Source organism: Choloepus didactylus (genome assembly GCF_015220235.1).
Source record: "Choloepus didactylus isolate mChoDid1 chromosome 11 unlocalized genomic scaffold, mChoDid1.pri SUPER_11_unloc2, whole genome shotgun sequence".
NCBI classification, from domain to species: Eukaryota; Metazoa; Chordata; class Mammalia; order Pilosa; family Megalonychidae; genus Choloepus; species Choloepus didactylus.
This window is the reverse complement of record NW_023637579.1, coordinates 1,490,497-1,634,675: the sequence shown is the minus strand read 5'-3', so window position 1 is coordinate 1,634,675 and position 144,179 is coordinate 1,490,497. Positions and strand designations below refer to the sequence as shown.

The following is a 144,179-nucleotide window of genomic DNA, read 5'->3' as shown; positions in this document are numbered from 1 at the left end:
ACATTTATTGTTATTACTGAAAGGGCAGTACTTTCTTCTACCATTTTTCCTTTTGGATTTTTTACATCATATCATTCTCTCTCTCTCTCTCTCTCTCTCTCTCTCTCTCTCTCTCTCTCTCTCTCTCTCTCTCTCTCTCTCTTTCCCTCCCTCTCTCTCTCTCTCTCACTCTTCTTTTACCCTCCTGGCAGTCTTCATTTCTACACTCCTCTCCAAACCCCTCTCTCCTATCTTTTCCTGTCACCCTGTAGAACTTCCATTTGTATTTCTTGTTTCACCTGTCTCTTATTTGCAGACTCTGTCAGTGTCTGTTTGTCTGAACATATTTTAAACTCTCCCTCATTTTTGAAGGACAGTTTTATCATATATAGAATTCTTGGTGGGCAGTTTTTCAGTATCTTAAATATATCATACCACTGCTTTCTCACCTCCATGGTTTCTGCAGATAAATCTGTACATGGTCTTATTAGGCTTCCCTTGTATGTGGTGGATTGCTTTTCTTTTGCTGCTTTCAGAATTCTTTGTCTTTGACATTGGAGAATCTGATCAGTGTCTTGGAGTAGATCTATTGGGATCCATTCTCTTTGGGGTATGCTGCACTTCTTGAGTCTGTAATTTTCTGTTTGTCCTAAGAATTTGGAAAATTTCAGTGTGTATTTCTTCTAGTATTCTTTCTTTCCCCCTTCCCTTCTCTCCTCCTTCTGGGACACCTATAGCACATATATTCATTCACTTCATGTTTTCCTTCAGCTCCCTAAGATCCTTCTCATATTTTTCCATTCATTTCTCTATCTGTTCTTTTGTGTGTATGAATTCAAATGTCATCTTTCGGTTCACTTTTTCTTTCTTCTGCATGATCAAACCTACTGTTGTGTTTTTCATCTCTTCTATTGTGACTTTCATTCCCATAAGTTCTGCCATTTGTTCTTTTTTCCTTTTTAATTTTTATTGGGATTGTTCACATACCGTACAATTATCCAAAGATCCAAAGTGTACAATCAGTTGCCCCTGGTACACTCATACAGCTGTCATCCATTGCTACACTTAATTTTTGTTCAATTTTTGGAACCTTTTCATTACTCCAGACAAGAGATAAAGTGAAAGATGAAAAAAGAAAAGAAAAGAAAAGGAAACTTGAATCCTCCCATATCCCTAACCCACCCCCCTCAATTGTTGACTCGTAGTGTTGGTATAGTACATTTGTTACTGTTTATGAGAAAATGTTGAAATACTACTAACTGTAGTATATAGTTTGCAGTAGGTATATCACTCTTCCCTATATGCCCCTCTATTATTAACTTCTAATTGTATTGTCATACATTTGTTCTGGTTCATGGAAGAGATTTCCAATATTTGTACAGTTAACCATGGACATTGCCAACCATAGGATTCAGTTTTATGCATTCCCATCTTTTGACCTCCAACTTTCCTCCTGGTGACATCTATGACTCTGAGCTCCCCCTTTCTGCCCCATTCATGCACCATTCAGCACTGTTAGTTATTCTCACATCTTGCTACTGACACCTCTGTTCATTTCCAAACATTTAAGTTCATCCTAGTTGAACATTCTGCTCATACTAAGCAACTGCTCCCCATTCTTAAGCCTAATCCTATACCTTGCTACCTTACATTTCATGTCTATGAGTTTACATATTATAATTAGTTCTTATCAGTGAGACCCTGCAGTATTTGTCCTTATGTGTCTGGCTTATTTCACTCAGTATATTGCCCTTGAGGTTTTGTCATTAACCCATTTTTTAAATATGGTTTTGTTCACACACCATACATTCCATCCTAAGCAAATAATCAATGATTCCCTGTATGGTCATACGTTTATGTGTTCACCACCTTCACCACTATCTATATAAGGGCATCTACATTTCTTCCACAAGGCAGGAGGGACAGTCAAAGAAGGTAGAGAGGCAAAAGAAAGAGGAAAGAAAAAAATGACAGCTAGGAAGTAGCAAAAGGAAAAATAACCTTAAATCAAAGTAGAGTAAAGAGTCAGACAACACCACCAATGTCAAGTGTCTAACATGCCTCCCCTATCCCCCTCTCTTATCTGCATTTACCTTGGTATATCACCTTTGTTACATTAAAGGAAGCATAATACAATGATTGTTAGTTACAGTCTCTAGTTTACATTGATTGCATCCCTCCCCCAGTACCTCCCCATTTTTAATACCTTGCAAGGTTGACATTTGCTTGTTCTCCCTCATAAAAGAACATATTTGTACATTTTATCACAATTGTTGAACACTCTAGATTTCACCAAGTTACACAGTCCCAGTCTTTATCTTTCCTCCTTTCTTCTGATGTCTCACATGCTCACAACCTTCCTCTCTCAACTGCATTCATAGTTACCTTTGTTCAGTGTACTTACATTGTTGTGCTACCAACTCCCAAAATTGTGTTCCAAACCACATACTCCTGTCTTCTCCTATAACTCTGTAGTGCTCCCTTTAGTATTTTCTGTAGGGTGGGTGTCTTGTTCACAAAGTCTTTCATTGTCTGTCAGAAAATATTTTGAGCTCTCCCTCATATTTGAAGGACAGCTTTGCTGGATACAGCATTCTTGGTTGGCAGTTTTTCTCTTTCAGTATCTTTTTTTAACATAGCAAATCATTTATTTTAATTAATATAAAGTAAATATGACAGAAAGGCTGACATTTTGTCATTCATTTTACCATATGAGAAAACCATACTTTCCCAAAATACTGAAGAAATTTATACAGAAATTCAAGTTACTTAAAATGTTTGATAATATGATATATGGTATCAAACTTGTCTTACAAAAATAAAAATCAGACAAATATTCTTTTGTCAAGTTTCTGAGTTTTGAGGAATGCTTAAATGAACCAGTGGGACTTCAGTGCTTAAAGAATAAAGTCTGCATGAACTAGTATCTCCTTCCACCAAAATTTTCAATCACTGCAATTAAATCATGATGAATAGCCTTACTAAGCCTCCAAATATAAGCTGGTTGTTGATTCCTGAGTGCCCACTCTAAAGTGATTTTTAACATATGGAGCCATGCTAAGATCATTATTTATCAGCACATTTCCAAAACAATCTAAACTTGAGTTAATTTGATTTAGACAGAAAAAGTATGCTCCCTACCACTTTATAGATATCTGTCCTGATGATAGATATCCATGACTACACAGTAACTGGGGCCTCAAAATTTCTGTGACTCAATATTTGATTCTGTGAGGGAAAAACAAAAATAAAACAGCACAGACTTGTTTTCCAGAAGTCTTGGGAAGTTTTGATTGAATGAGAAACATAAGTAAAAGGGGAAAAAAAGAACATTTTAATTGAGAATATATCTCCAAACTATAAAGATGATAAAAGATATTTCATTTCATACAAAGAGTAAACAATAGATAGTTAGGGCTGCTATATTAGTATCAGAAAAAAAAAAGACTAATCAAAAGTTACTATAGATGAAGAAGAAACTTACATGATGAAAAAAGGGACAATCTATCAAGCAGGTATAATAATTACAAACATATACTCACTTAGCAATAGACCCCTAAAATACATAAAGTATTAAAAGGAGAAATAGACAGTTCTATAATAAAAAGTTGGAGACGAATACCCCTCTTTCAGTAAATGGAACAAGACAGAATATTTATAAGGCATGAAGGACTTGAACAACATATAAACCAAATACTGTTAACAGATATACAGAGCACTACACACCCCCCAAATGGTAGAATATGCATTTTTCTCAAGTACATATAGAATATTCTCTAGGATAGACCATATGTTAGCTGACAAAGCAAGTAAATAAATTTTAAAATATTTAAATCTTCCAAGTATCTTTTTGGAACAAAATAAAATGAAACTAGACATCAATAACATAAGGAAAGCTGGAAATTTAAAATATATGTGGAAAATAAATGACACTGTCTGTATTAGAATTCTCCAGAAAAATAAAACTATCAGGATACAAACATTAAGAGAATTGTTATAGGAATTGGCTCAGATGACTGTGGGGATTGGCAAATACAAATTCCATAAGGCAGGCTGCAAGTTGGAAACTGGTGAAAGTGGCATTGTATTCTCTGAGAGAAGCAAGTTGGCTGAAGTGGAGATAGAAAGTCTTTCTGACTGCTGAAATCCTCAGTTCTCACTTTAATCCTCCAACTGATTGGATGAGGAGACTCCCCTCATTACTGAAGGCAGTCTCCTTTGTTGATTGCAGATTAGTCAGTTCCTCTCTTTGTCTCTTTCCTCATTTTAAAATGGGTATAGCAATGTTGACACCAATTAAGGCATAAACAGGAACATACATTCTCTGAGAAGAGGCCAATGGCAACTGGGATTCCTTTGTCACATGGAAAGGCAAATAGCTGGCATCTGCTGATCCTTCTCTCCTGGATTCTGTTGATTTCAGGTTCTGGCTCCTTCAGTTTCTGTGGGCCTTTGCTTGTTTTAACAAGCTTTCTGGGTGCTTCTTTCTTTTGGTGTTTCTGAATTCTTTAGGCCCTCTGTCCTCAGTATCTTAAATATATCACACCACTTCCTTCTTGCCTCCATGGTTTCTGCTGAGAGATTCACACATAGTCTTATTAAGCTTCCTTTGCATGTGATGGACTGCTTTTCTCTTGCTGCTTTCAGGATTCTCTCTTTGTCTTTGACATGTGATAATCTGATTATTAAGTGTCTTGGTGTAGGCCTATTCAGATCTATTCCATTTGGAGTACGCTGTGCTTCTTGGATCTGTAATTTTAACTTTCATATGAGATAGGAAATTTTCATTATTTCCTCTATTATTGCTTCTGTCTCTTTTCCCTTCTCTTCTCCTTCTGGGACACCAATGATATGTATGTTCTTGTACTTTGTTTCATCCTTGAGTTCCCAGAGACGTTGCTCATACTTTTTCATTCTTTTCTCCATCTGCTCCTTTGCATGTAGGCTTTCAGGTGTTTTGTTCTCCAGTTCCTGAGTGTTTTCTTCTGCCTCTTGAGATCTGCTGTTGTATGTTTCCATTGTGTCTTTCATCTCTTGTGTTGTGCCTTTCATTTCCGTAGATTCTACTAGTTGTTTTTTTTGAACTTTCAATTTCTGCCTTATGTATGTCCAGTGTTTTCTTTACAGTCTCTATCTCTTTTGCAATATCTTCTCTAAACTATTTGAATTGATTTAGCATTAGTTGTCTAAATTCTAGTATCTCAGTTGAAGTGTACATTTGTTTCTTTGGGCCATAACTTTGTTTTTCTTAGTGTAGGTTGTAATTTTCTGTTGTCTAGGCATGATTTCCTTGATTACCTCAATCAGTTTTTCCCAGACCAGAACAGATTCAGGTCCCAGAGGGAAGAAATACTCAGTATCTGGTTTTCCTGAGGGTGTGCCTTAGAAAATTGGTAACCGTGATGCCTCAGGTCACTGTGCTTTTCTGCCCAGCAGGTGACACCTGTTAGCCTATAATTCTTGACTGGTGTGAGGGGGTGTGGCCATGTTCCCCCAGGCTCTGAGGTCTGGTTCTTAATGGAAAGGACCTCATCCATTTCCTCTTAGAGAAGATAGAACCCCTAGGGGGAGGTCATTAGCATTTCAACGGGCTCTTTCTCTCTGCTTGTGCTGTCTCCGCCCTTCTCTGAGTCACAGCACTGGGAAATGAAAATGGCTGGGGCTTTCTCCACTGAGCCAAAAAAGAAAGAGATAGTCCCCTTCAGACCCAGTCCAAGGCGACCCTCCGGCTCTCCAAGGTCAGTCATCACCCAAGCTGTTTTTGGGGGATTCATACCTGTAGTGAGCAGTTCACACTCAGTACTTAAAACCCCAGTTGGAGCTCAGCTGAGCTGTATTCACTTGCTGGGAGAGAGCTTCTCTCTGGTACCAGAAGACTTGCAGCTCAGGCTATGGGGGAGGGAGTCTCATGACTTGGATTCACAGGTTTTACTTGCAGATTTTATTCTGTGATCTTGGGCATTCCTCCCAATTCAGGTTGGTGTATGATGAGTGGATGGTCTCATTTGTCCCCTCACAGTTATTCTGGATTATTTACTAGTTGTTTCTGTTTTTTCCTAGATGTTCCAGGGGGACTACTTAGCTTCCACTCCTCTCTATGCCACCATCTTCCCTCCTCCCTCTCTGCCATTTGTTTTTACAAGCTTACAAACTCTTCATGTTCTTCCAGTATCTTCTTTATATCCTTCATCTCTTTTGCCATATCTTCCCTCAGTTTATTGAATTGATTTAGGAGTTTTGTTCGGACATCTTTAATTGTTGCCCCAATCCTGTATCTCAATTAAACTATTAGTTTTTTCCTTTGGTTCTTCTATATTCTCATGTTTTGTAGTGTGGCTCATCATCTTAAGCTATCTATGCTTCTGATTTTCTTGATAAGTTTATTCTGGAGCTCATTTTCACTCTTTTACCTAGGGTTTTCTTGTTGATTGTCTCTGTTCCCTATTCTTTGGTGTTCAGTTCATCTTAATCTAGACCTCTAACTTAGTTTCTATTTATTTCATTATGATTTTTTCACCTCTTGTTTTCCTGTTTTCTGCCCTGCCTCTATGCAATCTTTTTGTGACAGTTTCCTCAGATATGGTCAATCCCAATCATGTTTCCCAGTCTAGAGAGGCCCAGATCTCAGGAGGAGAAGGAGTTTCCTTTAGAATGAGACCTTCCTGTGAGACCTCCAGACTCTGCATTTTCTATCTTATCCAGCAGGTGGTATTTGTTATCCCACAGCTCCCCACCAATGTAAAGAGATGTGTTTCCTTTAGTTCTCTGCAGACTTGGTCCCATCTGGGGCATGACTGACTGAAGCTGGTTTCTGTTTTCCAGTTCTTGGGCCTGAGTTCCTTGGAGGATGGCTGCCACTTGAGTTGTACAATGCTGCCCTGTTCTTGAGGAAATCATTTCCTTTAGGGTATTCTCTCTCTCACTAGGTTCTTTGCTGTGTCTGTCAGACCTATCTCGGCTCTCCATTGCCTGGGTCCAGAGGCCAGCTGCAAATATCTGAGGCTTTCTGTAAAGAGACCCTTAGAATAGTCATTGTAAAAAGAAAAAAAAAAGGAAAAATAAAAGGAAAAAAGAAATCACTTTTTAAGCCTTTCCCCAGCCACCAAGTTTTGTCAACCACAGTACAGAGTATTTAAAAATATGTGTTTAGGCTGTTAACTCTTTCACCTGGACAGTTACTCTTGATCACCATAAATTTTGCCCTTGCCAGGGGGCTACTGAAATGTAAAAAGATAAGGAGGCAGAGAGCAAGAAAAGGGACAAGATTTAAAAAGAATAAATTTTTCCTGTCATGTAATGAGAGCTCAATTGGGTGCCTGCTTCTATGTGCTGCCTTCTCAGAGACCTGCCCTTCTCCAGCACCACAATCACCCCTACCTCCAAAAGTTAATTTATTTGTTAATTAATTCTGCAATTGTGGCTGGGTTGATACCTCATTCTTGCTCCTAGCAGATTGGGTTTTTTTCCCCTCAGGGAGCCAGCTGTAAGACAGTCCACTGGGTCTGGGAAGGGAGTGGCAGGAGAAACTTACAGGTTTCACTGTGATCTCATCTGTTCCACCCATTCCAGACTAATGTACAATGTGTAACTGGTCACTGGAGACCCCCAAAATGCTGTTTTCTAGAGTTCCTGGCTAATTAATGGCTACCTAAGAGAAGCAGGTAAATTCCACACCTCACCACTCCACTACCTGGCTCTGCCCCTGCAGGTAAGATTTTGAGTTTGACATTTAGACCAAAAGAGTTCTCTTTGTACCTTCAGGTTGCCTTGTCCTTCAATCCAGTTTATCAGTGTTGTGTATTGCAGTTTTGAGGACAAGCTGAGTGAAAGCAGAGTAGAAATTGGATTTCCTATTTTCCACTGCTTTTGTCCACATTTCATCCTTATGGGACTTTGGTGGAAGGCTATTATTACAGATACGTGTGAGATATTTTCTCCTTTGGCCTAATGGGGTAGTAATTTGCTTGTCATTGTATTTACACATATTCCTGAGTTGTCAGTAGTATTTGTGTTGGAGAAAAGAAGTGTAGAGGAATCTCTGGAACAACTAGCTGTTGGGAAAGTTGGTTCCTCCTTGAAGCCTCAGTTTCCTCATTCTTAAAAGAGGAATAACAATACTTCCTGTCTTATAAACATGTATGGAATAAATATGTTAGGAACTGTAAACCATTCAGAACAATTTCTAGCATGGTTATGAGTGCTTGCTATTATTTCTGCATATTATGCTTCTAGGTGATGGACACCTTCCTCATTAAAAACTGACTCTTTTTATCCTTGGTGATATTCTTTGCAGCAAAATATACTTATCAGACATGAAAACACTTCTGTGATCTTTTTTACCCATTTTCCATCCTTTTACTTTTAAACTATTTTTGTCCTTATACTGATAGTACAATTCTTATAAGCAGCATATAGCTGGGTCCTGCTTTTTTATCCACTCATGAAACTCCTATCTTATTGTGCCAGTTTGAATGTATTGTGTCCCCCAAATGCCATTATCTTTGTAGTCTTGTGGGGGCAGATGTTTTGGTGCTGGTTAGATTTGTTTGGAATGTGCCCCACCCAGCTGTGGGTGATGACTCTGATGAGATATTCCCATGGAGGCATGGCCCCACCCATTTGAGGTGGGCCTTGATCAGTGGAGCCATATAAACGTGCTGACTCAAAGAGATGGAACTCAGTGCAGCTGTGAGTGACGTTTTGAAGAGGAGCAAGCTTGCTAGAGAGGAACATCCTGGGAGAAAGCCATTTTGAAACCAGAACTTTGGAGCAGATGCCAGCCACATGGCTTCCCAGTCAACAGAGGTTTTCCGGACGCCATTGGCCATCCTCCAGTGAAGGTACCCGATTGCTGATGTGTTACCTTGGACACTTTATGGCCTTAAGACTGTAACTGTGTAGCCAAATAAAACCCCTTTTTATAAAAGCCAATCCATCTCTGGTGTTTTGCATTCTGCAGCATTAGCAAACTAGAACACTTATAATTGAGATTTTTCTGCCATTTATATTTAATATCATTCATGTAGTTGGTTTCTGTGAACTATTTTGCAATGTTTTATATTAGTTCTGTTTTCCCACCTTCTTATTCTTTTCCTGCCTTCCTTTAGATTATTATTAGTATTACATTATATTTCCCAACATTATAGATGGAATTTTTTCCATATAAGTGGTTGCTTTACAATTTAAAATATATCCTTAATACATCACTCTACTTTGTAGACCTCAAACATAGGAAAATTGCAATAGCATACTTGCATTCCACTTTCCCAATCTTTGTGCAAATGTCATTACATATTTTAGTTTATATATTACCTCCAAAAAAACTATTAATTTAATTTTAATAATTAAATTTTGTTTTGTTTGGATTTCTACATTAAGTCACTTTATAATATTGATGTTTTTGCTTCAAACAATTATCTTTTCATTTTATTTTGTTTGTTTTGATATTGCAGTTTAACTCCTGAGGAGCATTCATTTTTCCTTTATTGTGGAAAATATATAACATATAAAATATAAAATTTCCTTATTTACTGACTTTCAAGTATATGATCTAGTGGTATGAATTCTATTCACAATATTGTCCTACCATCACCACATTATGAAACAATTTCCATCACCCACTTTTGAACAGTTAGGAAATAACTCCCTATCTCCCTTCACCACACCCTAATCTAACTTCTGACTTTATATACCTGCATATTCTAGTTATTGCATACAAATTAAATAAGACAATATGGTCCTTGTGTCTAACTTATTTTACTGAACTTTATGTCCTCAATAATAATCCATGATGCAGCATATAATAAAACTTCATTTTTTATTACTGAATAATATTTTATTGTATGAATATACCAAAAATTCTTTATTCATTCATTGTTTGACGGACACCTGGGTTGTTTCCACCTTTTGGCTTTGAACATCAGGGAGCTTTCAGTCCCTCTGGATATATACCTAAAAGTGGGAGTTCTGGGTCATATGGTAGTTCTCTGCTTAACTTTTTGAGGAAATGTCAAACTGTCTTCCAAAGTGGCTGCACTATTTTACATTCCTATCAATGGTTCATATTTTTTCGCATTGCCAAACACTTGTTATATTTTTTTGTCTTTTATAATAGTAGCTGTTCTAGTGGGTGTGAATTGGTATATAATTGTAGTTGATTTGCATTTCCCTAATGTATAAAGATTGTTGAGCATATGCTTATTGGTTCTTACTTGGAAAAGTGTCCATTAGGAGATTTACAATTTTAGCTCATATATTTAGTACCCTGATCAATACTGAGTTAATTTCTTATAGTGTAAGACAGGGGTTTGCCTTCATTCTTTTGCATGTGTATATCAAATTTTCCCAGCATCATTTGTTGAAGACAGTTTTACCATTGAGTGGACCTGGCATCTTTGTCAAAAATTAATTTGCTGAGAGAGAAACTAAGATGGAGGCTAGGTGAGACAGGGCAAAGGAACACCTCTGTGAAAAACACTAGATAAGGACCAGAGAGTGACCCAGAATACCAGTTACAGCGATGTGCCAGCTGGACGAGATCTGCTAGTTCCCAGGGGCTGTATATGTGGTGAAACTGGGAGTCTGCATTCTGAAACAAGTAAGCTGGCTGGAAGTCCCACAGCTGCATGGTGATCTGGGGAAGCCAGAGTTTGGCATCTGGAGACCAAAGGGCTCTTTTAATTAAAAAAAGAGAAAAACCCAGGAGTGGCTGCAGCTGCAATCGTGGGAACCACACAGTAAAGCACAGCAGGAGGGGGCTGGGCCAGCCTCTCGGTGTCTGGCCTGGAAGATAGCCTGCTGCAGATATCCCTGGGGCTGAGGGAATGGAGGGGAGAGCCAGAAGCCAAAAGAAACCCTGTGGCTAGCAGCTCACTCCTGGGAGGGCCGGATAAACTCCTGCCTGGGGCTGTGCCCACAGCCCAGAGCTCTTGACAGTTGTCCTGGAGCTGGGAAGGAGGAACTGTGTGAGGAGGGGGTGTGTGGAGATGCCCTGTTTGGCCATTTTTGCATCAGACTTAAAGCCAGCCAGCACGGCCTGGTGGCCTGGGGCTTCCCTAGATGGACAGTGTGCACTGGTGATGTATCACAACATTCCCTTGGCAGAGGTCCTGGAGGATGATGGCTGGGCAGAGGGACCCACTCAGAGAACTGAGGGACACTATGCCAAGTCTGGTGGTTTGCGGGACAGCAAGAGAGAGGGGCTGGGGCTGAAATGAAATGAAGGCTTGGACTCTTGCAGGGTCCTTGAATCTCTGGGAACTGGGGAGATTTGAATACTGAGGCTGTCCTTCCTCCCTGGCCACCCATACAAGTGCCCCACATTCAGGGTGGACAGCTCCAGTAACACACCAAGGCTGAGTTCTCTGGCTGGACCCCACAAGAATAATTTCCCCACAAACCATGGGGACAAGGTGGAGAACTGACTTGAGAGGTATAGGTGACTCACAGACACCATCTGCTGGTTAAAGTATACATCACCAAACTGTGATTCTGAAAAATTAGGTAGTTTTTTTTTGTTGTTGTTGTTTTTTTTGTTTTTTTTTTTTTTACAAATTAAAAGAACCCTGTCAAGCAGAGCAAATGCCAAGAGGCCAAAAACAACAGAAAATCTCAATGCATATGATAAAACCAGATGATATGGAGAATCCAAGACCAAACACACAAATCAAGTTATCAGAAGAAACAAGTTTCCTCACAGAATTAATCAAAGAAATACAATTGAGGAATGAAAACATGGCAAAGGATTTAAAGGACATCAAGAAGATCATGGCCAAGGATATAAGCAACATAAAGAAGACCCTAGAAGAGCATAAAGAAGACATTGAAAGAGTAAATAAAAAAATAGAAGATCTTATGGAAATAAAAGAAAATGTTGGCCAAATTAAAAAGACTCTGGATATTCACAATACAAGACTAGAGTAAGATGAACAACATCTCAGTGTCCTAGAAGTCCACAGAACAGAAGATGAAAGAACAAAAGAAAGAATGGAGAAAAAAATTGAAAAAATCAAAATGGATCCCAGGGAAATGATAGATAAAATAAGATATCCAAACTTAAGACTCATTGGTGTCCCAGAAGCGGAAGAGAAGGGTAAAGGTCTAGAAAGAGTATTCAAAGAAATTGTTGGGGAAAACTTCCCCAACCTTATACACAATATAAACACACAAAGCATAAATGCCCAGTGAACTCCAAATAGAATAAATCCAAATAAATCCACTCTGAGACATATTCTGATCAGACTCTCAAATACTGAAGACAAGGAGCAAGTTCTGAAAGCAGCAAGAGAAAAGCAATTCACCATATACAAAGGAAACAACATAAGACTAAGTTGTGACTACTCAGCAGCCACCATGGAGGTGAGAAGGCAGTGGCATGACATATTTAAAATACTGTGAAAGAAAAATTTCCAACCAAGAATACTTTATGCAGCAAAACTCTCCTTCAAATTTGAGGTACAGCTTAAATTTTTTACAGACAAACAAATGCTGAGAGACTTTGCCAATAAAAGACCTGCCCTACTTCAGATTCTAAAGGGAGCCCTACCAACAGAGAAACAACAGAAAAGAGAAAGAGATATAGAGAATTTTAACAGAAATATATAGTACCTTACATCCCAAAGCACCAGGACACTCATTTTACTCTAGTGATCATGGATCTTTCTCCAGAAGAGACCATAAGCTGGGACATAAAACAAGCCTCAAGAAATTAAAAAAAAAAAAATTGAATATACTCAAAGCACATTCTCCAACCACAATGGAATACAAATAGAAGTCAATACTTTTTGAACTGTAACTCCACTATTTACTTCCTACATGATATAAATTACACAAACTCTAATGACAAATCAATGGTTTTGAACTCAATGTAAAATATGTAATTTTAGACAACTATATAAAGGTAGGGGAATGGAGGAGTACAGGAACATAGTTTATGTGTCCTATTGAAGTGAAGGTGATATCAAAGAAAAACAAGATTGATATGGATTTAAGAGGTTAATTTTAACCCCCACAGCAAACACAAAGAAATTATCCGAGAATATAACCATAGAGATGAAATGTAGAGTTTGGGTTAAGAGAAATGAGGGAAGAGGCAATGGGGAGTTAAGAAATGAGGATGGAGTTGCTGTTTGAGGTGAAGGGAAATTTCTAGTAATGGATGCTGGGAAAGAGCATTACAACATTCTAAATGTGATTAATCCCATGAATGGAAGGCTAGGGAGGGGGTGGAATGAGAAGATTTAGGCTGTATATATGTTTCCACAACTGAAAAAAAAAAAAAAAAGACAGTCTAAATAGATGACAATTGAATGCCAAGGATGAACTTGGATGGGACTGGAGGATAGAGGACAGGTGGCTCAAAGGGACACAATTGAGACATAAGGAAAAGGAAATATAGAATGTAAGCTTTGGAGGAGGTGGGGCAAGATGGCAGATTGGTGAGCTGTATGTTTTAGTTACTCCTCCAGGAAATTAGGTAGAAAGACAGGAACTGAATGGACTGGACACCACAGAGCAATTTGATTTTGGGCATACTTCATATAACACTCATGAACATGTTGAACTGATGAGATCAATGAAATCTGTAAGTTTTTGCAGCCAGGGGACCCGTGCCCCTCCCTGCCAGGCTCAGTCTCATGGGAGGAAGGGCCATCAGTACTGGGAAGGAGAAGGGAGAACTGCAGTGGCAGCTCTTATCAGAAACTCATTCTACTGATCCAAACTCCAACCATACATAGACTGAGACCAGACACCAGAGAATCTGAGAGCAGCCAGCCTAGCAGAGAGGAGACAGGCATAGCAAAAAACAGCAAGAAAAACTCAAAAATAAAAGCGGAGGCTTTTTAGAGTTCTGGTGAACATAGAAAGGGGAAGGGCAGAGCTCAGGCCCTGAGGCTCATATGCAAATCCCGAAGAAAAACTGATCTCTCTGCCCTGTAGACCTTTCATTAATGGCCCTAATTGCTTTGTCTCTTAGCATTTCAATAACCCATTAGATCTGTGAGGAGGGCCCTTTTTTTAAAATCTTTTTTTCTTTTTCTAAAACAATTACTCTAAGAAGCCCAATACAGAAAGCCTCAAAGACTTGCAATTTGGGCAGGTCAAGACAAGAGCAGAACTAAGAGAGCTCTGAGACAAAAGGCAATAATCCAGTGGCTGAGAAAATTCACTAAACACCACAACTTCCCAAGAAAAGGGGGCTGTCTGCTCACAGCCATCATCCTGGTGGACAGGAAACACTCCTGCCCATTGCCAGCCCCATAGCACAGAGCTGCCCCAAACAACCCAGTGTGATGGAAGTGCTTCAAGTAACAGGCACACACCACAAAACTGGGTGTGGACATTAGCCTTCTCTGCACCCTCAGCTGGTTGTCCCGGAGTTGTGAAGGTGGAGCAGTGTGTATTAACAAAGCCCCTTTCAGCCATCATTTCAGCAGACTGGGAGCCTCCCTACACAGCCCAGCAGCCCAGAACCACCCTGGGGGAATGGCACTCACCTGTGACATAGCATAGTCATCCCTCAACAGAGGACCAGGGGGTGCATGGCCTGGAAGAGGGACCCACTCACAAGTCTCAGGAGCCATACAGCAATATCAAGGACTTGTGGGTCAGTGGCAGAGACAAACTGTGGCAGGACTGAACTGAAGGATAAGACTTTTGCAGCAGCTTTAAAACTCCAGGAACACCAGGGAGATTTGATTGTTAGAGCCACTTCCCCTCCCTGACCACCCAGACACATGTCCCATATACAGGGCGGGCAACACCAACTACACATGCAAGCCTGGTACACCAATTTGACCCCACAAGACTCACTCCCCCACTCACCACAAACACAAAGCAGGGGAGAACTGGCTTGTGGAGAACAGGTGGCTTGTGGATGCCACCTGCTGGTTAGTTAGAGAAAGTGTACTCCACGAAGCTGTAGATCTGACAAATTAGATATAAGGACTTCAATTGGTCTACAAATCCTAAAAGAACCCTATCAAGTTAAGCAAATGCAAAGAGGCCAAAAACAACAGAAAATTATAAAGCATATGAAAAAACCAGACGATATGGATAACCCAAGCTCAAGCACCCAAATCAAAAGATCAAAAGAGACACAGCACCTAGAACAACTACTCAAAGAACTAAAGATGAACAATGAGACTATAGTACGGGATACAAAGGATATCAAGAAGACCCTAGAAGAGCATAAAGAAGACATTGCAAGACTAAATAAAAAAATAGATGATCTTATGGAAATTAAAGAAACTGTTGAACAAATTAAAAAGATTCTGTATACTCATAGAACAAGACTAGAGGAAGTTGAAGAATGAATCCATGACCTGGAAGATGACAGAATGGAAAATGAAAGCACAAAAGAAAGAATGGGGAAAAAAATTAAAAAAAATCGAAATGGACCTCAGGGATATGACAGATAATATAAAACGTCCAAATATAAGACTCATTGGTGTTCCAGAAGGGGAAGAAAAGGGTAAAGGTCTAGGAAGAGTATTCAAAGAAATTGTTGGGAAAAACTTCCCAAATCTTCTAAACACCATAAATAAACAAATCATAAATGCCCAGCAAACTCCAAATAGAAGAAATCCAAATAAACCCACTCCAAGACATATTCTGATCACACTGTCAAACATGGAAGAGAAGGAGAAAGTTCTGAAAGCAGCAAGACAAAAGCAATTCACCACATACAAAGGAAACAGCATAAGACTAAGTAGTGACTACTCAGCAGCCACTATGGCGGCGAGAAGGCAGTGGCATGATATATTTAAAATTCTGAGTGAGAAAAATTTCCAATCAAGAATACTTTATCCAGCAAAGCTCTCCTTCAAATTTGAGGGAGAGCTTAAATTTTTCACAGACAAACAAATGCTGCAAGAATTTGCTAACAAGAGACCTGCCTTACTTCAGATACTAAAGAGAGCCCTACAGACAGAGAAACAAAGAAAGGACAGAGAGACTTGGAGAAAGGTTCAGTACTAAAGAGATTTGGTATGGGTACATTAAAGGATATTAATAGAGAGAGGGGAAAAATATATATGAGAAACATAAACCAAAGGATAAGATGGCTGATTCAAGAAATGCCTTCACAGTTATAATGTTGAATGTAAATGGATTAAACTCCCCGATTAAAAGATATAGATTCGCAGAATGGATCAAAAAAAATGAACCATCAATATGTTGCATACAAGAGACTCATCTTAGACACAGGGACACAAAGAAATGGAAAGTGAAAGGATGGAAAAAAGTATTTCATGCAAGCTACAGCCAAAAGAAAGCAGGTGTAGCAATATTAATCTCAGATAAAATGGACTTTAAATGCAGGGATATTCTGAGAGACAAAGAAGGCCACTACATACTAATAAAAGAGGCAATTCAACAAGAAGAAATAACAATCATAAATGTCTATGCACCCAATCAAGGTGTCACAAAATACATGAGAGAAACACTGGCAAAACTAAAGGAAGCAATTGATGTTTCCACAATAATTGTGGGAGACTTCAACACATCACTCTCTCCTATAGATAGATCAACCAGACAGAAGACCAGTAATGAAATTGAAAACCTAAACAATCTGATAAATGAATTAGATTTAACAGACATATATAGAACATTACATCCCAAATCACCAGGATATACATACTTCTCTAGTGCTCACGGAACTTTCTCCAGAATAGATCATATGCTGGGACATAAAACAAGCTCAAAAAATTTAGAAAAATTGAAATTATTCAAAGCACATTCTCTGACCACAATGGAATACAATTAGAAGTCAATAACCATCAGAGACTTAGAAAATGCACAAATACCTGGAGGTTAAACAACACACTCCTAAACAATCAGTGGGTTAAAGAAGAAATAGCAAGAGAAATTGCTAAATATATAGAGACGAAGGAAAATGAGAACACAACATACCAAAACCTATGGGATGCAGCAAAAACAGTGCTGACGGGGAAATTTATAGCACTAAATGCATATGTTAAAAAGGAAGAAAGAGCCAAATCAAAGAACTAATAGATCAACTGAAGAAGCTAGAAAATGAACAGCAAACCAATCCTAAACTGAATAGAAGAAAAGAAATAACAAGGATTAAAACAGAAATAAATGACATAGAGAAAAAAAAACAATAGAGAGGATAAATATCACCAAAAGTTGGTTCTTTGAGATCAACAAGATTGACAAGCCCCTAGCTAGACTGACAAAATCAAAAAGAGAGAAGACCCATATAAGCAAAATAATGAATGATAAAGAAGTTGAGCTTTGTATCATTGTTGAATCTTTTGCACTTTGTGGCTGTCCTTAATGGGATTGCATAAAAGAATGTTCTTGTTCATAGGAAGTGTATATGTAAATTATAATGTATGTTCAAGGATGTGTGCAGCTAGCTCTCATGTTCAGAAAACAGAGCAATAGATGATGGATGATAGGGAGGGAGGGAAAGAAATAGTGGTGTGAGAGCATGTTAAGGTTGGTGGATTGAGCTATCGGGGGAGGGGGTCAGGGTATGATGGAATTCTTTGTATGGGATTAGTATTGTTTTTGCAACTGTTCCTATAACTTTGAATTTATTTCAAAATAAAAAAAATCAATTTGCCACCAGCTCTGCCCCAATCAAGATGACATAATGAGAAGTTTCATGGCTGAGTTTCTCAACAGAAGGTTTTAATAACCATCAAGAATTGGCAGAAACACTTTTCTGAAAGTTCCAGAACACAGAGGGTTTCAATAACAGAGTGAGTGCTGAGGAAAAGGCATTTTGAAAATGGAAGAATCTCATGGCAACCTTATCCCCTCAGCAGCTTGACATGAAAAAGAACTCTCCTCCCAGCAGGAGTCCCAGGTAAGCCAGGGAGAAGTGTAACACTCCTGTACCTAATGGGGGCATGGATATCTGGCCTCAGCTCTCTGGCGGTGGCCTGAGGAACTGAAGCAAGATGCTTATAATGGACAAGACATCCAAGTACATGGTTATAGATTAGGATGTCAAATATAAGCTTCATGGTAAAAACAAAGAAAATAGGGAATACACAAGCTCATCTAGACAGAAAGAGTACATGTTGCTAGGATGGGGAGAATGAGGAGTTTCTGTAAAATGTGTGAAGGGTTTCTGTTTTAGGTGATGTTACAGTTTTTGTAATAGCTGATGGTGACAGTACCACAAACACCACTGTGAATGTGATTCATCTCAATGTTAGGTTTTCAACTGGTTGACATGGAAAGTTGTGTTGTATATGTGTTCCCATAATTAAAAAACAAAAAGGAGACGCTAAAGAGATGATGACAGTTATGCATTCACAACTATAGTCAATATGAGAACATTCTCACTTCTGAAGAAAAAATATCCCACACCCCTTTTATCACCCTATTAATGACATTAAGCTTTGTTACAGTCTTTGTTACAATTAATGAAAATATTACAATGTTACTATTAACTATAAACTTTACATTAATTGTATTTTTTCCCATAGAACTCCCTCTTATTAACACCTTGTAATAGTGACATACACTTGTTCTACTTCATTTGAGAAGCCTCTTTTATTTATACAATTAACCACCATCATTGTCTACTCTGGGTATTGCTAAGTTATAGTCAGTTTGTATCATATAACTTTCCTTCTGGTGACATGCATGGCTCTAGCCTTCCTCTTTCAACTATATTCACACTCTGCTTTGTTAATTGCAACTCTGTGCTACCATCACACAGTATTTTGCTTTCTGAACATTTACAATCACCTTTATTAAAACTCAACTCTTCAAGCTGAATTCCCCAATCTATACACTTTCTCTATCCTGATAACTGATACTCTCACATTTAACTTGCAGAGTCTGCTCATTATAGATAGTTCATATTATTGAGGCCATACACTATTTGTCCTTCTGTTTCTAGCTTATTTCACCCAACATTATGTCCCCAAGGTTAATCCACATCATTGCAGGCAACAGGACTTTATTCAGTATTACAGCTTCAAAATACTCCATCATATGTATATAACATAGTTTATCTACTCATCAGTTGATAGACATTTGGTCTGATTCCTACTATTGGCAATCATGAATAATGACACTATAAACATTGGTGTGCAAGTGTCTATTTGTGTCACCTGTGAGTATATACCTAGTAATGGTATTTGTGTTCCTGTGAGTATATACCTAGTAATGGTATTGCTGGAAAATGTGGCAGTTTTATAGTAGGCTTCCTAAGGAAACATTAAAGTGCCATCCAGAGCAGATGCACCATTCTGATGCACCACCAGAAGTGAATGTGTATGTATTTCTCCACATCCTTTCCACTACCTGTAGTTTTGTTTTGTTTTGTTTTTAGTAATGGGCATTCTAGTATTTGTAAGATGGTATTCAATTGTGATTTTGATTTGCATTTCCCCATTAGTGAATTTAAGCACTTTTTCATATGGTTTTAAACCATTTGTATTTCCTCTTTGGAAACTGTATATCCATGCCTTTTGCCCATATTTTAATTGGGTTGTCTTTTTGTTGTTGGGTTGTAGGATTTATTTATATATTCTGGATATTAAACCCTTATCAGATATATGATTTCTGAATATTGTCTTCCATTTAGTAGGCTGAATTTTATTATCCTGACAAAGTCTTTGACATACAAATGTGTTAAATTTTGAGAAGAAATTTATCCATTTCTTCTTTCATTGCTTGTACTCTGGGTGTACAGTATAGAAAACCACCTCCTACCACAAGAGCTTTAAGATATGTCCCTACATTTCCTTCTAAAAGTTTTGTTGTCTTAGCTCTAATGTTAAGGTCTTTGATCCACTTTGAGTTAATTTTTGTATAAGGTGTGAACATAGGGACTCTCTTTCATTCTTTTGGATATGAATACCCAGTTCTCAAAGCACTGTTTGTTGATGAGGCTGTTCTGTCCCAGCTGAGTGACATGGCCACTTTGTCAAATAATTGTCAGGAGATGAGAGGGACTGTTTCTGAACTCTCATTTCAATTCCATTGGACAATATATCAACCTTTAAGCCAATATTATGCTGTTTTGACCACTGTCACTTTGTAATATGCTTTAAAGATGGTAGTGTGAGAATTTCGATTTCAATTTTTTTCTCAAGATGTTTGGTTATTTGGGGCAACCTGCTCTTCAAAATAAATTTAATTATTGGGTTTCTATTTCTGCAAAGTCAGTCATTTGGACTTTGTTATTGCATTGACTCTGTAAATCACTTTGGGTAGAACTGACATCTCAACAACATTTAGTCTTTCAATCTGTGAATACAGTATGTTCTTCCATGTAGTTAGGTCCTCCTTCATTTCTTTTACCAATATTTTGTAGTTTTCTGTGCATAGGTATTTTTAGGTCCCTGGTTAAATTTATTCCTAAATATTTGATTCTATGTGTTGCTATTGTAAATGGAATGATTTTGATTTCCTCCTCAGATTGCTCAGTACTAGTGTAAAGAAACACTACTCATTTTGCATGTTGATGTATACTGCCACTTTGCTGAACTCCTTTATTATCTCTAGTAGCTTTCTCGATTTTTCTGGATTTTCTACATATAGGGTCATATCATCTGTAAACAGTGAAAGTTTTACATCTTCCTTTCAATTTAGATGCTTTTTATTTATATTTATTGCTTAATTGCTCTAGCTAGAACTCCCAGCAAAATGAATAACTCTGGTGACAGTGGGCATCTTTGCCTTGTTTGTAATCTTTGAGAGAATGCTTTCAGTCTTTCACCATTGAATATGATGTTAGCTGTGTGTTTTTCATATACGCCCTTTATTATGTTGATGCAGTTTCCTTCTATTCCTACCTTTGAAATATTTTCTTCAAGAAAGGGTGCTGAATCTTCAAAAGTCTTTTCTGCATCAATCAAGACGATCATGTGGCTTTTCCACTTTGATTTGATGATATGTGTTCTTGTTTCCTAATGCTGCCACTATGCAAAATACCAGAAATGGATTGGCTTTTATAAAGAGGATTTATTAGGTCACAAACTTACAGTTCTGGGGCTATAGAACTGTCCAAACTATGGTAACAAGAGGATACTTTAATTGAAGAATGGCCAATGATGTCTGCAAAAGCTGTCACCTGGGAAGACACATGGATTGTGCCCGCCTGTCCTGGGTTGTGTTGCAGCTCCTCTTTCAGCTTCTGTGTGTCCTTAGCTTAGTATCTCCTAACGTCTTTCTGCCTGCAACTCTAAGCATCTCTGGGCATCTCTGTCACCTCCTAAGCATCTCTCCAAAAATCTCTCTCAGCTGCACTTGGGGCATTTTGTCCTCTTTTAGCTTCTCTGAAGCAAATTCTGGCCCAGTATTTCAAAGCATCTGTAAGAATCTAGGTCTAATGCTTTTATTTTTATTTTATTTTATTTTTATTTTCCAAAAGCACTGTTTTTATTTATACAGAGTCCTGATCACTTCAGGGGTAGGAGGAGTGGGAGAGGTTCCTTCTTCAATCCAGGGGCCTCCTTAGTATTGGTTTGTCTTTACCAAACATGTAGGCAAGTGGCATCATGGATTTAGTAAACCAATTACAATGCTTAGTCTCTCTAGTCCCTCTCTGCTAGAGCAATAAGGTTAGCATCAATCTCTGCTTCTGCAAGAATCCTGAACTTAGGATTTTCAACTGTAACTACTCCAAATTCTATTTCTGAAGCTTTGAAATCAATTGATATAATAGTAGACAGGCATGTAATTGCAGTTTCCACTGTCTGTTCAAATGTTCAATCAAATTTCTTCACTTTTTTTTCAAGGAAGCTGGTTGACTCAGTTTGTTTAACTCCTGCTGCAGTGGCTTTAACTACTACTGCAGTAGTAACCTGCAGGATCACATTTGTACACCTGAGGACCTTGTTCTTCATCTATACCAATTAAAATCATACATCAAACAAGAGGCCTCATTTCAGCATTCTGTGTGTAGACCTGAGAAATACCTGCAATTCATTTACACAGCATGTCCACAGGACTCTCATAGCCATACCTGTATTTCCAATTAGCTGCTTCACAGCATGCCCTCTGTACCTGGGGTTTGCTGTCAGCTGTCATTCCTGTCATCACACAGCCAATGTTTTCAGTTATCTTGAATAAGTGAGTCACCATGCTGGAATCCAATAATTTGTCAGTTATTTTCTTCTGTGTGACAATTACTGCACAGTCTTTCCCTCTGACAGCTACTGATGTAAGGCCACCCTGGTTAATAGCCTTAAAAGCATCTTCTACTTGGTAGAGGCAGCCAGCAGGTGAAACAATGGTAATGTGGTGGTCAAAACCAGCGCTGGAACCAAGAGACATGTTGGTGCACCTACTACTTCAAACACAGCCTCTCTCTAATGCTTTTAAATGACTCCAGGAAACTAATCAAGACCACTGCTGAATGGGTGGGGCCACACCTCCATGGAAGTAATCTAATCAAAATATCACCCAGAGTTGCATAGGTCACATCTCCATAGAAACAACCTAATCCAAATATCCCACAAGTTTGGATTCAAACATGGCTTTTGGGGGGGATACAATATATCCAAACCAGCACAATGCTATTACATTAATTGGCTTTTTGTGTTGAACCATCCTTGTAAACCTGGAATAAAACACACTTAGTCATTGTCTATAATTCCTTTTTGTGCTGCTGGATTAAATTTGCATGTATTTTGCTGGGAATTTTTGCATCTATATTTATTACAGAAATTTGTAATTTTCCTTGTAGTATCTTTGTCTGGCTTTGGTGTTAGGGTAATATTGACTTCATAAAATGAGTTAGTTATTTTTCCATTCTCTTAAACTTTTTTGAGGAGTTTGAGCAGGCTTGGTACTAATTCTTCCTTGAATGCTTAGTAAATTCAAATGTGAAACCATCTGGTCCTCAGCTTTTCTTTCATGGGAAGTTTTTGGTGACTCATTCAAACTCTTTACTTGTGCTTGGTTTGTTGAGGTCCTCTATTTTCTTGAGTCAGTTTTGTTTGTTCATATCTTTCTAGGAAGTTGACCATTTTGTGTTACTTGTCTATTTTTTTGGCAAAAAAATTGCCCAGAGTATCCTCTAATATCACATTTATTCAGGGTCAGTAGTAACGACACCCTCCAATTACCCCCATTTCTGATTTTATTTACATCCTCTTATTGTCAGTCTTGTTAAGTTTCCATCAATTTTACCGATTTTCTCAAAGCTGCAGCTTCTGATTTTGTTGATTCTATTGTTCTCATTTACATTTATTTCTGTGCTATCTTTTATTTTCTTCTGGTTGCTTTGGGGTTAGTCTTCTGTTCTTTCTCTAGTTCCTCCAGGTGTGCAGTTAAGTCCTCAACTTTTAATCTTTCTTCTTTTTCAATATAGGTTTTTAGGCCAATAACTTTTCCTCTCAGTACTGCCTTCATTGCATCCCATAAGTTTTAAATGTTTTCTCATTTTCATTGGCATCAAGATAATTACTAATTTCTCTTGTAATTTCTTCCTTGACTCACTGATTAAGAGTGTTTTGTATACTCTCCATGTATTTGTGAATTTTCCAGCCCTCCACCCTTATTGGTTTTGAACTTCATTCCCTGGAGAACCAAGACAGTCTTTTGGATAATTCCAATCTTTTAAAATTTCTTAAGACCTGCTTTGTGACCCAACAAGTGGTCTATCATAGAGAATGATCCATGAGCACGTGAGAAAAATGTACATCTTGCTGTTGTGGGTGCAATGTTCTGTAATGTCAGTTATATTTAGTTCAATTCTCTTACTGAAGATGTTTCCTTATTGTCTCAATTTTCTCTCCTTTCGTAAGAGTGGGGTATTGAATTCTATTATTGTTGACATGTCTGTTTCTTCTTTCAGTGTTACCTGTGTATGCCTCATGTAATTTGGAGCACTCTTGATAGGTGCATCAATATTTATGATTCTTTCCTTGATGAATAATGCCTTTTAATACATAGTGTCCTTTTTGCCTCTTAACTGTCACGTAAAGTCTAATTTGTCTGATATTATTGTAGCTACCCCATCTCTTTTATGGTTGCTTTTTGTGTGGAATATCTGTTTCCAATCTTTCACTTTCAACCTATTTTTGTCCTTGGGACTAAAGGGAGTCTCTTGTAGACAGCAAATGGTTGTATCCTGTTTTGTTTTGTTTTGTTTTGTTTTTCTTCATTTTATTGAGATATATTCACATACCACGCAGTCACACAAAACAAATCGTATTTTCGATTGTTTACAGTACCATTACATAGTTGTACATTCATCACCTAAATCAATCCCTGACACCTTCATTAGCACACACACAAAAATAACAAGAATAATAACTAGAGTGAAAAAGAGCAATTGAAGTAAAAAAGAACACTGGGTACCTTTGTCTGTTTGTTTCCTTCCCCTATTTTTCTACTCATCCATCCATAAACTAGACAAAGTGGAGTGTGGTCCTTATGGCTTTCCCAATCCCCTTGTCACCCCTCATAAGCTACATTTTTATACAACTGTCTTCAAGATTAATTGGTTCTGGGTTGTAGTTTGATAGTTTCAGGTATCCACCACCAGCTACCCCAATTCTTTAGAACCTAAAAAGGGTTGTCTAAAGTGTGCGTAAGAGTGCCCACCAGAGTGACCTCTCGGCTCCTTTTGGAATCTCTCTGCCACTGAAGCTTATTTCATTTCCTTTCACATCCCCCTTTTGGTCAAGAAGATGTTCTCCGTCCCACGATGCCAGGTCTACATTCCTCCCCGGGAGTCATATTCCACGTTGCCAGGGAGATTCACTCCCCTGGGTGTCTGATCCCATGTAGGGGGGAGGGCAGTGATTTCACCTTTCAAGTTGGCTTAGCCAGAGAGAGAGGGCCACATCTGAGCAACAAAGAGGCATTCGGGAGGAGGCTCTTAGGCACAACCATAGGGAGGCCTAGCCTCTCCTTTGCAGCAACCGTCTTCCCAAGGGTAAAACCTATGGTAGAGGGTTCAACCCATCAAACCACCAGTCCCCTATGTCTGTGGTCATGTTAGCATCCTTTTTTTTTTTTTTTTAATGCAATCTTTTAAATTGGAATTTAGTCCACTAACATTAAATGCTATTACTATAAATGTAGTACTTTCTTCAACAATTTTCTTCTTTTAGATTGTATATTATGATTTTTTCTCTCTTTACCCTTACTGATAAATCTTCATTTCTACTCTCTTCCAAACCTTTTTCTATTGTTTTTTCCTATCAGCCTGTAGCATTTTGCTTAATATTTCTTGTAGAGATGGTCTCCTTACAGTCCCTCTCAGTTTCCAGTTACTTTTGAGTGTTTCAAACTACCTCTTATTTTTACAGGACAGTTTTGCTAGTTTTAGAATTTGGGGCTCATAATTCTGTCTTCCCTTATCTTAAATATATAATATCACTGCCTTCTCATCCCTGTGGTTTCTGCTGAGAAATCTGCACTTGGTCTTGTCAAGCTTCCCTGATATGTGAGGGATTGCTTTTCTCTTGCTACTTTCAGAATTCCCTCTGTCTTTGGCATTTGAAAATCTGATTAGAGTGTTGAATAAGTCAAGTTGGTTCTATCAGATTTTGGTTATGTTGCACTTCTTGGACCTGTAATTTAATGTTTTTCATAAGAATTGGGAAATTTTTTGGCAATTGTTTCATCAATTATGGTTTCTACCCCCTTTCCCTTTTCTTCTTCTTGGATACCCATAACATGTATGTATGTATATACATAACACGTGTATATGTACACATAATATGTAAATATATAATATGTATATTTGCATGCTTCATGTTATTTTTGTTAAGTTCCTGAAACTCTCATATTTTTCTACATTTTTCTCTATTCTGTGTGTAGGATTTCAGACATCCTTTAATCTTGTTCACTAATCCTTTCTGCAGCCTCTTCAAATCTGTTGTATGTCTTCATTGTGTTTTTTCATCTTTTTTGTGACTTTCATTCCCATGTTATTTCTTTTGAAGCCTCCAAGTTCTTCTTTATGGTCACCCAGTGTCTCCTTTGTATCCTTCATTGCTTTTGCCATATTATCCAACTTGTTGAATTTAGATTTGTTTAAACATCCTTAATTGCTTGTTTCAACATGTGTTTCTCATGTGAAGTTTGCTCCTTTGACTGTGCTGTATCCTTGTGCTTCCTAGTAACACTATTTTTTTGTTTGTTTTTTGTTTTTTGTTTTTTTTGCTGGTGTCTATGCATCTGATTTTATTTGCTTATTCTGGAGGTCATTTCCTCTTTTGCCTTGTATTTTCTTGCTGGTTGGCTTTGTGCTATTTCATGTTTGGTTCAATTTATTCTAGATCTCTAGCATTTTCAACTAATTAGAATTTTTTCAGCTTAAAGTTTTCTAATCCTTGCCCTGCATATATGGAATGTTGTTTGACATTGCCCTATTTTTGTTTGGTTTTTCACCAACAGGAAAATACCTCCTCAGAGACTGTTAACCTGCTGGGTTTTATTTTTTGCCTCTTTTTTATACTCCATTTGTTATCTCTAGCCACTTTTACCTGGAGGGCTGATTCTGGGTGAAGGGTCCCTCCAGAACCTACCTTAATTAGTCCCATACAAGATAGGTTCAGGACTTATGGAGGGGGTGTAGATCAGTATAAATATTCCCTGAGGATGAGACTCAGCAGGGTGCCTGTTCTCCTGTGAAGCCTCCTCATTCTCTGCTTTCCCATCCTGCCCAGATGGTCATGTCAGCCCACTGCTCTCCACAGGACTATACTATTGTGCCTTTAATTCTGAGCAGACCCTAAGCCTGCCAGGGGTGTGGTTGAGACATAAGTTGAGAGGAAGGCAGTCTTAAACTTTCTATTTTGCCAGCTCCTGGGGTCTGAATTCTCTATATAACAGTCATCACCTGTGCCGGGGTGCTCCCACTATTTTCTTCAGTAGTCAGTCTTCATTCTCCTGTTCCTTTTGCTCCTTTTCAGTGGTTCTTTCCTTGGTTGCAGATTATTTCATCACTGTGCTGTTCAGTACTCAGCTGAAGATCCCAGGACAGCCCTGCTTCACATCTTTAGAACTGTATTTCTGTGTACTGTCCTCCCCCTCTCTGGTTCTGACCTCCTCAGATGCCCAACTCTGTCCAGAGACCAATGGGCATTTCCTGGGTTTTCCAATCCTGCACTGCACCCTGAAAACTCTCTTCAGGTGGTAAACTACATGACTATAGTCCTCACCTCATTACTCTCTTCTGTTTCAGAGACCACTCTAGTATACTGACATTTAATATATAAAAACTATTTTCATATATTTTATCTGGATTGTTTCCTCAAAGCATGAGATTAAATCCAGTCTTTTCATCTTGCTCAGAAATGGACACCAATAATTCATGTGATGTAGTAAACACATGCATTTAATAATGCATTTAACCTGGATTTGGAATTTAGGAAAGAATGTATATAAATTATAACTTAGTTCCATCATATATTAAGATACTATTTCCAGCCATCTAAAATACTCCCTAGGGTTTTCCCCTGAATTATTCCATTACCTCCCTCTCATGCATGCTCACTTTCTCCATTTTAGAATCAAGGAAGCTAATTATGATGGGTCTTGTTAGTCCCATCAGTTAAATGGAATGCTAAATTCTTCAAGGATGTAAATATTAAAGAGATAATTCTAAAATGCTTAGTTCCTGGTAAAGAGTAGGGCACTAGTAAACAGAAATATTAGGAGGAAAATTATTCTCAGGTGCAAAAAAATATAAAGAAGGAAATCTCTTTCTTTGGGTTTTGTGGAGTCAGGACTCTAGACAAACTCTTCTGGCTTATGACATTAAAAATAGTGCTACCCAACAAAAGGAAGCCTGCCATATTGTACCATGGCTTTCCCTTTGTTTTCCTCTGGCCCCAATGTTGCAAATTGACCTGTATTCCAGAAGATGAACTCTAAATTTTGAAATAAGTTTCTTGGATTATTTGTACATTATTATTTTTATTACCCAAATACTACCATATTTTACAACTGTACAATTTTGTTACCATTATTAACTCTTTCAAAGTTCACTGACATACTTCAGCATCATAGAATTGAATCTAAAATGTTTGCAGAAGCTCTCTTCACAAGTTCCGGTGGACAGAGTTTGGGCAACATATCTCCACATATCCTGAGGTATGTGCTGGCAGTGTGGCATTCTGTTTAATAGCTTGATCTCTGGAGCAATACTTGGCAAAATTACTAGTCACCTAATAACTGAATATACTACGAAAAAGTTGTTTAACTGCTCTGTTCCTCCATTTAGGGAAAATAAATTAATTAATAGAGATTTTAAAAGTTAAATACTTTAGTGTGTGTGAAGTACTCAGAACTGTAAAAAACATAATGGTGTATCAAATTTGGTTAGTAAGGAAAATGGCATTTTCTCACAAATGGGTATTAGAACACCACCTTCTTCAAAATTAAGGAAGAACTCTAATCACTCTACTTGCATGAGGGTCACGGCTTCCATGGAGAAATAGTCATAGGCAATGCAGCTGGTTGTGAAGGTCTGTGACACAACATAGAAAATATAGCATCAGAGCGCATGTGGGCAGCACGGGAGGCGCCCGCCTCCAGCTCTCCGGCCCCACGACTCGACGAGAGCCCCGCTCCGCCTGGCCACGGGATGCTGCTCTGGCCCCGGCGGCCGCCCCTTCTGGCGCCCCCCGCGCCGCCGTCGGCGGCCAGCCCTAATGAATAAACTCCACAAATGTGATCACAATCAATAAACATTTTTGTTTGAGGTAACCTATATTCATATATATTGGATGGAATTTTGAATGTTAAAAAACAATCACTACCAGATGGTTTAATTGGGGTAGCCTATATATTGAGAGGATGGAAGCTCTCTGGTCTAGGCTGCTTAGTACTGCTATGTCGGATGACTATGGAATGAAGCTTTGAACTTCCTCAAATTCTGTTGCTAGTTTTCAGTTACCCCAAACTCCAGAGAATGCCATGGCTATTTATCTTGTACTTCATAACTGCAAGCTCTTCCTCAGAACTTCCCATTCTCACATTGAGAATATTGAAAATGGATGGTCTGCTGGCTCATGCCTTCCTCTTTGCTCAGAGCACATATAGTCACTGTAGACTCCTTGGTTATGTACGTGCATTTTATGGCACCTGGCCCAACCCCATTGCTATATATGTTACCAGCAGTGTGGGAGTGAGGTCCCTTACCTACTGAACAGAGAAGAGGTATGCATGTAGAGTATCTCCCTGTGGCTTCAGAGGGGACCTGCTGGCCATGGGAAGTGATGTTCACTGGTGAAGCTGATCTTGCTTTGTCTCTTCTCCATGTGATTAAGCAGTGTTCCATCTGCCTGGGTAAGGTGGTGTTTTGTGGGCAAATCCAACATATATATGGAATGGGTTGACAACTCTCAGGTAGGAATCAGAACATACCACAAGTGTCTCTTCCCCAAAAGGTTTAGTGTGAACATGATCACAAACAAAGCACCCCATGGAAAGGTGGAGGCATAAGAATTCTTCAGTTCAGTAATCCTGGTATGGTTTTGGCATCCTGGGAGATGACAGGCTGAGTAACTTGCCTTCCTCCACCTGCATGAGACCAATTGAAATGTAAGAAACCTTCATGTTAACAAATATGAACCAGTTTGATGGCTGAAGATGGATATGTGAGTAGTGGGTCCTAGGAACAGCAAGGAATCTTTACCCTGGCTCCTGGTTGCACACTCCCACACCACCCACCAACCATCATGGTGTATCAAGGAAGTTAAATGTCTTCCAAGGGGAATCTGAAATATTCTTCAAGTGAAACACAGAAGTTAAAAGATATAGAAAAAAGCCAGGTGAGTATCATGTGGCTTGATTAGTGCATGTATTCAGTAGGTGCCACTCTAGACTCAGATGCTTTGAGCTAAATGGCACAGCCTGAGAAATTAATTATTGATCCCCTGCTAAAACACATTTTTGCCCACACTGAACAGCCAACAGGACAAACCCATGCTACGTTTTAGTCTGAGATTCTTGGAGCATGTTAGTATTGTTCCCAACTGGGGGGAACTACTCAACAAAATCCCATAGAAAATTGTTCTTGAGGCCATAACTTCCTTCTACATTAAGGTGATAGACATGGATATATGATTCCACTCCTGGACAGGATGTGGATGCAACAGTATTGCCTCAAAGAGCACTAGCGGTACTCATGAGACAAGGAATTGTTCAGTGGAAGATATCCATGCCCCTTTTCTTTTCCCTGGGGATGACGGTGGGCAAAGCAATGGAAAATATCCAACATCATATCCCACTTTAGCATGGAAGCAGCAGCATAGAGGCAGGCTAGATAGATGGAAATCAGGAAAAAATAAGATACATTGAAGGTCCAGACAGGGAAGACAGAAAAAAACTACAAGGGAAAGACAAAAGAAGGGGTGAGGCCCACTTTCAGGGCATTGTGACTTTGGTTACTAAAAGAGAATAGATGCAGAAATTGATGTGATGCCTCAGGAAGATCACTGCTAATGTCAACACCATAAGGAGAAGGGGGCCCTCTAAAGTGGAGTTTGAAGCCATCATAGGAGCCAATAAAGCACAGCAGAAAAAGGAATGGCAGGACTGGAAAGATTTAGAATACTGATACCTGCTCTTTGAGTGCAGAGTACTGAGTGATGCATATCTTCCCTGTACTCCTATTGGGACAGTGAGGAAGGCAGGTCCAAGGGTAAGCATTCTGAGACCAATAGGGAAGATGGTTCACCTAGACTGTAACCCAATATTATGGTTAAATGCAGCAACTAAATACCACTCCCTACTTTGAATAGCAGCTTTTAGCATGTTACTGGACCTTAGTGGAGACAGCATTTAACCATTTATGTGCCCTCCGTGACTCTAGGGCCAGAACTGCCCAAGTTTCTCACTAATCCTACTAATAAAATAAGACAGGTTCAACAAACCATCCTGATTAAATGGAAATGGTACATCCAAGAGCAAGCCCCAGCAGGAAGTTAGGGAGTGAACTGGCAACATGAACAAAGTTCTACTTTGCTGGGTGAGGCCAAACAGCAAACAGAGGTTGGTCCTGACTCATCCTTGGCTATGTGGGGTAGTTTGGCTGATGATATGGCTCACTTGAGAGATCAAACTGCAAAACTCATAGCTGATGGACTCCATTAGGCCACTGTGGGAATCTGAAGACAGACCACATTTTGATTGAGACTGGATGAGGGTGTCCTGTCCAATGGGTTTTGCTCCATGTGGTGGTGATGACTGTTCAAACTACTCCACCAATATTCTCCTACGTATTTATGGAGTCAGTGACTTTTGCAAACTATCAATATTGTCCAGGGACAGGCAAGTCAATGACTGGATTATAAGAAGCTCCTCAATGTGGGTACAGGTGCTATAGTAAGTTTGTGAGGTGGGAAGATGAATTTGTCATCATTATTGATACCCATTACAAAAGGCTATTTGAAACAAAACACAAATGGACAAAACACAAACCAACCATGTACCCAACAAGTTGCCATGACTGCCTACTAGATCCACCACAGAAGAGGACATAAACCCAATCCAGAAGAATGGGCCAAGTCATGAGAACTCAATCAAGAAGATGTAGACCCCAAAGGCAGAGCAGTCATGTGACAAAGAACTCAGGTGACACATCATGGTTTGTTGGCCGTATCAGATGGGGATATCAGGATTTGCATGTTAAGCATCAACCACATTAAATGGGCTACCCCTATCATGGCTTCTAATGGGGTCTCACCACTTGAGAGATCCAAGATGTGGGACAGAAATTCATGTTCAGTGTATGGATGCTGCCTTGAAGAAACTCATAGGCTATGTGAACTGACATACAAGAATCCAATAAGATGATATCTCATTTACAACTCACATGGCATGATAAAAGCCTATCATGCTCCCTATAACCTTTAAGAAAATGGGGCAATATTACTTTGGATTGGATGACTCAAGTAACAGCTACATAATAGCCATAAGGGAACACTTATTATGCACCCCTGTGTAATTAAAGCTACTGGGACATTGAAAATTGTATTCCAGTACAAGGCAAACATGACAACAGATTACATGGAAACAAGAGCAATGGGATTTTAGAACACAAAGTTCCCAGATGCAGCCAAGCATAACTCCTAATAAAGGGAACTCCTGGTGTACTATTGGGCTATGGTGGGTATAGAGAGGGTTACCAAAATCTCTCAGTCCTCCTGAGGATAGAAATCCCCATTATATCCTGGGTTCTGAGTAATCAGAATGCCTAATGAGGCAGCAAGTATCATCAAGTCATAGGATCGAGTCATCCAATCCAAAGTAATATTGCCCTATTTTCTTGAAAGTTATAGGGAGCATGTTAGGGCTTTAGCATTCCATGGGGGTACCCTCATTGCTGGGCCATGTGAGTTGTAAATCCAGGATTTGCTTGCCTGAGTTCCCAGGAAGTGAAATGCTTGCATACATGGTTGGCAAAGGTGCCCATCAAATATGAGCCTGTTGAAATATGAGAAAAAGGTCATTTCCTGCATGCATTGGAGAGACAATGCCAATTCATGGGTGTCCCCCCAGATGCTCAGTGCTGATTTACTCATGTGTAAGCCAAGCTGAAGTCATCTGGCATCCTTTGGGCAGCAGCCAATTCCCCTTGTATTACTCAGATATACCACCTCTAACACTGAAAAAAGTGGTCAATGGTTGAACAGTGAGTGGTTCTAATACTCTTGGAACACTTGGATCTAAGCACCCTCATGTACTGGTCAATGGCTTAGCAGTCTGGTCTGGTTTGTGAACAAATGACTGGAGAATTATTAAGATTCCTTAGTGTACCAAAGGGACCTCTGACCACAACTGGTTGTGTGGAAAGGCACCATTTATATTATGCATGCTTTAACATGGCAAGAGTCCTATTACAATGGAGGTCATTGGAATAACAGCAAATAAAGGAAACACCAATTGCTTTTTACACCTGAGGCTAGAGATCCTAGTGGGAGGCTGAGGATGATGGAGTTAACCTCAGTGACTTCCATGAAATAGCTGAATTTCCCATGACTGCTTCCACTTCAGGCTGGATACAACGCTAAGACATGCAAATTCTGACACTGAAAGTAAGAGGCCAGTAACATGGATTACCTCTCAATAAATTTCTAGTATATAGAAATTGAGCTTTACTTTTTCTTCAGACCAGGGGAAATTCCTAAAATTGGTAATGGCCTCTAATTTTCTTTTGGCATATCTAATAGTTTTTCTATAAACCCAACATGTCATCAGCAAACAAAAGATTTCTTTTCCCCCCAGGTTTTCTGCTTTTCTTTTTCAACCTTTTTTACACTACACAAAACCACTCTTATGTCTATATATATAGTGGAACTTATGATAGAAGGCAACCTTTTCTTGGTCCCTCTATTTAGGGTAAAGGAATAAGTCTTTCAATATTTCATAAAACATAAGGTATAGTGATGAGAATAGGAATACTTCATGTCTCTGGTTTTAGTAGGAAAGCATTTCCTGTCTTTTAAAATTGAGAAATTAGATGAGAAATTTACATATATGTATGCTTTGGATAATTTTTAAAAAATTAATGCCCAAAAGTGCCAGAACAACCTGCCTTCCTAGGGCTGAAGGGAATAGGTAGCTAAGATTGCCATCTGCTGGGCAAGCCAAAAAGTGTAGCATGGTGACATAAATAATAATAATGATAATAATGTCAAGGAATGGATTTCCACATCAGACCATCATAATGGTATTGCCAAAGAGCCATATAGATTTTGGAATATTTTACCGTTGATTAAGATAATTAGTTCAGTGGGTTCAAACTGATACTCCCTAAATGGTCATTACTGAGGGGAAATGGTAACTATTTGGACCTTTGCTTGACTCACAGAACTCCTTTGTGAAGGATCCTCTAACCAAATGTAAATATTGTGAATTAGATGAAGTACTGCTATATCTAAGATCAGAAACAAAGCAAACATACATATTTCTGCCCTTCAGAAATTTAATCACTGACAAAAAATGTCCATCACTTATCCACTAGAGGCAACCAAAGAAGCATATTCATTCACCCTAGAAAACTCCCAAAACAGAATTCACATTATCCCATCCCCAAAGTATATCATTTTCACCACTGGTCTATACAACTAAGCCATCAAATAGCCAATAATTTGTCCAATCCCCTCAAACAATAATCCTCAAAGAGACACAGTAACACATACCCACAACCTCCCCGACTTAATAAATGATTTACCATCATTTTAAATTGAATACATTCTTTATCATGAAATTTCTGGATCTCCCTTACAGGGTATCATCATGCTAATAAAGATGTTTCCCTATTGTTTTGTTTTGTGATTTTTCCCTCTCAATTCATGTTATTGTGGTTATGCTCAAATTCAGCATTTTTAGCACACCAAGGCTTGTGTTTCAGTGAACAGTACAGAGTAATTACATATCTAGTGATTCATTCCTATGGAGTCCACACTTTAAAGGATGAATTACAAATTAAGGCACTCCCATATTGAGTACATAGAATTCCTCACAAGTAATTACTCTGGCTTCCTTTCAGAGTGATAGATGAGGACTTTCAGCTTCCATTAGCTGTATATTGTGAGTAGTCTAATATGGCATATCATTACACAAACTACTTAGGGCTTTGCTACAAAGAAGACATTTCTATGGGTTCTTTCCTGTACAAGTTTCCCTATATTAACTAAAATGGAACTGATGACTAAGGGTGCTACCATACTGATTGCATAGAATCCTTTCAGTATGTGAATTCTGTGATGTGTTTAAAGGTTAAAACTATGGATGAAATTTTTTCTATAGTCCAGATGTTTAGTGTGAGTTCTCTCATTCCATCTAAGGTGAGAATACTGACCGAAACTGATGACATTCATAGACTTCCTCACAAGTTTGAATAATTTCATGTTGCCTAAGTTTAGAAAAATTAAGGCATTCCCATACAGATGACATTCTTATGGCTTCTGTCCACTGAGCCTTCTCTCACGTTGCCTGAGGGCAGAAGTATGAGCAAAAGCTTTCCTACATAGATGATATTCATGGGTTTTCTCTCCAGTCTAAGTTCTCTCATGTTGTCTGAGGGTAGAACAATGACCGAAGGCCTTCCCATACATGTGGCATTCATAAGGTTTCTCTTCAGCTGTGTGTTCTCTCATGTGTGTAAGATTAGAATATTGACCAAAGATTTTCCCACATAGATGGCATTCATAGGGTTTCTCTCCAGTGTGTGTTCTCTCATGTTTAAGATTAAAATACGAAATTAAGGCTTTATCACATGTATGGCATTCACCAGGATTCTCCATAGTGTTCTCTCATGTTATCTGAAGATAGAAAAATCAATGAAGGCTTTCTCACATGTATAGCATTCATAGGGTTTCACTCCAGTGTGAGATCTCTCATGCTGTTTAAGACTAGAACAAGAACTGAAGGCTTTCCCACACATTACATTCATAGGTTTTCTCTCCAATGTGAGCTCTCATATTGTCTGAGGGCATAGATGCAAATGAAGGCTTTCCCACACATATGGCAATCATAGGGTTTCTCTCCAGTATGTGTTCTCTCATCTGAGGGCATAGATACAAATGAAGGCTTTCCCACAGGTATGACATTCATAGGGTTTCTCTCCAGTGTGAGTTCTCTCATGTCATTTGAGGCCAGAACAATCATTGAAGGCATTCCCACATATATGGCATTTATACAGTTTTTCTCCAGTATGTGTTCTCTCATGTTGCCTAAGATAAGAAAAATGACTGAAGGTTTTTCCACATAGATGACATTCAGGGAATTGCTGTCCAGTGTGTGTTCTCCCATGATATCTAAGATAATAAGATTGGCTAAAGGCTTTCCCACATATATGGCATTTATGAGGTTTCTCTACAGTGTGTTCTCTCATGTCATCTAAGATTAGAATATTGACTGAAAGCTTTTCCAGATATGTTACATTCATCAGGTTTTTCTCCAGTATGTGCTCTCTCATGTTGTCTAAAGTCAGTAAATCCAATGAATGCTTTCCCACATAGAAAGCATTTGTATGGTTTATCTCCAGTCTGAGTTCTATTGTAGTTTTTGGCCAGTGTTTTTAATAAAGGCTTTAGCATTTCAATGGCACTCATAAAATTTACTTCTAGTGTGAATCAGCTTATGTTTATTAAAAGATGACTGGTCACTGAGGACTTTTCCAAGTGGTATGCTTAAAGATGGTTTCTTTCTCATGGGAATTAATGCATGCTGAGTCACTGTGGATCTGAGGATGGAATCTTCTTGCAAATAATTACATTTAAAGAAATTCTTCTGAGCATGAGAAATCTTCTGTGGGGAATTAGATGAGATCAGGTCAAGCATTTGTCCACATACATACTTCCTTTCCCTACCTATAAATTGACTAATCCTTCAGCAAAAGTCTCCAATTAAAATCTTTCCCATTTTAGGTTGATATACGCATTACTCACTTTCTGCATGGACACATTCTCTAATACACCATGACAACTACAGAGCTATCAAACTTTATACATCATGATGTTTCAAAGTTTATATATGTAAATCATGTTTATGCAATCATCTTTTATAACAACTCAGAGTTTTGTGTTGTTTAATATTTCCCTAAATTCAAACTATCAGATTTTTGCTGGCTTAGCTTTCTTTCTTTTTTATTTTATAAACAGTGATACGGATAGCCCTTTTTAAAACCTTATTGATTTTAAATACATAGAATTATATGAAGATCCAAAGTGCATAATCATTGCCCATGGAACCATCTTAAAGCTATGCATCCATCACCAAATTTTTTTTTCAATTTTTAGAACATTACTCCAGAAAAGAAATAAAGACAAAAAAGAAAACCTGAATCCACCCACATCCATGAATCCACACCCTCCATTATTGACTCATAGTATTAGTATGGTACATTACTGTTGATGATAGAATGTTAAAATACTATTAAGTGTAGTACATAGTTTTAAATAGGGGTAATTTTCTCATTAGACTCCTCTATTGTAAACTTCTACTTATAGTGTCATACATTTTTTCTCATTCAAGAAAGAGATTACTAATATTTGTACAATTAATCACAGACATATAGGAAAACATGACAGCCAGCTTAGTATGCTGAATGAAAGCCTTCCCTCTAATATCAGGAATGAGACAAGATACCCATCACCACTGCTATTCAACATTGTGCAAGAATGCTACCCAGAGCAATCTGGCAAGACAAAGAAACAAAAGGCATCCAAATTGGAAAGAAAGATATGAAACTGTCATTATTTGCAAATGATATCTTATATTTGGAAAATCCAGAGAAATCAATGACACAGCTATTTGAGCTAATAAACAAATTTAGCAAAGGAATGGGATACATGTTCATAGATAGGAAGGCTAAATATCATTAAGATGTAAATATACCCAAACTCATCTACAGATTCAATCCAATTCCAATCAAAATTCCAACAATCTACTTTGCAGTCTTGGAGAAGCCAGTTATCACATTTATTTGGAAGAAAAAGAAGCTTCAAATCACTAAAAAAAATTCTAAAAAACTAAAAGTGGGAGGACTTACATTTCATGACTTTCAAGCTTCTAATAAAGCCACAGTACTCAAAATAGCATGGTACTGGCACAAGCTAGACATATTGATCAATTGAACTGAATTCAGAATTTGGAAATAGAGCCCCAGATCTATGGTCCAGTGATCTTTGATAAGGCCCCCAAAACCACTGAACTGGCATATAACATTCTCTTCAACAAATGGAGCTGGGAAAACTGGATATCCATATTCAAAGGAATGAACGAGGACCCCTACCTCACACCCTACAAAAAATTAACTCAAAGTGGATCACAGACATCAATATAAGAAACAGTACCATAAAACCCCTAGAAAATGATGTAGGGAAATATATTCAAGACCTTGTATTAGGAAGTCACTTCTTAGACCTTGCACCCAAAGCACAAGCAATGAAATGAAAAACATAAATGGGAACTCAAACTTAAAACCTTCTGGACCTCAATGTAATTTGTCAAAAAGGTGAAAAGGCAGCCAATTCAATGGGAAAAAGTATTTGGAAACCATGTAATTGATAAAAGACTGATATCTTGCATAGATAAATCCTACAACTCAATGACAATAGTACAGACAGCCCAATTATAAAATGGGCAAAAGATATGACAAGACATTTTTCTGAAGAGGAAATACAAATGGCTAAAAAGACATATGAAAAAATGTTTATCTTCACTAGCTACTAGGGAAATGCAAATTAAGACCATAATGAGACATCATCTCATACCAATTAGAATGGCTGCCATTGAATAGGAAACTACAAATCCTGGAGAGAATGTGGAGAAATTAGAACTCTTATTAATTGCTGGTGGGACTGTATATAATTGCACAGCAACTCTGGAGGACAGTCTTATCGTTCCTTAGAAAATTAGATATCAAGTTACCCTTCAATCCAACAATTTCATTTCTCGGTATATACTCAGAAGATCTGAAAGCAGTGACATGGTCAGATATTTGCACACTGATGTTCATGGCAGCATTGCTCAGAATTGGAAAGAGATGGGAACAATCCAAATGTTCATCAACACATGAGTAAACAAAATTTGGTATATACACATGATGGAATACTATGTAGCAGTAAGAATAAGTTTGTGAAACATGACAACATGGATGAATCTTGAAGACACAATGCTATGTGAAAGAAGCCAGACACAGAAAGAGATATTGTATGTTACCACTAATGTGAACTTGGTGAAAAATGTGAAATGTTTTATATTGTAGAATATAGGGGACTTAGAGATAGCCAGCAACTAGTGAAGGGGGAACAGTAATCTAATAAGAACAGATAAGTTATGGAGGGTAGTCTTAACGTTATGGGAATGCTCATGAATGTGTATGGTTTCTTAATTTTCTTGGGGTATGGTAGGTATATGTTTGAAGCAATGTAGTTATTTCAGGTTACTTGCTTTTCTTATTCCTTTGTTTTGCTTTTTATGATATGTTAATTTTCTTGGAGTGTGGTAGGAATATGTTGGAAGCAATGTAGTTATTTCAGGTTATGTTTTTCTTAATCCTTTGTGGTTTTTTTTGTTTTGAAAAGTTTTATAAAAATGTTTTTGATAAATAAAAAATAATCAATAGTGTTTCTACACATTACTACTTAGCTATCTGAGGAGGTAATGAATAAAAAAAAAAAATCCATTTACAAAAGAAACTAAAAGTTTCAAATATCTAGGAATAACCCTAACCAAGGATGAAAAGGACTTGCACACAGAAAACTATAAAATATTACTTAAAAAAAAAAAAACAAAGAAGACCTAAATAAATGGAAAGACATTCTGTGTTCAGGGAGTGGAAGGTTAAATGTCATTAAGATGTCAACTCTACCCAAACTGATCCACAGAGGCAACAAAATCTCAAACAAACCCCAACAGCTGGGTTTGCAGCCAGAGGAAAACCAAAAATCAAATTTATTTGGAAGGGGAAGGTACCCTGAAGAGCTAAAAACATGTCAGTAAAATGAAGTTGGAGGTCTCACACTTCCTGACTTTAAAACATATTAAAAAGCAACAGTGGTCAAAACAGCAAGTACTGGCCTAAGGATAGACAGTGGCCAATGGAAATATTTTAAAGATCATATGGTAGGAGGTGGTTTCCTAGCCCTTACAGCCAAAGCAAAACAATGAAAAAAGAAATCAAAGGATTTTGTCAAGGAACTAAAAGGGCAGCCTACACAATGGGAGAAAATATTCAGAAACTACCTATCTGATAAGGGTTTAATATTCAGAATATATAAAGAAATCCTACAACTCAACGACAAAAAAGATGAACCGTCTAATTACACTTTTCCAAAGAGAAAATACAAATGGGTTCTCTTTTATTAATGTCTTAGAGTTTTCATTTGGGAACAATGAAAATGGTTGAAAATTGAATGTGATGATTGCACAACTAGGTGATTATACTGTGTGACACTGTACACTTTAGATGGAACATACAGTATATGAATATATCTCAATACAATTTGCAGAGATAAAATGGCCAAAAAACATGGACACTTGTCAAAAGAAGAAATACAAATGTCTAAATACAAATACGAAGAGGAAATACAAATAGCTTATGAAAAAGTGCTCAGTTTTAATAGCTGTCAGGAAAATGCATATCAAAACCACAGTGAAATACCATTTCACATGTAACAGAATGGCTATTACCAAAATAACTAGAAAACTACAAGTGCTAGAAAGCAGGTGGAGAAATATTCACTGTTGGTGGGAATGTAAAATGGTGCAGCCACTCTGGAAGACATTTTGCTGATTCCTCAAAAAGCTAAGTATAAATTTTCAGATGATCCAGGAATCTCATTACTATGTATATAGTTGGAAGAACTAAAAGCAGGAAAATGAATAGACATTTGCACACCAATGTTTATAGCTATATTATTCATAGTTGCCAACAGATGAAAATGGCCCCAATACCCATCAACTGATGAGTAGATAGATAACTGTGGTATATACAACTGATAGGATATTATACAGAAGTAAGATGGAATGAAGTCTAGATGCATTATATTGAATAAAACAAGCCACAAACAATAGAACAAATATTCTATGGCCTCAGTAATGTGAATTAGCTATAATGAGCAAACCCTGGGAGTTAATTCCAAGAGTGTAAATTATCAGGAGATAGGAGGAGGGTAGAAACTGGGCAACTGATGATTAAGGAGTAAAGAATGTTTAATAAGGTTGAGTTAAAGGTTCAGAAATGCATAGCACAATACTGTGATGGCAGCATGATACTATAAGTGTAATTATTAACAAAGCTGAATAAAGTGGTAGGATACAAGACTAATCCACAAAAGTCAGTAATATTCCTCTACACTAGAAATGACCTAACTGAAAACACTCAAAAAAAGATTCCATTCACAATAGAAACTAAAAAAATTAGGTACCTAAGAATAAACAACCAAGGATGTAAATGACCTCTACAGAGAAAATCATAAAACATTACTAAAAGAAATAAAAAAAGACCTAAATAGGTGAAAAGATATTCTGTCCTCATGGATAGGAAGGTGAAACATCTTTAAGATGTCAATTCTATCTAAACCGATCTACAGATTCAATGCAATTCCAATCAAAATTCTAACAACTTACTTTGCAGACATGGAAAAGATAGCAAATTTATTTGTACGGGAAAGGGGCCTTGAGTTTCCAAAAACATCCTAAGAAAGAAGAACAAAGTGGGAGCATTTACACTTCCAGACTTTGAAGCCTACTATAAAGCCACACTGGTCAAAACAGTATGGTATTGGCACAAAGATAAACACATTGATCAATGAAATCAAACTGAGAGTTCATAATAATTCCTCAGATGTACAGTCAACTGTTTTTTGATAAGGCTCCCAAATCCTCAGAGTTGGGACAGAACAGTCTGTTCAAAAAATGGGCTGGGAGAACTAGATGTCCATACACCAGGAATGTAAAAGGACCCCTGCCGCAGACCCTATAAGAAAGTGGACCAAGAACTCAAAAGAGACAGTACAATAAAACTCTTAGAATACAGGGAAACATCTTCAAGACCTGGTATTAGGAGGTAGCCTCTTAGACTTTACTCCAAAGTCAAGCAACAAAGGAAAAAATAAATGGAACTCTTCAAAATCAAAAGCTTCTGTGCCTCAAGACATTCCCAAAAAGGTGAAGAGATGGCAAATGCAATGGGAGAGAATATTTGGAAACCATTTGTCTTATGAGACTGATATCCTGTATATATAAAGAAATTCTACAATTCAACAACAAAAGTACAAACAGCCCAGTTATAAGAAGGGCAAAAGTTATGAAAAGGCATTTTTCCACAGATGAAATTCAAGTGGCTAAAAAACACATGAAAAAATGTTTATCTTAACTAGCTATTGGAGAAATGCAAATCAAAACCATAATGATATCATCTCACACCAATAAGAATGGCCACCATTAAACAAACAGACAATAAATGCTGGTGAGGAAATGGAGAGATCGGAATTCTTTTTCATTGCTTGTGGGAATGCATAATGGTACAGACACCGTGGAAGGCAGTTTGGTGATTTCTCAGAAAAACAGATATCAAATTATCCTACAATCTGGGAATTCCACTTGATACATACCCAGAAGATCTGAAGCAGTCAAACAAAAATACATTTGTACACAGATGTTTATACTGTTATTGTTCACAATTACCAAGAGATGGAAAGAATCCAAGTGTCCTTCAACAGATGAGTGGATAAACAAAATGTGGTAAATACATATGATGGAATACTATGCAGTAGTAAGAAGAAACAGTGCCCTGAAACATGGCAACATGGTTGAAACTTGAAGATAAAACATTGAAGATAAAATGAGTGAAATAAGACAAACACCAAAGGAGAGATATTATGATACCATGACTATGAACAACCTGAACAATGTAAAATCAACATTTAAGAATGGAGAATATGGGAGGACTTAGTGATAGATGCTAGTTAAGGGGAATTATAATCTAATATGATCAGATATGTTAAGGGTGAATTCAATGATGAAATTGGATAGAGTTGATGAATGTTAATGGGAGTATAAGTATCAGAGCTGCATTAAAGGTGAATAGGATTCAAAGAGGCTGTTTAAAGGTATAAATCCCACAGATCAGCACAACAAATACAGACAGGTACTTGCATGATATGCTTCTAAGGTATGATACTGGAAAAAAATTGAGAACAGAATGGTACATGGAGAAAATCTACCTATTGCATACCAGGGAATATAAATAGTAATACCTTACTAGTACCACACAAATACTAGAGACAAATTGAGGGCTTTAAAGAGCTATGGGGTGTTTGGGTCATGAGAATTGTTTAAAATGTAGTGATGAGGATTGTACAACTAAGAGATGATAATGTGATACTGATGAATTTCCACGTACAGAACATATGCTATACGAACTTAGGACCCCCTACTTATGGTTCTAAAGGGGAAGCTAATCCCAGCTATAATTATACCTAGGAGTCACCTCCAGAGAACCTCTTTTGCTGCTCAAATAAGGACTTTATGCCAAACTCTGCAAATAAATTCATCACCCACCCCCAATGTTGGACAGGACCCCCTAGGTGAATGAGACTCCCAGGTGATGTAGGACATGGATTCCAGGAATGAGCCTGATCATGGCATTGAGGGGAACTGAATGCCTTTTTGACCAGAAGGTGGAAAAGAAAGAACAAAATAAGGCTTCAGTGACTAAGAGATTTCAAACAGAGTCAAGAGGCTTTCCTGGAGGTTACTCCTGTGCAGGCTTCAGCTAGATATGCCAAGGCCACAGGATGATAAATGCAAATCAACCATAGTCCTGAAAATTCCAAAGAATATGTTTCTAGGTGAGAGTCTATAAAAAAGTTTCACTCACTAAGTTTATTGTTGAGAAACTTCAATCCTTCAGAGACCTCCTATGCCAGCTAAGTCCCAAAACTCAGAGGCACTAGCCTCTTCAAGAACATCAACCAGATGTGTCCCCTTTTCCCATAATGTCGACACCCCTTTTCAACATGGAGAAGTTAGGTTAGTCACTGCCTACACATCCAGAAGATCGTGATATTCATCCCTGAAAGTGATTAAAGGACATGAAGGAGTAGCAACATATAAGATGGAATTTAACAAAGGACTATGAAAACTGAATCTGTATATAATTTTCTTTTTCTTAGTTGCTACGGTATTAAAACAGCTAGAAGGAAAGAACAGACATGATGGAACTGTAACCCATAGCATTCTTTGAAATTTGCTCCACAGCTGCTTAATTGTAAATTGAAAGCTACTAGCTTTTTGTAAATATGTTACATTTCTCAATAAGGAAATAACTGATAGTATGGCACTGTAACTCATAACAGTTTTGGAAATTTCACCAGAAGGGAAGAGGAAAGATAAAGACTGGAACTGTTTAACTCAGTGAAACCTAGAGTGCTCAAAAATTGTGACAAAATTTAAAAAATCTATTAATTTGACAATACCAATTGTGTATGTTTTTAGTAACTGCCTCTTAATTTTGGATCCACACTCTTTATATTAATTTCTGTGCTTATGGCATTCATAGGATTTCTCCCCAGTGTGTGTTCTCTCATGTAGTTCAAAATAAGAATCTTGAATTAAGGCTTTATCACATGTATGACATTCACTGGGATACTCTAGTGTGTTCTCTTATGTCGCCTGAGGGTAGAAAAATCAATGAAGGCTTTCCCGCATGTATAGCATTCATAGGGTTTCTCTCCAGTGTGTGCTCTCTCATGTCGTTTGAGGGCAGAACAAACATTGAAGGCTTTCCCACATGTATGACATTCATAGGGTTTCTCTCCAGTGTGTGTTCTCTTATGTCGTTTGAGGGAAGAACAATTATTGAAGGCTTTCCCACATGTATGACATTCATAGGGTTTCTCTCCAGTGTGAGTTCTCTCATGTTTTTGACGATTAGAAGGATGAGTGAAGGCTTTCCCACATAGATTACATTCATAGGGTTTCTCTCCAGTGTGTGTTCTCTCATGTCGTTTGAGGGAAGAACAATTATTGAAGGCTTTCCCACATGTATGACATTCATAGGGTTTCTCTCCAGTGTGAGTTCTCTTATGTTGTTGAAGACTAAAAGATCGAGCGAAGCCTTTCCCACACAGATTACATTCATAGGGTTTCTCTCCAGTGTGAGTTCTCTCATGTCGTCTCAGGGCATAGATATCAAAGAAGGATTTCCCACATGTAAGACATTCATAGGGTTTCTCTCCAGTGTGAGTTCTCTCATGTTGTTGAAGACTAAAAGATTGAGCGAAGCCTTTCCCACACACATTACATTCATAGGGTTTCTCTCCAGTGTGAGTTCTCTCATGTCGTCTCAGGGCATAGATACCAAGGAAGGATTTCCCACATGTAAGACATTCATAGGGTTTCTCTCCAGTGTGAGTTGTCTCATGTCGTTTGAGGCTAGAACAATCATTGAAGGCTTTCCCACATGAGTGACATTCATAGGGTTTCTCTACAGTGTGAGTTCTCTCATGCCGTCTGAGGGCATAGACATCAATGAAGGCTTTCCCACAGGTAAGGCATTTGTAGGGTTTCTCTCCAGTGTGAATTCTCTCATGTCGTCTGAGACAATAACCACCACTGAATGCTTTCCCACATATATGGCATTTATATGGTGTCTCTCCAGTGTGAGTTGTTTCATGTCGTTTCAGGGTAGACCAACCACTGAATGCTTTCCCACATATATGGCATTTATATGGTGTCTCTCCAGTGTGAGTTGTTTCATGTCGTTTCAGGGTAGAACAACCACTGAATGCTTTCCCACATATATAGCATTTATATGGTTTTACTCCTGTGTGTATTCTCTCATGTTGCCTAAGAGAAGAAAAATGACTAAAGGTTTTCCCACATAGATGACATTCAGGGCATTCCTCTCCAGTGTGTGTTCTCTCATGATGTCTAAAATAATAAGACTGGTTGAATGCTTTCCCACAAATATGGCATTTATAAGGTTTCTCTCCAGTGTGTGTTCTCTCATGTCGTCTAACATGAGAATATTGGCTGAAGGTTTTACCACACAGATGGCATTCATAAGGTTTCTCTCCAGTGTGTGTTCTCTCATGTACTCTAAGGTTAGAATAATAAATGAAAGCTTTCCCACATGCATTGCATTCATAGGGTTTGTCTCCAGAGTGAGTTCTCTCATTTTGTTGAAGATTAGAAGATTGACTGAAGGCTTTTCCAGATAGGTTACATTCATTGGGTTTCTCTCCAGAGTTTGTTCTCCTGTGTCGTCTAAAATCAATAAATCCAATGACTGCTTTCCCACATAGAAAGCATTTGTATGGTTTATTTCCAGCTTGAGTTCTACTGTATTGTTTGTGGCCAGTGCTTTTAATAAAGGCTTTAGCATCTTGATGGCATTCATAGGATTTAATTCTAGTGTGAATCTGCTCATGTTCATTAAAAGATGACTGGTCACTGAGGAATTTTCCAAGTGGTTTTCTTAAATATGCTTTCTTTCTCATGGGAATTAATGCATGTTGGTTCACTTTGGATCTGCAGGTGGAATCCTCTTGCAAATAATTACACTGAAAGGAATTCTGAGTGTGAGATACCTGTTGTGGGGAATTAGAAAAGAGAGGGTCAAGAATTTGTCCTCATACATTACTTCATTTTCCTACATATAAATTGACTAATCCTTCAGCAAAAGTCTCCAATTAAGATCTTTTCCATTTTAGTTTCATATACACATTACTCACCTTCTGCACGGATATTTTCTCTAATATACTATCCCAATTGCAGAGCTATCCAATTTTGAACATCATGATGTTTCAAAGTTTATATACATCAACCACGTTTACACAATCATCTTTTATAACTCAGACTTTTGTTGTTCAGTTTAATATTTCCCTAAATGCAAACCAACACAGATTTTGGGTGGATTTGCTATTTTTTTTTAAACAGTGATATGGATAGGCCTTTTAAAAATTTCATTGAGATTGTTCAGATACCATACAATCATCCAAAGACACAAAGTGCACAACCAATTGCACATGGTACCATCATACAGCTGTGCATCCAACACCAAAATGTTTTTTTCAAGTTTTGGAACATTTTGATTACTCCAGAAAAGAAGTAAAGACAAAAAGGAAAACTTGAATCCTCCCATACCCCTAACCATCCCCATTCCATTACTGACTCAGTGCCAGTATAGTACATTTATCACAGTTGATGAAAGAATGTTAAAATACTCCCGACTGTAGTACATAGTTTGCAGTAAGTATATTTTCCACATTACACCCCTCTATTGTTAACTTCTAGTTATATACTGTCATACATTTGTTCTCATTCATGAAAGAGATTTCTAATATTTGTACAATTAATCATGGTCACAGTTCACCAGAAGATTCAATGTTTTATACATTCTCATATTTTAATCTCCAACTTTTCTTCTGGTGATATACATGACTCTGAGCTTCCCATTTCCACCACATTCACACACCATTCAGAATGGTTAGTTATTCTGAGAACAATGTGCTACCACCACCTCTGTCCACTTCCAAACACTACGTTCAACTGAGTTAAACATTTTGGTCATAATAAGAGACCACTCTCCATTCTTAAGCCTCAATCTACATCTTGGTAACATATTTCATGTCTATGAGTTTCCATATAACAAGTACTTCATATAAGTGAGACATGCAATATTTGTCCTTCGGTATCTGACTTATTTCACTCAATATAGTGCCCTCAAGGTTTCTTCATTAAACCTTTTTAAGATGGTTTTGTTCACCCACCATACATTCCATCCTAAGTAAACAACTGATGGTTCCCTGTATAATCACACATTTATGCATTCACCACCATCACCACTATCTATATAAGGACATCTCCATTTCTTCCACAAAGGAGGAAGGCTCAAAGTAGGTAGAGACAAAAAAAAAAAAAAAAAAAAAAAAGAAAAAAAATGACAGCTAAAAAGTAACAAAATGAAAGAATCAAACTGAATTAGAATAAAAGTCAGACAATATTCCCAATGTCAAGAGTCCATAATCTGCCCTTAAGTCCCTCTCTTACAGGCATTTAGCTCTGGTATTTTGCCTTTGTTACATTAAGGGAAGCATGATACAATATTTCTGTTAACTATAGTTTTCATCAATTGTACTTTTTCCCCAATACCACCCCATTTTAAACACCTGGCAACACTGACATTCATTTGTTCTCCCTCATATAAAAACATATTGATAAATTTTACCACAATTGTTGAGCACTCTAGATTTCACTGAGTTAAATAGTTCCAGTCTTTACCTTTCCTCTTTCCTTCTGGTGTGGCACATGATCCTAACCTTCCTCTTTCAACCACATTCACAGTCACCTTTGTGCAGTGTACTTACATTGCTGCACTACCATCACCCAAAACTGTGTTACAAACCTCTCACTCCTGCCTTTTCCTGTCTGTCTGTAGTGCTCCCTTTAGTATTTCCTGTAGAGCAGGTATCTTATTCACAAACTCTCTCATTGTCTGTTTCTCAGAGAATACTTTAAATTCTCCCTCATATTTGAAGAATGATTTTCCCAGATACAGGATTCTTGTTTGGCAGTTTTTCTCTCCCAGTGTCTTAAATGTATCACACAACTTCCTTCTGGCCTCCATGGTTTCTACTAAGAAATCTACACATACTCCTATCAAGCTTCCTTTGTATGTGATGAATCACTTTCTCTTGCTGCTTTCAGGATTCTCTTTGATGTTTAATCTGATTAATTAGTGTCTTGGTACAGATCTATTCAGATCTGTTTGGGGTAAACTGTGCTTCTTGAATCTGTATTTATGCCTTTCATAAGAGATGGGAAATTTTCAATATTTCTTCTATTATTGCTTTTGCCCCTTTTCCTTTCTCTTTTTCTGGGACACCCATGACATCTACATTCATGTGCTTCACGTTGTAATTCAGTTCCCTGAGATGTTGCTCATATTTTTCTATTCTTTTCCCTATCTGTTCTTTTGTGTGTAAGATTTCAGGTGTTCTGTTCTTGATTTCAGTGTTTTTTTCTGCCTCTTGAGATCTGCTGGTTTATGTATCCATTGTGTTTTTTATCTCGTGTTATGCCTTTCATCTCCATATATTCTGCCAGCTGTTTTTATAAATTTTTGATTTCTACCTTATGTTCAACTGGTGTTTACTTTATATCCTTCATCTCTTTTGCCATATCTTCCCTGAATTCATTGATTTGGTTTTTAATTGATTTAGGATATTTCTGTGAAAATCTTTGTTTCATTAAGGTGAAACAATATCTCAACTGTATCTTAGTTGAGGTGTAAGATTCTTCCTTTGTATGAGCCATATCTTCATCTCAGAATGGGGTTATATTCAGTTACAAGTTTCCCTGACAGTGTATCTTAGAAGCATGACAGAATGTCCTGTGAGAACTCTAACTGCTGTGCTTTTTCTACCCAGCCCAGCAGGTGACACCTGACAGCCTGTTGCTCCTGACTGGTGTAAGGAGGTGTGGCTCCCTTAGTTTCTGCTTTGGCTGTTTCGCCCAGGTTCTGGCATCTGAGTTCTAAATGGAGGGCTGGCACTACAGGTGGGCCCCACCTCCTTCCTCTTAGGGAAAATATGCCCCGTAGGGAGGTATAGTGTGCACTTGAATTGCTCCTTTGTCTCTCTGACTCTGTTATCTCCACCCCAGTCTGGATAGGAGCACTGGGAAGTGAAAATGGCTGAGAATCTCTCCACTAAGCCACTCAGGTTGAGAATGAGAAAAAGGGAAAGTAAGTCCCCTTTCATAGCCAGTCGACGACCCCCCAGTTTTGCCTGTTGCTCAGAGAGCATCTGGTCTTCTGGGTTCCCTTTCTAGGAACTTTAATGTCAGTCATCTCTAAAAGCTTCTGTCTGCTTGTTAGGGGATTTCTATGTTTGTAGCTTACATTCAGCAGTCCACATTTGTTAATTAAAACCCCAGCTGGAGCTGGGCTAAGCTATGTTTCATTGCTCAGGGACTCCTGCATTCTCCTACAGTGAGGTATTAAAGCTCAGCCTGCCATGGGAGGAAGATCTCCTGGCCCGGTTACACAATTTTTAATTAAAGATTTTCTGCTGCAATTTCAGCCACTCCACCCAATCCAGGTTGTTTTACAATGTGTGGACAGTCACACTTGTCCTCCAGCAGTTGCTCCAGATTATTTACTAGTTGTTCCTGATTATTTTATTAGTTGTTCCAGGGGATTAAATTCCACTCCTCTGAATACCACCATCTTGCCCCTCCCCACTGGACTTCTGGATTAGCTCTTAACTCCAACATTAACTACAGCTGGGTGTTTGTACTGAATTCTTCATTTATTCAATCTCCAGGTATTTATTTGGAAAACTAGGGTTCACATCGATGAAGCTTACCAATGACACATCCTCAGAATGTTCATTGCTGTAGATAAGTTGCATTAACATCATCTCTTGCTTTTTACAGGCAGTTTTCATGTCTATAATTATTTGAGAAAAAAACATACATTGGTAGAGTAGCATTATGGGAATAAAAATATTTCATGTCCAAAATACCCCTGTCACTATGCTTCAAATGTTGACAATTGGCTGAGAAACAGTATCAAATAAGGGAATACTCCAGGCAGAAGAAAACTATATGAAATTATTAATAAGAGAAGACTTTCAGGATTGAAATATGAGAAAAATAAAAAGAAGTTGGGATATCAGGGAGGTAAAAAGAGGGAAAATCTGCCAAAAGTAAGACAAGGGCAAGATTCATTAAGTGAAGTTTAGTTGCAATAGTATAAGAATATTCCCTTTGCAAAGTCAAAGACGCATGAGCAGAGCTTGATAAGTTCATAGAATGACTATATATGAAGAAAACTTCCCCAATATCCTCACCTACATTTCAGAAATCATAACTCAATTAAGGAAACTTGAAGTTGATACCTCCAAGGACTTACTGACAAGGCCCCTCCAGTATTGATGAACAGGTTGCTAGAACTTACCTGGGCTCTGGTTTTGGAGACATTCCTTTCCTTCTCTCCACACTACCTCTCCCTGGGCCAGCTGGGAAAACATATTTGATTTGCAGACCTCACATCCTGTTTGTAGGAAAAAAGACACCTGGAATTTGAGGTAAGTGTTAATAGTGTATTACCAAGTCCATGGCAGGCTACCAAAGAAAAAGGAAAGCATTGGAGATCAGTAAGGCAAAATACATATAAATATATTTGAATACAGAACATTGACAATATTTCACAAACAAAAGGGGACTCGACTTTTTTCTCATAATAGTGGGGACCCCTGGTTGTTGCTGCCCATGTACAAGTTCCAAAAGAGACTGTAAAATCCTCCAAATTCCAAATGGGGAGAAATTGTTTTCACAGTAGATTATTATTTTCAAAAATAACCCAATAAGATAAACTCCAGAGGAAAGAAGGTAGAAAGCCAGGAACTGCGTGGACTGGACACCACAGAGCAATCTGACTTTGGGCATACTTCATACAACACTCATGAAAATGTGGAACTGCTGAGATCAGCGAAATCTGTAATTTTTTGTGGCCAGGGAAACTGCACCCCTCCCTGCCAGGCTCAGTCCCATGGGAGGAGGGGCTGTCAGCTCCGGGAAGGAGAAGGGAGAACTGCAGTGGCAGCCCTTATCGGAAACTCATTCTACTGATCGAAACTCCAACCATAGATAGACTGAGACCAGACACCAGAGAATCTGAGAGCAGCCAGCCCAGCAGAGAGGAGACAGGCATAGAAAAAAACACAAAAAACTCCAAAATAAAAGCCGATGCTTTTTGGAGTTCTGGTGAACACAGAAAGGGGAAGGGTGGAGCTCAGGCCCTGAGGCTCATATGCAAACCCTGAAGAAAAGCTGATCTCTCTGCCCTGTGGAACTTTCCTTAATGGCCCTAATTGCTTTGTCTCTTAGCATTTCAATAACCCATTAGATCTGTGAGGAGGGCCCCTTTTTTTTTTTCCTTTTTTTAAATCCTCTTTTCTTTTTCTAAAACAAATACTCTAAGAAGCCCAATACAGAAAGCTTCAAAGACCTGCAATTTGGGCAGGTCAAGAAAAGAGCAGAACTAAGAGAGCTCTGAGACAAAAGGAAATAATCTAGTGGCTGGGAAAATTCACGAAACACCACAACTTCCCAAGAAAAGGGGGGTGTCCACTCACAGCCATCATCCTGGTGGACAGGAAACACTCCTGCCCATCCCCGGCCCCATAGCCCAGAGCTGCCCCAGACAACCCAGTGTGATGGAAGTGCTTCAAATAACAGGCACACACCACAAAACTGGGTGTGGACATTAGCCTTCCCTGCAACCTCAGCTGATGGTCCCAGACTTGGGAAGGTGGAGCAGGGTGAATAAACAAAGCCCCGTTTAACCATCATTTCACCAGACTGGGAGCCTCCCTACACAGCCCAGCAGCCCAGAACTGCCCTGGGGGGATGGCATTCACCTGTGACATAGCACAGTCATCCGTCAACAGAGGACCAGGGGGTGCACGGCCTGGAAGAGGGACCCACTCGCAAGTCTCAGGAGCCATACGCCAATACCAAGGACTTGTGGGTCAGTGGCAGAGACAAACTGTGGCAGGACTGAACTGAAGGATTAGACTATTGCAGCAGCTTTAAAGCTCCAGAGACTTAGAAAATTCACAAATACGTGGAAGTTCAACAACACACTCCTAAACAATCAGTGGGTTAAAGAAGAAATAGCAAGAGAAATTGCTAAATATATAGACATGAATGAAAATGAGAACACAACATAGCAAAACCTATGGGATGCAGCAAAAGCGGTGCTGAGGGGGAAATTTATAGCACTAAACGCATATACTAAAAAGGAAGAAAGAGCCAAAATCAAAGAACTAATGGATCAACTGAAGAAGCTAGAAAATGAATAGCAAACCAATCCTAAACCAAGTACAAGAAAAGAAATAACAAGGATTAAAGCAGAAATAAATGACAGAGAGAACAAAAAAACAATAGACAGGATAAATATCACTAAAAGTTGGTTCTTTGAGAAGATCAACAAGATTCACAAGCCCCTAGCTAGACTGACAAAATCAAAAAGAGAGAAGACCCATATAAACAAAATAATGAATGAAAAAGGTGACATAACTGCAGATCCTGAAGAAATTATAAAAATTATAATAAGAGGATACTATGAACAACTGTATGGCAACAAATTGGATAATGTAGAGGAAATGGACAATCTCCTGGAAACATATGGACAACCTAGACTGAGCAGAGAAGAAATGGAAGACCTCAATCAACCCATCACAAGCAAAGAGATCCAATCAGTCATCAAAAATCTTCCCATAAATAAATGTCCAGGGCCAGATGGCTTCACAGGGGAATTCTACTAAACTTTCCAGAAAGAACGGACACCAATCTTACTCAAACTCTTTCAAAACATTGAAGGAAATGGAACACTACCTAACTCATTTTATGAAGCTAACATCAATCTAATACCAAAACCAGGCAAAGTTGCTACAAAAAAGGAAAACTACAGGCCAATCTCCCTAATGAATACAGATGCAAAAATCCTCAACAAAATACTTGCAAATCAAATCGAAAGACACATTAAAAAAATCATATACCATGACCAAGTGGGGTTCATTCCAGGCATGCACGGATGGTTCAACATAAGAAAATCAATGTATTACAACACATTAAAAATTCAAAAGGGAAAAATCAAATGATCATCTCAATAGATGCTGAAAAAGCATTCGACAAAATCCAACATCCCTTTTTGATAAAAACACTTGAAAAAGTAGGAATTGAAGGAAACTTCCTCAATATGCTAAACAGCATATATGAAAAACCCACAGCCACCATAGTGCTCAATGGGGAGAGACTGAAAGCCTTCCCTCTAAGATCAGGAACAAGACAAGGATGCCCGCTGTCACCACTGTTATTCAACATTGTGCTGGAAGTGCTAGCCAGGGCAATCCGGCAAGACAAAGAAATAAAAGGCATCCAAATTGGAAAAGAAGAAGTAAAACTGTCATTGTTTGCAGATGATATGATCTTATATCTGGAAAACCCTGAGAAATTGACGATACAGCTACTAGAGCTAATAAATTTAGCAAAGTAGCGGGATACAAGATTAATGCACATAAGTCAGTCATGTTTCTATATGCTAGAAATGAACAAACTGAAGAGACACTCAAGAAAAAGATACCATTTTCAATAGCAACTAAAAAAATCAAGTACCTAGGAATAACCTTAACCAAAGATGTAAAAGACCTATACAAAGAAAACTACATAACTCTATTAAAAGAAATAGAAGGGGACCTTAAAAGATGGAAAAATATTCCATATTCATGGATAGGAAGACTAAATGTCATTAAGATGTCAATTCTACCCAAACTCATCTACAGATTCAATGCAATCCCAATCAAAATTCCAACAACCTACTTTGCAGACTTGGAAAAGCTAGTTATCAAATTTATTTGGAAAGGGAAGATGCCTCGAATTGCTAAAGACACTCTAAAAAAGAAAAACGAAGTGGGAGGACTTACACTCCCTGACTTTGAAGCTTATTATAAAGCCACAGTTGCCAAAACAGCATGGTACTGGCACAAAGATAGACATATAGATCAATGGAATCGAATTGAGAATTCAGAGATAGACCCTCAGATCTATGGCTGACTGATCTTTGATAAGGCCCCCAAAGTCACTGAACTGAGTCATAATGGTCTTTTCAACAAATGGGGCTGGGAGAGTTGGATATCCATATCCAAAAGAATGAAAGAGGACCCCTACCTCACCCGCTACACAAAAATTAACTCCAAATGGACCAAAGATCTCAATATAAAAGAAAGTACCAAAAAAAAAAAAAAAAAAAAGAAAAGTACCATAAAAGTCCTAGAAGATAATGTAGGAAAACATCTTCAAGACCTTGTATTAGGTGGCCACTTCCTAGACTTTACACTCAAAGCACAAGCAACAAAAGAGAAAATAGATAAATGGGGACTCCTCAAGCTTAGAAGTTTCTGCACCTCAAAGGAATTTCTCAAAAAGGTAAAGAGGCAGCCAACTCAATGGGAAAAAATTTTTGGAAACCATGTATCTGACAAAACACTGATATCTTGCATATATAAGGAAATTCTACAACTCAGTGACAATAGTACAGACAGCCCAATTATAAAACGGGCAAAAGATATGAAAAGACAGTTCTCTGAAGAGAAAATACAAATGGCCAAGAAACACATGAAAAAATGTTCAGCTTCACTAGCTATTAGAGAGATGCAAATTAAGACCACAATGAGATACCATCTAACACCGGTTAGAATGGCTGCCATTAAACAAACAGGAAACTACAAATGCTGGAGGGGATGTGGAGAAATTGGAACTCTTATTCATTGCTGGTGGGACTGTATAATGGTTCAGCCACTCTGGAAGTGAGTCCGGCAGTTCCTTAGAAAACTAGATATAGAGTTACCATTCGATCCAGCGACTGCACTTCTCGATATATACCCGGAAGATCGGAAAGCAGTGACACGAACAGATATCTGCACGCCAGTGTTCATAGCAGCATTATTCACAATTGCCAAGAGATGGAAACAACCCAAATGTCCTTCAACAGATGAGTGGATAAATAAAATATGGTATATACACATGATGGAATACTACGCGGCAGTAAGAAGGAACGATCTCGTGAAACATATGACAACATGGATGAACCTTGAAGACATAATGCTGAGCGAAATAAGCCAGGCACAAAAAGAGAAATATTATATGCTACCACTAATGTGAACTTTGAAAAATGTAAAACAAATGGTTTATAATGTAGAATGTAGGGGAACTAGCAGTAGAGAGCAATTAAGAAAGGGGGAACAATAATCCAAGAAGAACAGATAAGCTATTTAACGTTCTGGGGATGCCCAGGAATGACTATGGTCTGTTAATTTCTGATGGATATAGTAGGAACAAGTTCACAGAAATGTTGCTATATTATGTAACTTTCTTGGGGTAAAGTAGGAACATGTTGGAAGTTAAGCAGTTATCTTAGGTTAGTTGTCTTTTTCTTACTCCCTTGTTATCATCTCTTTGAAATGTTGTTTTATTGTATGTTTGTTTTCTTTTTAACTTTTTTTTTCATACAGTTGATTTAAAAAAGAAGGGAAAGTTAAAAAAAAAAAAAGAAAAACGAGGGAAAAAAAAAAAAAGATGTAGTGCCCCCTTGAGGAGCCTGTGGAGAATGCAGGGGTATTCGCCTACCCCACCTCCATGGTTGCTAACATGACCACAGACATAGGGGACTGGTGGTTTGATGGGCTGAGCCCTCTACCATAGGTTTTACCCTTGGGAAGATGGTTGCTGCAAAGGAGAGACTAGGCCTCCCTATGGTTCTGCCTAAGAGCCTCCTCACGAATGCCTCTTTGTTGCTCAGATGTGGCCCTCTCTCTCTAGCTAAGCCAACTTGGAAGTTGAAATCACTGCCCTCCCCACTACGTGGAATAAGACACCCAGGGGAGTGAATCTCCCTGGCAATGTGGAATATGACTCCCGGGGAGGAATGTAGACCCGGCATCGTGGGATGGAGAACATCTTCTTGACCAAAAGGGGGATGTGAAAGGAAATGAAATAAGCTTCAGTGGCAGAGAGATTCCAAAAGGAGCCGAGAGGTCACTCTGGTGGGCACTCTTACGCACACTTTAGACAACCCTTTTTAGGTTCTAAACAATTGGGGTAGCTGGTGGTGGATACCTGAAACTATCAAACTACAACCCAGAACCCATGAATCTCGAAGACAATTGTATAAAAATGTAGCTTATGAGGGGTGACAATGGGATTGGGAAAGCCATAAGAACCACACTCCAGTTTGTCTAGTTTATGGATGGATGAGGAGAAAAATAGGGGAAGGAAACAAACAAACAAACAGAAAAAGGTACCCAGTGTTCTTTTTTACTTCAATTGCTCTTTTTCAGTTTAATTATTATTCTTGTTATTTTTGCGTGTGTGCTAATGAAGGTGTCAGGGATTGATTTAGGTGATGAATGTACAACTATGTAATGGTACTGTGAACAATCGAAAGTACGGTTTGTTTTGTATGACTGCGTGGTATGTGAATATATCTCAATAAAATGAAGATAAAAAAAAAAAAGAAATACAAGGGGACCTTAAAAGATGGAAAAATATTCTATGTTCATGGATAGGAAGGCTTAATGTCATTAAGATGTCAATTCTACCAAAACTCATCTACAGATTCAATGCAATCCCAATCAAAATTCCAACAACCTACTTAGCAGATTTGGAAAAGCTAGTTATCAAATTTATTTGGAAAGGGCAGGTGCCTTGAATTGCTAAAGACACTCTAAAAAAGAAAAACGAAGTGGGAGGACTTATACTCCCTGACTTTGAAACTTATTATAAAGCCACAGTTGTCAAAACAGCACGGTACTGGCACAAAGATAGACATATAGATCAATGGAATCAAATTGAGAATTCAGAGATAGACCCTCAGATCTATGGCCGACTGATCTTTGATAAGGCCCCCAAAGTCACTGAACTGAGTCATAATGGTCTTTTCAACAAATGGGGCTGGGAGAGTTGGATATCCATATCCAAAAGAATGAAAGAGGACCCCTACCTCACACCCTACACAAAAATTAACTCCAAATGGACCAAAGATCTCAATATAAAAGAAAGTACCATAAAACTCCTAGAAGATAATGTAGGAAAACATCTTCAAGACCTTGTATTAGGCGGCCACTTCCTAGACTTTGCACCCAAAGCACAAGCAACAAAAGAGAAAATAGATAAATGGGAACTCCTCAAACTTAGAAGTTTCTGCACCTGAAAGGAATTTCTCAAAAAGGTAAAGAGGCAGCCAACTCAATGGGAAAAAATTTTTGGAAACCATGTATCTGACAAAAGACTGATATCTTGCATATATAAGGAAATTCTACAACTCAGTGACAATAGTACAGACAGCCCAATTATAAAATGGGCAAAAGATATGAAAAGACAGTTCTCTGAAGAGGAAATACAAATGGCCAAGAAACACATGAAAAAATATTCAGCTTCATTAGCTATTAGATGCAAATTAAGACCACAATGAGATACCATCTAACACCGATTAGAGTGGCTGCCATTAAACAAACAGGAAGCCAGAAATGCTGGAGGGGATGTGGCGAAATTATAACTCTTATTCATTGTTGGTGGGACTGTATAATGGTTCAGCCACTCTGGTAGTCAGTCCGGCAGTTCCTTAGAAAACTAGATATAGAGTTACCATTCAATCCAGCGATTGCACTTCTCGGTATGTACCCGGAAGATCGGAAAGCAGTCACACGAACAGATATCTGCACGTCAATGTTCATAGCAGCATTATTCACAATTGCCAACAGATGGAAACAACCCAAATGTCCTTCAACATATGAGGGGATAAATAAAATGTGGTATATACACACGATGGAATACTACACAGCAGTAAGAAGGAACAATCTCATGAAACATGGCAACATGGATAAACCTTGAAGACAAAATGCTGAGCAAAATAAGCCAGGCACAAAAAGAGAAATATTATATGCTATCACTAATGTGAACTTTGAAAAATGTAAAACAAATGGTTTATAATGTAGAATGTAGGGGAACTAGCAATAGAGAGCAATTAAGGAAGGGGGAACAATAATCCAGGAGAAATAGATAAGCTATTTAACGTTCTGGGGATTCCCAGGAATGACTAGGGTCTGTTAATTTCTGATGGATATAGTAGGAACAAGTTCACAGAAATGTTGCTATATTAGGTAACTTCCTTGGGGTAAAGTACGAACAGGTTGGAAGTAAAGCAGTTATCTTAGGTTAGTTGTATTTTTCTTACTCCCTTGTTATGGTCTCTTTGAAGTTCTTTTATTGAATGTTTTTTTTTTTTTTTTAATTTTTTTTTTCCATACAGTTGATTTAAAAAAGAAAAAAAAGTGAAAAAAAAAAAAAAAAGAAACAAGGGAAAAAATATATAGTGCTCCCTTGAGAAGACTGTGGAGAATGCAGGGGTACTGGCCTACCCCACCTCGATGGTTGCTAACATGACCACAGACATAGGGGGCTAGTGGTTTGATGGGTTGAGCCCTCTGCCATAGGTTTTACCCTTGGGAAGATGGTTGCTGCAAAGGAGAGGCTAGGCCTCCCTATAATTGTGCCTAAGGGCCTCCTCCCAAATGCCTCTTTGTTGCTCAGATGTGGCCCTCTCTCTCTAGCTAAGCCAAGTTGAAAGGTGAAATCACTGCCCCGCCCCCTAAGTGGGATCAGACACCCAGGGGAGTGAATCTCCCTGGCAACGTGGAATATGACTCCCGGGGAAGAATGTAGACCTGGCATCGTGGTATGGAGAACATCTTGACCAAAAGGGGAATGTGAAAGAAAATGAAATAAGCTTCAGTGGCAGAGAGATTCCAAAAGGAGCCGAGAGGTCACTCTGGTGGGCACTCTTACGCACAATTTAGACAACCCTTTTTAGGTTCTAAAGAATTGGGGTAGCTGGTGGTGGATACCTGAAACTATCAAACTACAACCCAGAACCCATGAATCTCGAAGACAATTGTATAAAAATGTAGCTTATGAGGGGTGACAATGGGATTGGGAAAGCCATAAGGACCACACTCCAGTTTGTCTAGTTTATGGATGGATGAGGAGAAAAATAGGGGAAGGAAACAAACCAACAAACAGAAAATGGTACCCAGTGTTCTTTTTTACTTCAATTGCTCTTTTTCAGTTTAATTATTATTCTTGTTATTTTTGCTTGTGTGCTAATGAAGGTGTCAGGGATTGATTTAGGTGATGAATGTACAACTATGTAATGGTACTGTGAACAATCGAATGTACGGTTTGTTTTGTATGACTGCGTGGTATGTGAATATATCTCAATAAAATGAAGATTAAAAAAAAAAAGATAAACTCCACAGAAACAATGTAACTTATATATGGAACATGATATATGTGGTATTTTTACTATCGTGTGAAACCTTGGCAGAGCCCTTAGAGCAGAAAAATTTCAAAATTTACAGTCCCTTATTTATCCATTCAAAAACTATTCATTGACTTCCCAGCATTGCTTTGACGTTGGGACTGAGATTCAAGAAAGACATTAAGTCATGTTCAAGAAGTTTAAATTGTATGGGGTGAATTAGATATAAGTAAAGAGTAAGAAAACATATTTCATTCAATTGGTTCAAACCAATAAAAAATAATGTAAAGTAATTTAACTACATTTACAATATAAAATACAAACATATAAAGAATATTAAAAGGTTATAGAACAATATGGGGAAGTTGACACAGGTACTTGAAATAAAAAAATGTATGTTGGATCATAGCTACACAGATAGATAGTAGATAAATTACAAAGATGATTGATAGCTACATATCAATGATAGGTAAATTTTCAGAGACTTACCCACTGAGAACAGATGATTGATATTCTCCAGCATCACTTCTCTGAACAGCTGTCTCTGGGATGTGTCTAGCAATGGCCACTCTTCCTCAGTGAAGTCTACACTTACATCTTTGAAGGACATTAACTCCTAATGTATCACAGAAATTTGTGTTCACATAAGCCCATCCTTAACAAAGTCACAAATTTGTGATGCTCAAAATGACAGCACTGAGGAAGCAGAGACTGTGTATATAAAGCTGAACATGTGGTTGAAGGTCCAGTAAGATTAATCTCAATGCTCAACTGCCATCTGCTTTTCAGATACACTCACAAACACAAACATTTTAAATACATACAACTGCACTGTAAAGGATTATTACATGACATGTGGTGTGACATAAACCTGGAAATTTCCCAAAAGACTTGACATCATGACTTTCTGAGGCTGATTATAATACTTGCTCTAGAGTATCCATTAACTTAAATATTTTCCAATTTCACATAAAACTATAGTCATCAGAAAGCAAGAAATATCCATGATATATCTCTTGAAAAATTGACTAGAGTTACATTATTACTGAATTGGATGATCTTTTCTCTCATTTATAACACTGTTTAACATTGTTATGCAGTTTCTACTTAAATTCATTTCACTGGCCTAATTATTAATGTAGCAGGGAACTTTGAAGCAATATCTAGAATTCCGCAGAACTGAAAAGATTTCACACATAACTCTGTATCAGTAGGTGCTGCCTCGCTCAATTCTACATAACTCAGTTGTTCATGATAATGTTAACTACAGTTGCTGTGTGATCAGAGGTCAGGGACCACTGAGACAGTTGTGAAAAATGACCTTAGTCTGACCATTCCTGTGGTAGAAGACCCCCATTCTCAAGTATTCCTAAGGGAACAATACTTCTTATGCATTGCATCCATTTATAAAATTTGAATAAAGTTGATTTACAAAAATTAACTGGGAACAATATTTGTAAGGAAAATTTTAGTTTTCTACATTTCAAAAAATGTGCAAATATATTCTATCAACACTTTAAGAAAATAAAATTGGGGAAAATAAATAAATGAATCCTCATTTACTTTTATTTCTAAACCTTCTCCAGTGCTCAGGTCAACAATGCCCAGTCTTATACCCCAGCACATGCAGAGCTGGATTAATTGAAAGCACCTGTGGAAATATCAGCCTCCCACTGACTGTTAACTTCTGCTCTAACTCATCTCTATCATCTAAGTTCACTGCAAACCTAAGCCAACTTCAGGCACTGGCATGATCCATGAAGGCATTACTTCTCCAATGAGGCCATAGTTTGGGTGAGAAAACGAAAACAATGCTCATCCCTTAAAAGAATACACAAACTTAATGGAGTCTGGAACAAACTATTGTAATGTTTGGAAGGTTATATCTTGATGAGCCCAAATTTACCATAAATATTCTAGAGTCTGGATAAATAAACTGAAGCTCAGATTCTTGTATAGCTCATGAATGGACTCAGAATGTTTATGCTAATAGGAGAAACCTCCCCATCTGCTGGCAACAGTGGTGTGACTTCAGGTAAAGAACTCCCTACTCACCTGTGGTTGCATTGTTAATAGCTCAGCTGACAACTGTCTTCCTTTGGATTTTCACTCAACAACTAGACAGGCAGTAGGTGAGCAAAGCTGAGAAAAGAGATAGAAGCCTTCAGACTCAAGTCTTGACCACAATTTGCAGACCCATCTGTCATGAATCCCAAATCCTTCACCTTGGAGTAAACCCAGTCCAATCAATATGGACACAAAATATGCTGTGAGAGAAATAGGGGGAGGTTTCTCCTCTCCCAGGGTCAAAACATAAGAGGTTCTGGCTTCTTTAGCAAATAATGAAGATATGAATACCTTCATTTTACAAATAAGGATATGAAAATTACTGAGTGTTATGTATTAACTAACCCATGGTGTTCAGGAAATTTTAATAATTCTCTTTCCAAAACAGGAATTCCTGACCCATGTCTCATATGGAATTAAGTCTCCACCATCAGAGAAAGCAGTCTGGAATTCTTCAGATATAATTATGCTTGGTTGATGCACTAGCATTGATTCTCCAAAATCCATCGCTGTACTCAACACTAAATTCTAGATCTCACTCCAATGGATTTGGATATCAAACAATTTTATGGTTAATTATGGGGTAGACCTATTCAAGGTCTTGATCAATTTGGAGGATCAATGTCTCCCATCATGCAAACCTAAGGATGAATAACCCCTGCATTGGAAAATACCAGAAGTATATGGGTTATAATGTCACTGTCATGTCCCACAAGCCTCATAATCTTAGAAGACTCAAAATATACAGAATGAAAAGATTTGGGAGAAAATCTATTTACTCAATCTGATACTTCTGTGAAGGGGTAGCTGAAGTCTTTTTCATCAGCTTCAACATCCCATATTTCCTTATTTATATATGTGAACTGATGTGTATAATGTAAATTCTCCTCTAAAACATCATTGCATACATTGCATGGATGAATAATGATAATGTGTCATGAACAGAGGTAGGATCAACTTACTCATTTGTACCTGAAAACCAGGGAAAAAATGGTTGTATTAAATATACTTGGAGAATTACATATTTTTAAAAATTTAATCCTTATCCTAACCCTGATGATGAAAATCAATTTCCCTCATATATTTCCTGAGAACAGTATTTCTGAGGCCCTTCTGAGTATTTACCTCATCAGTCAATAAACATCTGAGCATCTGCCAGATCAGCCCCATGGGAAGTGACTCTACCTGCCTTGTCCATTACTGCATCTGACACAGCACATTACTAAGCTATTGCTTTAGGTTGAAATGCAGAGTCATGATTCCTAGTACTTTCAGATATATCCTGATAATTGATTCATTATTCTACATTCTATAATCATTTCATGCCCCAGTTTTGAATCTCACATATTCTCCCATTTCACATTTCTTTCAGCAGATAGGATTAAACTCATAATAATCAAATGAATGTTGTAATTTGACAAATCACCTCAGTTTAGCAATAAAATCTCTACAATTATTCCTGCATTCAATCCATTACTTATTCTTTCTGTCTCATTGAAGGCGCAAGTTACCCCAGATTAACCTGTCTTTCCTGTTTCTTCAGAAACCATACCAGTGATTAAAATTGAAATCTTCACCAGCAACCTCTCTTGTCACAATCAATTCCCTCAAATTCATTTTCTCTTCTACTTGGAAACAAAATGCACCTGTACAATTTCCTCTCTTATGCCTGACATCCTGCTCCTCCTTTCACAATCAAACTGCATGACCACTGTTATCCTTTTCTCACACTGCTTCAAATGATGACTCACCAACACCACTAAGGATTCCTCTTAAATAAATCATGCAAACATTTCCAATGAGCTCCCCATAAATAAATCAAGTCTGTGGGTCTCAGACTATAACTGGGAACTAAAGAATTATTGGAACATGACCTGATTTTGGTAACTTTCTTTCTCTTAGACTTCTCTGACATCTGAGTTTCCTGGGTGTATTCAAGCTATTCTAGTCATTCCTTCCTCTTGTGTTCTGCATGGTACTCCTCAAACAATATTAGAGCATCTCAAGACTCAATGTTGTCCTCTCTACATACATTTCTAGAGTTGAAGTAACCGGGAAGTAAAAATTCACTTATGAATAAAATTTAAATATTTTTAAATAGTACTCTGATACAATAATATATGGAAATTCATAGTATTTATAAAATGGAAATATGTAGGCCAGCTCACATCTCATTGATTGGAAAACTCCACAGAGTCCAAAATTAAGAGGGGATATTGAGGTCAACTCAATTCTGAGGCAAGTTCAACAGAATAGTACAACTTTGCTCTCCCTATGAATTTCTGAACTACTCAACTTCTTTTTTCTATGGCAGAATTCAATGTCTATTTGTATTCCCTTTGTATAAGGAAAGGTATTTAATAAAACTAATGGGTGATACATTCCAGGGAAGAAACCCTGAATTGCATATATTGAAACTAATCAGGGTTTCATTCCATGGGACAGATCCTATTCACCTTGAATGGGTTTACAAGATAAAAAAAATTAAATCCTCATACAATGTTGGAAAACAAATGATTTTGAAAGCTAATTAGTCACTAAGTATTTTGCAGCTCATTCTTTATAACCTGGATCTATTTTGGACAAGGAGTAAGAAATCCCTGAAGGAAGGCTGGGATTAAAAATAAACAGATGAAGAAATATGAATATTTGTGATGGACATAAATGTGACAAAATGAAACAGATTACTGAGATGGGAAATTGAGGAGGAAAGTGGTGGGTCAGAGGCTATATAGTAGTTCCTAAAACTTTCAAAGATGTTTACTAACTCTCCCAAGATAAAATGGGAAGTCACTTTAAAAGTCTCTTTTTGCAGAGGTAAAAACTAAAATTTAAGTACCTATCACAGTGTTTTACATACTTTACTATTTTTTTTACTAAAAATTTGAATTTATGTTTGAGAGGAATTCAAGGGAGACACTTTTTTTAATCCCCTAATTTTACAAGATTTAAAATCTGAATATGGATGCAAGTATCACAAGAAAAAATACCGATATATAAGCCTATACTGATGTATATGTAGGAAAAAATTTTCTAAGAAAACAGGCAGTTGTTTTCCTATGACTATTTGCATATTTAATGTAGATGTTTCCCACACTGTACTGCATACCATAAAGAAATGGGCCTCCAAGTTACCTGCACACTGAAATCTCTTAGGAGTTTTGAAGCCAACAATGAAGAGGACCAGAACTAAGACATACCAGCTTGTTTAAAAGTGATCCTCAAAACTGCTCAAAGAGCTAAAGAAAAACATGGATGAAAATGAAAGGAAATCACAAAAAAAGAGAGATGAACACAAAGAAAACACAGTGGAGATACAGCAAGTATGAAAAAGAATGAGACAGACATGAATATCACAGTAACAAAAATAAAATAAAAATCTGCAGAGTTTCAAAAACAGATTGGATTCCCCCATGAAGCTTGTTACTGCAAAGGAGAGGCTAAACCTGCTTATAATTGTGCCCTCCCCATGAGTGCCTGTTTGTTGCTCAAATGTGGCCCTCTCTCTCTAAGTCACCTTGGCAGGTGATCTCATTGCCCTCCCCCCTCCATGGGACCTTACTCCCAGGGGTATATATCTCTCTGGCCACACAGGATATGACTCCCAGGGATGAATTTGGACCTGCCATTGTGGGATTGAGAACATCTTGACCAAAAGGGGAATGGGAAATGAAACAAAATAAAGCTTCAGTGGCTGGGAGATTTCAAATGGAGTTGAGAGGTCACAATCTCCTTATGTACTATATAGATAACACATTTTAGGTTGTAATTATTGGAATAGCTAGAAGTAAATACCTGAAACTACCAAACTCCAGCCCAGTAGCCCTGACTCTTGAAGATAATTGTATACCAATGTAGATTACAAGGGGTGACAGTGTGACTGGGAAAACCTTGTGGATCGTACTCCCTTTATTCAGTGTATGGATGGATGAGTAGATAAATGGGGACAAAAACTAAATGAAAAATAGGGTGGGATGGGGGAAGATTTGGGTGTCCTTTTTATTTTTTTATTCTGATTCTGATTCTTTCTGGTATAAGGAAATTTTTCAAAAATAGATTGGGGTGATGCACAACTATATGATGGTACTGGGAATAGCTGATTGTGCACCACGAATGACTGTATGGTATGTGAATATATCTCAATAAAACTAAATTTGAAAAAAAAACAAAACAGATTGGAGTCACTGTGGGAAGATGGGGAAGTAAGAAGCTCTAGGAATCAGTCCCTCCACCAAAGAAATGATCAAACTGATAGGAACTACTTGAATCAATTGCTTTGAAAATCCAGAGTCTTGGGGCACATGGTACAACATGCAGCAAAGAGCAGGAGGAAGATGTTGGAAAACTGTAATAAATACCAATGAGTTCCACTCTTCCTGAAGCAGTTACCATCCCTGTTATCCCAGCATCATGATAGGCAGCAATGGGGCATGGAATTTGGGCTCCTGGGAAGCCTGCTGGTGCCATGGTAGGACATAAAGACTTGGTCCTCCAAACACTGGAGGTGTGTTTTCTGATCACAGATCTGTACCTTTGAGCAGGTACTTCACATTGCTGTGGCCCAGCTCTGAAGTTGCCATTGTTTCAGTCCCACTCAGAAAAAGCACCTGAGGAAGTTTAAAGACAGCAACCTTCCTCAAAACTACAGAAAACAGTTACAAGGCTGCATTAACCAGCCAAGTGCTGAATCAAGAAAACACAGCTTCAAAAGCCAAAGAAAATGCCCCTGACCCAGTTGCTACTCCCCCAACCTCACCCCCTCCACAATACAGGGTACAACCAACTTGCATTTGCATTGTGGGTTCCAGGCTCAGTTTCACAAAGACAAGAGTGGTCCCTGTGTGCATACTGAGGTGCACATATGTCAGTACCAATCTTTCAGGTAGAAGTCTGAGAAACTGAGTCTGGGAACATGTCTTGGGCATATTCCCAAAATTTGTCCTGAGGCCAGAGAAGCTCTAGGAAGACAGCTGGGATAGTGTGAGAAACAAGTTGAAGCAGCCTGGAGCAAAGGATACTCTGCATTAAGTATCACAAGACAGCACCCAGGAGGGGGACGAGGGCTCTTTCAAAAGGAGAAGTGGTGGCATTCATTTAAAATCCTGTTAACTGTAAATGGGGAATTCCTATGCCATCTAGCAAGCCCAAGGCCAGGAAAAGAAGCAGATTCTCCAGCTCCAGCTCTACATAGTCTCAGATATGACAGAGGACCATACACTTCCCATCTGACTTGGACTGAGCTTATTGTTCAAAAGGAGACCATTAGCCAAAGCAGAGCCAATTTGCAGAAAGGGAAAGGTGGTTTTTGCCTTGGTTTATTTGTGTTGATCAGCTTCTAGCAATCAAGATAATCTTATATAACTAGCAAGGTACAAACTTAAGGAACAGACAGCTAAGAAAATAAATCCCAGAGTTGACAGTTTAAATTATTAAAATGTACAGTGTATAACTGAAAATTCCAAGAGAAAGGAACAGGAAATGATGGGTCACCTGAAGGCAAAAGATAAAAATCCCAAAACCATCCAAAAAGACCAGACTTTGGACTTAGTGGAGAAAGACTTTAAAAAAATGATCTTCAATATATTCAAAGAGATAAAGGAAAACAGAGAAAAAACTAAAGGATTTGAAGAAAAATAAAAGGAAAAGTAAGAAAGAACAGGCAGAGCCTAATAGATTTGTGGGACACAATCGAGCATAACAATAAATGCATTAGGGGAGTAACAGAAGGAGAAGAAAGTGGTAGGAGGAATATTCAAAAAAATAATGGCATAAAACTATGCAAGTTTAATGAAGGACATGAATATGAGATTCAGAAATCTCAGCAAACTTCACACAGGTTCAATACAATGATAACCATACCGAGACATATAGTAATCATATTGTCTAATGCCAAGGACCTGAAAGCTGCAAGAGAAAAGCAACAAGTTATCTACAAGAGAATCCCAATAAAATTAACTTCCAATTTATATGCAGAAACCATGGACACAAGAAGGCAGTAGCATGAAATATTTACAGTGATGAAAGAAAACAATTTCAAACCAACAATTCTATATCTAGCAAGGCTTCCTTCCTTGCTGAGGGAGACAGTAAGACATTCCCAGATAAAAGGAGGTAATTACAAGACCTATCCTAACACGAAGACTAACGGAGTTCAGCCTGAAAGGAAGCCTACTAGACAGCATAAAGCTCTGATAAAGGTAACATTATGGGTAATTTCAAATAACAGTACTATAGTATTGTATTTTTTGTTATACAACTCCACTTATTTCTTACAGGTGCTAAGATGAAAATTCATAAAAAGCAATGACAAATTGTTTTGGTTGTCCAATGTACACAGATATAATCTATAAAAAGTACAAAATGTGGGGAGGAAACCAAATAGAATTCTATGTAAGTTGGTATCTAATCAAATGATTGATATATATTCAGGATACTGAATTTCAACCCAATGGCAACAAAAAAGAAAACAAATGAAAAAATTTTTCAGAAGGAAATGAGACTCAAAATGGTACAATACAGAAAATATCAGACATAGGGAAATAGGCAGTAACAGAAGAATTGAGGGTGAACAGGCATGAAGACAAAATAGTGAAACAGCAAAAGAACATACTTCATTACCAGTAGTTCTTTCCAATGTAAATGGATTCATTCTACAGTCAAAAGGCAGAGACTGAGGATAAAAAAAACACATCACAACTATATGCTCTACATAAGCAACTAAAATTCAAAGACTTAACTAAGTTGAAAGTGAAAGGATGGAAAAAATGTATACCATGGAAGTCACTACCCAAAGAGAGCTGGGATAGCTGTATGAATATCAGATGAAATAGACTACAAGTCAGAAACATTTACAAGGGACAAAGAAGGCCATTAAATACTGATAAAGGGGTAAAGCTAACAAGGAGACCTAACAATTATAAATATATATGCATCTAACAGCAGAGCCTCCAAATACATGAAGCAAAAATTGACAGATTTGAAGGGAGAGGTAGACAGTTTGGTATTAACAGTAAGAGATTTCAATAAACCACTTTCAATAAGAGTCTATCCCTCCATCCATAAATAAATAAAGTCTCATATATGCATGCAATGGGATATTTTTCAGCCATAAAAAGAAATGAAGTTCTGATTCATTCAACACAGATGAACCTTGAAGATTTCATGTGGAGAGAAATAAGATAGACACAAAAGGACAAAAGTACAATCTCCCTGATATGAACTAATTTTAAGTGAGTCAGGAAATAAAACTTATAAAACAAAACAAAAAACACTGTACAACACAGTGAGCCTTATTGTAAATGACAGACTACAGTTCATAGTACAATTTAAAAAATGTTGTCTTGATTTGTAAGAAATGTACTACACTACTGCAAGGGGATAATATGGTAGTATCTGGGAACTCTATATTTTATGATTTTCCTCTAAACCTATAACATCTCTAATAAAAAAAGAATGGGGTTGACTAAAGAAAGAATCAGTGAACTTGAAGATAAGAGCTCATACCTGCCAGTCTGAGGAGCAGAAGGAAGATAAAATGAAAAGTGAACAGAGCCCAAGAAACTTATGGGACAATGTGGTGGACTGGTACTGCACATACCCCAGAAAAATGTTCTTAAATCTAATCCATTTCTGTGGTTGTGGACTCATTATAACATTTGGATGAGGCTATTCAGTTAAGGTGTGACCCACCTCTTTCAGGGTGGGTCTTAATCCTCTAGCAGAGTGCTTTATAAAGTGTATATTAAAGGGAGAGAAAGAGAAAGAATGAGAGTGAATGAAAGCCAGAAGCTGAAATAAATGAAAGAGAAGGGAGAGACAAGCAGATGTGGTCATGCACCTCACCAAGTGGCACAGAAGCCAAGGATCACCAGCAGCCAGTCTTCAGGAAGAAACAGCACCTTCATGAGGCCTTGATTTGGACTTTTTCATGACCTCAAAATTGTCAGTTTCTAAGCTAATACACTCTCAGGGTTTAAGGTGAATCATTTCATGGTATTTGCTTTGAGCAACCTAGGAAACTAAAACAGATTTTGGTACCAAGAGTGGGGATCTGCTATTGTGAATGCAAAAATACAGAAATTTTGGAGATGGGTTAGGGTAGAGGCTGCAATTGCAAACTGTTTGATTTAAAAAAGGCTTATTATTGCTTTGAAGAGACTGTTGATAGAAATACAGATGCTAAAGGTACTTCTGATAAGGCCTTAGATGGAAATGATGCATGTGTTACTGGACACTGGAGGAAAGGTGATCCTTAGTTTAAAATGGCAGAGAACCTGGTCAAATTGGGCTCTGATATTGGGTGGCAGGCAGCACTTAAAAGTGATGTGCTTGGATATTTAGCTAAGAGTAGAAAATGCAGACTGATTTCTCCTTGGAACTTATATAAAAATGTGAGAGGAAAGGGATGAGCTGAGAACTGAAATATTGGGATCAAAGAAACCAGAAACTGATGGGTTGAAAAATAATGAGTTTAGGAAAGGAATGTCCACAGAGAATAGTGCTCAATGTAAGGCTTTAACTGAATATGGATCCAGTCAGCCATTTCAGTGTAAATCAGGATTGGAGGTGCAGGAATACAGAAAGGATCTATCAAAAATCCTGTCTGATGGATTGGTCCCCTGTGCACTAAACACAAAACCAACAAGCTTTAGGTGAGATCTGTTTGAATGGACCCACTGACAGCACGGACTGCCAGGCTGGACTAAAAGGGCCAGAGAAGGACAGACTGAAGGAAGTATCACTTCAAGGGCAGAACCATGGAAGTGCTTTTCAAACCAAGAAAGCCAAGATTAAAAGGCATTAGTCCTGTTACTGGAGTTCTTTATAAATGGAATGAATACAGAGAGAGAAAAAGATAAAGCCACAGAGGAAGGAGCTGAAAGCAATAAAACCACGAAAAGAAGGAGGAGACCATCAGACACTTCCATGTGTTTTTCCATGTGGCAGAAGAGACAGGGATCACTGGAAGGTCATCTTCAGGAAGAAAAGATCACCTTGATGCATTGATTTTTGGCATTTTCATAGCCTCAATACTGTAAGCATATAAGCTAATAAATTCCCGTTATTTAAGCTGAATCATAAAACAGATATCAAACATACCAATATATGCATTGTGGAACTCACAAAAGGAAAGGAAAGAGAAAGAGGCAGACAGAATATTCACAAAAATAATGGCTGAAAGCATACCAAATTTGATGAAAAAACTGTTTATATACATTCAAGATGATCAAGAAATACCAAACAGGATACCAAACAACCACACCGTGATATGTTATGGTCAAACAGTTGGATGCAAAGAAGAAGAGATAATATTAACCAAAGAAGCTTATAAATAAAAGGAAAACACAAAACACTGTAAAACAGCCCTAATGTAAACTACAGACTAGAGATAGGAGTTTTATAAAAGAAAAAAGGACTTTTCTTAATCATAGGGTAATCATGTATGTGGGTGTATGGACACTTTCTTCATAATTTTTCTCTAAACCTACAACTTTGATAATTAAACATTCCAATTAAATACACTGTATCTGACAAAACTCTCTCATACTCACAGAGAAACAAAAGCTGAGGGAGTTTTAACGCCAGGCAGGTAAAAAAAGGGATGCTAAATATACAAATGATAGCAGCCACATGAAGAAATGAAGTTCTCAAGTCAGGGATAAATGCAAATGACAGTATATTGCATTTTGGTTTGTAAATCCATGTTTTACTTCCTACCCAATCTAAAAGACAAATACATAAAATAATGAATAGCTGGTTTTGAACATGTATTGTATAAACATGTAATTTTATACATATAAGTAAAGGGATGCATGGGTGTAAGGAACAGTTTGTGTATAATATTGAAGTTAATTTAGTATCAGAAAATGAGATTATTATAGATTTAGAACGTTACATTTATGCCCTATGCTTCCATTCTGGTGACCTACTTGCCCTAGCATTCCTCTTTCAGCTTTACATACAGAAATCTTTGTTCAATGTACTTACTATATTTTTCCTACCATCACACAGTATTATGTTATCCATTTCTAGATCTATACAATCAATCTTGTTGAACATTCTATACTCTTTCAACATCAAATGCCTGATCTCTACCTTCTTTGAATAGTGTAAACTGTCTGAAGGACACTGTGGTGGTTTCAGAAGAAGCTAATTATGTGGGTGCCATAAGGTCCTGCAATCTCCTTATGGACTATACACTTGGAAGATCTGAGAGCAGGGACATGAATGGACATTGGCACACTAGTGTTTATGGCAGCAGTACACACAATTTGCAATGGATGGAGGTGGCCTAAGGGTACCTCGACTGATGAACAAATGGTGAACTGTGGCATATGCATACAATAGAATATTGAGTAGCTGCAAGAAGGAATGAAGCGTTGAGATATGGAACTAAGTGACTGGATTATGAGAACGGCATTTTGAGTGAAATACGCCAGAAACAAAAAGACAAACATTAAAATGCCTAACTAATACGGACTAACTATAATGTGTAAATTCTGAGAACTGAATCTTAGAGCACAGCTTATCAGGGAAATGCTTATTGTAATGGTCCCTAGATTGTAAGCTCTTACAGCAGTCACACGTATTCCTGAGTTTTAATGGGTAGCAATAAATTCTGAGACTCTGCGTTCTTTGGGTATAACCTGGTCAGTCTCTGGAACTTTGGTATCTGTATGACACTGAAACTCAAAGTTAGAGCTTGTCAGCTATGAATGTCAGTATTACCTGACACAGCAACTATCAAAAAAGCAGAAAAGGAGTTTTAGATCTCAATTACAGACATGAATGAAATGGATCTGGTTAGGAATAAGGCACATCAGGTCAAAGGGCAAATGACGATACTGACGGTGTTTTTTCTTTTAATTAAAATTTATTCACACACCATACAGTCATCCAATGTATACAATTAACTGATCACATTACCATCATATAGTTGCTCATTCATTGCCCCAATCTATTTTTTGAACATTTTCCTTGTACCAGAAAAAGTGAAAATAAGAAAAAAAATAAGAGTAAAAAAACACTCAAATCATCCCCTCTCCTGCCCTATTTTTCCTTTAGTTTTTTGCCCCCATTTTTCTACTCATCCACCATATACTGGATAAAGCAGAGTGTGATCCACAAGGCTTTCCCAATCACATTGTCACCCCCTGTAAGCTACATTGTTATACAATCATCTTCAAGAGTCAATGCTACTGGGTCATAGTTTGATAGTTTCAGGTATTTACTATTAGCTAATCCAATTCATTAAAACCTAAAAAGTTATCTATATACTGCATAAGACTGCCCACCAGAGTAACTTCTTGACTCCATTCAGAATCTCTCAGCCACTGAAACATTACATTTCATTTCACATCCAACTTTTGGTCAAGAAAATCTTCTCTGTCCCACAATGCCAAGTCCAGATTCCTCCCCTGGAATCATATTCTGCATTGCCAAGGAGATTTACACCCGTGGTGTCAGATCCCACATAAGGGGGAGGGCAGTGATTTCACCCACCAAGTTGGGTTAGCTAGAGAGGGCCACATCTGAGCAACAAAGAGGGATTCAGAGGGAGACAGGCACAACTATAAGCAGGCCCAGCCTCTCCTTTGCAGCAATAGGGTTCTTAAGGGCAAGTCCCATGACAGAGGCCTCAACACATCAACTCACCAGTCCTCAATGTTTGTCAGAACATCAGCAACCATTCAGCTGAGGAAGCTCAACACCTCTGCATTTCCCCCAGCTCCACATGAGGACTCAGCATATTTTTTGTTTTTTTCTTTAAAATTAACTTTATCAAAAAATTTTAAAAAATGATAAAAACCATTCAAACAAAACCATTACAAAGCAATAAGAAAAAACAAATAACCAAAAATAACTATATTACTTCCAATATGTTTCTACTCTACCCCAAGATAATATACAGACTATAATACAGTAAAGGAAAAAGAGAAACAGATAACCTAAGACAACCACATTTTTTGTGAACTTGTTCCTACCATACCTATCACAAATTAATAAACCATAGTCATTCCCGAGCATTCCCAGAATGTTAAATTTACCCATGATAACTTATCCGTTCATTGAATTGGGTTGTTTCCATGGAGATGTGTCCCATCCAATTGTAGGTGATACCTTTGGATTGTTTCCATGGAGCTGGCCATTCAGCAAGGGTCAGCGATTGGTTAGTGGAGCACTTCCAAAAGAGCCACACAGGCCCAGACTTGCTGAGGCTGATACTTAGACATGTTTGGAGTTGTGGGCCCCTGATGATGGCAGCTGCAGCCCAAAGTCATTTTGGAGAATGCCATTTGAAACACAACCTGGGAGCAGATGCCAGCCATGTGCCTTCCCAGATAACAGAGATTTTTTGGATGCAAATTGCCTTTCTCCAGTGAAGGTACCCTATTTTTGATGACTTACCTTGGACACTTTTGGCCTTAAGATTGTGTAATCAATAAATCTTTATAAAAACCAATAAATTTCTAGTATTTTGCTTAATGGCAGCATTAGCAAACTGGAACAGGGTACTTTTGGCATCTTAACATATAGGTACTCCAATACATGAAGAGGGGATATCTGTTTAGTTCCTCTTAAATTCTTTCTGCAATATTTTCCAGTTGACTTGCACAAGTCTTTTATATCCCTTGGTCAAACTTATTCTTAAATATTTTATTCTTTTAGTTACTTTTGTAAATTTAATTATTTTTTTTCATTTCCTTCTTGGATTGTTCATTGATGGAAAATAACACCCTGATAGTTCTATATTGAACTTTAACCCATTAATTAGTTCAAGTAGCTTTCTTCTAGATCTTCTTTCTATTTGTATACTGAGAATCATGTCATCTGTGAATAGGGGGAGTGGTACCTCTTCTTTTCCATTCTGTACTCACTCGATTTCATTGTCTTTCCTAATTGCTCTGGCTAGAATCTCCAGTAAAATGTTGAAAGGCAGTGGTGAAAGAGGGCATCCTTTTCTTGCTCCTGATCTGGGGGGAAATCTAGCAGTCTTTCACTGATTAGGAAGTTACCTGTAGTTTTTCATATATGCCTTATCAGGTTGAGGATTCCAATGCTTTTTGTGTATTTTAATCTAGAAAGGGTGCTATATTTTGTCAAATGCCTTTTCTGTGACAAATGACATCACCATGTCATTTATTCCCTTCATTCCTTTAATATGGCGTATTGATTTTTTTATGTTGAGCCACCAATACATTCCTGGCATCAAATTGGAGATGGTATATAGTAATTTTAATGTGCAGTTGGATTTTGCTAGTATTTTGTTGAGGGTTTTTGCAGTTTATTTTCACTAGAGATACTGGATTGTATTTTGTTTTTCTGAAGATTTTGGTATTAGAATGATGTTGGCTTTACATAATGAGTTGGAAGTAGTTACTTATTCCTTAGATTTGGAAGGTTTTCAGAATTAAAGGTGTTAGTTTTTCTTGGAGTATTTAGGAAAATAAACCAGTGAAGCCATCTGATGCAGGACTTCCCTTTGGTAACAGGAATTTTTTTTTTATTACAAACCTGTGGGTTTTCAGAAAAATCATAAATTAAATACAGGATTCCCACATACTGATGGATAACTAATACTTGTATTGGCATGGAACACTTGTTACAACTGATGACAGCACATTTTTATAACTTTACTATTAATTATAGCTCATGGTTAAACTTTGGGTTCACTGTGTACTGTAGTTCTATGGACTTTCAAAAAATTCTTATTGTGATACACAATCTAACATTTTCCCCTTTTAATTATATTCATATACATACTTCAGTGCTGTTAACTGCATTCATAATGTGCTACCATCACCACCATTTATTTTGAAAACATTTCCTTCATTCCAAATAGGAACCTTGCAAATTTTAAACCTTAAATTCCCATTCCCTATCAATACCCCTTCACAAGGCAACCTACATTCTAGATTGTGACTATATGAGTTTCCTTATTCTAATTGTTTCAGATCAGTGAGACAATACAAGATTGTCCTTTTCTGTGTGGATGATTTCATTCAACATTATCTTCAAGGTCCATCCATGTTGTCAGACATAACAGGATTGACATCTTAATATTTAGTATTCCAAACCATAAATGCAGAATGTCCTTCCTTTTCCTTCAGATTTTGATTTCTTTCAGCAATGTTTTGTAGCTTACCTTGTACAAATTCTTTACTTCTTTGGTTAGATTTATTCCTATATGTTTGATTCTTTAGTTGCAACTATAAATAGAACTTCTCTTGATTTTTCTAGCCAATTTTTCTGTTCATCCCTTCTGCAGAAAAATATTGATTTGTGGGGGTTAATCTAGTACCCTGAGTCTCTACTGAATCAATTTACTACTTTCAGGAGCTTTGTTATGGATGCTTCAGGAATTTGTGTACATAGAATCAAATCAAATGCAAATAAGTAAAGTCTTGCTTCTTCCTTTCCAAATTCGGATATCTTTGTTTTTCTCTTGCCTGATTGCTCTAGAGACAATTTCAAGTCCAATGTTGAACAGAAGTGCTGACACTGCGCATCCTTGTCTTCTTCCTGATCTTAAGAGGGGCAACTTTCAGTCTTTCACCATTAAGTAGCATGTTAGCTGTGGGCTTTTCATATACACCCTTTATCACCTTGAACCTTTTATTACAAGTGTTCTACATGTTTTTATTGTGAAGAAAAGTCCAATGACTTTTCTGACTCAATTGGGATTTCCATGTGCTTTTTCCCCATTCATAAGGTTAATGTGCTGTATCCCTTGATTTGTTACACTGAACAAACCTTGCATACAAGGGATAAATCCCACTTGATCCTGGTGAATTATCCTTTTAATATCCTATAGACCTGCTAGTATTTTGTTGATGATTTTTGCATCTATATTCATAAGAGATATTGGTCTGTAGTTCTCTCTTGTGGTACAGTTATCTGGCTTTGGTATGATGGTGATGTCCTTGTAAAATGAATTGCAGATTTTTTCTCCTCCTCAATATTTTTGTAAGAGTATGAGCAGAATTGGAATTGCCTTGGAATGTTTGATAGAATTCCTCTGTGAGGTCATCTGGTTCTGGGCCATTCTGTGTTGGGGAGGTTACTGATTTTGATCCAATCTCTTTACTACTAATTGGCTTGTTCAGACCTTCTATTTTTTGTTCTTTATAGGTAGTTTCTAAAAAATGCCATTTAATCTAAGTGATCTTATTAGCATACAGTTCTTCATAATATTTGTTACAGTGCTTTTTATTTCAGTCGGGTAAGTAGTAAACTCCCTCTTTTCATTTATATTTGTGATTTATCTTTTTGTCTTTGTCAGTCTACCTAGAGATTTGTTCATTTTATTGATCTTTTCAAAGAACCAATTTTTGGTTTGTCAATTCTCTGTATTGCTTTTTCTTCCCTAGATTCTCTGCTATTATTTCCTTCCTTCTGCCCACTTTGTGCTTAGTATGCACTTGTTCTTTTAGTTCTTCCAGTTTTGGGGTTAGGTGTCTGACTTGAGTTCTCTCTCCATTTCATTGTAAGCATTAAGAGGTATAAATTTGCCATTCAGCACTACCTTTGATGTATACATTTTCATATGTCCTATTTTCAGTTTCATCAGTGTCAAGATATTTCCAAATTTCCTTTATGATTTCCTCTACAATACATTGGCTATTTAAAAGTATACTGTTTAATTTCTAAATATTTGTGCTTTCCCTTTTTCTCTTTCTGATTTTTGGCTTCCTTCCATTGTGGTCACAAAAGACAAATTGTATGATTTGAATACTTTTGAATTTCTTGAGATGTTTCCTAATCTAACAAATGGTCTCTCCTGGAGAACGATCTATGTGCACTATAGAAAAAGATGTACATTCTACTGTTGGGTATAGTAATATTCTATGTATCTTTGTTAAGCCTAGTTGGTTTAAAGAATCCTAGTCTTGTACCTCCTTATATATCTGTCCAAATATTCTATGTATTTTGAAAAGGGTGTGTACTGGTTTTGAGCTGTTATGTACCCCACCAATGGTCATGTTCTTTTAATCCATTCTTGTGGGGGAAGCACTATTGTGGGTGGGATCTTCTGGTTAGGCTATTTCAATTGAGGTGTAACACAGCCCCTCAAGGTGGAGACCTGTGTAAGAGGATGAAAGACAAAAACACTGAGAGTTTAGAGAAAAATGTGCCAGAAGCTCAGAGACATTTTGGAGAGAAGGACCAGCAGACATTACAATGTGTCCTCCCATGTAACAGAGGAATCCTGGATGACAACAGCCTTTCCTAAGAGAAGGTATCTTCCTCTGATATCTTAAGTTGGGAAATGTTCATGGCCTTAAAACTAAATTGTAACTAATAAATTCCCATTGTAAAAGCCAATCCAATTCTGGTATACTGCATTCTGGCAGATTTGGCAAATGGTAACAGGTGTATTGAAGTCTCTTACCCAAGTTGATCTATAGATTCAAAGTAATAGCAATAAAAATTCCGAACACCTATTCTGCAGAAATGGAAAAGCTAATTATCAAATTTCCTTGGAAGGGTAAGGGGCCTCAAATAGCCAAAAAAATCTTGAAAAAGAAGTGGGAAGACTCACACTTCCTGACTTTAAAGCATATTATAAAGCCACAGTAGTCAAAACAGCAAGGTACAGGCATAAAGATAGCAATATTGGTCAATAAAATTCAATTGAGAGTTCAGAAATAGACCCCCACATCTCTGGTCAATTCATTTTTGACACGGCTCCTGATTCCACTCAGCTAGTACAGAACAGTCTCTTCCATAAATGGTGCTGAGTCTTCCATAAATGGTGCTGAGAGAACTGGCAATCCATAACCAAAGAATGAAAGGGAACCCCAATCTCACTCCCTATATAAAAACTAATTCAAAGTGGATCAAAGACCTGAATATTGGAGCCAGTACCATAAACCTCCCAGGAGAAAATATAAGAAAAACCTTCAAGACACAGTGATTAGAGGTAAGTTTCTTAGGCCTTATACCCAAAGCACAAGTAACAAAAGGAAAACCAGACAAATGGGGTCTCCTCAAAAGTGAATACTTCTGTGCATGAAATGACTTTGTCAAAAGGGTGAAACGGCAGCAAACTGAATGTGAAAAATTATTTAGAAACCACATATATGATAAAGGTTTGATATCCAGAAAATAAGAAATCCCACAGCTCAGCAAAAAGAAAAATGACCCAATTAAAAAAAAGGGCAAAAGATATGAAAAGACATTTTTCCAAAGAGGACATACACATTTAAAAAGTATACTCACACAGTATTAGGGAAGTGCAAATCAAAACCACAATGAGCTATCATTTCAGTCACTAGAATGCCTGATATTAAACAGCAAAACACAAGTGTTGGAGAGGATGTGGAAAGACAGGAATACTGACTGCTGGTGGAAATGTAAAATGACACACACTGTGGAGGATGGTTTGGTGGTTTCTCAGAAAAGCTAAGCCTAGAGCTGCCTTACAATCCAGCAATCCAACTACTTGGTATATACCTAGATCTGTAAGGAGAGATGTGAACACACACTGGCACAGCAATGTTCATAGTGTCATTATTCACATATGCCAAAGGAATGGAGATGGATAATCCAAGGGTCCATGAACAGATGAAAGGATAAACATAGTATATACCTACAAGGAAAATTATTCAGCAGTAAGAAGGAATAAATTCCCGAAGCATATGACAACATGGATGAACCCTGAGGACATTATCCTGAGTGAAACAAGTTAGATACAAAAGGACACACATTGTATGAATCTGACTAATATGAGCTGTGGGAATTCTGTGGATAAAAATACTTGTAAACTCTGCTTCTGCTTCAGCATGCATATAGGCAGAAGACTGCCTTTGTCTCAACTATCAAAGATGATGGGAATGTCTTGCTATGCTATGCTATGTCCCTGCATGTAGTACATTCCACTCCCAAGACCAGGCTTATCTGTTTTCTACTTGCCTGTCGATTTTTGTGTCATAAAGGTCAGAACGTCCTGCCTCCCCTCCTGTCTCTCTAAATGGCCCTGGGTGCCAGCACAACTCCATACCCCGAAAACCTCAATAAAAACCGAGATGAGAATTGCTTGGGAGGACAGTCTCTCTTGAGTTCTTCTCACTCTCACCTCCCTTGACTTTTATCTTGAATAATTCATTGCATCGCCATGGTTACTGCTGGACAGGAAACAACTGGTGCCCCATGTGAGGAGCAGCATCAGGATTTTCAGGTGAAGCAATCAGCATGTTTAGGAGGAGAAAATTTCATCCAGACTACAATTTTTCATCCCTAAGGTAAGGGACAGTAGCACCCACTTGTGACAGCTGCTAACATGCTTAATTTCAGTGACAGTTTTTCTTTCCTCATGGGCTCAGGACTTACAAAGAAACAATCTCTATATGTTGAAACCTTACAACAGCTTTTAAAGGTGGCTAACTGCTCTGTAAAGAAAACTCAATTACTTAGTCTACTTCAAACTATTCAAGCTTGCCCATGGTTTCCTGACTGAGGCACTTTAGATTTGGAATTGTGGGAACAGGTTGGCTATATCCTTAAGAAAAAACATGAATCAGGGAGCAAAATATCGGTCTCCACCTTAATAACCTGGGGGCTAGTTCATACTGCCCTGTGTCCCCTTCAATCATCCATTCAGCCCAGGGCTCCCCCTGAGGAGTCTGAATAAAATTAGGGAGGAGGAAGATTGGCTGCTTCCACCTCCTCAGCCTTTGCAGAATGAGCAATGCACAAAACAAATTCCTATTCCTGACAATTCTTCACATCCAGTAAGAGAGCAATGTTTAAAGAAAGCTGTTCTCCAAGGAGACTATCATTGCCTTCCCAGTTGTAATCCAGCAAGCGCAACCAAGGCATGATGCTCTCCCTCTCAAATACTCTGATTTAATAATAATTATACAAGATTGTAAAGCTTATTTGTAACTTCACCCTCATTCAGTAATATAGTAATAAACATACACATAGAGGCAATATGCCTGTGAAGAATTTAACAAAACTAAGAAAACATACTTTCATGAATTTCAAAATTCATGCAAAGTTAAATCCTTGTGTGTGTTTCTTAGAAGGAACAATGTAACAACTATACATTCCATTAATTCCTGCCAAAAAATCATTACTGTTTCAGGACAAATTAACTAAAGTGTTTTAAATATTTAGCATTATTCTAACAAGTTTAATTTTAATGGTAATAACATGTTGTATAAAAGATATAAAATATATTTTTCTAATAAAAAAAAAGAAAATACCTTTGTCCTGAATGATTGTTTCAAAATGTGAGATGGAGCCTGAATGGATACAGAAAGTTGCAGAAGGTGTAGGGGGAAATATATTTCTGTAGTCAAAGTTAAAAAAAAATAGATACAGAAAGCTGCAAAATGTTTGTGGAAAAAATTATTTCTGTGGTCAGAGTTAGAAAATGGTAAAAACTAGTAATAACACTGTTTAACAATGGAAACTCACAACTTAAAAAAGTGGTTTTACAAAGCAGAATAGCATTAAATATTCTAACCACCACCCAAAACAATTAATATTCAATGTTGTGTGTATGTGCCTAATAATTCACAAAATATAAACATTCCTCACCGTACTGCAAGCTCCTCACACCACTGTTTCCTGCTGTTTTACTATCAACCCAGCCACTCTCTTCCTGCTTCTCCTATCCTATTTCTCATAACGGTAATTGTATGTTGTAAAATGTTTGCTTGAAAACAATTTCCAAAATAATTTTGGTAACTTTTAATATAAAACCTAGAAAGGTGTGCTTTTATATAAAAAAAAAAGCAAGGCAAATATATAAATTATGTTCTATCCATTATCTAACATAACCCTAGTAAAAATGTAAAGAAAAATTAGACCTCTGTTTTAATTAAATTGCTTGCATGTTTAAACCAGACTCCTAATACTGTGCCTGCATGCTCTTCTCAAAAAAAAGGGGGGAATATGGATTCCTCCTTTAGAAATAATATAGCTACAGCATTAGTTATTTAAATTTTTTAAATTGGGATGCCCTTCCCTATACAGTCTTTAAGGAATTGAGTGTTACAAACAATGGCCTCCAAAGCTCCTTTACAAAAGGCATTTTAGATGCAGTTGCCAGTAGTTACCAATGTGCCCATGGGATTGGAAAGCTCTCATTCATACTATTGTATCTCCCACCACTGAAAGCCTCACACATCAGAAAAATGGAGTCCTAGTGTCTAAGGGTGTTTTTTATCTTGTTTAAATTTGTTCATGTACTGTGCTCTCTGATGAAGATAACTCTGCCATGCTTTATCAGCAACTGTAGTCAGAAAACGATCTGAATTCTTCCATTAAGGTTTCTTAAAAACAGAACTGTAAGTAAAAGGGAATTGGGTTTTCCACTTCTTCCAATTACTCAATTGTTAAGTTCTGGATGAATCTGTACAAACTGCCCATTTGGCTAATCAATTAATGACTAATTTCACTGATGATATGATTACTCAAACCCATATTGATAATGAAATCCTTACTCACCTTCATGTCTTAGAAGCTGCTGTGTTATGGATCAGCAAATGACAAGCCATAGCTACCAGGCTGAGCCTGCAATGTGATTGGAATTATGCTAAAATCTGTGTAACCCCTTTAGCCTGGAACCAGTCACTAAATGACTGGAATCAAATAAAGACCCATTTATTGGGCGCTTTCTCTCCTAATATAAAATCTGAAATCTCTGATCTCCAACAAAATCTGAAACAATTAATGCAAATACAATTACTTACACAAAAGATATCTGATACTTTCAATAACAATTTACAATGGTTAAATCCTTCTAACTGTTTTAAGGGATTAAATCTCCAAATTTGGATACTCACTGGAATAGGTTTAATCATGTTGCTTATCTTATTATTCATTTGCAGGTCAATAATCAACACCGTGTGCCAAATATGAAGAACTGAAAAAAGACTCATCACCTTTGTTGCTGCAGCACGTGCTTCAGAGCCTTCTTATTCCAATGCCAAATTTTTAAATAAAGAAGGGGGAGATGTGGGAATTCTGTGGATAAAAAACTGGTAAACTCTGCTTCTGCTTCAGCATGCATATAGGCAGAAGACTGCCTTTGTCCAAACTATTGAAGATGATGGGAATGTCTTGCTTTGCTACACTATGTTCTTGTATGTAGTATGTTCCACTCTCAAGGCCAGGCTTATTTGTTTTCTAGTTGCCTGTTGATCTGTGTGTCATAAAGGTCAGAATGTCCTGCCTCCCCTCCTGCCTCCCTAAATGAACTTGAGTGCCAGCACATCTCCCTACCCCAAAAATCTCAATAAAAACTAACATGAGAATTGCTTGGGAGGACACTCTCTCTTGAGTTGTTCTCACTCTCACCTCTCCTGACTTTTGTCTCCAGTAATTCATTGTGTCACTACGGTTACTGCTGGACAGAAAACCACAATGAACTAAGTATAAAATGTAAAGTCATAGTCATAAAATCTAGAAGTTAACAGAAGATAAAATGAGAGAAGAGAATGTGGAGTAGCTGCTTAATATGTGCAGAATTTTTAACTAGGTTGAACTTAAATGTTTTGAAATAGATGTAAGTGACAGTAGCATATCACTGTGAATATAACAGTGCTGAATTATATGAGAATGCAGTTCAAAGGAGTTTAGAGTCATAAATGTCACCAGAAGGAAACCTAGAAGTTAAAGTATGGGAGTGTATAATACAGTGATCCTTGTCATCGATAATAACTATGGTCAACAGTACAAATGTAAAAAAGTTCTTTCATAAACCAGAACAAATATATGACACTTTAAGATGGAGTTAATAAGAGAGGTATATGAGAAAAAATGTACCTATAGCAAACTATGGACAATAGTTAATGGTAATGTACTATTTTTCATCGACAGTAAGAAATGCACAACAAACGGGATAAATAATGGGGGTGGGTGGGGTGAGGGGAATGGCATATTTGGGGTTTCCTTTTATATTTTTATTTATTTTTCTCTTTGGAGTAATGAAAACCTTCTAAAATTGATTGTGGTGGTGAATGCACAACTATATGATGATACTATGAGCCATGGATTCCAGACTTTGGATAAATTATCTGGTGTCTGGATATAGCAATAAAATTGCAGAAAAAACAAAAAGTGACATACTTTAAATATAAGGACAAAGAAAGGTTGAAACAAAAAGATGATACACATCAGGAATACACCACTCTAAAGAAAGCTTGTGTGGCTTTTTAATTTCTGACAAAATAGACTTTATATCAAGAAGTTTTATTAGAATAAACGCAATTATAATAATAAAATTCAACTCAACAGAAAGATACGACAGTACTAAGTTTATCTATACATAAAAACATAGCTTCAAATATGCAAAGCAAAAGATGACAAAAGGAAAAAAAATAGATAAGCCCTCAATTACACCAAAAAATTTTAAGAGAACTGCCTCAATATCTGATAGAACAAAGATACCAGTAAAGATTTAGAAGTTTTAATAACATGATTAATCAATTTGATCTGAGTTATCCAGAACTCTGTATCCAATGACTGAAGGAAACATTCTTTGTAATTGCACATGGAACACTTACCAAAACACATCACAAGTCAGGCTATAAAGCAAATATCAAAAACTTTAGATCAATATCATATTGAGTATTGTTCCAATTTGCTAGAGCTGCCATTATGCAAAATACCAGAAATGGAATGGCTTTATATTATAAGGAGAATTTATTAAGTTACAAATTTAAAGTTCAAAGGCCATAAGTGTCCAAACTAAGGCATTAACAAGATGTCTTCATTGAAGAACAGCCTTTGGCATCCAGAAAACCTCTGGTAGCTAGGGAGGCATGTGGCTGGCTGTTGTTCCTTTGCTCCTGGGTTGCCTTTCAAAATGGCATTCTCCAAGCATCTCTAAGTGTCAGTAAGCATCTGGGTCTTGACTTAGCACTTCCCGGGATGTTTTCATATCTCAGCTCTCTGTGCAAGTTCTCTTTAAAGGACCCCAGTAAATAATCAAGACCTACCCTAAATGGGTACAATCAAATTTTCATGGAAACATCCAATCAAGGGGTCACACCCTAATCAAAAAGAATAATCAATCTGCCCCCACAAGATTGCATTAAAGAGCATGACTTTCTGGGGGACATATGTCCAACAAGCACACATATGTTCTCTGACCCTATGGAATTTAACTAGAAATCCAAACAAAAAGGTAACCAGATTCTCAAATATCTGGCAATCAAACAACATGCTTCTAAATAGCCTATAGGACAGAGATGAAATAATTGTAATTAGAAAATATTGTTAAATTATGAAAATGTCAAAACTCTTAGAATGAGTTATATAAAACATAAAAGATTCACTAAGTTTTGTCTCTCAGAAACTTAAACCCACCAGAGTGCTCCTATGCCAGACAAGTCTTAAAACCAGAGACAACAGCCTCATTAACAACAACAATCACATGCAACTCCCTTCCCCATACTGTGAACAACCCCTTTCAATACGAACAAGTTAGGGTGCTCACTGCCTAGACACCCCTGAAGATGGAGAAAGAGATTAAGTGAAACGCAGAAGTAGCAACAAACAAAATAAGAGTTAACAAGGCCTATGACTACTGAAACTTTATATAAATATATATTTTTTTTAGATGCTGGGATGTAGGAATAGCCAAAAAGAGGTAACTGGCATGGTGGAACTGTAACCTATAATATCCTTTAAAATTTGCTCTAGAGCTACTCATTGAATTGTTCTTTGAAAGCCCTCACCTTTCTGTATATACCCTATATTGCATAATAAGGAAAGAACTGAAACTGTGGAACTGTAACCTATAACAATTTTTGAAATTACCTATGTAACCGTTGAGCTGTACATCAAAAGTTAACATCTTTCTGTATTTATGTTTCACAATAATGGAAATAGCTGGAATTGTGGAACTGTGACCCAAGACATTCTTTGATATTTGCTCTCTAGCTACTTACTAAATCATACTTTGAAAGTTATCAGTGATATGAATATATGTCAAAGTTTACAATAAAAATGCATTTAAAAAACTCATAGGATGACCCAAAGCAAGGTTAAGAGGGAAAAGTTATACCACCAAATGCATATATTAGAAAAGAAAAAAGGTTAGAAAGTCAACGATTAGTCATCAAAGTTTCTACCTCAAGAATCTGGAAAAAGACAACTAAGTTAAATCCCAAGAAAGGATAAGAAAGATAAGTGCAGAAATTGATAAAGTAGAAAATAAACATACAAATAAGAGAAAATCAATATCACAAAACTATATTTTTGAAAACATTAATAAAATTATACCCTCACAAGACTGATAAAAGTGAGAGAAGGAGACAAACGGAAGGAGGAAGAGAACACAAATTACCCATCTCAGGAATGAAAATAAGAGAATATATGAACAAGTTTATGTCAATAAATTAAGTAATTTGGATGAAATGGACAAGTTTCTTGAAAAATGTTACTTAACAAAACTGTCAAAAAGAAAATCTGAATTATCCTATGTCTTTTATTTTTTAGGTTGCTAGTTTTTTTTTTTTTTTTAATTTTATTGGGATTGTTCAGATACCATACAATTATCCAAAGATCCAAACTGTACACTCAGTTGCCCGTGGTATCCTCATACAGCTGTGCATCCAGACACACTTAATTTTTGTTCAGTTTTTAGAAGCTTTTCATTACTCCAGACAAGAAATAAAGTAAAAGATGAAAACAGAAAAAAAGAAAAGGAAACTCGAATCCTCCCATATCCCTAACCAACCCCCCTCAATTGTTGACTCCTAGTGTTGGTATAGTACATTTGTTACTGTTTATGAAAAAAATGTTGAAATACTAACTGTAGTATACAGTTTGCAATAGGTATATATTTCTTCCCTAAATGCTCCTCTATTATTAACTTCTAATTGTATTGTCATACATTTGTTCTGGTTCATGGAAGAGATTTCTAATATTTGTACAGTTAATCATGGACACTGCCCACCATAGGATTCAGTTTTATGCATTCCCATCTTTTGATCTCCAACTTTCCTTCTGGTGACATCTATGACTCTGAGCTTCCCCTTTCCACCTCATTCACACACCATTCAGCACTGTTAGTTATTCTCACATCTTGCTACTGACACCTCTGTTCATTTCCAAACATTTAAGTTCATCCTAGTTGAACATTCTGCTCATACTAAGCAACTGCTCCCCATTCTTGAGCCTCATCCTATATCTTGCTACCTTATATTTCATGTCTATGAATTTACATATTATAATTAGTTCCTATCAGTGAGACCCTGCAATATTTGTACTTACGTGTCTGGCTTATTTCACTCAGTATATTGCCCTTGAGGTTTTGTCATCAACCCATTTTTTTTAATATGGTTTCGTTCACTCACTGTACCTTCCATCCTAAGTAATTGATGGTTCTCTGTATGGTCACATATTTATGTGTTCACCACCTTCAGCACTATCTATATAAGGGCATCTACATTTCTTCCACAAGGCAGGAGGGAGAGTCAAAGAAGGTAGAGAGGCAAAAGAAAGAGGAAGAAAAATGACAGCTAGGAATCAGCAAAAGGAAAAATAATCTTCAATCAAAGTAAAGAGTCAGACAACACCGTCAATTGTCTAACATGCCTCCCCTATCACCTCCTCTTACCTGCATTTACCTTGGTATATTGTCTTTGTTACATTAAAGGAACATAATACAATGATTCTGTTAGTTACAATCTCTAGTTTACATTGATTGCATCCCTACCCCAATTCCTCCCCATTTCTAACACCTTGCAAGGTTGACATTTGCTTGTTCTCCCTCATAAAAGAACATATTTGTACATTTTATCACACTTGTTGAACACTCCAGATTTCACCAAGTTACACAGTCCCAGTCTTTATCTTTCCTCCTTTCTTCTGGTGTCTCACATGCTCACAACCTTCCTCTATCAACCACATTCATAGTTATCTTTGTTCAGTGTACTTACATTGTTGTGCTACCATCTCCTCAAATTGTGTTTCAAACCACATACCCCTGTCCTTTCCTATCACTCTGTAGTGCTCCCTTTAGTATTTCCTGTAGGGTAGGTGTCTTGTTCACAAAGTCTCTCATTGTCTGTCAGAAAATATTTTGAACTCTCCCTCATATTTGAAGGACAGCTTTGCTGGATACAGGATTCTTGGTTGGCAGTTTTTCTCTTTCAGTATCTTAAATATTATCACACCACTTCCTTCTTGTCTCCATGGCTTCTGCTGAGAGTTCCGCACATAGTATTATTAAGCTTCCTTTGTATGTGATGGATTGCTTTTCTCTTGCTGCTTTCAGGATTCTTTGTCTTTGACATTTGATAATCTGATTATTAAGTGTCTTGGCGTAGGCCTATTCAGGTCTATTCTGTATGGAGTATGCCGCACTTCTTGGATCTATAATTTTACATCTTTCATAAGGGGAAATTTTCATTAATTGTTTCCTCTACTATTGCTTCTGCCCCTTTTCCCTTCTCTTCTCCTTCTGGGACACCAACGATAAGTACATTCTTGTACTTTGTTTCATCTTTAAGCTCCCAGACACGTTGCTCATATTTTTTCATTCTTTTCTCCATCTGCTCCTTTGTGTGTAGCCTTTCAGGTGTTTTGTTCTCCATTTCCTGAGTGTTTTCTTCTGCCTCTTGAGATCTGCTGTTGTATGTTTTCATTGTGTCTTTCATCTCTTGTGTTGTGCCTTTCATTTCCATAGATTCTACTACTTGTTTTTTTTGAACTTTTGATTTCTGCCTTATGTATGCCCAATGTTTTCTTTACAACCTCTATCTCTTTTGTGATATCTTCTCTAAACTTTTCAAATTGATTTAGCATTAGTTTAAATTTCTGTATCTCAGTTGAAGTGTACGCTTGTTCCTTTGACTGGGCCATAACTTTGTTTTTCTTAGTGTAGATTTTAATTTTCTGTTGTCTAGGCATGGTTTCCTTGGTTACCCCAATCAGGTTTTCCCAGACCAGAACAGGCTCAGGTCCCAGAGAGAAGAAATATTCAGTATCTGGTTTCCCTGAGGGTGTGTCTTAGAGAATTGATTCCTGTGATGCCTCAGGTCACTATGCTTTTCTGCCCAGCAGGTAGTGCCTGTTAGCCTATAATTCTTGACAGGTGTGAGGAGGTGCGGCCATGTTCCCCAGGCTCTGGGGTCTGGCTCTGAATGGAAAGGGCACCACCCCTTTCCTCTTAGAGTAGACCCCCTAGGGGGAGGTCATTAGCATTTCAATGGTTTCTCCCTCTGCTTGTCCTATCTCCACCCTTCTTTGAGTCACATAATGGCTGGGGCTTTCTTCACTGAGCCAAAAAAGAAACAGTCTCCTTCAGACCTAGTCCAAGGTGACCCTCCGGCTCTCCAAGGTCAGTTGTCACCCAAAGCCTCCATCTGTTTTTGGGGGATTCGTACCTGTAGTGAGCAGTTCACACTTGCTACTTAAAACCTCAGTTGGAGCTCAGCTGAGCTATATTCACTTGCTGGGAGAGAGCTTCTCTCTGGCACCATGAGGCTTTACAGCTCAGGCTATGGGGGAGGGGGGGCCTCATGACTTGGATCCACAGGTTTACTTACAGATTTTATGCTGTGTTCTCGGGCATTCCTCCCAATTCAGGTTGGTGTATGATGAGTGGACGGTCTCGTTTGGCACCCCTGCAGTACTTCTGGATTATTTACTAGTTGTTTCTCATTTTTTTTAGTTGTTCCAGGGGGACTACTTAGCTTCCAGTCCTCTCTATGCCGCCATCTTCCCTGTCTCCCTATCCTATGTCTTTTAAGTGAATTATATCTGTAATTAAAAACCTTTCCAAAACACGTCTCTAAACACAGTTTCACAATTCAATCTTCTGAATCATTAAAGGAGAAATAATACCATTCTTTATGAATTATGCTAAAAAAGAGAGAGGACACAGTTGCCAACTTGTGTTATGAGGGTAGCATAAGCAATATATTAAAAGATTCTTACTGTAATTCAAGGTAGTTTTACATAAGAAAATCAATGAAATTCAGTAAACAGAATAAGAGAAAAAAACAGGATTATCTCAATAAAGGGAGATAAAATTGAAAAAAAATCAACACTCTTCAAATTAGACATAGGAGAGAGCTTCCTTAATCTGATAAAGGTACATATAAACATTTTCCAGGGTAAATTTTGAATACATTCCTTCTGAGATCAGGAACAAGTCAGCAGATATCCACTATCATCATAGCACCTCTGCTACTCTACATTTTACTAGAGGTCCTAGAAAGTGAAATAAGGCAAAAAAATAAAAATAAAAAAAGGAAGGTATAAAGGTTGGAAGGGAAGAAATACAACTGTTAATTAGATTAGGTTATAGGACCATACATGACACAAATCCAAAAGAACCTACAAACAATTATAATTAATTGTAAAGATGTCTATTCTTCCCAAATATATCTGTAGATTCAACATAATCTCAATCAAAATCTCAGCAAAAATTTTTATGGAAAAATTTTTAACTGATTCTAAAATTTATATGGAAATGCAAAGGACCTATAAGAGCCAAAATGGTTGTGAAAAAGAACAAAATAGGAGGCACTACACTGTCTGATTTCAAGGCTACCTACCAAATTACAGTATTCAAGACAGTCTTATTGTGGTAAGGAGAGACTTTGATCTCAATGGAAGAGAACAGAGTCCAGAACTGATCATACATAGATCAGCTGATTTTTGCTTAAGGTGTGCATCAAAGCAATTCAAAGGTGAAAAAAGTTTTGTCAATAAACAGTGCTGCAATAACTGGCTATTTATGTGGCAAAAATGAAGCAAGACCCACACCTCATAGAGTATACAAAATGAGTTAAAGATGGACCATAAATGTAAATGTAAAAGCTAACACTATAAAGCTTCTAGAAAAAAAATAGAATATGGTTCGGGACCTTGAGGTAGGCAAAGGTTTCTTCAACATGACACAAATACCTTTACCATAAAAGAAAAGAATGATTCCCTGGGCTTTTAAAATGATGAGCCATTACGAGTTTTCACAGATACGCACAAATTAATTGACTTTTTCATCTAAGATTTGTGAACTTTTCTGGTATACAAGTTATACTTCAAATAAAAAACAAAAAGATGGGAAGAAAATAAAAGTCTCTTATTAATGTAGAACCTTCAATTTCTCCCTTCATATCTGACAGTATTAGTTTCATATATTTGGGGGATCCACTGTTAGGTGCATATATGTTTATAGTTATTATGTCTTCATGCTGAATTGACCCCTTTATCAGCATATTGTGAACATATTTGCCTGTTGTAACTATTTTTTAATTAACATTTCTTATATCTGTGATTAGTATAGCTACCCCACCTCTCTTTTGGTTACTAGTTGCATGCTATATATTTTTTATTCATCCTTTCACTTTCAATCTACTTGTATCTTTCAATTTAAGATTAACCTTTCATAGACAGTATATACTTTGGGCATAATTTTTGATCCAGTATACTAATTTCTGCCTTTTTATTGGAGAATTTAATGCATTCACATTTAAAGTCACTGTTGATAATGCAGGACTTTCTTCTTCCATTTTACTGGTCAGACTTTATAAGCCTTAGGTTTTTTTTTTTCTTTTTGCCCCCCAATTCTTCCATTATGCCTACATTTATATTTATTTGATTTTTATGCCATACCATATTAAGTGTCTTCTCTTTTCTATCTGGGTCTATTTCTAATATATTTTCTTTATGGCTATAATGGGGTTAAGATTTAACATTATAAGTATATAACACTCATATTTGGTTTGATACTCACTTGAATTCAACAACATACTCATTTACTTTTCCTTTACCACTCTGTCCCTCTACATTTTTTAGTACTTGTTACCAATTATATCTTTGTATACTGCATGTCCACATATGAAGATACAGAATTCCTTTTTATTCACTTTGCATCTTAGCACATGTTGAAACAAGTGGACTTGCATATGATAAAATACACTACAGTAAAATTAGTATTTATAATGAACTGATTACTTTTACTGGAGGACTTTATTCCTTTATGCTACTCTGAACCACTGTCTAGTAGTTTTTCCTTTCAGTCTGAATAAATCCCTTTATCATTGCTTATAGGGTACAACCAGTGGGGATGAACTCTCCCAGCTTTTATCTTGAAACGTATTATTTCTCTTTTTTGAAAGAAAGTCAAAACATATCAAATTCTTGGTGAACAGTTATTTTCTATCAGCTCTTTATTTCAACCCATTGTTTTCTTGCCTTCAGGTTGATGCCAGATCAGCACTCATTCTAATTAGTACTACCTTGCACATAACATACTGCATTTCTCTTGCAGCTTTCTGAATTCTCTCCTTGTCCTTTGTATATGATAGTGTCATCAATGTAAGAGTCGATGCATTCTTCTTGTTTCTCATGCTTGGTGTTCCCTGGGTTTCTTGGATGTGCATTTACATGTCTTTTGGTAGGTTTAGGAAGTTCTCTGTCTTTATTTCACTATTCCTACTGCCCCCTTTTCTCTCCTCCTTCTGGGACTCCCACAATGCATACATTGGCACACCTGATGGTGTAGCAGTGGTTTCATAAGTTATTTCCATGTTCTACATTTATCTTTTATTTCTTCTCCTCAGTCTGATTCAAGTGTCTGGTAATCTAGTTCTCTGATTCTTTCTTCTGCCAGTTTCAATCTGCTACTGAAATCTTCCTCAGAATTTTTCATTTCAGTTATAGTCTTCAACTCCAGTACTTCTGTTTGGTTCCTCTCTAAAATTTCTGTATCTTTACTAAGACTCTCATATTGCTCATTCATTGTTTTCCAGATATATTTTAGTTCTTTCTCTGCATTTACCTTCCTCTCCTTGAACATTTTTATGATCTTTTTTTTTACAAGTCTTCATTGTGCCCACATTCTGGTTTTACTCACTGATGTTTTCTGGATTTTTATCCTCTTCCTGTGGATAGGCCATCATTTCTGTTTCTGTCTTGTACTCTTGTTGCACAATGGACACTTTTATTATTTTAAAATGTTGACCCTGGGATTTGGTTCCTGAGGTATCTTTTTCCTGATTTTGAAACAGCTGGTGATAACAGATTTTCCTGAGCCCCAACCCCCTTATCATGAAGGTCCACCAAGGCACATTCAGAGTGCAGTTTGACCCTGTCTTCTTTAGGCTTGTGTCTATTCCTGGGCTTTTGCTTGTTAGCTATTTTGGAGCATACCTGTTTACAGGAGTTTGACTGCCCATTCTATTTTCCAGGAGACAGATATCCCTCTTCCAGGTGTTTAAATAAGGCAAGTATTTGCTGTGGGTTGTCCACCTCCATAATTTCTTAAGACTCTTCATTCACTCAAGCCACTTTTCCTGCAGAGCAGTTTGGGATGGGAGGAGGCAGGCATGTTACCCAAGTCAGTCTTTAGCAGCCGAAACAGGGTTAGTACCCATGGAAGGGAGCCATATGGGTTCAACAGTGCCCTGGGTAGTGCAACAGGAATGGCTCCAGGAGCTTCCTCCCCCCTCCCCAAATGAGCTTTCTTGATCTGCCTGGCAAAAGCAGCCCTTGTGCTTTTCCTCCAACATCCCTGAGAAAGCACTGTAACTTTAAGGCTTCCTTGCCACCATTTTCTGGGATGGGGTGGAATAATGGCTACACTCAGAGCCAATCACCTGCTATCTGAAGTTGCCAGTCAACTGCCATGATCAGTGAATGGCTATGCCCACCCATAGTCCTGGATAAATGAATTTTGTATGCCTTTCATTCACCAGTGGAGTATCCAGGGGCTGAAACCCAGGCAGCCAGCCACAAGAGTGGGGGATGGGGACCAGTAACCACCATACAGAGAGCAGGTTTTATGGTAATTTAGCCGTATCCTCCTCCTGTTCTTCCCTGGATGCTGTAAACTGTTCTACTGGCCTCTGGGACATAAAATATTTGTTTCAACAATTCCTCCCTGTTTAACAGATGTGGATGGACTGAATTGTGGAGTTCCCTACTCCAACAACATGCAACAATCTCTCCCTCATTTTTAAAAGACACTTTGACTGGTGTTCCAGTTTGCCAATGCTGCCATTATGCAAAATACCAGAAATGGATTGGCTTTTATACAGGGGATTTATTTGGTTACAAATTTACAGTCTGAAAGCCAGGAAAAGGTCCAAATTAAGGCATCAACACAAGTATACCTTCACTGAAGAATGGCCAATTGCATCTGGAAAACCTCTGTCACCTGGGAAGGTACATGGATGGTGTCTGATTCTTTGCTTGGGTATATTGGCTTCAAAATGGACTTCTCCAAAATGTCTCTGGGTTTCTCTTAGCTTAAGATCTCCAAACATCCTTTTTTCTGCACCTCCAAGAATCCCTAAGCATCAGCATCTCTTGAGGCATTATTTCTCCTCTTAGCTTCTCCAGAGCAAATTCTGGGCTAGCATCTGAAAGCATCAGCAAGCAACTCTATCAGCTTCCAAGCATCTAACATCTATGTATCCTGGCTTGGCATATCCCAGGGCATTTTTTCTCTCTGCTCGCTGTGAGAGGTGCCTTTAAAGGACTCCAGTAAACTAATCAAGACCTACCCAGAATGGGCAGGGTCAAATCTCCATGGTAACATTCAATCAAGAGGTCATACCCTAATCAAAAAGGTTAATCAATCTGCTCCCACAAGATTTCATTAAAAAATATGGATTTTTCAGTACATGATACATAAAAACCAGCAGAGTTGGAATTCTTAGTTGGCAATATTTTGCTTTCAGCACTTTAAATATGCCATCCCACAAGCTTTAAATATGCCATCCCATGGTTTTTTGTGAGAAAACAATCTTATTGAGGCTCCTTTGCACATGCAGGTTGCCTCTCTCCTGTGGCTTTTGGAATTCTTTCATTATCTTTGGCATTTGACATTCTGATTGTCATATGCCTTGCTGCAGGTTTATTTGAACTTATCCTGTGTTATGGTTTGCTAAAGCTGTCATTATGCAAAATAACAGAACTTAAATCACTTTTATAAAAGGGAATTATTAGCTTATCAACTTGCAGTTCCAAGGCCATAAAGGTGTCCAAACTAAGGCATCAAGAAGAGGATGTCCTCACTGAAGAAAGACTGATAGCATCCAGAACTCCTCTTAGCTGGGAAGGTATGTGGTTCACATCTGCTAGTCAATTTCAGCCAGGCTGGTTTCAAAATGCCTTTGTCCAAAATGTCTCTGGGATTCTGTCTCTCTTTGATTCTCTCTCACAGTTCCTGTGCATCCTTGCTTGTTTACCCAGAGTGTTTCTCTTAGCTTCTCCCAGGGGAAACTCTGGGCTTCATCTTTTAGCTTACCAACTCCAGACATCTTTCTGTGTGCATCCCCAAGTGTCTGGATCTGTGTCAGCTCTTGAGCTCTCTTAAGTTCCCCAGTAACTAATCAAGACCCAACGTGAATGGGCAGGGCCACACCTCCATGGAAATAATAAAATCAAAAGGTCTCATCCAAAAAAACTGGATTAAAAGATCATGGCTCTTCTGCAGTCCATAATAGTTTCAAACCAGGATTGTGGTTGTGTATATACATGACGTTTGTTAAATCTGGCAAGTTTTCCACCATTATGTTTTTGAATATTCTTTCTGCCCCTTTTCCATTCTTCTCCTTGTGGGACCACCACAATGTGTATACTGCCATGTCTGCTTGTGTCACACAGGCCTCTCTGGTCCTCTTCACTGTTCTCTAGGATTTTCTGTTTCTCAGACTGAATGAATTCACTTTTCCTATCTTCAAGTTCACTGACTCATTTTTCTGCCAGCTCCAATCTGCTGCTGAACTCCTCTAGGGAACTGATTTCTGATATTGGTTTTAAGCTCTTGTTTGGCTACTTTTCATGATTTTGGTATCTTTATAGATATTTTCTTTATTTCATCATTGTCCTGATTTCCTTTATTTTTTGGCCAAATTTTCATTCAGTTCTTTGTGCATATTTAGAACCTGTTCCCATTTGCTAAAGCTCCCTTTATGCAAAATACCAGAAATTGATTGACTTTTATGAAGGGAATTTATTAAGTTACAAATTTGCAGTTCTGAAGCCACAAAAACTTCAAATTAAGGCATCAACACAAGACCTATCCTGAAGAAAGGCCAACAGCATCCAGAACACCCCTGCCACATGAGAAGGCATGTGGCTGGCATCTGCTGGTCCTTTGCTCCAGATTCTGGTTTCAAAATGGCTTTCTACAAAATGTCTCTGGACTTCTGTCTCTCTTAGCTTCTCTCAGTTCCTGCTCATCCTTGCTTGTTCTTCTAGGGCATTTCTCTCTCATCATCTGGGGGTCCTCTCAGCTTCTCCAGGGTAAACTCGACTTGACCTCTTAGTTTAGCATCTCCAAATGTCTTTCTGTCTGTATCTGCAAGTTTCCATGCATCGGGGTCTGTGTGGGCTCTCAGCTCTCTTAAGGATTACAGTGATCTAATTAACACCCACCTTGAATGGGCAGGGTCACACCTCCATGGAAATAATCTGATTAAATGCATTGCCCACAGTTTGGTGGGTCACATCTCCATAGTAAGCCCACATCCACAAGAGTGGATTAAAAGAAAATGGCCTTTCCTGGGGGTACATAACAGTTTCAAACTGGCACAGGACCACTTTTAAAAGGTTAGTGGATAATAGGTCTGGCCCTCCTCTTGATGTACTTTCCAATACTGTAATATATTTGTTTTGCCTGGAACATCTCTTATTTTTTGTATGTTTTAAATCTTTTGTTGCAAGATAGATATTTTGACAGGTTAGTGTATTATCTATGAAATTAAGAACTGTATGTTCTTAAGCTTGTATTCAGTTAGTGTTATGACAGAGTAAAAGGAAAAGAAAAAGCCATCTTTCTCAGTCTTTGAAGACTGATCTTGGCCTGTGCTCTCCATCAAAGCTTAGCATTTTAAAAATAATTTTAAAGAAGAACATGAGGCACAAGCATGAAGCCTTCTCAGGACTTTTCTGCACATGTGCCTTGTGGGCATATGTGCATGGCCCTGGGATTCGTTTCTTCACATTTTTGAATTTACCCTTTCCCTAAGAAATGTTTCCTTACATACCAGGCAGCAAATCCTTGCACCACCTACAATTTGACTTCCATTCTACAGGTTTCTGATAGAGCACTGTGAGATGCCATTACATGCAGTACAAGTACTGAGACAAGAAACCTTTGATAAGCATGTGTTCAGTCTTTCAGGTTGTACCTTGCCAACTAGCACACATATATGTTCCTAGGCTATGCCACAATGGGGCACCACACCCACAAGGATGCTTATTTTTTGAAAACTGGAAATAACTGTTGTTGAGGATGTGGAGACATTGGAACACTTTTACACTGCTGTTGGGAATGTACAATATTTTTCACTGTGGAAAACATTTGGGTAGTTCCTCAATGAGTTTTATACAGAATTAGCAGATGACTCAGCAATTCTACTCCGTGATATATGCTCAAAATTGAAAGAAAATATTCAAGTAACTGTACAAATAATCATAGCACCATAATTCACAATATCCAACAGGTGGAAACAAGCTGAATATTTATCATCTAGTGAATGAATAACCAATATGTGTTATACACATACACTGGAATACAGTTAAGACATAAAATAAATAAATAAATAAAAAGAAATAGACTTCTGGGAAAATTGCATATTAGGAGAGACAGCAAAATTCTCCTCCATGAAAACCACTAGACAAAAGGACAGAAAGCTCTCCAGAAGAGCAGTTCCAGGGTTCCAGCAGCAGGGTAACGACTTCTACACCACATAATGAGTACAGAGCCACAAAACCTGAGAAAATGTGTTTAGGATGAGTGTCCTATAAGAGACTCACAATGCAGGCCCTCCGGATTTTGAAATACAGCCCTACCATCCTTTGCAGGAAAGTACTCTCTTTTTGAGAAACTGCTTCTGGCCTGCTATTGGGCCTTAGTAGAGACAGAATGTGTAACCATGGGCCACCATGTTACCATGAGACCTGAGCTGCCTATCATGAGCTGAGTGTTTGACCACAAAGCCATGAAGTTGGGTGTGCACAGCAGCACTCCATCATAAAAAGGAAATGGTATATACGAGATATGGTCTGAGTGGGTGCTGAAGGCACCAGTTAAATGAAGAAGTGGCCCAAATAAATGCCCACAACCCCAGTCCTGCCACATTACCTTCTCTTTCCCAGTCCACAGCTATGGCCTTTTGGGGAGTTCCTTCCAAACCAGATGACCCAGGAACAGAAAACTCAGGCCTGGTTTACTTGTGGTTCTGCACAATATGCAGGTACCACCCAAAAGTGGACAGCTGCAGCACTGTAGCATCTTTTTGAAATGTCCCTGAAGGACACTGGTGAGGGGAAATCCTCCCAGTGGGCAGAACTTTGAGTAGTAAACCTAGTTGGTCAATTTGCTTGGATGGAAAACTGACCAGAGGTGCATTCGTATACTGATTCATGGGCTTTTTGTTAAAGGTTTGGCTGGATGGTGTGGGACTAGGAAGGAACATGATTGGAGAACTGGTTGACAAAGGAGTCTGGGGAAAAGGTATGTGGATAGGTCTCTCTGAGGGGGCAAAACACATGAAGATATTTGTGTCCTATATGAATGCTTACCAGAGGGTGACTTCAGCAGAGGAAGATTTTAATACACAAGAGGAAAAGATAATCCATTCTGTGGATACCAGTCAGCCTCTTTCCACGGCCACTCCTGTCACTGCCAAATGGGCTCAAGAACAAAGTGGTCATGGTGGTAGGGATGGAGGTTATGTATGGGCTCAGCCACATGGACTTCCACTCACCAAGGCAGACCTGGCCACAGCCACTGCTAAGTACCCAATCTGCCACAAGTAGAGACCCACACTCAGTGCCCAATATGGCACTGTTCCTTAAGGCAATCAGTCTGCTACTGGTAGCCGGTTGATTACACTGGACCACTTCCATCATGAAAAGGGCAGTAATTTGTTCTAACCGGAATAGACAAATACTCTGGATATGGGTTTGCCATCCCTGAAGGCAATGCTTCTGCCAAAATTACCATCCATGGACATACAGAATTCCTTATCCACTGTCACAGTATTCCACACAGCATTGCTTCTGATCAAGGAACCCACTTCACAGCAAATGGAGTGAAGGAATGGGCACATGCTCATGAATTCTCTGGTCCTACCATGTTCCCCATGATCAGAGGTTGATACTATGGTGGAACGGCCTGTTGAAGATTCAACTGCAGGACCAACTAGGTGGCAACACCTTGCAGGGCTGAGGCAGTGTTCTCTAGGAGGCTGTGTAGGCTTTGAACCAGCATCCTATGTTGCTGTTTCTCCCACAGCCAAGGTTCATGGGTACAGGCATCCAAGGGGTGAAGTACAAGTGGCACCACTATCACTCCAAGTGATCCACTAGGAAAATTTTTGCTTCCTGTCCCTGCAACCCTAAGCTCTGCTGGTCTACCAGTCTTATTTCCAAAAGGAAGAGTGCACCCATCAGGACACAATTCCATTGAACTGGAAGATAAAACTGCCACCTGGCAAGGAACAGGCAAGGAATTGGAATACTGTACTGGCTGGGGTGATTACCCTATCAATGGGGAAATAAGACCGCAACTACACATTGGAGGTAAAGAACAGTTCTCCTGGAGTACAGGACATCTCTAAGTACAACCACTCCCTGTGACAATGGAAAAATGCACAACCCAATCCAGGGAGGACAACCAATGACCCAGAAACTTCAGGAATGAAGGTTTGGGTCACCCCATCAGGCAAACGACCATGGCCAGCCAAAGTGCTTCCTGAGGATAAAGGGAATATGCAATGGGTAATGGAAGAAGGTAGAGATAAATACGAACTATAACCACGTGACCAGTTACAGAAATGAAGACTATGATGGCATGAATATTTCGTTTTGTTATGAATATGTTTGTATCTGTACATAAAATAAATACCTTTGTTTTCTTCTCTATCTTTTCTCCATATCTTTTTTTTTAACCATTTTATTGAGATATATTCACATACCACGCAGTCATACAAAACAAATCGTACTTTCGATTGTTTACAGTACCATTACATAGTTGTACATTCATCACCTAAATCAATCCCTGACACCTTCATTAGCACACACACAAAAATAACAAGAATAATAATTAGAGTGAAAAAGAGTAATTGAAGTAAAAAAGAACACTGGGTACCTTTGTCTGTTTGTTTCCTTCCCCTATTTTTCTACTCATCCATCCATAAACTAGACAAAGTGGAGTGTGGTCCTTATGGCTTTCCCAATCCCATTGTCAGCCCTCATAAGCTACATTTTTATACATCTGTCTTCGAGATTCATGGGTTCTGGGTTGTAGTTTGATAGTTTCAGGTATCCACCACCAGCTACCCCAATTCTATAGAACCTAAAAAGGGTTGTCTAAAGTGTGCGTAAGAGTGCCCACCAGAGTGACCTCTTGGCTCCTTTTGGAATCTCTCTGCCACTGAAGCTTATTTCATTTCCTTTCACATCCCCCTTTTGGTCAAGAAGATGTTCTCCGTCCCACGATGCCGGGTCTACATTCCTCCCCGGGAGTCATATTCCACGTTGCCAGGGAGATTCACTCCCCTGGGTGTCTGATCCCACGTAGGGGGGAGGGCAGTGATTTCACCTTTCAAGTTGGCTTAGCCAGAGAGAGAGGGCCACATCTGAGCAACAAAGAGGCATTCAGGAGGAGACTCTTAGGCACAAATATAGGGAGGCCTAGCCTCTCCTTTGCAGCAACTGTCTTCCCAAGGGTAAAACTTATGGTAAAGGGCTCAACTCGTCAAACCACCAGTCCCATATGTCTGTGGTCATGTTAGCAACCATGGAGGTGGGGTAGGCGAATACCCCTGCATTCTCCACAGGCTCCTCAAGGGGGCACTACATCTTTTTTTTTTTTCCCTCGTTTTTCTTTTTTTTTTTTTTAACTTTCCCTTCTTTTTTAAATCAAATGTATGAAAAAAAAAGTTAAAAAGAAAACAAACATACAATAAAAGAACATTTCAAAGAGACCATAACAAGGGAGTAAGAAAAAGACAACTAACCTAAGATAACTGCTTAACTTCCAACATGTTCCTACTTTACCCCAAGAAAATTACATAATATAGCAACCTTTCTGTGAACTTGCTCCTACTATATCCATCAGAAATTAGCAGACCATAGTCATTTCTGGGCATCCCCAGAACGTTAAAAAGCTTATCTGTTCTTCTTGGATTATTGTTCCCCCTTCCTCAATTACTCTCTACTGCTAGTTCCCCTACATTCTACATTATAAACCATTTGTTTTACATTTTTGAAAGTTCACATTAGTGGTAGCATATAATATTTCTCTTTTTGTGCCTGGCTTATTTCACTCAGCATTATGTCTTCAAGGTTCATCCATGCTGTCATATGTTTCACGAGATCGTTCCTTCTTACTGACGCGTAGTATTCCATCGTGTGTATATACCACATTTTATTTATCCACTCATCTGTTGAAGGACATTTGGGTTGTTTCCATCTCTTGGCAATTGTGAATAATGCTGCTATGAACATTGGCGTGCAGATACCTGTTCGTGTCCCTGCTTTCCGATCTTCCGGGTATATACCGAGAAGTGCAATCGCCGGATCGAATGGTAGCTCTATATCTAGTTTTCTAAGGAACTGCCAGACTGACTTCCAGAGTGGCTGAACCATTATACAGTCCCACCAACAGTGAATAAGAGTTCCAATTTCTCCACATCCCCTCCAGCATTTGTAGTTTCCTGTTTGTTTAATGGCAGCCATTCTAACCGGTGTTAGATGGTATCTCATTGTGGTTTCAATTTGCATCTCTCTAACAGCTAGTGAAGCTGAACATTTTTACATGTGTTTCTTGGCCATTTGTATTTCCTCTTCAGAGAACTGTCTTTTCATATCTTTTGCCCATTTTATAATTGGGCTGTCTGTACTATTATCATTGAGTTGTAGGATTTCTTTGTATATGCAAGATATCAGTCTTTTGTCAGATACATGGTTTCCAAAAATTTTGTCCCATTGAGTTGGCTGCCTCTTTACCTTTTTGAGAAATTCCTTTCAGGTGCAGAAACTTCTAAGCTTGAGGAGTTCCCATTTATCTATTTTCTCTTTTGTTGCTTGTGCTTTTGGTGTAAAGTCTAGGAAGTGGCCGCCTAATACAAGGTGTTGAAGATGTTTTCCTACATTATCTTCTAGGAGTTTTATGGTACTTTCTTTTATATTGAGATCTTTGGTCCATTTTGGGTTAATTTTTGTGTAGGGGGTGAGGTAGGGGTCCTCTTTCATTCTTTTGGATATGGATATCCAACTCTCCCAGCCCCATTTGTTGAAAAGACCATTATGGCTCAGTTCAGTGACTTTGGGGGCCTTATCAAAGATCAGTCGGCCATAGATCTGAGGGTCTATCTCTGAATTCTCAATTCGATTCCATTGATCTATATGTCTATCTTTGTGCCAGTACCATGCTGTTTTGGCAACTGTGGCTTTATAATAAGCTTCAAAGTCAGGGAGTGTAAGTCCTCCCACTTCGTTTTTCTTTTTTAGAGTGTCTTTAGCAATTTGAGGCATCTTCCCTTTCCAAATAAATTTGATAACTAGCTTTTCCAAGTCTGCAAAGTAGGTTGTTGGAATTTTGATTGGGATTGCATTGAATCTGTAGATGAGTTTGGGTAGAATTGACATCTTAATGACATTTAGCCTTCCTATCCATGAACATGGAATATTTTTCCATCTTTTAAGGTCCCCTTCTATTTCTTTTAGTAGAGTTATGTAGTTTTCTTTGTATAGGTCTTTTACATCTTTGGTTAAGTTTATTCCTAGGTACTTGATTTTTTTAGTTGCTATTGAAAATGGTATCTTTTTCTTGAGTGTCTCTTCAGTTTGTTCATTTCTAGCATATAGAAACATTACTGACTTATGTGCATTAATCTTGTATCCCGCTACTTTGCTAAATTTGTTTATTAGCTCTAGTAGCTGTATCGTCGATTTCTCAGGGTTTTCTAGATATAAGATCATATCGTCTGCAAACAATGACAGTTTTACTTCTTCTTTTCCAATTTGGATGCCTTTTATTTCTTTGTCTTGCCGGATTGCCCTGGCTAGCACTTCCAGCACAATGTTGAATAACAGTGGTGACAGCGGGCATCCTTGTCTTCTTCCTGATCTTAGAGGGAAGGCTTTCAGTCTCTCACCATTGAGTACTATGCTGGCTGTGGGTTTTTCATATATGCTCTTTATCATGTTGAGGAAGTTTCCTTCAATTCCTACCTTTTGAAGTGTTTTTATCAAAAAGGGATGTTGGATTTTGTCAAATGCTTTTTCAGCATCTATTGAGATGATCAATTGATTTTTCCCTTTCGAGTTTTAAATGTGTTGTAATACATTGATTGTTTTTCTTATGTTGAACCATCCTTGCATGCCTGGAATGAACCCCACTTGGTCATGGTGTATGATTTTTTTAATGTGTCTTTGGATTCGAATTGCAAGTATTTTGTTGAGGACTTTTGCATCTATATTCATTAGGGAGATTGGCCGGTAGTTTTCCTTTTTTGTAGCATCTTTGCCTGGTTTTGGTATTAGATTGATGTTAGCTTCATAAAATGAGTTAGGTAGTGCTCCATTTTCTTCAATGTTTTGAAAGAGTTTGAGTAAGATTGGTGTCAGTTCTTTCTGGAAAGTTTGGTAGAATTCCCCTGTGAAGCCATCTGGCCCTGGGCATTTATTTGTGGGAAGATTTTTGATCACTGATTGGATCTCTTTGCTTGTGATGGGTTGGTTGAGGTCTTCTATTTCTTCTCTGGTCAGTCTAGGTTGTTCATATGTTTCCAGGAAATCGTCCATTTCTTCTACATTGTCCAGTTTATTGCCATACAGTTGTTCATAATATCCTCTTATAATTTTTTTAATTTCTTCAGGATCTGCAGTTATGTCACCTTTTTCATTCATTATTTTGTTTATATGGGTCTTCTCTCTTTTTGATTTTGTCAGTCTAGCTAGGGGCTTGTCAATCTTGTTGATCTTCTCAAAGAACCAACTTTTGGTGATATTTATCCTCTCTATTGTTTTTTTGTTCTCTATGTCATTTATTTCTGCTTTAATCCTTGTTATTTCTTTTCTTGTACTTGGTTTAGGATTGGTTTGCTGTTCATTTTCTAGCTTCTTCAGTTGATCCATTAGTTCTTTGATTTTGGCTCTTTCTTCCTTTTTAATATATGTGTTTAGTGCTATAAATTTCCCCCTTAGCACTGCTTTTGCTGCATCCCATAGGTTTTGGTATGTTGTGTTCTCATTTTCGTTCGTCTCTATATATTTAGCAATTTCTCTTGCTATTTCTTCTTTAACCCACTGATTGTTTAGGAGTGTGTTGTTTAACCTCCAGGTATTTGTGAATTTTCTAAGTCTCTGATGGTTATTGACTTCTAATTGTATTCCATTGTGGTCAGAGAATGTGCTTTGAATAATTTCAATCTTTTTAAATTTATTGAGGCTTGTTTTATGTCCCAGCATATGATCTATTCTGGAGAAAGTTCCGTGAGCACTAGAAAAGTATGTGTATCCTGGGGATTTGGGATGTAATGTCCTGTATATGTCTGTTAAATCTAATTCATTTATCAGATTGTTTAGGTTTTCAATTTCCTTATTGGTCTTCTGTCTGGTTGATCTATCTATAGGAGAGAGTGATGTGTTGAAGCCTCCCACAGTTATTGTGGAAACATCAATTGCTTCCTTTAGTTTTGCCAGTGTTTCTCTCATATATTTTGTGGCACCTTGATTGGGTGCATAGACATTTACGATTGTTATTTCTTCTTGCTGAATTGCCCCTTTTATTAGTATGTAGTGGCCTTCTTTGTCTCTCAAAACATCCCTGCATTTGAAGTCTATTTTATCTGAGATTAATATTGCTACACCTGCTTTCTTTTGGCTGTAGCTTGCATGAAATATTTTTTTCCCATCCTTTCACTTTCAGTTTCTTTGTGTCCCTATGTCTAAGATGAGTCTCTTGTATGCAACATATTGATGGTTCATTTTTTTTGATCCATTCTGCGAATCTATATCTTTTAATTGGGGAGTTTAATCCATTTACATTCAACGTTATAACCGTGAAGGCATTTCTTGAATCAGCCATCTTATCCTTTGGTTTATGTTTGCCATATTTTTCCCCTCTCTCTATTAATATCCTTTATTGTACCCATACCGAATCTCTTTAGTACTGAACCTTTCTCCAAGTCCCTCTGTCCTGTCTTTGTTTCTCTGTCTGTAGGGCTCCCTTGAGTATCTCAAGTAGGGCAGGTCTCTTGTTAGCAAATTCTCTCAGCATTTCTTTGTCTGTGAAAAATTTAAGCTCTCCCTCAAATTTGAAGGAGAGCTTTGCTGGATAAAGTATTCTTGGCTGGAAATTTTTCTCACTCAGAATTTTAAATATATCGTGCCACTGCCTTCTCGCCTCCATGGTGGCTGCTGAGTAGTCACTAGTTAGTCTTATGCTGTTTCCTTTGTATGTGGTGAATTGCTTTTCTCTTGCTGCTTTCAGAACTTGCTCCTTCTCTTCTGTGTTTGACAGTGTGATCAGTATATGTCTCGGAGTGGGTTTATTTGGATTTATTCTATTTGGAGTTCGCTGAGCATTTATGATTTGTGTATTTATGTTGTTTTGAAGATTTGGGAAGTTTTCCCCAACAATTTCTTTGAATACTCTTCCTAGACCTTTACCCTTTTCTTCCCCTTCTGGGACACCAACGAGTCTTATATTTGGACGTTTCATATTATCTATCATATCCCTGAGGTCCATTTCGATTTTTTCAATTTTTTCCCCCATTCTTTCTTTTATGCTTTCATTTTCCATTCTGTCATCTTCCAGGTCACTGATTCGTTGTTCAACTTCCTCTAGTCTTGTACTATGAGTGTCCAGAATCTGTTTAATTTGGTCAACAGTTTCTTTAATTTCCATAAGATCATCCATTTTTTTATTTAGTCTTGCAATGTCTTCTTTATGCTCTTCTAGAGTCTTCTTGATTTCCTGCATATCCCGTACTATGGTCTCATTGTTCATCTTTAGTTCTTTGAGTAGCTGCTCTAGGTGCTGTGTCTCTTCTGGTCTTTTGATTTGGGTGCTTGGGCTTGGGTTATCCATATCGTCTGGTTTTTTCATATGCTTTATAATTTTCTGTTGTTTTTGGCCTCGTGGCATTTGCTGAACTTGATAGGGTACTTTTAGGGTTTGTAGACCTATTGAAGTCCTTATCTCTAATTTATCAGATCTACAGCTTTGTGGAGTACACTTTCTCTAACTAACCAGCAGGTGGCGTCCACGAGCCACCTGTTCTCCACAAGCCAGTTCTCCCCTGCTTAGCCTTTTTGGTGAGTGGGGGAGTGAGTCTTGGGGGGCCCAATTGGTGTACCAAGCTTGCGTGTGTAGTTGGTGTTGCCTGCCCTGTATGTGGGGCGTGTTTCTGGGCAGTCGGGGAGGGGGGGTGGCCCTAACAATCAAATCTCCCTGGTGATCCTAGAGTTTTAAAGCTGGTGCAATAGTCTAATCCTTCAGTTCAGTCCTGCCACAGCTTGTCTCTGCCACTGACCCACAAGTCCTTGGTATTGGCGTATGGCTCCTGAGACTTGCAAGTGGGCCCCTCTTCCAGGCTGTGCACCCCGGGTCCTCTGTTGAGGGATGACTGTGCTATGGCACAGGTGAGTGCCGTCCCCTCAGGGCAGTTCTGGGCTGCTGGGCTGTGTAGGGAGGCTCCCAGTCTGCTCAAATGATGGCTGAATGGGGCTTTGTTAATTCACACTGCTCCACCTTCCCAACTCTGGGACAATCAGCTGAGGCTGCAGGGAAGGCTAATGTCCACGCCCAGTTTTGTGGTGTGTGCTTGTTATTTGAAGCCCTTCCGTCACACTGGGTTTTCTGGGGCAGCTCTGGGCTATGGGGCTGGCGATGGGCAGGAGTGTTTCCTGTCCACCAGGATGGTGGCTGTGAGCGGACACCCCCGTTTTCTTGGGAAGTTGTGGTGTTTAGTGAATTTTCTCAGCCACTGAATTATTGCCTTTTGTCTCAGAGCTCTCTTAGTTCTGCTCTTGACTTGACATGCCCAAATTGAAAGTCTTTGAAGCTTTCTGTATTGGACTTCTTAGAGTAATTGTTTCAGAAAAAGAAAAAAGGATTAAAAAAAAAAAAAAAAAAGGGCCCTCCTCAGAGATCTAATGGGTTATTGAAATGCTAATAGACAAAGCAACCAGGGCCATTAAGGAAAGGTCCACAGGGTAGAGAGATCAGCTTTTCTTCGGGATTTGCATATGCGCCTTAGGGCCTGAGCTCCGCCCTTCCCCTTTCTGTGTTCACCAGAACTCTAAAAATCCTCTGCTTTTATTTTGGAGTTTTTCGTGTTGTTTTTTTTTTTTCTATGCCTGTCTCCTCTCTGCTGGGCTGGCTGCTCACAGATTCTCTGGTGTCTGGTCTCTGTCTATCTATGGTTGGAGTCTGGATCAGTAGAATGAGTTTCCGATAAGAGCAGCCACTGCAGTTCTCCCTTCTCCTTCCCGGAGCTGACAGCCCCTCCTCCCACGGGACTGAGCCTGGCAGGGAGGGGCGCGGGTCCCCTGGCCGCAAAAACTTACAGATTTCGCTGATCTCAGCAGTTCGACATTTTCATGAGTGTTGTATGAAGTATGCCCAAAGACAGATTGCTCTGTGGTGTCCAGTCCACGCAGTTCCTGGCTTTCTACCTACTTTCCTGGAGGAGTAACTAAAACATACAGCTCACCAGTCTTCCATCTTGCCCCGCCTCCTCTCCATATCTTATGACATTGGTTGCATTGTTAATTTCACAGTATTTAAGCAATAGCAAGTTTAAGAGTGAATGTTACCCTAGAACTTGCACTTTATTCTGGAGAGATTTAGTGCTTTTCTGCTTGTATGCAGGATAGCTGAGTACTGTTAGGTGAAACATATGTCTGTTATTGTGTTCAATTTAGAGATTAAGTATGGTTTAAGATGATGTGTATAGCCACCTAGTTGATGAGGGGTGGGCTGTGACACTTATGTTCACGTGTCAACTTGGCAAGGTGCTGGTACCCAGGTGTCTGGTCAAGCAAGCACTGGCCCAACCATTACTGCAAAGAAATTTGTGGCTGCTTAAAAAACCATAGGGCTGGTTTATTAAATCAGTCAATTGACTGCATCTGTAGCTGATTACATCAAGAAGAGAATGTCTTCTGCAATGACATAATTCAATCAGCTGGATTTAACTCAATTAGTTGAAGACCTTTAAGGAAGAGAGAGAACTTTAACTATTTCAGCCATCCAGCCTCTCCTGGGAAGTCCATCAAAGACCTTCATTGCAGTTGCCCGCACACTGCCTTCCCAATGGAATTTGGACTTCTGCATCCCCACAGTTGCATGAGACACTTCTATAAAATCTCACATTTACAGATTTGTCCTGTTGGTTCTGATTCCCTAGAGGACCCTAATATAATCTGTACAATCAGTTTAAACAAGGTTGCATGGAACCTAGAATGGGGAATGAGCTTGTTATTCTGTACAGGTTAATGTGATACCCTGATGAACTTGAGTATTTGGGGCAGAAAATAAAAAAGTATTTGCAAAAATAAAAAACTCCCTTGAGAGATGGAAGAAAATGTAGAAATATTTAAATAACCCACCTAGGGAATTCCCAATACTCTTCCAAGCATTATGGTCTCCAGATTTAATAAATCAAGCTTTCCATCTTGGGTCTTGCCCTGATGAAACAGTACTGCAAAGGAGAAGCTAAGCCTACTTATAATGCCTAAGAGACAACCCCAGAAGACCTCTTTTGTTGCTCAGATGTGACCTTTCTCTCAGTCAATAATAAACTCACTACCATCCCCCCTACATGGGACATGACGCCCAGGGGTATAAGTCTCCATGACAATAAGGGCTAAGACTCCCAAGGATGAGTCTGTTCTGGCATTGTGACAATGTTGTCTTGACCAAAAGGGAGAATTAACTGAAACAAAATAAAGATTGAGTGGCTGCAATATCTCAAATAGAGTCAAGAGATCAATTTGGAGGTTATTCTTACACATTATAGAGATATTCCTTTTTAGCTTCTAGTGTATTCAGATAACTAGAAGGAAATACCTGAATCTGTTGAACTGTAATCCAGTAGACTTGATTCTTGGTGATAACTGTGTTAAGTATTTAAAACTGCCTAGGTATCAAAAACAAAGTCAGGAAAACTGTTACAGTAAATAGAAACACATAGAGACATAACAATTACGTTTGAACAAGTAAGAGATATTTGATAAAAACTAACCATATGACCTTATGATTGTGATTACCTTGTGACTGTGATTACCTTGTGACTAAAATTCCCTTTACCCAGCATATGGTAGAAGAGTAATAAAATAATGTTAAAAATATATAAATAATAGGAAGGGATAAGGGGTAAGGGATGGTTTGTGTATACTTTTTTTATTTTGGAGAACTGAAAATATTCTAAAATTGTGGTGATGAATGCACAACTACATGATGATACCATGAAACGTTGATTGTATACTCTGGATGGATTATGGTGTATGAGCATAACTCAAAAAAATTGCGTTTTAAAAAAAGGTAAGGTGCAGCACAGGAAAAAAAAAAGCATATATAAATATCATGTGAGATAGTGACAAAATAATAGAAAATCATAAGTTTTACTTTGAGCTTTTTTCTTTTTCCAGTGCACACCATCCTTAAAGCCCAGTATTTCCAAATCTATGATTATCCTATCAACACATTAGCTAATGTGAGGGAGAAGCAATTTGCTAAACAGTACTCTGATGCCCTGAATCATTTTAAATGTAGGCTTTTACACGCTCAGAAATTCCTGGAAAGTCAATTTTGTTCACAGCATAAAATGTGCTATATTCTCCAAGATACCGCATCTGTAATTAAAATCATGCTCAGTGATCCCTCCTGGGACATTACATTTCTAAATCCCCAAATACTGACATATTCAAGTGTGGACAATCCCACCTGCTTCCTTTGTTGCAAGACATGAGAGTTAAACTAGAAAATATTCCATCAGCCTTTGGGAGTTTCTACAAAGAAGTTGCTCTATAGATCAAATTTTTACTAATTCAATTTGTGTTCATCTCTTGATATCTGAATGACTTCATACTTACCAAAGAGTTTATGGCCTCCTATAAAAAAGTGACTATTTTTATACCAACTTTTTATTTTACAATAGTTTAAATCTAACAGAAAAGTTGAGAAGAGAGTACAGAATTTCCATATACCACCTACCAGTTTCTACTATTAACATTTTACATTACTGTGGTTCATATGTCACAATGAATGAGCTAATATTTATACATTAGTAAATACATATATTATTTAGATGTACTTAGTTTTTATCTAATATCTTTTAGTTGTTCAAGGATCCTATCCAGGATATCACAATACACTTAGTTGTTAAGCCTCCATATGCTTCTATTTGCTGTAACAGTTTTCCTGACTTTGTTTTTGATAAACTTGGCAGTTTTGAGTACTGGCTACATATTTTGTAGAATATTCATAAATTGGCATGTATCTAATGTTTTACTCATGATTAGAATGGGATTTGGGGTTTGGAGGAAGATTACAAAGAAAAAATGCCATTCTCATCACATCATATTTAGGGTATATACTATCAGTCTAACTCATCACTGTTGTTTTAACCATCTGACTGAGGCAGTGTTTCTAAAGTTAGTTTTTCCTCCCCCTCTTCCATACTACAGTCTTTGGAAGGAATTACCATGCACAACCCACATCTAAGGGGCAGAGTTTTGCTCTACCTCCTTGAGAGGAGAATATTTACATAAATCACTTGAACTATTTCTGTATGAGAGATTTGTCTATTCCGCCATTTATATATTCAGTCATTTACTTATATCAGTAGGGAACCGTGGATATTAGATTATACTTTGGGTTATAATCCAAAACTTTTATTTCTTTTGTTGCTTGGATTGTTCCTGCTTCAGCCACTGGGAACTCTTTCAGTTAGCATTCTGTCCCATGAACTTTGCACCATCATTGTGCATGTGCATGCACATTGGAGCACTTCCTAATTCTGTGACACCAAAAAGTGCTCCATGATAAACTTTTATATTCCCTTTCCCAATCCTATATCAGTCATGTCTCCAAACAGTTCTGGTTCCTTTTATTGGAAATGGTATTAGAAACCAAGATGTGAGTGCTGGGTATGCTCATTGCTATCTGGGGTATGATTACTTCTTGGCTCTCTCTGCTGACAGAATGGTAATGTATGCATATATACTAACCTGTGTTTATACACATAATGATAAGTATTTCTGTATGCATTATCCATCCTATCTATATTGTCTTTTTTATTTTGAAGTCATCAACCAAATTGTTCCTCTCCCAGAACTGATCACCCAGTCAACTAGAGTCCATTTTTTAACTGAGAGCAGTTTGGATGTTGCAGTGCAGAACTTAAGAATTTCCTCTGCTAAAGCCTCTCCTTGTGGCTGCCTCACTGATTCATAGTAGAATTGTCTGACACACTCCACTGTTTATTTCATTTCTGGCCACCTTCTCTAGTCCTAGCATGGAGCTTGGCATATGGCAACATTCCACAAGTGCTTGCTGAATAAATGCATAAGGGAATGCATGCACACATAACACCTATCACCTTCCTCTTCACTCTCAGAGTGCTTTCCTACTTAATCCATAGAAGAAACAGAGGCCATGTTATGGAAGCTGCCTCAACTTCAGGCCCTCCTTCATACAAGTATTACCTGCATCATACCCATCTTGTGTCCTATTTCCCGCTGCAGTGGAAAAGGTATTTGTTTTCAGCCAATGTTGATAGCTCTATGGGGGTTTAGATTCTCTCTCCCTGCCTCTTCAGATCTAATTTCAAAAATTCTTTGCCTGCACTGTCCTGCATGTTCAACTTCTCCCTATACCCCACTCTTTCTCCTCTGCACATACACTACAGTTTCACCCATCCTGTTACAAATAAAGGTTTTTATTCCCCTATTCAAAGTGATGTCCTAACCTATTTCCTGTTTTTTTCTTTCTCTTTATAGCCCTGTTCCTTGATAAAAAAATAAACCTAAATAATCTCAACTCTCACCCACTTCTCAACTTTATCTGGCTACTACCACTAATGAAAAACAACCAATTTCCACCTAATTTAAATCTATTTCCAGTGGACTCTTTTTTATAATTCAATTGCTGGTATGTTTGAGAAAGACATTATATTGGAATTCTATAGTTTGACTTGGAGATATGATTCCTTACCTTGAAAAGATGGCCTTTCTAAAGAGTAAATGAATGGCCATATTTATGGGGTTTTGATGTTTAAGAGAAACAAGTACTGGAGAAAAAACTAAAAAGTCAAGATTTTTTTTCACATTAACTATATGGTTAATTATTTCACCCATACAGCTTGAAAAAATAATTATAAATATGGTGATTTCCATAGAGTTTTTTATGTAGCAGAAACAGGAATCAACTCCAGGAAGTCCAACACCACCATCATATATTAATTGCTTAATCTATACTGTTTCCAAATCATTTTCCAAATCACAAATTAGCTTCTCTAAAGGAAATTCTGCTTAACTTAATTTGATTTTAAAAAAAATAGCATGGGGTGAAATATACCAGAATCTAGGAATGCATTCTTCTGATCTAATTATTTTGTTTACCCAATTCATTTGACAGATATTTAGTGAGCATCTATTATGTGTCAGACACTGGTCTAGATGTTTGGGAAATATCAGTAAACAAACCAGAAAAAAGTAGCTACATATGTAGCTAAATACTAGTGATACAGAAAATAAACAATGATTTCTATAAACAAATTCTATCATGTATTAGAAAATGAGTTAGTTCTCTGGAATGAGTAAGTTCTGGTCTGGAGGAAGAGACCAGAATAAGGTAGATTGGGAGTGCAGGGGTGGGGTGGGGGATTTCAGTTTGAAATGGAGAAGTCAGGGTAAGCCACACAGAGAAGGTGACAACTCATCAAAGACTTAAAGGAATAGGCACAGCAGACAGGAGGGAGGGACAGTCAGTGCAAATGCCCTCAGTGAGACTGTGCCTGGAAAACAAAAAATACTAAGTTCAAGTGTGGCTGGAGCAGAGTTAGGAGAAAGGTAGTAAGACATGATGTAATAACACAAATAGAGGGGCACAACTACATGGAGCTCTGTACGTGGGTAGAGGACTTGGACTTTTAATCTGACACAAAAAGACATTTTGGGGGGACTGAATCATGTCTTCCACACCAAGCAAGTTCACGTTCCAATCCCTGGTCCTGTATGAACCAAATTTGTAAATAAGACCTTTGTAGATCTTAATAGTCAAGGAATATCCAAAGTGAATGACGGGCCTTATATAATATGGCCAAGTCCTTATAAGCAAAGGACACTGGACATAGAAATAGAAGCCAGGGAGCAGCCAGAAGTTGGACATTAACAGAACACAGAAGAGGAAGAAAACACCATGTGTGTCCATGTGACAGAAAGCCAAGGACAAGGGATCTCCAGCAGCCAGTCTCAGAATGCAGAAAGTCAGTCTTCTGGGGAAAAGCCTTGATGACACCTTGATTTTGGACTTCCCCTAGTCTCAAAACCATGAGCCAATAATCTCCTGTTGAGCCAAAAAATAAAAAAATAATAAATAAGCACATTCACTTTCAGGTTTAAGACCATGGCTATAAGAAAGAGTCACAACACAAATAAATTTCCACCAACTCCTTATTTGTACTCCCAATATCACAGACCCTCAGTTACTACAGACAAATGATAGTATTCATAGTAATGGGTCTATAAAAAGCATTACCTTGGCTGGAGTCACACTGTTCTGCCAGGGTATCTTCTTATTCAAGAAGGCTTTGATAAGGTATTTGCCTGGGCACTAAACTGCCTTAACAGTTAGTAAGTGTCTGGCCAAGAAGCACCTGGTCTCCTGCTTAGTACCTTATAATCAATCTGGAACTTCTCATTGGACTATTCCCCTCATCTGCATTCTCAGAAAAAAATGGAAATTACCCAGAGAGTTCACAATTCCAATACTGTATATTTCCATCACTTTCTCATACATACTAGCATTTTTCATCCACTAACATATGCATTCTGCTCTTTTTATATTGGATTTGGGACACTGTACATAATCAAGAGCTGCTCTCAAAAAAGCAGATTCATTTATGTCTAATGAACAGGCCAAATATCTAATCTGCCACCATTAAAGTGATATTAACCTGTTTTTATACTATAGTGGGCCTTTGGTGCAAATAACAGAACAAGACCACATCTCTGTCAATAGCTGCTTCCTTTTAGGCAAGAACCCATAGCCTGATATTCTGGAGAAGAGCCTTTTAAACAGTATGTACGTAAGATACAGTGTTAGGTATCAGGCAAAGCATGTTTTAGTCTTCCAGGCCCTGGGTTTACCATCAGCTTTTACCCCTTAGAGGTTGACTACTTTCTTTGTCTCATTTGAGAACCTTCTGTTTCCTTCATCAAGACATCTTTGGCAGAAAGTTTATCATCTATATGTTAGGGTGAATTACTTACCCTGGAAGAAATTGCTTAGAAATAGGAATAATAAAAAATCCCACACTTAATTTCCAATGAAATGAAGACTTTTTTCCATTAAAAATAAAAGTAAATTGTGGATGCAGACCTACTGTGGGCAGGACCTTTGATTAGGCTGTTTTGACTGAGAAGTGACCCACCCAATTCAAGGTGGGTGTTATTCCTTTTTACTGGAGTCCTTTATGAGGATAAAAGACAGAAAATGTCCATAGAACCCAGAGAGAAACAGAAAGACACATCCAGATAAGTTTGGAGAAAGCTTAGAGAGAAAAAGCCCCTGCAGGAGCTGAGAGTCACTGAAACCAGAACCCCTGGGAGAAGGAACAGCAGACATTGCCATGTACTTCCCATGTGACAGAGGTATCCTTTCTTCAGAACCAAGGTATCATCCTGTTGATGCCTTTAGGACATTTTAATGGCCTTAGAACTGTAAATTTTAAGTTAATAAATCCCCATTGTAAAAGCCAACCCACTTCCGATATATTGTATTCTGGAAGCTTTAGCAAACCAAAATGGTAGGATCCAATCCATAAAACAGGGGAGGTCTAAAGATGAAGACCAAGGCTTATGCAGGCAGAATAAGAATGCCTTCAAAAATAATCTTATTGGTTAGTACAGGAAAGTTTCCTTGGTTTAGCTTAGAGTTAGAGCAACTAAGCTACAGAGGGAAAAACAGGAGGCTATGATTTGGGTCTCAGGTTTCAGGTACTGGGAGAACAGGCACTTAGAAGACATAGGAATTAGGTAAGCTTCAGTTTGCTTACACAGGGCTTAGCATGATGGACTCCACCTCAAAGCTAATTTAATATATTTAACAATTACCCCCATTTTGATCTGGCTCTTAACCATTGACAGCTGTGATCAAAATTTTTGCTGTTCAGCCTGACTCTCTGTTAATGCCTAAGGTCTTGGAGTAGTAATTGCAGGTTGTTTTAATGTTGAGCTCATAGGTGGTCATGATGATGTCAATTTTTCCTTGTTCAACTTTTTGTTCCAGGCATGAAGAAAGCATTTGCTGGTTCACAAGTAGCTGCATACCCCCTTATAATAATGTGGAGGGAAAACAGTGCACAAGGGAGACTATAATAAGTATTATGACTAATAAAATGCCCAAATGCCTATCTCTTATTATGCTCCTAAGCTCAAGTCTAATGTTTTAAACCAGCTGAAATCAAAGAGATTTAAAAATGGCCCTGAGGAAGACTTTATTTAATGCAACTGTGTCTCAACTTCCCCAGAGGTGTTTTCCCAGGTACAAGAGGTGGTGCTGGCAATGGCAAAATGCCTCCCTACTCAGCTAATAACTAGTCAAGCACAACAATGCTATTGTCTTAAATCAAGTTGAGCTAATAAATCTAATGACTCTTGCTGTGTTGCTGTAGCTCTAGCAGTAGATTCAGCAAGTTCTCCTACTGTGATTGATAAATTTCTAAAATTTCCATGATTACCAAAGTCAAGGTAGCAACATTCCACCATGTTCTCAGCCCCACCCTCCTCAGGCATCTGGGTAGCAGCCAAAATCTCTGCCACCTCTAGGACACAGGCTCACCCCCTCAAAACAGTGAGGTGGTGAGCAGGCTCTCCCCAATCCCTGGGGAATGTGCTCCACCCTCTCTGAGGCCTGGGGCAGCAGCACTCTCCTGAATAACGGGGAGAAGGCCTGCCTTCTGCAAACTCTCCCTTTCCACGTGTGTGGGTGAGTCTGCTCTCCTGGCTCGACTCCAGAACTTGGTTCCTGTGGTTCTGCCTTTGAGGTTATTTTTCCTTCAATCTGTCCTTTTTCTTTCCCTTTTAGTCCAGACCAGCAGTGGTTCCATTCATACAGCTCTCACAGAAAATTAATTGGTTTTGCATGCAGTATACAGGGTCCCAACCATCAGACAACAGGACTCTCCACAAATCCCTTCTGGATAACTTCATCTCCAACTCTGACACAAACTGAAATGGCTGACTGGTTTCAGGTTTGGTTAAATCTCACATGGGGCACTGTTCTCTGGGGACTCACTTTTCAAAAGTTCAAAATTTTCCAAACTATCAGTTTTCAGTTTCTTTGTTCTCAAGGTTTCAGTTCTCAGATTATCCCTTTCCTCTTGCATTTTACTATAAGCTGCAAGGAGAAACCAGGGTGCATTTTCCACATTTAGAATGGAAATTTCCTCAGCTAAACATCCAAGTTCTTCATTTTCAAATTTTGTCTTGCATGTGACACCAAAACTCAATTTTGGACACAGAAGCTAAGATGGCAGCATAGAGAGGAGTGGAAGACTGTTAGTCCCCCCCGGAACAATTCATAAATGACCAAAAAACTAGTAAATAACCTGGAATAACTGTGGGGAGACAAATGTGACTGTCCACTCATCATCCACCAACCTGAATTGTGAGGAATACCCAAGATCACAGCATAAAATCTGTAAGTAAAACTGTGAACCCATGCTGAGAGCCCCTCCCTCATGGAAGCCTCATGGTGCTAGAGAGCAGCACTCTCTCAGCCCAGCTCCAACTGGGGTTTTAATGTTAACTGCTCAATACAGACAACGAATCCTCAACAAGCAGAAAGAGGCTTTTGGTGACAACTGACCTTGGGAAAGTCGGGGGACATATCTGTCTCAGGATGGGGAGCCCAGAGGATCAGGCGCTATCTCTGGCTGACAGGTGAATCTGGGAGCTTTTCTGTCCCTTTCTCTCTCTCTGGAGAAAACATCAGCCATTTTCAGCCAGCAGCACTTTGCAGTAAAGACAGCCTCAGCCATTTTAAAATCAAACCACTTAGATCAGCAAAGTCAGACAAACAAAGAACTTATTGATATGAAGATGAGCTCTCTTGAGGGCGCATAGCTTCCCAAGAGGAAATGGAGGGGCCCAGATCTACTGCCCCCCTTTCTGGAACCAGACCCCAAAGCCTGGGGGAGGAGAGCCACAGGCCACATCCTATTATACTTGCCAGTCACAGGATGACAGGTGCACCTGACGGGCAGAAAAGCACAGGTGTATCAATCCTCTTAGAAAAACCATCAGGGAAACCAGATACTGAATATTTCCTATTTCCTCCTTCTGTGACCTGAGCCTGTTCTCATCTGGGAAAACCTGATTGGAGTGGCCTAGGAGGTCAGATGCCTAGACAACAGAAAACTACAATCTACACTAAGAAAAACGAAACTATGGTCCAGTCAAAGGAACAAACATACACTTCAACTGAGATACAGGAATTTAAACAACTAATGCTAAATCAATTCAAAAACTTAAGAGAATATTTCACAAAAGAGATAGAGGCTGTAAAGAAAACACTGGACATACATAAGGCAGAAATCGAAAGTTCAAAAAAACAACTAGTAGAATCTATGGAAATGAAAGGCACAACACAAGAGATGAAAGACACAATGGAAACATACAACAGCTGCTCTCAAGAGGCAGAAGAAAACACTCAGGAACTGGAGAACAAAACACCTGAAAGCCTACATGCAAAGGAGCAGATGGAGAAAAGAATGAAAAAATATGAGCAACATCTCCAGGAACTTAAAGATGAAACAAAGTACAAGAATGTACGTATCACTGGTGTCCCAGAAGGAGAAGAGAAGAAAAAAGGGGCAGAAGCAATAACAGAGGAAATAATCAATGAAAATTTCCCATCTCTTATGAAAGACATAAAATTACAGATCCAAGAAGTGCAGCATACTCCAAATGGAATAGATTTGAATAGGCCTATGCCAAGACACTTAATAATCAGATTATCAAACATCAAAGACAAAGAGAATCCTGAAAGCAGCAAGAGAAAAGCAATCCATCACATACAAAGGAAGCTTAATAATACTATGTGCGGAACTCTCAGCAGAAACCATGGAGGCAAGAAGGAAGTAGTATGATATATTTAAGATACTGAAAGAGAAAAACTGCCAACCAAGAATCCTCTATCCAGCAAAGCTGTCCTTCAAATATGAGGGAGAGCTCAAAATATTTTCTAACAGACAATGAGAGACTTTGTGAACAAGTCACCTGCCCTACAGGAAATACTAAAGGGAGAACTACAGAGTGATAGGAGGAGACAGGAGTGAGAGGTTTGGAACACAATTTTGGGAGATGGTAGCACAACAATGTAAGTACACTGAACAAAGATAACTATGAATAAGGTTGAGAGAGGAAGGTTGTGAGCATGTGAGACATCAGAAGAAAGGAGGAAAGATAAAGACTGGGACTGTGTAACTTGGTGAAATCTAGAGTGTTCAACAAATTGTGATAAAATGTACAAATATGTTCTTTTGTGAGGCAGAACAAGCAAATGCAACCTTGCAAGGTGTTAAAAATGGGGAGGCATTGGGGGAGGGATGCAATCCATGTAAACTAGAGACTGTAACTAACAGAATCATTGTATTATGCTTCCTTTAATGTAACAAAGGTGATATACCAAGGTAAATGCAGATAAGAGGGGGGATAGGGGAGGTATGTTAGACACTTGACATTGGTGGTGTTGTCTGACTCTTTACTTTGATTTAAGGTTACTTTTCCTTTTGCTACTTCCTAGCTGTCATTTTTTTTCCTCTTTCTTTTGCCTCTCTACCTTCTTTGACTCTCCCTCCAGCCTTGTGGAAGAAACATAGATGTCCTTATATAGCTAGTGCTGAAGGTGGTAAACACATAAATATGTGACCATACAGAGAACCATCAATTACTTAGGATGGAATGTTTGGTGTGTGAACAAAACCATATTAAAAAAAATGGGTTGATGACAAAACCTCAAGGGCAATATACTGAGTGAAATAAGCCAGACACATAAGGACAAATATTGCAGGGTCTCACTGATAAGAACTAATTATAATATGTAAACTCATAGACATGAAATATAAGGTACCAAAATATAGGACGAGGCTTAAGAATGGAGAGTGGTTGCTTAGTATGAGAATGTTCAACTAGGATGAACTTAAATGTTTGGAAATGAACAGAGGTGTCAGTAGCAAGACGTGAGAATAACTAACAGTGCCATATAGCATGTGAATGAGGTGGAAAGGGGAAGCTCAGAGTCATATATGTCACCAGAAGGAAACTTGGAGGTCAAAATATGGGAATGTACAAAACTGAATCCTATGGTGGGCAATGTCCATGATTAACTATACAAATACTAGAAAACTCTTCCATGAACCAGAACAAATGTATGACAATACAACTAGAAGTTAATAATAGAGGGGCATATAGGGAAGAAATATATACCTATTGCCAACTATACACTACAGTAAGTAGTATTTCAACATTCTTTCTTAAACAGTAACAAATGTGCTATACCAACACTATGAGTCAACAATTGAGGGGGGTGGGTTAGGGATATGGCAGGATTCAAGTTTCCTTTTTTTTTTTTCTTTTTTTCATCTTTCACTTTATTTCTTGTCTGGAGTAATGAAAGGGTTCTAAACATTGAACAAAAATTAAGTGTGGTGATGGATGACAGCTGTATGAGGGTACCAGGGGCAACTGATTGTACACTTTGGATCTTTGGATAATTGTATGGTATCTGAACAATCCCAATAATAAAAAGGAAAAAACTCAATTTTGCCAAATTCTCTGTCACTTTAAAACAAGGATCATCTTTCTTCCTGTTGGCAGTGACACATTCATCATTTCTGTCCAAGACTTCATCAGAAATATCTTTAGAGTCCATATTTCTACCAATAGTCTCTTCAAAGCAATCTAGCTCTTTTCTATCAAGCACCTTACAATTCTCCTAGGATCTTCCCCTTATTCCTTTATAAAGCTGTTCCAGCATTCTTGGTATTTGCATTTACAGCACCCCGTTTCTCCAACCAAGTCTGTTTTGGTTTGCTAAAGCTGCAGGAATGCAACACACCAGAAATGGTTTTGCTTTTACACTGGGAACAATGGGAATTTATTAACGTACAATTTACAGGTCTTAGGCTGTGAAAATCTCCCAATTAAGGCATCAACAGGATGATACCTGGACTCTGAAGAAAGGCTGCTAGCATATGGGACACCTGGGTCACATGGCAAGGCACAAGGCTGGTGTCTGCTGGTCCTTTGTGCCCAGGTTTCATTGCTTTCAGCTTCTGGTTCTCTCAGTTTCTGTGGGTCCTCTTTTAGTTTTCTGGGGCTTTCCTCTCAAGTTTCTCTGGGTTTTCCTGTCTTTTATCCTCTCATAAAGGATCCAGTGAGGGGATTAAGACCCACCTTGAATGGGCTGGGTCACATCTCAACTGAACCAGAAGGTCCCACCCATAATATGTCAGCACCACATGGATGGATTAAAAGAATATGGCCTTTTCTGAGGTAAATAACAGCTTCAAACTAGCACACTATCCAATTCATGAATCGTTTATAATAGAGTTCTAAGATCTGAACAATTTCCTGTGAATATTTTTTTTTTTGTCTGTAGACACAGAGACAGCACAAATTAAATTCCAGTTCTGATAATTCTGGACTTCCAGGTAACTCTATGGAAAGGTCACCATCTTACGCAGACAAGATAATACCCAAAACAGAAACAACACGTATTTGAGACAGATTTCACGACAATGACTAAATACGTATGAAATGAATCTTCATTAAAAGGCAGCTTCTCTCTTTCCTTTCATGAGTAAGTTATGTTTATAGAAGTATGAGGCTCATTTGTGGGAAAAATATATTCATATAGCAACATCTTAATTTCCTCCATATTCCAGGAAAAAATGGTTTCTGGTCCTAAGCTGTGCAAAGGAATAAAAATATACTGACACTGGTTTCATACAAACTTCAAGACTATGCTCAAACCATGCTAATCCTCTTCTTTACTTCAAAAAGTTTAATATGTTTTTACCTATAACAGCCAGTACACTGCATTATTTCCCTATTGAAGTTGTCAATGAAATTGGAATTAAACTAATATGACTTTCAAGAGCAAAAAAAGATATACTGGAGACTGAGTATCCAAAATGATGGATGAGGAGGGACAGAGAGAACTCTCCTCCATGGAAAACACTAGATAAAAGACAGAAAGTGCTCCAGCATTCTGGTTCCAGGATCCCACTGGCTGGGCAAGGTCTTATAAATTTGTAGTGACAGCAATTGGAGAAGCCAAGAGTCTGAGTTAAGAATCATGTAAGTCTTTGATCTGGAGAACCACTGGGTAAACAAACAGCAGCCAGACTCATGTTTAGTTTGTAGGCCAGTCAGAGTGGGACGTGGGGAGTGGCCAGAGAGATGGCAGCAGGAGCTGCAATCAAGAGTGGCCAGGAGTATCTTCCACACCCCAGGCACATGCCTTGGTAAACTGGCATGGGGTTTAGCACTTTGCACACCCACAGCTGAAGACTGGAACAAGCTGTTGCAGCAGCAGATGATTGTGGAAGTGGTTTATTTTCCACACCAAGCACAACCATCTTTAAAGTGGGCTGAGCCACTCTGCAGCACTGCAGCGGAGAGCCTCCTAAAGGGAACTCCAAATTCAGCTGTCTTGAGACAGCATAACCCCTCCCCCACAGAAGCCGAATGGGTACACAGTCAAGACACAGGGAAACCAAATGCCTGGAAGTGACAGGAGTCCTACACAAAGCCCAGAGATTTGTGGGTCCCCAGCAGAGAGGGACTGAGCAATATCTGAGCTGAAGGGGTGGACACCTGCACAGCCCCAGAGTATCACAGCTTCAACCCTGGAAATAGCTGGGAGTATTGGGTCTTAAGGCCCGCTTCCCTGCCAAAATACACATGGTAGAAACCACAACCAAAGAGCAGGCAGTTGCCATTGCACATGAAAAATTGCTGCACAGATTGGACATCCACATTCTTCTGAAGTGTTCATGGGCCATTCTCCAGGATAGAACACATGTTGGGTCACAAATCAAGTCTCAATAAATTTAAAAAGATTGAAATTATACACAGCCCTTTCTCTGATCATAATGGAATGAAGCTGGAAGTCAATAATAAGAGGAGAACTGGGAAATTCACACATTTATGGAAAGTAAACAAGGCTCTCTTAAATGGTGGGTCAAAAAAGAAATTACAAGAGAAATCAGTGAAAACCATGAGGCAAATGAAAATGAGAACACAACATATAAAAATTATGGCATGCAGCAAAGGCAGTGGGGAGAGGGAAATTTATTGCCCTAAATGTCTACATTAGAAAAGTTCAACAGAAATACAAGAGCTGAGACAAATAATGCTAAATCAATTCAATGAACTGAGGGAAGAACTAATCAAAGATAAAGATGTAAAAACAAATCTCCTAAATCAATTCAAAAATCAACTCAATGAAATGAGGGAAGATATGGCAAAAGAGATGAAGGGTATAAAGAAGACAATGGATGGCCATTAAGAATCCATAAGTTTGAAAAAACAAATGGCAGAACTTATGGGAATGAAGGGCAAAATGGAGGAGATGAAAAAGACAATGGAGGGATACAACAGTAGGTTTGAACAGGCAGAAGAAAAGATCAGTGAATCGGAGGAGAAGACATTTGAATTCATACACAAAAGAACAGATGGTGAAAAGATTTGGAAAAATACAAGCAGGGTCTCAGAGAGCTGAGTGACAACATGAAGCACACAAATATACTTGTTATGGGTGTCGCAGAGGGAGAAGAGAGGGGAAAGGGTGCAGAAAGAATAATAGAAGAAATATTCACTGAAAATTTCACAACTCTTATAAAAGACAGAAAATTTCAGATTCAAGAAGTACAGTGTATTCCAAAAAGAATAGATCCCAATAGACTTACTCCAAGACACTGTTCAGATTGTCCATTGTCAAAAACAAAGACAGAATTCTGAAAGCAGCAAGAAACAGCAATCCATCCATACAAGGGTAGCTTGAGAAGGTTAGGTACAGAATTCTCTGCAGAAACCATGCAGGGGAGAAGACAGTGGTATGACATATTTAAGACACTGAAAGAGAAAAACTGCCAATGAAGAATTCTATATCTGGCAAAACTGTCATTCAAAAATGAGGGAGAAAGAGGGTGGGGCAAGATGGCAGTGTGGTGAGGTGTAGGTTGTAGTTGCTCCTCTGGGGCAGTTGGTAGAAAGCCAGGAACTGCATGGACCAGACATCGCAGAGGAATCTGAGATTAAACAAACTTCATGCAACACTCACAAATGCATGGAACAGCTGAGATCAGTGAAATCTGTAAGTTCTCAAAGCCAGGGTCCTGCACCCCTCCCTGCCAGGAACAGTCCCGTGGGAGGAGGTGCCATCAGTGCTGGGAAACAGGAGGGAGAACGAAATCCGCAACCATAGATAAACTGAGAGAAGACACCAGAAAATCTGGAAGCAATCAACCAGCAGAGAGGAGATAGGGTTAGCAAAACAGCAAAAAAAAAAAAAAAAAAAAAAAAAAAAAAAGAAAGAAAAGAAAAGAAAAGAAAAGAAAAGAAAAACAGACTTTGGAGTCAGGTGAACATAACATGGAGAAGGGCAGGCCTCAAACAGAATCAGACACATATGCAAATCAAGGGAGGGAGAGCCCTTGTCTGAAAACCAGCTTCTCTGCTTCTTTGATTGTTCCTTAATCACCCTCAACTCCTGGTCTTTTAGCATTTCAGTAGCCCATTAGATCTGCAAGGATGGTAAATACTCCATACTGGGCTCTTCCTTTTTTTCTTTTCTTTTCTTTTTTTTGTTTTTTTTTTTTTCATTTTTTTCTCTTTTTCTAAAACACTTATTCTAAGAAGCCTACTACAGAAAGCCTCAATGACTTGCAGTTTGGGCCCAGGCAAGAACAGAGCTAAGATAGCCCTGAGAGACAAAGCATAAGTCCAGTGGCAGAGAAAATTCACTGAACACCATAACTTCCCAGCCCTTTTGGGAACTCAGATCCCAGGGGTTGGAATTCAGAAACTAGCTTCAGTCAGCCACACACCCTACAGGGTCAGGGTCACCTGGAGATCTAAAAGCTCCCTGCATGAGAGACTCCAAAAGGAGGTGCGAGGTCACTTTTCAGGTTCTAATATTTATTGGAGTAGCTAGCAGTAAATACCTGAAACTATCAAACTACAACCCAGAACCCATGAATCCTGAAGATGATTGAATAAAAATGTAGCTTATGAGACGTGACAATGTAATTGGGAAACCCCATATGGACCACACTCCTCTTTGTCCAGTGTATGGATGGATGAGTAGAAAAATGGAGGCAAAAAAAAAAAGGCACCCAGTGTTCTTTTTTAATTTAATTGTTCTTTTTCACTTTAATTTTTATTATTACTTTTGTGTGTATGGTAATGAAAATGTTCAAAAATTAATTTTGGTGATGAACACTATATAACAGTACTGTGAACAACTGAATGTATGCTTTGTATGACTGCATGGTATGTGAGTATATCTTGATAAAAATGAAAAAAATAAATAAAGACTCCCTGCCTCCTTACACTGGTGGGGGATCTATGGGCTGACAAGCGCCACCTGGAGAAGCACAGAGTCTAAAGTCCTCACAGGAGGGTCTCATTTTCAAGGAAACTCCATACCCTCCTCCCAAGACATGGGCCTCTTTGGACTATGAAAACCTGACTGGGGCTGACCATATCTGAGGGGATCACCACACAAAAAGGCTACATACAGGCAGGGTGAAACAGAAAAACAAGAGGTGAAAAACTCTGATCATGAAGCTGTAAGACACAACAAAGACATGGAACATATAATAACTTGGATGAACCTTAAGGACATTATGTTGAGTGAAGTTACCCAGAAACAAAAGGACAAATACTGTGTGGTCTCGCTAACATGAACTAACATTTGTGAGGAAATTTGAGATTTAAAAGCTGATAACACAGGCTATCAGGAGATACAAAGAGGGTAGAGATTGGGCATTTAATGCTGAAGGACTACAGAATGTTCAACAGGATTGATTATATAGATCCAGAAATAGATACCATAATGCTATGTGAATGTAGGACAATATTGTAAGTAACTGAACAAAGATGTCCATGAGTAAAGCTGAAAGAGGCGGGTTAGGGGCATGTATGACACCTGAGGTAAAGACAGAAGATAAAGATTGGGACTGTTTAACTTAGCAAAAACTGGAGTGGTCAATGATTGTGACTAAATGTACAAATATAAAAATGTTCTTGCATGTGGGAGAACAAATGAATGTCAACATGCAGAGTGCTGAAAAGGAGAACATATGGGGGAAAATATAACCAAAGGAAACTGGAGTCTATGGTCAACATTACCATTGTAATATGCTTCCATTAAATATAACAAATGCAGTACACCAAAGCTAAATGTGTAAGAGTGGGGGATATAAGGGAGAGATATGGGATTCTTGGTATTGGTGGTGTTGTCTGACCCTATTATTTTATTGTACTATATTTTATTTTTTGTCTTTTTTGTTATTTGTTTAAAAAATTAAAAAATTTCACGTTAATCAATATGTTCAGGTGCTAACTGTGGTGATAAATGCACAGCTATACAATGATACTGTGAACAACAGTATTTACACTGTGGATAATAGCATGGTATGTGAATACAGCTCTATAGCATTGTAGGAAGAAATATAAATAGGGATAAAAGTGCTGGAGAAAAAATGGAGAGAGGGATGTACCTATTTACTGTTGATGAGGAGGCAGAATGGTGTAGCCTTTCTGGAAGACAACGTGGTAGTTCCACAAGAAACTGAGTACGTGGGTGCCATGAGGTCCTGCAACCTCATTAAGGGGCATAGACTTGGAAGATCTGAGAGCAGGGACATGAATGGACATTTGCACACTGGTGTTTACGGAGGCAGTATACATGATTTGCAATGGGTGGAGGTGGCCTAAGAGTACACTGACTGAGGAACAGAACGGTGAACTGTGGTGTGTACATACAATAGAATACTGAGCAATTGCAAAGATGAGTGAAGCTGTAAGACACACAATGCAACAAGGTGAATGGATCCTGTAGACAGCACTTTGAGTGAACTATATGTGAAACAAAGGCAAACACTATAATGCCTCCCCAATATGGACTAACTACAATGTGTAAACTCAGAATTGATCTTAGAGCACAGATTATTAGGGGAATGCTTATAGTATTGATCCCTAGACTGTAAGCTCTTACAGCAGTCACATCTATTGCTGAACTGTAATGGCTATCTTCAGATTTGTAGATGCCGATCCTTTTGTGTAAAACCCGATCGATCCCTGGATATTTGGATATCTGTGTGACATCTGAAACTCAGAGCTACAGCTCAGCAGATATGAATGTCAGTATTAGTGCACACGGCAACTGTTTAAAAAGCTGAAAAAGAGTCCAGATTTCAATTGGAGTTATGAATGAAGCAAGTCTAGCTAGGACAAAGGCAAATTGGTCTCAAGGGTAAAGGATGATACTGTGTTTTAAAACTTCAACTTCCACCTGAGACCAAGGGAAGAGATGTTTATTTGGTGCAGTTTCAAAATTTCTTAAACAATTTAACTTACAGTTTATTCAAATACCATAGTGATATGGAACTTTGAATAGGAAGTGAGACCTGGTAGGTTTGTATAGGTTAGTGTGAAATAGCAACACATCCCAAAGTAATCTGGGCAAAGAATAAAATTATATATGCAGGGACCCCCTCAGGAGCTGGGGGAAAATGTGCAAGTGTTGGACTTCCTAATCTGGATTGTTGTGGAGGTTCTCACAAACACTGAGGAATAGTGGTTTAGTATACCAAGCCCTCTTTCTTGGGGCTTGCCCTCATGGAGCTTGTTACTGCAAAGGAGAGGATAAACCTGCTTATAATTGTGCCAAAGGGTCTCACCCCTGAGTAACTCTTTGTTGCTCAGATGTGGCCCTGTCTCTTCAGCGAACCCAACATGGCAGGAGAACTCATTGCCCTCCCTGCTATGTGGGACCTGACTCCCGACAGTGTAAATCTCCCTGGTAATGCAGAATTTGACTTCCGAGTATGAATCTGAACCCAACATCCTGGGATTGAGAACATCTTGATGAAAAGGGGGATGTGAAATGAAACAAAATAAAGTTTCAGTGGCTGAGAGATTCCAAATTGAGTTGAGAGGCCACTCAGGTGGGCACTGTTATGCACTATATAGGTAACCCTTTTTAGGTTTTAATGTCCTGGAATACCTACAAGTAAATATCTGAAACTATCAAACTGCAACCTAGCTGCCCTGACTCTTGAAGATGATTGTATAACAATGTAGCTTACAGGTGGTGACAGTGTGATTGTGAAAGCCTCATGGATCACACTCCCTTTATCCAGTGTATGGATGGATGAGTAGAAAAATGGGAACAAAAACTAAATGAAAAATATGGTGGGAAGAAATGTAATTAGTTTAGATTGTTTGTTTTTTCTTATTGCTTTCTTTTGGTTTTGTTTGAAATGTTTTTCTATTGCTTGCTTTTTAATTTTTTGATAGTTAAAAAAACAAAAACAAACAAAAATAAAAGAAAATTAGGGTGGGGGTATGATTTGGGAGTTCTTTTTTACTTTTATTTTTTATTCTTATTTTTACTTTTTCTGATATAAAGAAAATGTTCAAAAAACAGATTGGGGTGATGAATGTACAACTATATGATGGTACTATGAACAGTTGGTTGTACACCATGGATGACTGTATGATATGTGAATATCTCAATGAAACTGAAAAAAAAAAAAAAAAAAACAGAATCAACAAAACCAGAAGTTGATTCCTAGAGAAAATCAATAAAAATGACGGACCCTTAGCTAGACTGACAAAGGAAAAAAGAGGATACAAATAAATAAAATCAGAAATGGGAGGGAGGATGTTACAACTGACCCCACAGAAATAAAAGAGTTCACAAGAGGATGCTATGAGCTACTGTAGGCCAACAAACTAGAGAACTTGGATGAAGTGGACAACTTCCTAGAAACACATGGACAACGTACACTGACAAAAGAAGACATAGAAGATGTCAAAAAAAATCACAAAAAAAGATACTGAATCAATAATAAAAAATCTTACAGCAAAGAAAAGCCCAGGACCAGACGACTTCACGGTGAACTCTACTAACTATTCCAGTAAGAATAACAGTCCTGCTCAAAGTCTTTCAAAAAATTAAGGAAGGACTGCTATACGTCATTCTACGAAACCAACATCACTATACTACCAAAGCCAGACAATAATACTACAAGAAAAGAAAATTTCAGACCAATGTGTCTAATGAATACAGATGCAAAAATTCTCAACAAAACACTTGCAAGTCAAATCCACTAGCACAATAAAACAATGATACCCCATGATAAAGTGGTTTTTACCCCAAGTATGCAAGGGAGGTTCAATATAAGAAAATCAATTACTATAATATACCACACTGACAAATCGAAGAGGAAAAACCATAGAAATCATCTCAATTGATGCAGAAAACACATCTGACAAATCATCCTTTCTAGATAAAAACACCTGGAAAGACAGAAACTGAAGGAGATTTCCTCAACATGATAAAAGGAATATATGAAAAACCCTCAGCTAACATCATACTCAATGGGGATAGATTGTCAGCCTTCTCTCTAAGACCTGGAACAAGACAAGGATGTCCATTCTCACTATTGTTATTCAACATTGTACTGGAAATTCCAGCTGGAGCAATTAGGCAAGAAAAAGAAATAAAAGGCATCCCACTTGGAAAGGAAGAATTAAACATTTGCTCTTTGCAAATGACACGATCTGTACTTAGAAAATTCTGGAAAAAAAAACCAGAAGAAAGCAACTTGAGCTCATAAACAAGTTCAGCAAAGTAGCAAGATACAAGATCAACACACAATAATCAACGGGGTTTCATAAATTAGTAATGAGCTATCTGAGGAGGTAATGAAGGAAAAAAATCCACTTACAAAAGCAACTAAAAGATTCAAATATCTAGGAATAAACTCAACCAAGGATGAAAATGACCTGCATACAGAAAACTACAAAACATTGTTGAAAAAAAATCAAAGACGACATAAATAAATGGAAAGACATTCTGTGTTCATGGAGTGGAAGGCTAAATAAATGTCAAGATGTCAATTCTACCCAAATTGATCTACAGAGGCAACACAACATCAATCCAAACCCCAACAACTGGCTTTGCAGACCAAGAAAATCAATAATCAAATTTATTTGGAAAAGCAAGGTGCCCTGAACAGCTAAAAACATCTTGAAAAAGAAAAATAAAGTTGAAGGTCTCACACTTCCTGGCTTGAAAGCATATTAAAAAGCAACAGTGGTCAAAACAGCAAGGTGTTGGCCTAAGGAGAGATATACTGGCCAATGGAATCAAATCAAAAGTTCAGCAAAGACCCTATCATCTCCAGCCAACTGATTTCTGATTAGGCAGCCAAGTCCACTCACTGGAACAGAACAGCCTCTTCAACAAATGGTGCTGGGAGAACTAGATAGCCATTATCAAAAACAATGAAAGAGACTCTCTATCTCATTCATTACACAGAAATTAACTCAACATGGATCAAAGACATAAAACGAAAGAGCAAGGACCAAAGAACCATAAAAGTAATATCTTAAAGATCATGTGGTAGGAGGTGTTTTCCTGGACCTTACACCCAAACCAAAACCAATGAAAGAAGAAATCAAAGGACTTTGTCAAGGAAGTAAAAAGGAAGCCTACGCAATGGGAGAAAATATTCAGAAACTACCTGACAAGGGTTTAATATCCAGAATATATAAAGAAATCCTACAGCTCAACAACAAAAAGACAGACAACCAAATTAAAAAATAGGCAAAAGACATGGATAAACACTTTTCCAAAGAGGAAATACAAATGGGTTTTATTTTTTATGTCTATTATTTTTTCATTTAGGAGCAATGAAAATGGTTGAAAACTGAATGGGATGATCACTGCACAACTAGGTGATTATACTGTGAGACACTGATTGTATACTTTGGATGGAATATATGGTACATTAATACATCTCAATACAATTTGCAGGGATAAAATAGCCAAAACACATGGATAGACACTTGTCCAAAGGAGAAATACAAATGGCTAAAAAGCTTATGAAAAAATGCTCAACTTAAGTAGCTGTCAGGGAAATGAATATCAAAACCACAGTGAAATACCATTTCACACATACCAGAATGGCTATTACCAAAACAACCATAAAACTACAAGTGCTAGAAAGCATGTGGAGAAATAGGTACACTTATTCACTGTTGGTGGGAATGTAAAATGGTGCAGCCACTCTGAAAGACAGTTTGATGATTCCTCAAGAAGCTAAGTATAAGTTGTCAGAGGATCCAGCAAACTCATTATTGGGTATATACTTGGAAGAACTAAAAGCAGGACATGAATAGACATCTGCACACCAATATATACAGCAGCATTATCATAATTACCAATAGATGAAAACAGCCCAAATACCCAGAAACTGATGAGTGGGTAAACAAACTGTGATGTATACAAATGACAGAATATTGCGCAGTAGTAAGAAAGAATGAAGTCGTCATGCACGCAAAAATGTGGATGAACCTTTATGACATTATGTTGAATGAAAGAAGTCTGAAATAATAGAAAAAATATTCTATAGCCTCACTAATATGAACTAACCACAATGAGCGAACTCTGGGAGTTAATTTCAAGAGCATAGATTATCAGAAGATAGAAAGAGGGTAGAAACTGGGGCAACTAATGATTGAGGAGTACAGAATATTTAACAAGGTTGAGTGTACAAGTTTGGAAATGCACAGCACAATACTATAAATGTAATTATCAACAGAGCTGAGCTTGAGTACAGTTGAAAGAGGACGACTAGAGTCATGTATGTCACCAGAAGGAAAGCTATAGGAGAAAATGTGAATGCACAGATTTCAGTTTTGGGGCACACTGGCCTTTCTATGCTCTCATTTCCACTCTGTGTGGTGGGAACAATAAGAGGACCTACCTACTATTTAAGCTTAAAACCCTTGATACTGCGACCGCACCCCCCCTCCCCAGGATGACCAAGAGTGGCAAGTTTTATTGACAGAATTTGTCAAGTTGCTTATCCTCTTTTTGCCTAAGGTTTCTCATCTACCAATATGAATAATAATTATGACTATTTCCTATGTAATATTTTGTGAGGAATAACGTGTTAGTACCTTTCAAGTACATAGAGTTTTGTCTGAGGTACATGAAGGTTTCCAGCGAGATTTATTATGACCTGACAATTCTCCTTGCTTTCAAAGGAAAGGTTAACTCCCCTTTAAGAAGTTATTATCAAATTAGAAAAATGTACGCAAACTGCTAAGATCCATAAGAAGAGTTGAACTAGCAACCCAATAGGCCTATATACAAGCACCTTCAATCACCTAGAATATGTGAGCGATTGCTCACAATTTTAATACCTACTATGATTTTGAAATCTTAATGCATTATAATTAGAACAGCAGTATCTATACAAATTAGTTTTCATTGATTAAATATAAAATAACATAAATAAAAACTTTTACCTGGTATTCTCGGGCGGGTGCTGCCAGGGCACTCCCCCGCCCCACTCTAGAGGAAGGGCGGCCAGGGTTCACACGGCCCGGGTGGCAGCCGCCGCGCCTCTGGGAAGCCCTCCGCCCGCAGCCGGGCCAGCGACCAGCTCCCGCCAGCCGAGAGGCGGCCTGCGGGAAGGCTGGATTCATAAAAGCTCAATTACGAGAGCGTGAGCAATGGACTCAGTTAAGTCGCCGTCGCCATCTTACTTGCGTCACTGCCGCGTGGCGTGCCCCAGGATGTTGCTCCCTTTGTGGTCTCACGCGATCCGAGAACTGGCGGAAGTTCCCGGAAATACGGAACTGTCGCGATAATACGGAACTGTCGCGATGATAGGCCTTTCCTCGGACACAGTGAAAGGAGGAAGGAACGAGCTTCAGCTGTCGTCTGCGCACTCTGACCGGGGAGGCGAGGAGAAGAATGGCAGCCTCAGAAGCCCGTCTCCGTAAACTATCACGACGAGAAAATTAATGAAATAACCGCCATATTTCATCGATTTTAATATGTATATCCTTTTTTAATATGTCTAAAAAGTCAGGATGTGTCTAAAAATGAATGGTGTGTTCTTGCTAAATTGGCAGCATTTTCTCTTTCCTAGTGACTCAGATCAAACACAGTAGGTAGAACTCCAACCCAGTTGATGGGGCCTGTGAAGCCAATCCGTCTGGAAGGGTCTGCAGGCAGAGTCCCCTTTGTCCCTGAACTTTTTAAAAAGGCTCAGTGTGGTCATCTGTGGTTTTGGAAAAGCTGCTCTGTGCAATTGCCATGTGGTGGACCCAGTCCCAAGCTTGGAATTCAGTTTTCCAACCCGGGAAAAGAGACTCTGGAGAGACTTAAGATTTGACAGAAAAGCATTTTGTTGCTATATTAAAATCTCTTTTGTAGTTTTATTTTGGGTTAATAATTATTAGCGAATATCGTTGAATATGGAAACTACCACATGGTGATGCCACATACATAAGTTTTCCTTCTCTAAAATATGCCATTGGTTTTATGTTTTACATTTGAAGAAATGATCTGTGCAATACAAGGAGTCTAACAGTTTTCTAACATAGTAAGGCTCCATTTTAGTGTGTCAAATTGCCCTTTTCATGAAGCAAGGGAAGATTTAATATTGGGTCGGTAGTAAAAGAACTTAATTTTATTTCTTTTTATCCGTGTTTCAGGTCTGTGCATTCATGGGTAAGATACAGAGAAAGGAGAATTTAACTGCAATTGCTCTGTTAATCTACAAAATCTATTAACTTGACAACACCAAGTATGTATATTTTTATTTTTAGTTACTGCCTCTCAATTTTGGAGGAATACTCTTTATATTAATGTAAGGTACATTTTTACGTTTTCTCAGGATACAGAGGTTTTTCTTCATGCTTGACTAAAATGCTAATTTTTTTCTTTCTAGGCTACATCTATGGAATGGCTATAGGACATATCAAGATTTTTTTTGTTGTTATATTTTTCTTTTGTAGGTTATCTAGGGATGTTTTGGTTATTTAGAACTGTTTTACTCAAATATTTGACATTTAAAATCTTTGGCATTGCAGATGATGTAAGTACAATTTTTGCTTATACATCAATGATGGTATAAAATGAAACAAGCTAATAATAAACTATTTGAGTTATTAAAGTGCTACTTTTTAAACCAAATTCCGGGATGAAGTCTGCCCACTTACCATTTTATCTATTTACTATAAAATAAATTAAATATGACTCTGTGTGCGTATTCTCCATATCGAATTTTCTTGACACAATTATTTTATTTTATTGATTTTTATATATAACAAAGATTTTTAAATTTTAAAGCAAAAAGCCTTTAGGCATTTGAGCATAATTTTAAGTGTATACAGCCATTTTTCTCTGGTTCTTTATAATCCATGTTTTTAATAAATAGACACCATATTCAGAGCCTCTTAAACTGAAAATTATTGTATAGTCCTGTTCTCTCTTGTTTGGTTTTTCCAAATTTTTGGTCAGTTCTTATAAAAGTTTTATTTATAAGGCTTTGTGTAAAATACGATTTCAAAAGAGCTTCAATATTTTCCAATTTAATCCAAGTTGGTCTTATTCAGAGAAGACATTTTCACCCTTTGAAAGGTGAGTAGACAAAAAAATGAAATGAGAAGAATTCTGGTCTGTAATTTTATGGATTCTTCCTACCCATGATGGCTTTCCTATTTTATTTTAGTTTTTTTTAAGTCAAGATATCCTAAGTCAGGAGGCTCTCAAAGCTATAATAAAAGATAAAGCAACATAGCAATCAACATGGGAAGTATAAAACATATAACATATCTTTCCTGTATTCATTTTTATTGGCTTGTCTTTCTTCCTTCTGCAATAGATCAAAGCTGTGGTTTTGAAACTGGGTTCTGTGAAGTCCTGGGGTTTTCAAGGGCTCTTTGTTGGGCTCATCTACAAAGATGGGTGCCCCTCCCTGGCAACCTGTCTTTCCTCTAGAGCAGCTTCACTTCAATCTCTTACATATTGGGCATTTGCTTAGGTTTTCTTATGAACAAGGCAATTGTTTTACTTAATAAAGACTGAAAACACCTGGGGTATTATATAGATCATCTAAACCCTTTACATTTTTAAGACTATAAAACAGTAGTCTTGAATGCCTTTCTTTATTCATCCATTCACTATGTACTACCTGCTCTGTGCTTGGTAGTGGAATGCATGCTGGAGATAAAAAGCTGAGCAAGGTGTGGTCTAGCATTTGCAGTACAGTGTAATGAATTCCATGATAAAACTGAAGTCCAAGTGATGCAGGAATCCACAGGGAAGGCTTCTGGAGGTAACTGTTAAGATAAGAGCTTAAAAAAGGATTGAGTCAGCCAGGATGTAAGCAAGGAAGAAAAGAAGTGAGAGTCCAGGTCCCAGGTTTATGGAATCTGCCTCCTCACTGGAGGAAGACAAGCCAGTTAAGGAATGGATTCAGATTAATGTCAGCATTGTCATTTCTATCACAGCCTTATGTTGTATGGGGGCCATAAAATGTATTGCAGACACAATTATTTCCAAATTAGGAATAATTTAGTTGTAAGTGTAAAACTTTAGATTTTGTAATATTGTTCAAAGACATATGGTAAGGCTGCCCAGGTCATGAGTAGAATTTTCCATGTACCCTTTTCTATTAGGACAATTTCTCAGTATATTCCTATTTTCCTATCCCTGATCCTGTCAACATGTTCTTTTTTTGGTAGAAGTGTAATGAGCTGGAAACTATGGATAAAGTCTTTGAGTTTACAAATTATATCTGACTCTATCAGCACTGAATTCTGGGGACTTTAACAAACATTCACTCTGAAAACACCTTGCCCTTTCAGCAGAATGTGGCATTTAAAATCATGGGCGCTGGTATCAGACAGGTGTAAGTTCAAGTCATAATTGCCATTTTTTACTTGTGAGGTTTTCAGGTAATTTACCTAAATAAAAAGCACTTGCACAGAGTGGTGGGGGGGTTACTACTTAAGAAATATTGGCTGCTGTGTCATGATTGTTGTTTATTATCATGAGTGGATGAATTTGTCAGTTGCCTTTTCTGCAACTTTTGAGATGATCACATGGTTTTTCTTCCTTTGTTAATATGGTGCATTACATTAATTTATTTTCAGATATTAAATGAACCTTGCATTCCTGGAATAACTTCCAGTCAGTCATGTTTTGTCATCCTTTTTATATGTTGCTAAATTTCTTTTCCTAATATTTTCTTAATGACCTTTTTTGTACCTGTGTTCTTGAGGATATTGGTTTGTAATTTTGTGTGTGTGTGTGTGATGTCTTTTCCTGGCTTTGTTGTCAGGATACTACTGGCTTCACAGAATGAATTGAAGTGTTCCCTCTGAAAGTGGTTACATGGGCATGGTATTATTTCTTCTTTAGATATTTGATTACATTCACCAGTAAAGCTATCTGGCCTTAGGGTTGTTTGTAGGAATATTTTTAATAGGTTCTTCAACACCTTTACTTGTTTCTCTTTCTTCTTGTGATACTTTTGGTGATTTATATCTTTGTAGGAATTTGTCTATTTCATCTGAGTTGTCTAATTTGTTGGCATATAGTTATCCACAATAATATAATCCTTTTAATTTCTCTTGGGTTATTAGTGTTATTCCCCTCCTCTCATTCCTGATTTTTGTGAACTTTGTCTTTTCTCTCTCTTTTTTCCCCCATGGATTATCTAGCCTAACACTTAATTTCTTTGATTTTTTCAAAGAGCACTTTTGATTTCATTGATTTTCTCTATCATCTTTCTGTTTTGTATGTCATTGATTTCATCTCTGCTCATTGTGAATTGCTTCCTTCTACTTCTTTGGTGTTAGTTTGCTATCATTTTTTCTAGTTCTTAAGGTGAAATCTTAGATTACTCTTATGAGACTTCATTCTAATATAAAGCTGTACATTTCCATCTTGATACTGCTTTGGCTGCATTTCATCAGTTTTTTCTGTTTTGTTTTTGTTCCCACTCAGTTCAAGACAATTTCTAATTGCACCTGTGATTTCTTTTTTGACTAATAGGTCATATAGATGTATGTTGTTTAACTTCCAAATATTTGGACTTTTCCCTAATTCCTTTCTGTTGTTGATTTCTAATTTGATTCCACTGCATTTAGAGAACATACTCAAGTATTTTAAAATGTATTGAAAGCATTTCTTGGCTTGGCATTTGTCTGTCTTGTTAGTGTTCCAGGTGTATTGAAAAAAAATAAGTGGCTTCTGCTGAGTGATGTGTTCTATAAATGTCAGTAAATCAAGTTGATTGATAGCTTTGTTTTGTATCTTCTATCTCCCTGGTGAATTTCTGTCTAGTTTTTGTCAGTTATTTGAGTGAGAATTAAAACCTCTGCAAATGTTGCATTGTTTATTTCTCTTTTCAATTCTTTCAGATTTTGCTTTATGATGAAGGGGCTCTGTAGTTAGATGCACACATTTCTAATTGATACATATTCCTGATGAATCACCTGTTTTATCATTATGAGTTTCCCTTTTTGTCTCTAGTAATATTTCTTGCCTTAAAGTCAGCTTTGATATGTCTGAAGATTGAGACAGTGATGAAATGAGAGGAAGGAGCAGCAACAGAACAGAGAGGATTTAACAAAGGATAATGACTACTGAATCTTTACATAATTGTTTTTTAGATTCTAGGGTATTAAAATAACTAGAAGGAAACAACTGAAATGTTGGAATTGTATTAGCATTCTTTGAAATTGCTCTATAGCTACTTGTTAAGTTGTACTTTGAAAGTTCTATACATATGTTATATTTCACAATAACAAATGTAAAACTAAAAGTCAACTTTGGTATTGATTATAATTACCCCAGCTGTAATAGTTACTGTTTGCATTGCATATCTGTTTCTATCCCTTTACTTTCAATTTATTTATGTAATTTAATCTAGGGTGTCTGTTGTATACAACTGAAAGTTAGACCTTACTTGTCTATTCTGACAATATTTGCATTTTGATTGGAGTGGGAGTCCATTCATATTTAATGTAATTATGATAAATCGGTGCAGTTATGGTTTCCATTTGCTATTTTTCCTCTCTGTCTCATGGGTGTGTGTGTGTCTGTGTGCATGTGTGTTTGTTCCTCTTTGCTCCTGTATGCCTTCTTTTGTGTGAAACAAATATTTTGTTCTGTTTTACCATTTCAAACCTTCTGTTGATTTCTTAACTACATAATTTTTAGTTTCTTAATGGTTGTTCTTAATGGTTGCAGTATTAATTTTAATTTATTCCGTCTACTTGAGGCTAATCCTGAAATCTTATGTCTTTTAAAGAAATTAAGAGAAAAAAGAAAAAAAAATGTTTGTCTTCTTTCATATTTACCCATATCATTACCGTTTTTCTTACTCTTCCTTTCTCCCAGTGAATTTAAGTTGCTGTCTGATATCATTTCCTTTGAAGCTGAAGGATTTCTTTTAGTAACTCTTGCAAGGCAACTCAGCTAAGAATGGATTCTCTCAGGCTTTGTTTCTCATATTATTAGTCTCAGATAGGAATGCCTTTGATAGCAAGCCTGGAACAGGTATTCTGTTCAAGGTTTATAGTCATTTATATGCTATCTAAATGACATATTCTTTAAGAAATAAGAAACATATCTTCATGCCAGTTCAGATATTGAACAATTATAGCTTTATGCATGACAAAAAATCCAGATCTGCCTGTGCACTGTTCATGAAACTTTTAAATTATGTTGAACATGTGAAGTATTTAGTAACTGCCCTTTTTCTGTGTGTTATTGGCCCTAGAATTTGATCAGGCCATCTCACACACCATCCCATCTTTCCCAAAACTAACCCAATGGTTTGATCTATTCCTGTAATGAGGATGAGTTTTGGGGTGGATAGATTATGCCAATAAATCCCAGGCTGCAAATAAAGGTTGATGTACATGACATCCTTACATTGTGTATAAACCCAAACCAGGAAGTGACTTGAGACACTAACCTAAATATCTCAAAATCTGAAATCCTTTGACTAGTTAAATGGGTTTACTTTAGGCATTCTTGAAATTCTGATTGCTGAAATACCAAAGTAGTATATTGTTTGCTCCAAAGAAGTGGTGAAATTTAGGAAAGTACCCAGAGGTTTGAATTGTTTTGAGATATATATGTATAAAGTAAAAATATTTGAAATTAATTTTGATAGCAGGTCTAACCAAACAGTGTAGAGACTGGAAGCCACTCTGCATTGTTTACAGTTAGGGCAATCATACAATTTAAAATCATTCTTGATAATCCCAACACCTATGCCATCTCAGGCTTGTCATCTAGTGATTGTGTTCTCATTCATGTTGAAATTTTCTGAATTCTTGGAAGACAAGAGATCTGAGGCCAGAAACATACCTTGCCTCAAAAAGTGAGCATGAGAGGCAGAGAGTCTTGGAGATGCTGATGCCCAGACTCCTGTCAGCATGGAAGAGGCTCCCTCCCTATATCCAGTGTTCTAACCCCTGGCCCTTCTCGGGTGCTTTAACCAGAGAGGAGAAGGACAAGTGCTGAGTGGACTTCCCATGGTTAGTGTCCAAGAGAGTAAAACAAGACCCTCAACAACATCTGGTAAAAACTCCAAAATTTCCCTTGTTCCTCAATATCACTGCCTGTTTTTGATTCTTAGGGTTATAAAGTCTGATAAAATTAGTTCTGAAGTATTCCCTCATCTTTTATTTCTTGAAATGTTTGGGGATGGCTGTCATTATTTTTCCCTTAAATGTTTCATAGATTTCAGCACAGAAATCATTTGGGTCTGGTGTTTCCCATATGAAAAATTTTTAGTTATAAATTTAATTTCTTCATTGGGCAATTCACATCATTGGTTTATTTTTCTGTTAGTTTTGGTAATTTGTATATTTTAAGGAAATTTTCCATTTTGTCTAAGCGGTTTCATTCAATTGCATGAAATTGTGCATAATATTCCTTTACTTTCCTTTTAATGACTTTAGGTCTACTTTTGTTTCCTTCTTTCATCTCCAATGTTGTTATTGTGTTTCCTACCTTCTTAGTCTGTCTAGCTAGATATTTATTAATTTTATTAATTTTTCAAAGAACCAAATTTTAAAATTTTTTTCCTGCTTTCATTTCAATGTTCACAACTCTCCTGCACCTGGCAAAAGGAGGGTCTGGGTTGGTCCTGCCTCCTGCATCTGCCTGAGGAGGTGAGCCTTTCTTTGTTTTAATGTTAGCATTTAGAGCTATAAAATTTCCTTGCAGCACTGCCTTTGATCTAACCCAGAAGTTTTGGTACACTGTGTTTTCATTTTTATCACCCAGAGATACTTCGTAATTTCCCCTGTGATTTCTTCTTTGACCTGTTGTTTGTTTAAAAGTTTATTTCCACATATTTGTGAATTTTCTGGTTCTACCTCCGTGATTGATTTCTAGCATCATTTCATTTTGGTTAGAGACTTTAGTTTGTATGATGTCTATATAGTTTTTTATTAATTGACATTTGATTTTTGATCAAACATGGACCATCCTGGAGGAAGACCCATGTGCACTAGAGAAGAATGTGTATTATGCTGCTTTTGAGTAAAGTGTTCTCTCTAAATATCTGTTAGGATTACTTGGTTTATAATATCTTCCAGACTTCTATTTCCTTATTGCTCTTCTGTTAGAAAGTAGTATATTGAGATCTACTTTTTGTTTAAGTGTTTCTCTCTTCAAATCTCTCAATATTTGCTTCATAAGTTTGGGGCTCTGCACTTCAGTGTATAACTTATGTATAATTGTTAAGTCTTCTTGTTGAATTAATCCTTTTATTGTACATACTAACATTCTCTGTTCCTCAAAACAGTTTTAATCTGGTAATAGTATAGCAACTCCATCTCTCTTTTGGTTGCTGTTTGCATGTTTTATTTTTCTTCCAGCCTTTCACCTTTAACCTACTTGTGCCTTTCAATTTAAGGTGTCTTGTAATCAGCATTTAGTTAGGTCACGCTTTTTCACCCATTTTGCCAATGTCTGACTTTTGACTAGTGCATTTAATCCATTTACACTGAAAGTAACTACCAATAATGCAGAACTTTAAACTGCCATTTTGCTATTTGCTGTTTGTAAGTCATGTTCTTCCCCTCAATTATTTCCTTAATGTCTTCTTTCATATTCATTTGATTTTTTATTTTGTGTCATTTGGAGCCCCTTCATTGTTTTTCTGTATGTATTTATCATGTATTTTCTTTGTGATTTCCAGCAAGCTAAATTTAATATACATCTATAATAAAAATGTTTGGTATGATACAAACTTAATTTTAATAGCACTCACATGCACCATTCCTGTACTCCTCTCTCCTGCACCTTTGTGTTTTAGTTTTAACAAATTACATATCTACACACTGTATGCCTAAAACCAAAAATTTATCATTAATTTTACACATTTGAATTATAAGTAGGACCTGTAAGAAGTAGAGTTACATTCCAAAAATGCTATTCAGTAATAGTGGCATTTTTTGTTAAATGCAAATTTATTGACATGTACACCAATAATCCATCCAAAGTATACAGTATCATCATATAGTTGTGCATTCATCACCACAATCAATTTTAGTAAATTTCCATTATTCCAAAATAAAAAAATAAAAGTAAAAGAGAACAACCAAATCATTCACTGGGTAAAGGGAGTGTCAGTCACCAGGTTTTCACTATCACATGGTCACACAATGAAAGCTAGTTATATAATAATCATCAGGAATCAAGTCTACTGGATTACTGTTCAACTGATTCAAGTATTTCCTTCTAGCTATTCTAATACACTGGAAACTAAAAAGGAATATCTATATAGTGCATAAGAATAACCTCCACATTGACCTCTTGACTCTGAGTGATATCTCTCAGCCACTGAAATTTTATTCTGTTTCATTTACTTTTCCCCTTTTGGTCAAAACAGCATTCTCAATCCTACAGTGCCAGAGCAAGTCTCATCCCTGGGATTCCTATCCCTCATTGCCATGGAGACTTTCACCCCTGGGAGTCACATTCCATGTAGCAGGGGAAGGTAGTGAGTTTATTTGCAAAGTTGGCTGAGAGACAGAGACCACATCTAAGCAACAAAAGAGGTTCTCTGGGGGTGATTCATAGGCATAATTGGGCTTAGTTTCTCCTTTGCAGGAATAAGTATCATAAGGACAAGCCCCAAGATTGAAGGTATGACTTATTAAATTGGATTCTCTAATGCTTGTGGTTATATCAGGAATTCCCCAGGTGAGAAAGTTTAATAATTCCACATTTTTCCCCAGTGCCTCAAGAGGACTTCACAAGTACTTTTTTTTAATTTTCTGCCCAAAATACTCGGGTGCATCAGGGTACTGCATTAATCTGTACGGAATAAAAAGAACACAAGAACTCATTCCCCATTCTAGGTTCCATGCAACCATGTTGTTTAAATAAACTGAAGATGCAGGTTATATTAGAAAGTGTACTACAGAGAATATAAATTTGTACCAAATAAACATCTCTTAAATAAGGCTAAACTCAGGAATAGATGTGACTGCTGTAAGAGCTTACAATCTATGAACATTTACCACAAGCCTTATTGAACACTGCACACTCCTGCAACATCGATTGCCCAATGTCTGTCTGTGTTCTATCCCCTGGTACCTATGCTCTCAAATTGAATTCTCAGCATTTGCTCATTATAGTTTATATTAGTGAGGCCTTAAAATAATTGTCCTTTCTTTTATGGCTTATTTATCTCAATATAGTGTCCTCCAGGTTCATTCACCTAGTTGCCTGTGTCACAACTTCATTCCTTCTTGCAGGTGTTCAATATTCCATTGTATGTATACACCACAGTTCACCATCCCATTCACCCATTGATGTACCCTTAGGCCACCTCCATTCATTGCAAATCATGAATATTGCTACTATAAGCACCAGTGGCTAAATGCTTGTTCATGTCCATGCTTTCAGTTCTTCCAAGCATATACCTAATGAGTTGCAGGATCATATATATGGCAACCCTATACTTAGCCTCCTGTGGAACCATCACACTGCCCTCCAGAGGGGCTGCACCATTCTACTTCCCCACCAACCGTGAATAGGTGTATTATCCTCATCTTCTCCAATGCTTGTATCATTCTGTTTATTTTTTTAAAGTTTTATTCACACACCATGCAAACCACCCTAAGTGAACAATCAAGAGCTCCTGGTATAATCACATAACTATGCTTTCACCATGGTACTCTATATGAGAACAATTCAATTTCTACTGCAAAGAAAGAAGAGGGGGAAAAACTGAGAAACAACAAGGCTCCTATACCCTTCCCATATATTCCCTGTGTTGATGTTAGCTTTGATGTATTGCCTTTGTTACAATTAATGGAAAAATATTGCAATGTTACTCTTAATTATAGACCCCAGTTTTCATTGGTTGTATTTTTCCCATATACCCTCCCATTTTCAATACCTGGCAATGTTGACATTTAGTTGTTCTCCCTCAGGTAAAAACTTTTTTACATTTCTATGTTTAATCACCATCATTTTCCACTCTAGTTTTTGCTAAGTTATACAGTCCCAGTCCCAGTTTTAGCCTGTATCTTTCCTTCTGGTGTCATACATGCCCCTAGCATTCCTCATTCAACAATACTCCAACAATACTCACACCCAGCTTTGTTCATTATACATGCAATATTGTGCTACCACTACCTAGTGTGCTAATCCATTTCTGGGGCTTTACAATCAATCCTGTTGAACATTCTGTACTCCTTCAGCAGCAAATGCCCAATCTCTACCCTCCTTCTACCTTCTGATAACCTCAGTTCTTAATTTGAACTCTCAGAGTTTGCTCATTGTAGTTAGTTCATATCAGTGAGTCCATAGAGTATTTGTCCTTTTTTTTGCTGGCTAATTTCACTCAACATAATGTCCTCAAGGTTCATCTGTATTGTTGCAAGCATCATGACTTTATTGTGTCTTACAGCTGTGAAATATTCAATTGTATATATATGCCGCAGTTTCTTTATCCTCACATTTGCTGATGGACATCTGTGCTGTTTTCATGTCTTGACAATCATGAATAATGTTGTAATAAACACCAGTTTACAAATGTCTGTTCGTGTCCTAGCTTTTAGTTCCTCTGAGTATATACCTAGTAATGGGATTGCTGGATCATAAGGCAATTCTTTACTTAGCTTCCTGAGGTTGTGCCAAACTGCCTTCCAGAGCAGTTACACTATTCTACATTCTGAAGTGGTGGCATTTTAACCTACCCATATGATTAGAGTTTTTAATTTCTTTGTGCTGTTGTAAACCACTGTTTAGTGTACTTTCCTTTTAGTCTGAAAAACTCCCTTTAGCACTGCTTGTAGGGCAGGTCTTATGGTGATGAACACTCATCTTTTTTTTTTTTTTCTTTTTTCTTTGGTAATCTCTAAATCTGTCCCTCATTTCTTTAAAAAAAAAAAAAAAACAGTTCTATTGGGATATATTCGCATATCGCACAGTCAATCCAAGGTGTCTAATCAACAGCTTTTAATATAATGGAGTTGTGCATTCATCACCATCATCAATTTTAAAATACTGTAATTACTCCAGAAAGGAATACCCCATAACCCTTAGCAGTCATCTCTCAATATCCCTCCTTCCCCATCTGTTGATAAACAATAATCTATTTCAGCCTCTATAGATTTAATCATATTTACATTTTATTTAAATAGATCATACAATATATAGTACTTTGTGTCTTGTTCCTTTCATTTAGCATAATATTTTTAATTTAAATTATTATTTTTCAGTTAAAGAAGTTGTAGCTATACAAAAAAGTCATGTAAAAATACAATGTTCCCATATACCCCCTAATGCTGACACTGCATTAGTGTGGTACCTTTGTTGGAATTGATGAAAAAATATTGAAATAGTACTATTAACCATAGTCCATAGTTTATATAAGGTGTATTTTCCCCATATACTACCCTATTAACACTTTCTAATGTCATACATTTGTTAAAATTCATGAAAGAATGCTGTTATACTTGCACTATTAAGCCCAATCCATTGGTGACAACAGAGTTCACTGTATTATACAGTCACATGTTTTATCTTCTTTCATTCTAGTAACATACTGTCAGAGTCCAGAAAAAGAATCTAGTATATAGAAGGAATTTATGACCTAGGGACCCTGCAGCTTATCTCAGAAAAACCAGGTGTACCATAAACTTAAGGATAAAGGCTGTTCAAGGCTGTTCCAGCCATGGTGGAGCCTCAACCCCCAGGGGGCAGATAAGGCAAGATCAGATATGCCCATGAGATGAACAACCAGAAATGCCTGCTCTCCCTAGATTGATAACACAGCTACATTTCAAAGAAGAATAATGCTCAGACTCCTAGCAACCAATCAGCCCAGAAATTGATAGGTACTCACCCAATTGAGGCACAGGACACACTCAGCAGTCACCCTTCCCCCCAACACCCTCCCATCCCAATGTGGGTTTTTCCTTTAAAAAATGCTGCCCTCAGATAGAGAGCTGGAGCCATTTTCTTTCTTTTCACTGACTCCCACCTGCTTTC

General features: G+C 37.9%; 1 protein-coding gene, 1 long non-coding RNA gene and 2 pseudogenes across 7 annotated transcripts; 1 reads left to right on the top strand and 3 right to left on the bottom strand.

Annotated features, from left to right (window-relative positions):
* Window positions 1-20,840: 20,840 nt before the first annotated feature.
* Window positions 20,841-22,392, bottom strand: LOC119524546 (annotated as a pseudogene).
* A 5,440-nt stretch (window positions 22,393-27,832) lies between these two features.
* Window positions 27,833-37,118, bottom strand: LOC119524547 (annotated as a pseudogene).
* A 4,626-nt stretch (window positions 37,119-41,744) lies between these two features.
* Window positions 41,745-131,407, bottom strand: LOC119524542 (zinc finger protein 596-like). 6 transcript variants are annotated; one of them, XM_037823225.1, is made up of 7 exons: window positions 131,153-131,407; window positions 61,343-61,429; window positions 59,777-59,903; window positions 50,366-50,461; window positions 49,773-49,855; window positions 44,621-45,992; window positions 41,745-44,200 (listed from the first exon to the last, which is right to left on the bottom strand). In XM_037823225.1, exons 2-7 carry the CDS (start codon window positions 61,352-61,354, stop codon window positions 44,052-44,054), a joined length of 1,839 nt encoding a protein of 612 aa, XP_037679153.1. In that variant the 5' UTR covers window positions 61,355-61,429; window positions 131,153-131,407; the 3' UTR covers window positions 41,745-44,051. The 6 variants fall into 6 exon arrangements, with proteins under 6 accessions (XP_037679153.1, XP_037679150.1, XP_037679149.1 ...); XM_037823222.1 differs by having other exon boundaries at window positions 41,745-44,656; window positions 44,741-45,992; XM_037823221.1 differs by having other exon boundaries at window positions 41,745-45,310; window positions 45,395-45,992.
* Window positions 131,408-131,573: 166 nt separating this feature from the next.
* Window positions 131,574-133,087, top strand: LOC119524548. Its single transcript, XR_005214837.1, has 3 exons — window positions 131,574-131,688; window positions 132,350-132,441; window positions 132,586-133,087. It is a non-coding gene; the product is annotated as an uncharacterized LOC119524548 (long non-coding RNA).
* The last annotated feature ends 11,092 nt before the right edge of the window (window positions 133,088-144,179 follow it).

Excerpts from the sequence above, each read along its gene's own strand:
- LOC119524542 (XM_037823220.1), bottom strand. Across the intron at positions 49,856-50,365 it reads TCTCCAAAACCAGAGCCCAG|ACATGAAAACTGCCTGTAAA; the intron begins GTAAGTTCTAGC and ends AAATAATTATAG. Across the intron at positions 45,993-49,772 it reads ATTCTGAGGATGTGTCATTG|GTATCTCACACTCAGAATTC; the intron begins GTAAGCTTCATC and ends TCCCCACAACAG.